The sequence below is a fragment of the Sorex araneus genome, chromosome 1 (genome assembly GCF_027595985.1).
Source record: "Sorex araneus isolate mSorAra2 chromosome 1, mSorAra2.pri, whole genome shotgun sequence".
In the NCBI taxonomy this organism is placed as follows: domain Eukaryota; kingdom Metazoa; phylum Chordata; class Mammalia; order Eulipotyphla; family Soricidae; genus Sorex; species Sorex araneus.
In genome coordinates this window covers 333,452,399-333,571,705 of record NC_073302.1, presented here as the reverse complement: position 1 = coordinate 333,571,705, position 119,307 = coordinate 333,452,399, and the positions used below count along the sequence as shown (strand labels likewise).

Sequence of the window (119,307 nt, the reverse complement as noted above, 5' to 3'; positions counted from 1 at the left end):
GATTGGTTGAATTTTATTGACCAGTAATTGATATTGAATGCTTATTTTGGGTCACACCTGGCGATGCACAGGGGTTACTTCTGGCTCATGCACTCAGGAATTACTCCTGGCAGTGCTCGGGGACCATATGGGATGCTGGGAATCGAACCTGCGTTGGCCTCGTGTAAGGCAAACACCCTACCCACTGTGCTATCGCTCCAACCCCTAATTGATAATGAATCCTTCCAGAAACCTCCTTCCTTTATTGCTACATATATAGCACATTCTGGGTCTGGTACACTCAGTCATCACTGGGCAAAACCAGCATTTTTACTTTGAATGTCAGCAGACTCAGGAGCGAAGTTCCATCCCAAGGTCTAATTCAGAACAGCTGCTAAAATCCCAGACCTGCATTTACCCTTGGTCCCCAGGTGATGCTGGTGCTGGTCTAGGCACCACATTTTGAGATCCACTGCCCCTACCTCTCAGTGGAGCACCATAGGCTGCAGAATACAGCAGTATATTGTCAGGAATATTGTTCCTTATCCCACTGCTTGGGGATAATTGATCCTATGATTAGAAAAAAAAGTGTCCATAGTATTCTAAAGGCCAATCTGTCCCATTTTTATTGAGGAATGGTGATTTACAATACTTGTGAGTTTACAAATAAATTAATGGTGGGTGGGTGCTGAAACTGCTGCGTTTAGTGCTGCTTCAGGTGGCCCAGAGCTGCCTCCCCTCCTTCCCAGGCCTCCCAGCAGTGAGACAGAGCGATGGGGGGAGGGGGGAGGACCACAGCCAGATGATGAAAATGGCCCATTCAGTTTAATGCAGAGCTGTTAGCGTAGAACATCTGAGGGGTCTTGAGGTTAGAACATACGTGTGATTAATCATTTACATAGATAAAACATCTGGAAATTTTTATAGATCATTTATATAGATAAAACAGGAACTTCTTTTGGGGAGATTAACACAAGGAGACACTGTCTCCCTGGGACATCTACATTGCTTTTATCTTTACTTGTATATGTTATCAGACTTGCAGTTGTTTGGATAAACACAATAAGAGACAAAGATACCAACACTTAAGTTCTCTGGAATCTGTACTGTACTGTACTGTACTGTAAATCCCAGACTAAGTCTCCTCAGACCAGTTCAGCTTGTCCTTCCCCATGGGGTGGAGGTCCTGTCTTTTTATTTTTTTGGTTTTTTTGGGTTACAGCCTGCGATGCACAGTGGTTACTCCTGGCGGTGCTCAGGGGACCATATGGGATGCTGGGAATCAAACCCGGGTCGGCCACATACCACATACAAGGCAAACGCCCTATCTGCTGTGCTATCAATTTGGGGGGGGGGGGGGCGGGCATGGGTCTTGTCTCTTAAGTCATTACAGTTTGCATCATTTATGCTTTTTTTTTAAAATAGTTTATTTTTTTAATTGAGTCACTGTGAGAACAGTCACAGGGCTTTTAGGATCCAGTCTCAGTTGTACTATGATCAAACACCCACCAGTGCAAATGTTCCACCACCAAGAACCCCTGCATCCCCCCAAACCCCCTGCCTGTGTGGCAGATGATTTTTCACTTTACTCTCTCCTTAGTTTGATTACATTTAATTTTTGACAGAAAACTCACTGTCATTATTTGGAGTTTTTCCCCCAACAGTCAGACCTGTCAGAATGGCATTATTAGATCGTATGTTTTCTATTGTCGATAACAAAGCGCATATGATGTTGCACGGTCATGAAAGCGGCCGCCTAGTTTTGGGATTCTGGTATTAAGTTCAGAGGTATTTCTGCCAGCAGCCGCTGCATTCCGAGATTGGTTTGTGTGCCTCTGGGATCATGGGTGTTCAGGAGCAGAGGAGCTGTTCGTGGGCGGCCGCTCAGGGTTTCATTTGGGCAGGAGGCAGGGCCGGTTCTGCCCCCCCTTATCACGAGATTCCCCATGCAACCCATCACTGCAAGCTCCCACCTCTCTGTCCAATTGGTTTTGAACAGTGGCAGTCGCCATGCTGCCGCAAAGGGGAAAAGGCCGAGGGACAGAAACCCTTCCCCTCCCAGGACCTCATGGGGCCATAGCTTAGTTCACAGTCCAGGAGTATATCTGCCAGCAGCTGCTGCGTTCCGAGATTGGTTTCTGTGCCTCTGGATAATGGGCACTCAGGGGTGGCAGAGCCATTCCTTAGTGTATTTTTGTATATCAGGAAAGGTCACACTCGGCCGTGTGGTTTGGGGAGATATCCCAGTCCCACATACCGGAGCCATGTTGGTAGAAGCTCAGTGTTGCCAGCACTCCATCTGGAGTAGGCGGGGACTCTGCACGTTCTCCCTCTGGCACCCCGGTGTTGTGGGCTTGGTCTGGGGTCCAGAACATTCTCCGGCTTGTGGTACCTGCAGGCCTGAATTCTTCACTAATGGCTGCTGTAGCAAGATGGCACTGAGGGCGGGTTGAGGGCTTGACTTCTGGCAGCAGGGGCATGTTGGAAGCTGGGCTGGCGCCGCCCCGTTCCAGCGCATCCCCTGAAGTTTGGACATTTATGCTTTCTAGACTGTCTCCTTTTGATACTGGGTAGCTTTGCGACTCGCCAGTGTCCATCCCAGTCCCATGGTGGGAACTCCCTTTTGGGGTGTTAGGAACTACAGCAACTGAAGCCTGAGTCAAGTAATTATGACTGACGCCCAAGACTAGATATATTTATTTCAGAGTCAGTCAACTCCCAAATATTAGGAGCATAGCATTAACTGTCTTTCTGTGTTTAACCAAAGAACAGTGCTCTATAATTAAATATAAAAAGGCTATTGGGGGGGGGGGCTGGAGTGATAGCAAAGCAGATAGGGCGTTTGTCTTGCACGCGGCCAATCTGGGTTCGATTCCCAGCATCTTATATGGTCCCCCAAGCACCGCCAGGAGTAATTCCTGAGTGCATGAGCCGGGAGTAACTCCTGAGCATCACCGGGTGTGACCCAAAAAGCAAAAAACAAAACAAAACAAAAAGGCTATAAGGGAAATAGAAAAGCAGGTATAAATACACAACACTTCAAATACAAAGCACTACAAATACAAAGTTCAGAAATACCAGAAAGTTTTGGCTTATAGTATTCAAGACTGACTTGGGGAACTGTAACAATGAGAGGTAAAATACAAAGGAAAAATTTTAACTAAACTAGGGATGCTAATTTGCACTGGAGCAATAGCACAGCGGGTAGAGCCTTGCACATGGTGGACTTGGGTTTGATTCCCCCATCCCTCTTGGAGAGCCTGGCAAGCTACCCGCGGCGTATTCGATATGCCAGAAACAGTAACATTATGGGACTGGAGCAATAGCACAGCAGGTAGGGCGTTTGCCTTGCAGGTGGCTGACCCAGGTTTGATTCCCAGTATCCCATATGGTCCCCTGAGCACCGCCAGGGGTGATTCCTGAGTGCAGAGCCAGGAGTAACCCCTATGCATCGCCGGGTGAGACCCAAAAAGCAAAAAAAGAAAAGTAACAACAAGTCTCACAATGGAGACATTACTGGTGCCCACTTGAGCAAATCGATGAACAGTGGAACGACAGTGCTACAGTGCTAAATTAGGGATCCTAGCAAGAGCACAATAAGAATCTCTGGGGAGAGGAAAAGGGGCAATTCACTGATGAAGCCTAAAACACTTTGGGTTAATATCCAACAATACTGAAAATGGTAGCTCCTTGTGAACATTGTTCCAGCACTGTATCCATCCCCAGAGGACCCATTTCCTCTATCAGTGTCCTAGAGAGCCCTCCTAGCCACTCCCTCCCCTGCAAAGTAAGCCCAGTTCTATGAAACCTCTACTTCTGTTTCCTTTGGCATTTGTTGTTCTCTTAATATATTTCTTTATTTCCCACATGTGAGGGAGATTATTCTGTATCTTTTCTTCTCATTCTGACTATAATCAGCATGATACCCTTGAGTTTCATACACATGGTAACAATTTGCACAATTTTATCTTTTCTTATAGCCAACAAGTATTCCATTGTGTATACATACCACAAAATCTTCATCCAGTCATCTGTTCTTGGGCAGTTGAGTTGTGATCAGATTTTGCTATTGTGAATAGTGCTGCAATAAAACTTAGGGGTACATATATGTCTTTTTGAAACAGTATTTGAGGGCCCTTGGGGCAAATACTGAGAAGTGAAATTGCTGGGTCATACAAAAGCTCAGTTTTTGAGTTTTTGAATTGAGAAATGTCCATGTTTGTGTAATTACAAAATAAATAAATGATCAGCAGAGATGCATTCAGTGGCCATGAACCTCCCCCCCCACCTGCAGCCACCACCAATGGACACATGAAGAAGCAAACAAGGCTGCCAGGCTGGTTGGTAAGCAGTTGTGTTAGAGTGTGGAATCGCTGCCCCTCAAGGACAGAAAACAGAACTGATAATGCAAATCACATAGCGAGGTTTATTGTTCCAGCCTGGGTCCAAGTGACCGCCTGACGCAGCGGGCTTCAACAAGGACCTCGAGCACGAGGTTCAGTAAGTTCTTATACTTTCATTTTGCCAAGTAAGCATTACTCAGCAATCTCTATTACCTACAGAGTGCACACCTATTTTGTTGTTGTTTTGGCCTGCAACATCCAGCCTACCTCCCTGACAGTTACATTCTGGAGATCTAATCTTATTCCAGGGATGTAATCTTTGATAAAAGCATCTGTTTTTTCTGCTTTTTTGTTCTTGAAAGAGGCCTACGTCACTCAGAGCCTGTCATGGCAGTTTTCTGGCTAAGTGGGTCCTAACAGTTGCTGTTTATTCCAGTCTCCCCACGTGCCTGTTCCAGTCTCACTAAGAACTCCATTCCAGTCTCATCCTGTCCTCCATGCTAGTCTCTCTGCATTCTGTCTCTCAGCCTTGGTCTCACGCCCAACTGACTTCTAAGCATTGCAAGTAGCCACCACACCAGGGCCCAGCAGCACAATCAACATATGAAAGCTCTTCCTTCTGAAGCTCTTCTATGATAAGACAAAGGTCTCCTGCAACCAGGAGATCTGCTCAAGGGTGAAATACCAACTAGGGGTGTGTTTCTCCTTTCCTTAGTCCCACAATCATTTCAACATTTATCTTAATTCTACTTCTTATTTTGTTATTTTATTTTTTATATTATTTTGCATGGATACAGTAAGAGATACATTAGGCTTGTAGAATGGCTCTTCTGGGAACATCTTGCTATAGATCCCAGACTACAGTGCTCAGCCCAGATTAGTCTTTCCTAACCCTAGCAGGGTCCTAATCCAGTTGTTACTCTTTGAACCATGACAATTTGTCTATGACCATGCTCTTAACTTATAGTTACGTATTATGGCTCTTTGGCTTGGCCCATTTCGATGCCAGGTTAGCTCAGAGCTTGCCCTGGGTCCATCCAGTTCCTCATTGGGACCCTGCTTTTGGGGTGCCAGGAACTAAGGGCAACCTAGGCTTAAGTCGAGAAAACAGATGCCCAGGAGTGAATATTATTTGGAGTCAATTAACTCCCAAATTACAAAAGCATAGCATTAGCTGTCTTTCTTTGTCCATACAAAAAGGACATTGCTCTGAATTAACTATGCAAAAGGACATAAGGGAAGGAGAAAAGCAATATTTCACTTACAAATACAAATCCAGAGATTTCTGAGGAATTTAACTTTACAAGTCACAGGTACTGCTTATGGGAAAATAGTGATTAACTGGTTGGCGAAGGGAGCACAGAGAAGAGATTAAAGATAAACAGAAGAATGGGAGTGCCTCGGGAGCACTGTGAATGGGTGCAATCCGACAAACCCAAGCTCTCTGCAGCCACGGAGAAAGGACAAACCAATGTTATACTACACAGATTATTTTCCAAAGAGGTCGAACCAACTGACATTTCTACCAGCAATCAATGAGGTATTCTTTCTTCCCACATTTATGCCAGCATTGGATTTTGTTGTTGTTCTTTTTTTTTTAATATGTGTCAATCTGACTGATATGAGGTGATAACTCCTTGTTGTTTTGATTTTCATCACAGCTAAAGTGCGCACTCAGCAATCATATGTAAGCACAACTAATGGAGTGCAGTACTTGGTGGGCACCACACTGAAAACTGTATTTTGAGAAACAGTATTCTCAATGTGATGGGATGGGGGTTGGGGGGACAAAAAGAATAAATTGGAAAAACAATTTTGGGAGCAGAGAGATGGTCTATCAGGTAAAAACCCTTGCCTGGTTTCGACCCCCAGACCTGCATGTGGTTCCACAGAGCACTGCCAGAAGTCATCTCTGCTCACAGAACTAGGAGTGAGCCCTGTGCACCGACATATACGGATCCCAAACCAAAGTAAATAAATGAATAAAATTGGGTCAGAAGGATGGTACTAGTCAACCCAGGTTCAGTCCCTGGCAGCACATATGGTCCCCCAAGCACCACCAGTAGTGATCCCTGAGGACAGAACCAGGAGTAAACCCTGAGCACAGCCAGTGTAGCGCGCGCGCGCACACACACACAAACACACACACAATTTTTTTGGCAAGGATGTGGAGAATTATATTTCTCCTAAATTGCTGGAATGAATGTAGGTTGGTGCAGCTGCTTTGGAAAATAATCTTGCAATTCCTCAAAAAGTTAAAAAGAGGGGCTGGAGAAATAGCACAGCGGGTAGGGTGTTTGACGGACGCAGCTGACCCAGGTTCGATTCCCAGCATCCCATATGGTCCCCTGAGCACTGCCAGGGGGTAATTCCTGAGTGCAGAGCCAGGAGTAACCCCTGTGCATCACCGGGTGTGACCCAAAGAGCAAAAAAAAAAAAAATTAAAAAGAGATATCATTGTAAAAAACTAAAGCACGCCGAGGGGCGTGTGCACTCTTGGGCTCTCCGGGTGGCTCTGTCTCACCACCGAGTTCGGTGCTCTGGAACCGCTGTGTATAGGCTGGATCGGGAGGGCCGTTGGCCAAGGACAGGGGAAGGAAGAATGAGGACCAAGCTGGTTGCTGATTAGTTACCGTTTATTCAATCTTCTGTCTTTCTCATCTCCCGCACTCCCAGCTCCGGCCTCTCTCTGGATCAACTGGGGCCCCTCTCCATCTCTCTCCTCCCTTTTTCCTCTCTCGCCCTTGCCCCTAGGTTACACACAGCCAGGTAGCAAAATCAACATAATAAAGCCCTTTCTGAGGGCTGTCAGGTTTAAAGGGAACACAACCTAGGGGTGTTCCAAAGCCCTTCCTGACTGCCAGTAGGTAAAATACCTCTTAAGGGTTTTTTCTCCTCTCCCCATTCCAAACACTCATTAACATCTTAATACTAGTTATTTTTGCATGGACATGGCAAGAGATACATTGAGGTTTGCAAGGCAGCTCTCCTGACAGCATCTTGTCACAGGCTCAGACCACAGCACTCAGGCCAGATTAATCACTCCTAACCCTAGCAGGGTCTAAATCTAGTTATCACAGTTTGGATCATGACAACATTTGTCCATGATCAAGCTCTTATCTTATAGTTAAGCATTAGGCACTTTGGCCAGGCCCATCTAGATGCCAGGGTAGCACACAACTCACCTCTTGCCCTGGGTCCGTCTTGTCCCTCGTTGGGACCCTGCTTTTGGGGGTGCTAGGAAGTAAGGGCAGCTGAGGCTTAGGTCGAGAGAACAGATGCCCAGGAGGAAAATATCTAGAGTTAAATGACTCCCAGGTTACAAAAGCATAACATTTGCTAAGTCTTCCTGTGCCCATACAAAAAGGACATTGCTCTGAATAAACTATGCAAAGGACTCAAGGAGAAGAGAAAAACATTATTTACAAGTCAACAGAATACTAAGAAAGAAGCTACAAATAAACAAAGAGAAATAGGAACACTGTAACGGGAGTAACCCAATAAACCTAAACTACCTGAGGCTATGTTATCCTACATATCATGACCAAGAAATTCCACTTGCAAATCTATGCCCAAGAAAAATGAAAACAGCCACACAGAAGCTTGAACATGAATGCATAGCATCTTATTCCTAGCAGACAAAGAAACTCCCTGCCAGCTGGTGATGGATAAGGAGAATGTATGTCCAAAGAGATCCTACTATTCAGCCATACAGAGAGGTGAATCTCCAACACCCACTGCAACATAACATGGACAGGCCTTGGAAACACGCTTAGGAAAAGAAACCTGTCATAAAAGGAAGGCCTTGATTATATGAAATGTCCTGAACAGGCAATTTCATACAAATGCAAAGTAGATGTGTTCAGGGACTGGCAGTGGATTGGGGTGATTCAGCGTTGATGACCATGTTTGACATTATATAGTGGTAATACACATTGCAGTAAAAAGTGAAAGTTTTATGGTATTTGAATCATATCTAGATAAAGCTGAGCTCCCTCACCCCCATCCAATTGATGTCTCTTTGCTCTTTCCATTCCTACAGGCACTTCCTGCATGATACTGCTGTAATTCTTGTATTATTATTTTTTTTCTTCTCTGGCTCTTGATATTGACGCAAACTATTGGTCTCAAACAAGGGTGTTATAAATAGAGTTAAAATAAGCAACCTGAAGTAGAGGAAAGAACACTATATTAATGTCAGAAGACTTGAGTCATAATCCCAGCTCTACGTCAGACCCATTGTGTGGCTTAAGAGAGTGCCTCTCTGAAATGACAGCAGTCACAGAATGTTCTCTGTCATTTGTGGGATACAAAGAAACAGGAATAAATAGAAACTGGGCACTGGTCCTCAGTAGGGGGCTCAGCGGGTGGGGGGGGGGCTGGGGGCTGGGGGAGTGGGCTGTGGAGGGGCACTAGGACCTGGAGGCCAGACACTAGCACAGCGGGAGAGGGGTGGTGCTGGAATGATTTATGCAGAAAATCAATAGTATCCCAAACCATAGTTCTATGTTTTTAATTTAAAAATAAGTAATCCCTGTGCATCGCCGGGTGTGACCCAAAAAGCAAAAAAATTTTAATAAATAAAAATAAGTAAAATGACAGCATTGGGAGAATCCTTTGCAACTTAAGTTTTGTGGCTCCTTTCTCCAGGATGCTTCCTATTTCCAGGCCTTAGACCTATTAGGGTTCAGACACAGTATACACCTGGCATTCTATTCAGTGAAATCCTAGGAAAAGCCACAGTCTAGCTAAATTCTCCAAACTCATGGGAGAATTCCCTGCCCTGTAGCTTGCCTCACCCTCAGCTGGTCCTTCCAAAAGAGGTGCATGAGGAAGCCATCTCACAGAGACCTGAGATCTAGAAACCTTACTCGCTTTGGTCCAAACGTTTTGTTTTTCATTTGAATTGTCCCCATCCCTTTGTTGTCCTGCTGACCCAGGTTGGAGTGCTCCTGCAGGACAGCCCTGGTTGTGCTGTTAGCTAGGGGATGCTGGAGGGGCGTGGTGAGCTGACCTTGGCAGGGGGGGAGTGCAGGGGAAGTAACCAGGGCAACAGCGAGCTCTCCGAGCTCTCCGTGGGCGCCAGACCAAGTGCGTCATGAAATTGTCACCCTTTTCTTGTCCATAATGCACTTTTTCACTGCCTCATGCTGCAGACCCTTCTCTGCTGTGTTCCCCCTTGTATTTTAAAAATCAACATTGTGCCTTTCAGTAGGACTTTGAATTGCTTAAGGGCCATTTTAAATGTGAAATCTTGCTTTTCTATTCTTTTGTTCTGTGTTGTGAGAGCAAGTAAAATAATAAATTCTTTAGAAATCTGCAGATAGGTTGGAATTTAAACTCTGGTATAGAGACCAGTAACAGGATTGTACCCAGGCCTCCTTTGATTTATATCCAGGCACTGTTCAGACGAGAGAGTGGCTAATCAGGACGAAAGGATCAGAGGCCGAAGGTAGCTTTGTCTTAGTGACGAACAGTGCTACTGTATGTACATGTTGATTTTCAATGAAAAACAACTTACATAAGGTTAGTGTAATGTTATTTCAATAAAAAAATTTAAATAGAAGACCTTAACTTTGTCATATTTATCTGATTAAACATGGAACCTGCACATTTATCTCTGCTCCCTTCTAAAACCAAAGGAAAGTGGTTTTAGAAAAACGGTATAAATCATAAGGCCAAAAAAAAAAGGCAAGAGACCATTTTTTCCCTTTTTTAAAAAGGAGCATTAAAAGAACTCCTTTAGGAAGTCAAGAATTTTGTAGTTAAGTGGATGGGCATGAAAAGTTTCATGCTGAGTGAAATGAGTCAGAAAGAGAGAGACAGACATAGAAAGACTGCACTCATCTATGGTATATAGAATATCAGAGTGGGAGACTAATACCCAAGAACTGTAGAAATAAGTACCAGGAGGTTGACCCCATGGCTCCGAGGCTGGCCTCACGTTCCGGGGAAAGGTCAACTCAGAGAAGCGATCACCAACTACATTGTAGTCGAAGGCCATGTGGGGGAAGGGAGTTGCGGGCTGAATGAGGGCTAGAGACTGAGCACAGCGGCCACTCAACACCTTTATTGCAAACCACAACAGCTAATTAGAGAGAGAGAACAGAAGGGAATGCCCTGCCACAGTGGCAGGGTGGGTTGGGGGGGAGATGGGATTGGGGAGGGTGGGAGGGACGCTGGGTTTACGGGTGGTGGAGAATGGGCACTGGTGAAGGAATGGGTTCCCGAACTTTGTATGAGGGAAGTATAAGCACAAAAGTGTATAAATCTGTAACTGTACCCTCACGGTGATTCTCTAATTAAAAATAAATAATAAATAAATAAATTATTAAAAAAAAAAAAAAGAACTCCTTTAAAGGACAGAAGAAACTTCCCATCATATGGCATTGAATATGGTACTTACTAATGGTGCATATGGCTATCTCCTACTAGATTAAGGAAGGTTAAAAACATACAGCAATTAATGATCACAAATGGACATTTATTGATTTATTTTCTGATAATTCTATATGCTGTTCTTTTAAGTTGTTTTGACTCATAAATGTATAATTTGTCATATGCTTGCCAAGGGGGCAAAAACAAAAATAAAGCTTGATGTTTGACAGGGAAGATAAGATTACCACAAAAAGATCGAAATACACTGTAAAATTTAATGCAATATATTTTAGTTGCCAGAGCTGTAAACTTAGTTACATAAATGAGAATAGGCAGTATACTTTATTGTGTTAAATGATTTGAATTTTTATTTACATAGGTTAGAATAATAAAGCAATCACTACAAATTGATTTTGTTGATTTATTTTCTCTTAATTCCATTTGCCACTTCTTTAAGTTTTGTTTGAGCAAGTAATATGAAAAAATTTTGTTATATGCCTGCCAAGGGGGCAGAGAAAGGGATGACAGGAAAGCTGGGGACACTGGTGTGGGGAAGGGGACATTGATGATGGGTGTTGAAACATTATCTGCCTGAAACAACTCTATTATGAACAACTTTGTAAATCAAAATATCTTAATAAAAAAAATAAATAGAATATAAGTATGTAAGTACAGAAATAAAAGAAGGTCATTTGTGCCTCAGAACTCTCGAAAGGCCTTAAAAAATAGACCTTGGAAGGTAGGAAGGAAAAAAAAGGGTGGCTGGAGCAATAGCAAGTGGATAGGGCATTTGCCTTGCATGGGGCCCACCGGGTTCAATTCCCAGCATCCCATATCGTCCCCTGAGCACTGCCAGGAGTAATTCCTGAGTGCAGAGCCAGGAGTAACCCCTGTACATCGCCGGGTGTGACCCAAAAAGCAAAAAAAAAAAAAATCCCGTCAGGAAGGTAGCCCCCACCCCCGCCCCTGCCATACACATATTCCATTTCCTTTCATTTTCTTATTCATGCTTGCTGTTTGGTAGCATATTGTAAATAAATCCCATGAACTTAAATATGTAACTTCTATAATGATTATGTTGACATTAGGCATATGCATCTTAAGAATTATCATAAAAACTGGGGACATTGATGGTGGGAAATGTACAATGGGGAAGAAGATAGGTTTTAACAAAACACTGTATGACTAAAACTCAGTCATGAACAACTTTGTAAAAAATTTTTAAAAAGAGACTGGAATGATAGTAGGGTAAGGTGTTTTCCTTGCATGTGGTCGACCCCGGGTTCAATCTAGCATTTCATATGGCTCCTGAGTGCAGAACCTTCTAAGCACCACAGGGTGTGGCCCAACCCCCCACCCCCACCAAAAAGAAATCTACCATGTCCTTTAAAAAAATTATTTTTTGAGGGGCTGAATGATAGCACAGTGGGTAGGGCATTTGCCTTGCACACGGCCCACCCAGGTTTTATTCCCAGCATCCCATATGGTACCCTGAGCGCCACCACGGGTAATTCCTGAGTGCAGAGCCAGGAGTGACCTCTGTGCATTACCAGGTGTGACCCAAAAAGCAAAAAAAAAAAAAAAATTTTTTTTAATTTAAAAGAGAACCATGAACTATGAATTATGGTTCAAAAAATATATAGAATACAAAAGAAACTGGATGAAATAATATAATTATTAAAATATCACTCATAGTTTTTGATTGTTCATTCACATAGTTTGCCTATCTTCTGTAGATTTAAAAAAATTTCCCAATTAGGATATTACAGTGGTTTTTTTGGTTTGCTTTTTCTTAGTTTTGCTTTACACTCTGGGCTCAGTGCTTGAGGGTTACTCCTGATTGTGCTCTGGGGACCATGCAGTGATGGGGTGAGTGATAGGGTAAGTGGGCCTCCTGCAGGTTAAGCATGCACTCAGCTCATTGCACTAACTTTCTGACTTTCTAACTTTCTAACTTTCACTGATTCTTTAATAAAACCATTGAAGTGTAAACTGCAAATTCACAGGCATATGGTCTACATAAAAATCTTACACTGTCGATTAAATATGTCTTTAACACATCTGTAGAGTTTTGATAATGTTCTGAATTTGCTGCACTGATTTATGCTGAGTATAGCCAGAAACAATTCCTAAGCATTGAGCTGGAAGTACCTCCCAGCACCCCACATATGACTTGAAAACAACCCAAAAAAAAATCTCCCACAAAACAAATAAGAACCACTGTTGGGCTTTTAATAGATACTGCACTGAGTTTGTAAATTATTTCGGGTAATAGTGATATTTTAACAATATTAAATTTGAGTGGGTGTGGTGCCTCCCACAGGTCAACCTGAACCTGCGGGGTGGGTGCATCAGTAGCCTGATGGTAACTTCAGGCTTCCTGATACCCTCAAATTGCTGCTGAATCTTTGGCTGGACCCCAACAACTCAGGACCAAGTTTACTGAGAAATTAATGGTTAGGGGCTGGAGCAATAGCACAGCGGGTAGGGCATTTGCCTTGCACGCGGCCGACCCGGGTTCTAATCCCAGGATCCCATATGGTCCCCTGAGCACCACCAGGGGTAATTCCTGAGTGAAGAGCCAGGAGTGACCCCTGTGCAATGCCAGGTGTGACCCCAAAACAAAAAAACAAACAAAAAAAACACTAGAAATTAAATGGCTAAAAGTTAGGTATGTGGGAGCCATGCCTACAAATCTCAAAAGAGATCAAAAGCTGCAGTTAATTTTTTAAAATTAATTAATTTTTTTAATTAGTGAGTTACCGTGAAGGTACAGTTACAAATTTACCCATCTTCATGCTTGTGTTTCCTTCATACAATGTTCGAGAACCCTCCCTCCACCAGTGTCCATTCTCCACCACTAATGAACCCAGTATTCCTCCCACCCTCCAATCCCGTCCCCCCTCCCCCCCGCCTCTGAGGCAGGGTATTCCATTTTGTTCTCTCTCTCCTTTTGGGTGTTTTGGTTCGTGATAGGGGTATTGAGTGGCCATCGTGATGAGTCTCTAGTCTACTTTCAGCACGCATCTCCTTTCCCACACGGGATCTCCAACCACATTTTACTAGGTATCCCCTTCTCTATCCAGGCTGCCTTTCCCCCAGCATGTGAGGCCAGCTTCCAAACCATGGAGCCAACTTCCTTGTATTATATACTACTATTCTTGGGTGTTAGTCTTCCTACTCTGTTATTTAATATTCCACAGATGAGTGCAATCTTTCTATGTCTGTCCCTCTCTTTCTGACTCATTTCACTTAGCATGATACTTTCTATTTTGATCCGCTTGTATGCAAAGTTCATGACTTCATCTTTTCTAACAGCTGCATAGTATTCCATTGTATAGATGTACCAAAGTTTCTTTTTTTTTTTTTAGCTTTTTCAGGTTTTTTTTTATAATTTATTGATTTTTTAATTAGTGAGTCACAGTGAAGGTACAGTTACAGATTCACACATTTTCGTGCTTGTTTTACCCTCATGCAATGTTCGAGAGCCCATCCCTCCACCAGTGTCCATTCTCCACCACTTATGAACCCAGTATCCCTCCCATCCCCCTATCGCATCCCCCCCCACCCCACTCCACCTCTGTGGCAGAGCATTTATTTATTTATTTATTCTCTCTCTCTCCTTTTGGGTGTCATGGTTTGCAATAGGGGTATTGAGTGGCCATCATGTACAGTCTCTAGTCTACTTTCAGCGTGCATCTCCCTCCCCACTCGGGATTTCCAATCACATTTTACTTGGTGTTCCCTTCTCTATCTGGGGTGACTTTCCCCCAGCATGTGAGGCTAGCTTCCAAGCCATGGAGACAACCTCCTGGTATTATAAACTACTATTCTTGAATATTAGTCTCCTACTCTGCCATTTTATATTCCACAGATAAGTGCAATCTTTCTATGTCTGTCCCTCTCTTTCTGGCTCATTTCACTTAGCATGATACTTTCCATGTTGATCCACTTATATGCAAAGTTCATGACTTCATTTTTTCTAACAGCTGCATAGTATTCCATTGTATAGATTGTACCAAAGTTTCTTTAACCAATCATCTGTTCTCGGGCACTCGGGTTTTTTCCAGATTCTGGCTATTGAAATAAACAGTGCCGAGATGAACATATAAGTGCAGATGTCATTTCGACTATACGTTTTTTGTTTCTCCGGGATATATTCCCAGAAGTGGTATTGCTGGATCAAATGGAAAGCTGCAGTTAATTTTAGACCCATGCAAGGCTGAGCAGACCAGGGTAAATGGGCGGGGGGGGGGACAGCCTGGTGCCCACCCAAGCAGAGCCCCAGATAGCCACTTGCTTCTACAATCCAAAATCACCACAATGCTCCCATCCATACTCCAACATCTTGGGAAGGACCTCACCTAGATATAATCTGCTGAAAATTCGAATATGCGAGTCTTGTGACTGAATTCTCCAGGCTGCTTGGGGGTCAGGATGGGCTGCCTCCCACTATCTCCCTATAACTTGCAGAAGTCTCGACAGTCATGTCCACACCCCAAACCTGCCACCCAATTATAAAGCTACCTGAGCCTTTCCTTCCTGATAAAAATACTGAATGCCCTGAACAAATACGATGACCTCTTAGGTGGGGGTTTGGAGGTTGGTAGGAGAGAAACGGGGGACATTGATGGTGGGAAATATACTGGTGCAGGGATGTGTGTTGGAACTTTGTATGACTGAAACCCGATCATGAACAGCTTTGTAGTGGTCTATCTCACAAATATTCAATAAAAAATTTAAAACCCAATATTATATTTTAATGTGTGTCATACTGCATCTTTGAGCTGCATTTTTCTTATATATAAAGCATCTTCTCGTGTGTTTACTATATGCATCTTTTTTATTTTATTTTTTTAATTTTCCCCTTACATTCATCTGGTGGGCTAGAGCAATAACACAGTGGGTAGGGCATTTGCCTTGCATGCAGCCGACCCAGGTTCGATTCCTCTGTCCCTCTCAGAGAGCCTGGCAAGCTACTGAGAGTATCGCGCCCACACGGCAGAGCCTGACAAGCTACCCGTGGCGTATTCTATATGCCAAAAGCAGTAACAACAAGTCTCACAATGGAGAAATTACTGGTGCCCGCTCGAGCAAATCAGTGAGCAACTGGATGATAGTGGCAGTGACATTGACAGTGACAGTGACATTCATCTGAGCACTGTGGTCTACAATGTATATCTTTTTTAAATGTCTTTTTAGAGTCCTTTCCTAATATTTTTCTTTGTCGATTTTAAAATTAGGTTTTCTAATTCTGAACTGCAATCTTTATATATTCTGTATACAAATCTTTTTTAGATAGGTGATTCAGATACATTTTTTCTTATTTTTTAGGTTTTCTTTTTCTTCCTTGAGAGTATTTTTGAAATAAAGTTTAAATATTCATCAATAGTTTATCAATATAGATCATGATTCAATTTATATTTTTCTTTGTTGCTTGCGCTTTTGCTGACTGAAGAGTCAATTGTCAAGTTCAAGTCTTTAAAGATTTATGCCTGTTTTTTCCTAAGTGCTTTATAGGCTTATTTGTGTGTATGTAGCTGGGGCGAGGGCTAGGGCACCCTGGTGACTTATTCCTGTCTCTTTGTTGAGGAATCCTTCCTGGCAGTGCTCTGGGAACCATGTGTAGTGCCTGGGATCAAACCCAGGGTAAATCAAATGTGAATAACATGTAATTCAAGTGTAATACACACTGAACTCTTTGATCTCTTTAAAGATCTTTTTTACATGTGGATTTTAGCCCATTTTAATTTCATTCCTGTAGGTGGTACTTAATTTTATTTTTTGAGCTTGTCTGTCTAATTGTTCTAGCACCATTGGTTGAAACATCAGTACTTTTTATTATTCCTTTGAATTTTTCACCCCCTGACTTTGCCCTGGCTAACTACCTACTTGAAACTTAATTGAGTGCATAATTTCTAACCCCTTTCTTCTTAAATTATCCTCTGACTTCTGTAATATCATAATTTAATTTTTAGATTTTCTGTTTCTGACCATCCCAAGTGCTTCTGAAGGTTCTGTTATTAGCCCTTCACACATTACCTGGGTAATCTTATTTTTTTGTGACATTTCTACTGATTTCTCTCAAATACCATTTTTTATGACTTTTTTCTTTTTCTTTTTGCTTTTTGGGTCACACCTGGCAATGCACAGTGATTACTCCTGGCTTTGCACTCAGGAATTACTCCTGGAGGTGCTCAAGGGACCATATGGGATGCTGGGAATGGAACCTGGGTCGGCAATGTGCAAGGCAAATGCCCTACCTGCTGTGCTATCGCTCCAGCCCCTCTTTTTTTTTTTAATTGAATCACCATGAAATACAAAGTTACAAAAATATTTGATTGAGTTTCAGATGCCAATTGGAACAATTAATATTGTTCGGGTACCAATCCCTTTACTAGTGCCTACTCAGCCAGTATCTCCAGTTTCCCTCCCACCCCCACCTGCCTCTGTGGCAGGCACTTTCTTCTCCCCAATATCTGTGTTCCCTTCCCTAACTTAACCCCTCTTACTTCCCTAAGTATACCCGGGTCCCAGTTCCAAGCTTCCTACAGAAGACCATTCTCCTGCGCTTCATTTTTATTGCCATTGGGCATTTGAGATTCCCAAACCAGGTCTTTTATATCCCACCTATGAGAGATATCATTCTGAGTCTGTTCCTCTCCCTCTGGCTGATTTAACTCAACATGATACTCTCCAGATCCATCCATATTGCAGCAAATTGCACGACTCTTTCTTTCTTTCTTTCTTTCTTTCTTTCTTTCTTTCTTTCTTTCTTTCTTTCTTTCTTTCTTTCTTTCTTTCTTTCTTTCTTTCTTTCTTTCTTTCTTTCTTTCTTTCTTTCTTTCTTTCTTTCTTTCTTTCTTTCCCTTCCTTCCTTCCTTCCTTCCTTCCTTCCTTCCTTCCTTCCTTCCTTCCTTCCTTCCTTCCTTCCTTCCTTCCTTCCTTCCTTCCTTCCTTTCTTCCTTCCTTTCTTTCTTTTGGTTTTTTTTTTTTTGGGTTACACCCGGTGATGCACACGGTTACTCCTGGCTCATGCACTCGGGAATTACTCCTGACGGTGCTGGAGGTGGTGGTGGGGGAGTATGAGATGCTGGGAAACTAACCCGGGTCAGCTGTGTTCAAGGCAAATGCCCTACCCACTGTGCTATCACTCCAGCCCCACAACTTTATCTTTCATAAGGCTTAAGAAACAGCAGAAACTGTGATCTACTTCTCCAGAGTGAGGGGACTCTGAAGTTTTTGCTTTGGAATGAGATTCTGGAGTCCAGAAGACATTTCAGTCTGGCATAGTTCAATGCACAATATTTATTTTTTAATCTTTTTCATTGAAGTACCATGGTTGACAGTAGTTAGTGGTAGTTTCATGGACAAATCATTACAGCACACCCCTTCCCCCCACTATCCTGTCCCCACTGCCTGTGGCTTTTTGCTGTTATCTTTATATCCTACATGAGAGAGACCCTTCTCCATCGTTCCTTTCCTTTTCTATACTCAGTTTTATACCTCTTGTTCTACCCATATGCATGAATGTATCTTTTCTTATAACAGAGATGTGTATATACATAATTTCTTTGTCCACTTATCTGTTCTGGAAGCCTTGTGTTCTTTTCAGATTTTGGCTTTTGTGAATAATGCTCCAGTCCAATTGTGAATGCAATAAACATAGGAATACAAATTTCTTTCAAAACATTTTTAAGAACCTCAGAATAGTTTGGAGACCCTTGTGGTCTACCAAGAAATAGAATTGCTGGTCTCATTTTTATTTTTTTAACTGATATCATTGTTTTACATTATTATGGAATTTAGGGGGTTGGCATCATAGCTCTATATGGAATAAGCCCTGAACCACCAGAAAACAAGAACCAAAATCATTGTCATTGTCACTGTCATCCCATTGCTCATCGATTTGCTCAAGTGGGCACCAGTAACATCTCCATTGTGAAACTTGTTACTGTTTTTTGGCATATTGGATATGCCATGGGTAGCTTGCCATGCTCTGCCCTGTGGATGAGATACTCTTGGTAGCTTGCTGGTCTCTCCAAGGGGGACAGAGGAATCGAACCTGGGTCGGCCGTGTGCAAGGCAAACGCCCTATTGCTCCAGCCCCAATATAGATATTCTTATGGGCATGAGATGATCTATCATTGTGGTTTTTATCTGCATTTCCTTAACATTAAATTATAGTGAGGGCATGGGGGCTGGAGTGATAGCACAGCGGGTAGGGCGTTTGCCTTGCAAGCGGCCGACCCAGGTTCGATTCCCAGCATCCCATATGGTCCCCTGAGCACTGTCAGGGGTAATTCCTGAGTGTAGAGCCAGGAGTAACCCCTGTGCATCGCCAGGTGCGACCCAAAAAGAAAAAAAAAATTATAGTGAGGGCCTTTTCTTTTTAATGTCTTTTACCCATTTAAAAAAATTGGGTTGCTTTTTATTGTTGTTATGGAATTCTCCTGTTTTTTGGAATAGTAATCCCTTGGCAGACGTATGACATGCAGATTATTTCTTCCCAACTAGGCTGTCCTTTTGTTTCTGTGGTAGTTTCTTTGTGTAAAGATTTAACCCTGAGATCCTCTCTCCCATTTATTCTTCTTATATGTATTTTATTGTTTTGTGTCTGATATCTAAGCTTTTAGTTCATGTTGAACTAATTTTTGTGCATGGTAAAATAGTCATCAAATTTATTTTTTTGTGTGTGTGACTATCCAGTTTTCCCAGCAACATTTGTGGAAGAAGCATCCCTTTTGTGGACTTGACTCTGTCATTATAGATTACATGTTTCTAAATGTGTGCATTTAATTCTGGACTCTTCTATTTATTTTATTTTTGTTTTGGGGCCACACTCAGTGGTGCTCAGGGCTTACTCCTGGCTCCCTGCTCAGGGATCACTTCTGGGTGCCAAGGATTGAATTCAGGACAACTGCATGCAAGGCTAGTACCCTGCTCACTGTCTGTTAGCTCCGGCCTTTCTGTTCTGTATTCTTTGTGTGCCTATTTTTAATCACTTTGCAATATATAGATTGAACTCAGGTAGCCTGATGCTTCCTTTTTGCTTCTTTTCTCTCAGAATTGCTTTGGCTGTTTGGTTTCTTTTGTGGTTCCATACAATTTTTAATGTTTCAATACCAATCCTTGAAACATTTCATTGGTATTTTTACAGGGATGGCATTGAACCTGTTCATATCTAGGAAGGATGCCCCCACTGACACTGTCCTCTCTAGAGGTATGCTATCAGAACTGCCTGTTGACTCAGCCTGCTGATTTTTGTTTCCTTTTTTTTTTTTTTTTTTTTTTGGCTTTTTTGGGTCACACCTGGCAATGCTCAGGGCTTACTTCTGTCTCTGAACTCAGAAATTACTTTTGGTGGTGCTGAGAGGATCACATGGGATGCCCCGGATCAAACTCCAGCTGGTTGCCTGCAAGGCAAATGCCCTCCCCTCAGTACTATCTTCCCACCTCTGCCTGTTGCTTTCCATGTGTGTGTATAGGTGTGTGTGGCAAGGGAGGGCTCTGAACCAGCCAGTTTTTATCAGTTCTTATTTTTCAGAATGTCTGCTTATCTTCCTAAACACGTGCTTGCTTTTGATTGCTAAATCACTCTCTTGCCCCAACCTTTGCCTCAGAGAGATGCTACTTTATTTCTGTTGCTCATGCCTTTTCATCAACCAAGACCATTACGATGTATGCACATAATGACTTTAACTGTCAGAATCATTATAATATTAGTTCTTTCAGCTCTGATTTTCCAAGAGGATAACTGCTTTATGTATAAGAAACTGCAACCATTTAAACATTTTTATGAGTTTTGATACATTTGTATATTCATGTAACCATCTCTACAAATAATGTACAAAATATTTCTATTTCCTGGAAATTTCTATGTACCCCATCTCATTCAGTTCTTCTCCCACTACTGATGTCAGGTAATGACTGCTTGCCTGCTTCCTTTCTACCTTCTCTCCTCCTTCCCTCCCTCCTTCCTTCCTCTCTTTTTTTTGGGGGGTGCACACCTGGCAATGCCGGTTATTCCTGGCCATGCACTCAAAAATCACTCCTGGTGGTGCTCTGCAAACCATATGGGATGCTAGTAATCAAACCTGGGTCGGACACCTTTAAGGCAAGCAGCCTACCAACTGTACTTTCTCTCTGGGCCCAGGTTTCTTTCTCAAAAGATTACAATTTTATCCTAGAGTTCCATGTAAATAAAGCATATGTTATAGTATGCATCATTTTGCATCATTTTGGTATCTCTCTTGCTTTGTATACAAAATATACCATGTGTACAATGTGTACATCCATGCTATTATGAGTAATTTATACATTTTTATTAATGAGAAGCATCCCATTATATTTAAGAACCATAATCTGCTTTTCTATCCAATGTCTGATATGCATTAGGCTATTTTTAGTTTGGCGGTTATAATGAATAAAACTGCTGATAACAGTAAAATTCAACTCCTTTTCGAGACACACTTTTTGTCTTGGCTAATATCTGGGAATTCTATATGACCATATTAAGTATATATCAGTATATTCTTTATTTTGGGGGGTGCAAACTGCCTGTGCTCGGTACTCAGGCTCTGCTGTGCTTCGGGGGTCATATGGGATGAGGGGATTGATTGGGCCTGCTGCTTGCACGGGAGCGCCTCCCCTCTGCATTGCCCCTCGGCCCTAATGTGTGCTCTTTCTGAGGACAGGAGACTTGACTTGACTCCATGACTAAGCGGCAGCGCCAGGTGTGCCACCACGCCTTGGGAAATCTCAGAGGACCAGGCCCAGCAGTGATCTCTACAAATTGTGGCCTGGTGCTTGGTCTGGTCCGTCAGCTCATCTGCTCGTGGCAAGTCCTCAGCTGCAGTGCTGGGGCTCGGCCGTGGCTCTCAGCACATGCTCGTTTTGCAGTTACTGAATGCTGTCAGGCTGCTTTTTTTTTTTTTTTTTTTTTTTACCTAGTCTCAGCATAGCGACTTTGAAACACAAAGGTCTCAGACAGTACAGGCCCCAGTAGATGAGTCCCCAGGCCATGCCCTCGGGAGGAAGCCCACCGAGTCCCTGGGAAATGGGGTTCCGCGGCAGGAAGCCCTGGGAGCGCCTTTCTAGGGCCTCTGCAGAAGCCCTTCCTCCTGATGGGAGCCTTCTGCTCCCTTCTCGGGAAAATGCCAGAGAGTTCTGGAAGCCTTCCCGAACACACCATGCACAGGAGACACTGCCTGATCCCTGTCCGTGTGCCCCCAAGGCTGCACACTCCCTCCAGGGCGGCCCTCTCCGAACTGGCCCTTGCAGTGGGCGCGGCTGCACGCGCTGCCCTTCCCGGCCCTTCCTGTCCAGGGTGTCCAGGAGGGCCCTGCGGCCTGCAGCCGGGGACTCTTCAGGCTCTGGCCCTTCCGGCTAGGCCTGCCGGGGCTGAGGACAGTACCGCTTCGCGGTGCCTGTCCAGGGGCCCGGGCCTGGGTTGGGGGAGCGGGCAGGGCCGCGGGCAGGGCGGCGGCGGTGAGGGCCGGGGAGGGCGGGCAGGGCGGGGGCGGAGCGGGCCGGGGAAGGCGGGGGCGGGGCGGGCCAGCAGGGCGGGCGGGGGCGGGGCGGGCCGGCCGCGGTGACGCAGGCTGACGGCGCTGACGGCGCTGATGGGCGGCGCGGCCGGAGCAGAGCTGCGCGGAGCAGAGCGGCGCTGTCCTCGGCCTTGCTCGGCGCTGTGACCAGCGCGGTCCCCGGCGCGGCCCCCGGCGGCGGCGGGCATGGGCGGCGTGTGGGCCCCGGGCCGGCCGCTGGCCGCGCTGCTGCTGTCGCTGTCCGTGCTCAGCGCCTCGCTGCTGACCCCGGGCGCGCCCCCGGAGCCCGACGCCGACGCCGCGCAGCCCCGAGGTGAGTCCGGCGGTGCCCGCAGCCCGAGGGCCTCCTGCCCGGGGGCCGGGGGGCCGCGCCGGGGCCTGGACCCAGCGGCGGGGCGGGCTCGGCGCGCCACCCGGGAGGAGCCTTGCGAGGACGGGGTTGCCTGTGGTCCCGGGAGGGTCGCTGGGGCCCTCCGCCGCCCAGGGCTGCGGGGGGGGGGTAACGGGGGTCCCCGTAGGGCCTCTTCGAGGCTCCTCACTGGGATTGCGGTCGGGGGGGGGGGAGCGTCGGAGGGTTTCGGTGGGAGGTCTCGGGTGTCTGGGGTGGTGTCAGGGAGTCTCCGGAGGTCCCGTGTGTGTGGGGTGGGGTGTCGGAAGGTCTCGAGGGGTGTCGGAGGGACTCGGGGGGTGTCGGGGGCTGTCGGAGGATGTCGGAGAGTCTCCGGGGGCTTCCGGGGATCTCGGGGTCCCGGAGGCTCTCAGGGGCCTGGAGGGTCTTAGGGATCCTGGAGGGTCGCGGCACCGGGAGGGTCCGGGGGTCGTTCCCGGGAGATGTCCACGAGAAGCTTCTGCATCTCCTAGCGGAGAGGCCTTGGGGACAGTGGCCCCGGACAGATGCTGCCTTAGGGGAGGGGGCAGCCCGGGGCCTCCATAGGTCCTCCTAGAACCTTCGGGAAGCTGTGCCCGGCCCCAGCGCGGCTTGACCCGGCCCCCTTGCTTCTGCCCACCCTCTGTGATGGAGGCCTCAGGCTTCCTTCACAGGAGAAAAGTCCAGGAATACAAAAGAATTAGGGATGTGTCGTTAGAATCTTCTCGGCAGAGATGCCCAGTGGAGCAGCTGAAATGTTGGACCTCGAGGGGCGCCTGTCACGGATCCTGGTGGGGCTTTGCCTCCCTGCCCCCAGGACAGGGCTGGAGCGGGAGGATGGCACCTCCTCTGGTGTCAGACTGAGCACAGGCAGCTCTGTTGAAACAACGCTGGGTTCAATTTAGGCATTTTGGATGCTCAGGAATTTTATTGTTTGCATGTGAATTTAAAAAAATCGTTATGTTGGAATGATTCGGTGAAGCCTAAAGGCGTGAATTCCTCAGGCTCCCGCTCATTGCCCTCTGCGCTGTCTTCAGGGATGGCAGCGCAGTGACTCAGTTTGCAGGTTTTGATGTTTTTGGAGGAAATATGAAAATTATGCTGGTGGGACATAGACCCAGCTTAACTGATGTTGTGGGGTCTGGGCATTGGTAGGTTTTTTTTTTTTTTTTTTAAGCTTCCAGGTAATTCTGTTTAGCCAGGCTTGATATGACCTGTCCATATACCTTGTATAAAATAATTAGTAATATTGACAATTAGGGACTTTCAAAATCTAAAATTCCAGTGGAAAATGTCAGTATAAAAGAATTTCACATTTAAGTTATGATAATTACCCAAATACCCCTTGATAAATGACTAAAGGAGATATGGAATGTGGATACACAGTGAAATACTGCTCAGCCAGTAGGGAATGTGAAGTCTTGCTTAAGTTTATTAAAAACATGAGTGGAGTTTGATGGTGTTTTGCTCAGCAAACAGTCAGAAAGAGAATGACAACTGGAAGGTCTCATTCATGTAAGATGTAAAACACAAAGCATGACCAAACCAGTCAAACTACGCTTAAATCCCTGATTTAAACGCTGTATTGCAGGGGGTCAGATAGGAGATTATAGTGAGTGTGATATGACAGCTTTTTCTTGGAGAGGTATGAAAAGGCACGATCAAAGTCTTCAGTGCTATACGTATACGTCCGTGTCCTCAATAAAGAAAATGCGTCAGGGATGTAGTCCAGTTGTAGAATACTTGTTTTGCCTGTAGGAGTTCTCTCCTGACACCACCACACACACACACACACACACACACACACACACACACACACGTGCGCGCATGCGTGCAAATGAATGAAAAAGCTCACTTCATCCATACTGAAGACTTAGAAATTGGGGGTTAGAGGGATTGGAGCTTATGCTTTGCATATGGGAGATTGGGTTTGATCCCTGGTCCCCAGAGCAGTACCAACCTTACCAACTTAAGGTGTGTCCCTCAGAAGAGATCTTGAAATATGAATATTAAAAATAGTTATTGTAACTACGAGGATAAGTAAATAGCACAATCACAAAGAAATGGTCAATGCATGGGCTGTAAATTTGAAAAACTGTTAACACGCAATAAGAATATGAAAAACATCTAACAAGGACAAAAAATTTAATGAATGAATGATTTTGGGGGGTCCATATCCAGCAGCGCTGAGATATTCTGTCTCTGTACTCACAATCCTTTCTGGCAGGGTTTGGGGGGGCCACTTGGGGTGCCAGGAATTGAACCCGGGCCTGCGGCCTTTAAGGCAAAGACCTGACCCACTACTAGCTCTCCAGCCCCCAGGACAAAGAATTTAATAGCCGTGCTGTGTAAAGAAAATGCACAGGGAGAGAGGGAGAGATCTCAGCACTGATGCACATGCTTTGCATGCGAGAGAATGCGCACTGGCAACACATGACGCACGTCTTTTGATTCAGTCCCCAACACAAAGGGTCTCCTGAGCACCATTGGAAATGACCCTGGACACAGCCAGAAGTAATTCCTGAGTGATGAGTAATCCCACCGGTGTGCCCCTGTCTTACCTCCCTTCCACCAAAAACAGGGGGAAAAAATTGCATAAATACCTAAGAACGCTGACACCTTCCTTGGGTTAACGTCTCGGTAATTATTATGAAAGGAAATACTAATGCTAAATAATTTGGAAAACATGCACGCTTGCTAATTCTTAATTAAAAATTAAAATAAGAAGGACAGGTATTTTTGATGCATTCCTTGGTTGATAAAGTAAATTAAGAGTAATTTCTGACTGCCAGCAAGGGCCAGAAAGGGCCACAGAATCTTTCTCCTGGAGCTGGCGAGCAGAGCTGTCATCAGGAGGCTGGCCCGTGACCTTTCTGACCTTGGGCACAGAGCTGCAGCTTCCCCGGCCGCAGAAGAAGGCAGCCACCCACAGCTGGAGCACAGGCCTCTGAGCTGGCTCCTGGGAGCCGGGAATTGCCCCAGTGGGCATTGTAAATCAGCACACCGAAATCCCCAGCAGGTTGGCACTAAGTGTAAGAAGCTATTTAAAAATCTATTTTTGGTGAGAAGGTTCACTCTTGAAAATCTATACTAAAGGAACTATATCAAAGAACAGATAGATATGTTTTCAGATGCACAGGGCATTTTCTTTATTTTTATGGTAGGCAGAAATAAGCAACATGGAAGTTGGAAATAAGGTTAAATGAGAGAGGCTTGGAAGTTCTGGGTGCTGCCCTTGTCTCCAGCCGCCAGGGCAGTCATCTAGTCTTTGGGAATGTTCATTTCTTTATGTGGGAAAGGAAGAAAATAACCAGCTCAGGAGACTCACCTCAGCACAGATACTTGTCGGCCTCGGGAGGCCTCCCATGGCCTTTAGGCAATGAAGATGAGAAGGTATTTGGGCACAGGTGCCTGCACATGAGAGAGTGTATGAGAGAGAGAGAGAGAGAGAGAGAGAAAGAGAGAGAGAGAGAGAGAGAGAGAGAGAGAGAGAGAGAGAGAGAGAGAGAGTGTGTGTGTGTGTGTGTGTGTGTGTGTGTGATCATGCACGTTTGGGTGCACCCTTGTGCGCAGGTGGTGAAGCGTGTCTGGAGACACTTGTGCCCCTATCTCGGTCACATCCGACAGATATGTTGCTTTTTCGCTTGGCCCTTTTTGAAAAAAAGACTTAATCTAATTCTCATTTAGATGTAGACAAAAAAAGTCATGTGGAGCTGAAGATGGACCAGGCTTTACTGCTCATCCAGAATGAACTTCCCAAGACCAATCTGACCGTCTACTGGACCTCGGAGCGCTGTCACCGCGTACGTCCCAGTTCTGTTTGCTCTAGGACTGGTGCGAGGTGTTCTTTAATGTTCTCGGCTCTTATGCCCTGCACGTGGGAACTTCTGTTTCTAGGTGGGGGAGAAAATGGACAAATGAAAAACAATAAAATAATAAAAACAAATTAGTGAATTAATTTTAAAAAGATGTGTCCAGAGTTGGGAGTCTGCAGTCTGGAGGCTGTATGAGGTCCTCTCCGTGTCCTCTGACAGCCAGCAGATTCTGCGGCCCCCTGACCCTGTGTTGGGGCTTGTGTTTTCCAGTGCTTGCCTCAGGTTCTGGCCAGTGTCTACCGGAGTGGGAAGCCTGGGAAGCTGAGCACCGCAGCCGTGGCCGTGAGCACTCAGCACAAATCCTTCCTGCAGCTTAATGACACTCTGGGACGGAAAGAGCTTTGCAGGTTTGTAGCTGGTCAGATGTTGACTTTCCTCTCTAATTTTTTTTCCTATGTGCATTTTAGCTTTAAAATGTTAAAATGTTTAAAGGTATTTAAATATTTTTCTCTGTGTCATTTTCTGTTTGAAGAATGCAGATCACTGTGCCTTGGTGACATGACTAAAATCTAACTCCTCACTTAATTCCTTTTTTCTTTCGTTGTTTTGTTGGGGGCCATCCCCTGCTGTGTTCAGGGCTTATTCCTGGGTCTACGCAGGTTTTGCCGGAGTTCTGGGGGCAAGTGGAGGGTCAGCACCTGCCCCCGTCTGAAACTGCCCCGCGGAAACTGCCTATTGCAGCATCCAGGGCCATCTCTGCCGCAAGTTGCTCGGGTTTGAGGTTCATTTTTGTGTCTCCTAACCCTTTTTCTTAACTTCACATAATCTTTGTAGGTTGGAATACAAATTCGGAGAATTTGGAAATTATTCTCTCTTGGTCACACATGACCATAATGATGCCAGCGAAATTGTGTGTGATCTTCTGGTCAATAAGAATCCAATTGACAGTGATCTTCGTACGTATGTTTTTTGTTTCATTTTTCAAAAGCTTGAGTACTATTTGCAGCATTATCTTAATTTAAAAACTGGGTTATAATTTAGCTATCTGTTATGTTATATTTTAAATGCATTTATTACATATTTGCTATATTCCATGAAAATTACATAATGTTTCTATTTTTCTCATAATTGTTATTGAGTATAATTAAATGAAGCATAAATGTGCCAAAAAAGTTCAGTGGAGAGAAATTAGAAATAGGGCAAATGAGTGTCAAATATCTTTCCTTATTTTAGAATTTCCAGTATAGCGTTTGCTGTATGTCTTACACTGAGAGACCAGAGGCTCCCTTAGTTAAGAATGGCCTATTCATTCCTTAATAGCTCTGTTAAGAAAGTATGTTATCCCAAGCCTAAATTTGGTAATACAAAAATCCCTGGGAAATTTGAAAGTACTGTTCGTTTAACCCCTAAAAATTCATTTGGTCAAAAAGAAAAGGCTGAAACCATGATATGAAAGAAGACCTTCCTAGGGGAGGGCCACGCCTTCCCGTGAAGCATGCACACGGACACCAGCCTGCTGCAGAGATGTTTTTGATATGGCACAGTGGGGAGGACACAGCTATACCTAAGGAACTTTCTTTAGGAGAAGGTGGAACTTTTTTAAGTTCAGCCTTTACTGATTTCCCATTTAAAGGTAAGTGGAGCAAGTACACTGACATCACGAGGAAGCAAACGTTCATGTGTAGAATGGGAGACACTGTAATAGAGAGTGCTGACCAGGTGTTTTAAACAAGCCAGTGACCAAAACAAGTGGAAACAAAGATAAACAAACAGACCACATTCAATTAAGAAGCTTCTGCACCTAAAAGGAAATAAAGACTAGAATACAGAGACAGATGGGGGAGAAATTATTTGCTCACCAATTATCCAACGAAGGGTTAATATCCAAGCTATATAGAGCACTGGCAGAACTCTACAAAAAAAAAGGAAATCCAACCCCATCCAAAAATGGGGATGAACAGAAATTTCCCCAGAGAAGAAATGCAGATGGCCAAAACACATATGAAAAAATACTCTGTACCACTAATCATCAGGGAAATGCAAATCAAACTAACAGTGAAATAGCACTTTGTACCAAAGAGATTGTCACTTACCACAGAGATGACAGCCAGTGTTGGTATAGAGTAGGGAGTGACAGGCAGGAGTTGAGGAAGGAACCCTGGTGGGAATGTGGACTGACCCAATCTTTTCGGAAAACAATATCAACATATCTCAGAAAACTAGAAATTGAGGGACCGGAGCAATAGCACAGCGGGTAGGGCATTTGCCTTGCACGTGGCTGACCCGAATTCAATCCTGGGCATTCCATATGCTCCCCCAGGCACCACCAGCAGTAATTTCTGAGTGCAGAGCCAGGAGTAACCCCTGAGCATTGCTGGTGTGACCTCCCCTGCCGCCAAAAATAAAAACACACAGACTAGGACTTGAGCTTCCATACAACTCAGCTATTCCATTCCTGGGAATATAACCCCTAAGGTCCCAAAACATAATGCAGGAAATACAGATACACTCCTACGTGCATTGTAGTACTAGTCACAGTGCCAAAATCCAGAACCAACCCAAGTGCCCAACCAAGAACAGATGAGTAGGTGGCGAAGCTATAATACATCTACACAATGGCGTATCTGTATATCTAAGCGTAGCATTTAGAAGAGATGAAGTCATGACATTTGCAAGTACATGGATGGATCAGGAGAGTATCTTGCTGAGTGAAATGAGAGGGGAAGGGATGGATAGGGAGTGATTGCACTCATTTATGGGATATAAAGAGACAAGGTAGGGAAATAATGCCCAGAGACGATAAAACTGAAGGCCAGGAGAACTGGCCCTTAGCAGTCAGCTTGCCACAGTGAGGGGATAGAGTAGGACAGGGAAGGGATCATGGTGACAGTGGTAGGGGGAAGAAGTCACTCTGGACAGGAAATGAGCACCAAAAGGAGGTAAAGTGATGTGCATGATATAGTGGCTGAGAGGAAAAAAGAGTGTTTGCCCTAGAGCAGGAGGATCTGGAGCATTGGTGGGCAGTGGCATTGGTGAGGGGAACGGGTGCTCAGATACTCTACGGCTGAAACTCAGTCATGGATAACAGTAACTGTGTATTTCATGGTGATCCAGTACAGTGAAAAAAATAAAAATCAGTGGCTACTTATGACTAAATGAGATTGACGAACCATTCCAGGTAAATGTAAGATGCAAATCTTTGTCGACTCAGTGTTAACTGGAGAATTATTGTTCATTCCATATGACATTGTAGTGATGTAACCAGAGGTCTATTTTTAATAACTTAAAATTTTGCAATAGTAAAAAATTTTTTTGCAATATTTTAATAGAAACTTGCAAAATAGTTACTATGTACCCCTCAGCCTGTTTCCTCTATACCTTTAAACTGCACATCATGATGGACTCTTACATCAAGCTACTAAAACCCGTAGCTTCGTATTCATACAATAATCTCATCTGAAGATTTTCAGATTTCTCTAGTTGTCCTAATGTTCCTTTTCTGGATCAGAATCCAATTAGAAACCCACTCGGCATTTAGTTGCCATGTTGTTAGTTTCTAGGGTCATGTCAGCCTTTGTCTCTCCTGACGTTGAGTATTTCTGAGAGGACTAGCCAGACGTTGAGTCTGGGTTTTGTGTTCTTGTGACCAGGGAGAGGGTCACAATAAGTTTTTGGCTGCAGTACCCTTTCTGAGTGATCATGTCAGGAGCTGATGATTTGGCTTTAGAGGCATGCTGCAGGGGCAGGGGTGGAAGGACATGAAGGCTGGGATTTGCTTTAAAATGCTGTAGGTGAAAAAAACGGAATCCTGAGGCACTGCTGCATGCCTAATGGTTTCTGGCATTCCAGGGCCTGAGCAGCAACACATCTTAGGTCCTTGCTTGAGACTCTGGGCCTGCTTGGCAGCATGTCACCTGGCTCAGGACCCCAAGCACTGCTTGGCAGGCCCACCCAGGTCTCCAGGCAAAAACAAACTCCAAAGAGGAGTGACAATATTCTGATTGTAGAATCCATGTGATGGGCATATATGAATTTACGTTACAGTTCTTTGTACTGTTGTTTAAAATTAATTTTTTTTCCTGAAACATAACTTCCCACTTGAAGCATTTTCAGTTGTTTACAGGAATTTAGGGTAAGAGTATGGCATCATTGTTCCTATTTCCAGTGCTTTTATTTGCAGAGAGATGTCATGATGTGCAGCTTTGACTGCTCACATTCACGTGTTTGATAATATTGTGCTTTTTTTATTTTACAGCTGTGAGTATTGCCTTTCTTATAGGCCTAATGGTCATCATTGTGATATGCTTAATAAAGTTCTTACTCAGGTAAGCAGATAGTTGGGGAAAGTACCTTGGAAGAAAGTAAAATTTAGAAATAATTTATTCTTAAAAAGTTGTTTTGACCTTTCAAAGAAATGAATGTATTTGTGTCTACATTGCCCAGTTCAGTCTTGAACATTGGGAACTCAATGTAGAATAAGAGATGTTTCCTAATTTCAGGGAAATGATGGCCTAAATTGAATGTATCCAGCTTCCTTTCTCCCAATATTTGAAAATTAGAAGAAAATGCTGCTGGGCCAAAGAGATAGCTTAATGGGTAGAGCCAGAAATAGTCCCTGAGCACTGCTGGGTGTGGCTCCTGCCTCCCCCCAAAAAAATGAAGGTGGAGGAGGAGGAGGAAGAAGAGGAAGAGGAAGGAGAATGAGGAAAAGACACTTGAGTGCTTATTAATTACTAAGAGAATCCCATTCTGCTCTGTAGCAAGTGCCACAGGAGGCTCTTCCCACTAGGTCCCCCCCTCCTTACTCCTTACCCTGCCCTGGGCATCTCCACCCCTGCTTTCAGTTTCGATGCTCTACTGGGGAACTGAGGAAGTGGAGGATGGGGACTGTGACCTCAGGCTTCAGTGTATGCATCCTTTCTCTTGGATGGTTAGCCGGAGTGGTAAGGGATTCCTTCTCTATGTGGTACACAACAATTGTTGTGAGATTATACTAATATAATAGACCGGAAAAAAAGTTAAAAAGTAAAATAACAGGGCTGGAGTGATAGCACAGTGGGTAGGGTGTTTGCCTTGCATGCGGCCGACCCATGTTTGAATCCCAGCATCCCAGATGGTCCCCTGAGCACCACCAGGGGTGATTCCTGAGTGCAGAGTCAGGAGTAACCCCTGTGCATTGCCAGGTGTGACCCAAAAAGCAGAAAAAAAAAAAAGTAAAATAGTCTGGTAAATTACCCTCTTTTTTTTTTTTTTTTTGCTTCTGTGTCATACTGTGATGCTCAGGGGTTACTCCTGACTTTGCACTCAGGAATTACTTATGGAGGTCCTCAGGGACCATATGAAATCTGGGATCCTGGGGATCGAACCAGGGTCGGTTGCATGCAAAGCAAATGCCCTACCTGCTGTACTATTGCTCTGGCCTCGGTAAATTAGCTTTTAAAGGAAAATTTCTTTATTATATTTTTCTTTATTATTTTTTATTGAATCGCCATGTGAAAAGTTACAAAGCTTTCAGACTTAAGTCTCAGTCATACTATGGTCAAACATCAGTGCACATGTTTCACCACCAAGAACCTCAGTATGCCTCCCATCCCTCCCCACCTATGTGGCTGATGATTTTCACTTTACTTTCTCTTTACTTTGATTACATTCAGTATTTCAACAGAAAACTCACTATTACTATTTGGAATTTTCTCCCAACACACCTGCCGAAAAGGCATCATTTGAAACTTGTTTTCCATTGCTGAGAATGAAGAGCATATGAGGTCGGTTTTGGATTTCTGGTATTTTAGTAATTAAGTCCAGAGAAATCATTGCAAGCTTATACTTCTACTTAGTGGGCCTTATAAGATGGCGGTCGCCACACCACCAGGGAAAGGAAAGGCCGAGAGAGAAAAACCTTTCCCCTCCCGAGGTGGCCTGGGGCCATAGCTTAGTGAACAGTCTAGAGGCATTTCTGCCTGAAGCCGCTGGGTGCTGAAAGTAGTTAGTTGGCCTCTGGGATCATGGGCATACAGCAACAGAGGAGCCATTTGTGTGCATGCCTCCTCATTTTTTAAAAGGAAAAAAATCACTCACTGGATTTTTACATGGCCAGTCTTTCAGGATCTCAGGAGAAACCACAGGACTTCATTGGTGGGTGAGCTGGGAAAGCTGGCCTTTCCCCAGGTACACAGCTTAGGGAAATCTTTTGGGAGTTTACTCCATAGTGCATCTCAGGAAGAGTTAATTCCATGGAGAAGAAACCTGTGTTTGTCCAATAAAAGAACAGTTTACTGCTTAGAAGCAACTGTTGACTCTGACTCATTAAAAAAATAAAACAAAGCACCACATTGATTCTTTCATCATTAAGTACAATATTAGCTTCTTGGGGGTTTTATAGATCCTGTTTATCAAATGTAATTTTTTCTCTCATTTCCTAACTTCTTGAAAGTTTTTTGTTTTTTTGCATTTTGGGTCACATACAGCGATTACTACTGGCTCTGCATCACCATCCTTTTGGCAGTGCTCAGGGACCATATGGGATGCTGGGAATTGAACCCGGGTTGGCCTGGTACAAGGCAAATGCCCTACCTGCACTTGCTATTGCTCCAGCCCCAGTTCTTGAAAGTTTTATCTTGAATCAGCATTGGGATCCACAAAGTGCTTTTTTTTTTACATCAAACTGATACCAGATTTTTCTCCTGCAGCTTGCTGACATACTGTATTATATTGATTGAAATTTTCTTAAATTAAAAAAAAATATTGACACCGTTATTTCCATAGTCACTCATAGTTGACTTTCAGGAGTTCAGTGTTTCAACATTGGTCGCCACCAGTGTTGACGTCCCTCCACTAACGTCTGCAGCACCCCTCTCCCTGTCCTGCCCCCCTGATAGGAACATTTTTTTTTTGGGTCACACCCAGCGATGATCAGGGGTTACTCCTGGGTTTGCACTCAGGAATTACTCCTGGCAGTGCTTGGGGGACCATATGGGATGCTGGGGATCAAACCCGGGTCGGCCGCGTTCAAGGCAAACACCCTACCTGCTGTGCTATCGCTCCGGCCCCTACGACAGGTACATTTTTGAATCTGATTGTTGTAGTTTGGATCTCATGCTTCCAGTATTTTTAACATTGTAGTTTAGATCTATAGTTATACCAAACCTGCTTGAGATTTTTTTGGGGGAGGGGAAGCTACACCTCGCCATGTTCAGGAGTGATTTTTAGTGGTACTTGGGAGGGTAAAGAACCGTGTGGTGACAGGGATTCAAACCATCATGGAAGGCAGCATCTTAACTTGTATTCTATTGTTTCAATTCCCTAACCGATCATTAGGGCCAAAGTATGAACCACAATAAGAGTTTCCTTATTATTTTTTTTTTGAAGTAAACAGATTTTATTTAGAGGCTTTTTGAGGCGAGGAGGAAGGGATGAGAGAGAGAAAAGTAAGAGAGAGAACGCGGACTTCTCCAAGGGTGGAGAGAGCTCTACACACATCCTAGCTCTAGACACGAAACCATGAAAGTACACATCTCAAGAGGGGAGATGCAGGCGACACATGTGCTCGGGCACGTGGGTGCAAGCAGCACATGGGCTCCGGCAGCATATGCACCAAGAGTTTCCTTATTAAGTTGTTTTGTGTTTCAGCAAATGCCTTTCCCGCTTACTAGGGTGTTTCCAAGACACCCTATAGAATGGGTCTATTGCATCAGGTTCTAAAATAATTGATAGGAGATATCGAAACAAAAAGAAGCAATCCCACTCTAATTGTGGAGCCAAAACTCCTCTGGCACATGTGTCTGCTTTTGTGACCTTAGGGCACGGTTGGGTCCCTCCCCCTTCCAGCAAGCCAGCAAAGTTCAGGGATGTTCTGCTCTGTTCTGACTATTTTTACATTTTTTTTTTGTGTGTGTAATGATGATGATATTCAGTGCGGAAAAAACTAGAAATTTTAATTGAGTTGTAGAAGGAAAACATTGAAGAAACTAAGAATACAGGTATTGGGGGCCTGAGATATAGTACAATGGGTATGATGCTTGCCTTGAATATGGCCAGCCTGGGTTTAATCCCCAACACCATGTATGTCCCCTTAGTCTTCTCTGAAGTTATCCCTGAGAGCAGAGTTAGGAGTGTGTGTGTGTGTGTGTGTGTGTGTGTGTGTGTGTGTGTGTGTATATACACATACATTACAGTATTATTAGGATAAAGCAGTTTTATACTTTTATAGCATGATTCATATTTTTATATTATATTTTTCTTAATTCTTGCTAAATTTTACATTTGTTATTTTTCTATTTCATATAAATTTTAAGGGAAGGGGACCTGGAGGAGGACGTGGTGCCAGAACAGTAACAGTATTATAAATCTTGGTGCCTGAAATAAAAATTTTTAGAAAGTACTAGCACAGAATTATTTACAATACTATTTTTTTTTTTTTTTTTGCTTTTTGGGTCACACCTGGCAATGCACAGGGGTTACTCCTGACTCTGCACTCAGGAATCACCCCTGGTGGTGCTCAGGGGACCATCTGGGATGCTGGGAATTGAACCTGGGTTGGCCACGTGCAAGGCAAACTCCCTACCTGCTGTGCTATCGCTCCAGCCCCCTACAATACTATTTTTTAAGACCCATATACTGGTAAAAAGAAATATACAGTTAAAAAATTTAATCTGCCCCTGGCACTGTGTAATCCCATCAGTGGCCACCTTCCAGAGACTATAAAACCAAGTACTCAGAAGAACTAGGATATACATCTTATAGCCTGGCAAGCTCCCCGTGATGTATTCATATGCCAAATAAGGTAACGATGGGTCTCATTCTCCTGACCTTGAAAGAGCCTCTAATTCAGCACCTTTGGGAAGGACAAGTAAAGAGAGGCTGCTAAAATCTCAGGGCTAGGATGAATGGAGACGTTACTGGGCCTGTTTGACCAAATTGACGATCAATGGGATGATAAGTGATATAGGTATTTTATATACTACATAGTATATACAAATTATAATGGGATACTTATTTAAACTTTAAAAGAAGCACAAGATAAGGAAAGTATTTTATGTTGTTAAGGAGTTGGTAATATATTTTAAGTGTGTATAGTATTCGATATACCAAAAACAGTAACAAGTCTCACGATGGAGACTGTACTGGTGCCCACTTGAACAAATCGATGAGCAACGGGATGACAGTGACAGTGACTCACAAATAGTATTATAATTATGTTTAAAAATAAAGAATCCTTATCTTAAGTCAGTACACAATGAAACACTTGGATAAAAGATATTAGATGTCTTTTATCCTAAAAGGATATGTCTTTTTTTTTTCTTTATTTTTTGTTTGATTTTGTTTTGTTTGGGGGCCACACCTGGCTGAGCTCAGGACTTCCTCCTGGCTCTGCTCAGAGATCCCCTCTGGTGGACTCGGGAATACCCACTGTACTGTCACTTCCATTTCGGTTTTCTCCAAAATAATCAACCAGGGCAGGGATAAAGTGCAAATGGACTGACCATATGCAAGAAAAAGAAAACAGGAAAGAGAAGTTAGGGTGGGAGCGACTGTACACAGGTAGGTTGTCTGCCTGGCATCCGGCCAACCTGGCTTCTCTTCTCAGTGTCCCATATTGTTCCCCTTAAGTGCAAAACCAGTAGTGACCCCTGAGCACAGCCAGCTCTGACCCCCAAATGAAACAAAACAGGAAGGAAAAATGACACTCTGGGTAATTTGGACAGGCAGTCTGTACAGAATATATGCATATGCTTTTTTTTTTTTTTTTTTTTGGCCAGGTTAAGATATACTTGTTGAGATTTTTTTTTCAGATAGAATTTTTTTTTTCCCAAATAGAAAATTTTATTTTAAAGAAAAACAGGCTAAATTATTTAGGGTTTTTGTTTGTTTCAGTTTTTTGGGCCATACCCACCAGTGCTAAGAGCTGGGTCATGGCTCTGCACTCAGGGATCACTCCTGGGGGTGGGGGATGGGACCCAAGTCAGCCCCCTTCAAGCCACAGTGCCCTGTCGCTGTGCTGTCACTCTGGCACTTTGTCTTTGAATTTCCTCTTTTGGTTTGGTTTTTGGATTATGCCATCACTGGTCAGGGTTTGCTCCTGGTGGTGCTTTAGGTTGTCCATGTTTTGAACCTGGACCTTCTGTCCTGCAAAGTCCTTTGAACCACCTCCCTGGCACTATATTTATATTTTTGTTATTGTGAAAATCAACATCAATTTATATCATCCAGGTTGGTTTTGTTTTTTCGGTTTGGGGCACACCTGGAAGTATCCCTGGTTCTAAGCCTAGGTATTACTCTGAGCAGGGCTGGGGGACCACTTGGTATGCCGGGGAGTGAATCTGTGTGGCTGTGTGCCAGGCAAGTGCCTTTATATACTATATTCTCTGGCCCTGAATATTATTTTGAACTAAAGCAGCTATCTACAAAAAAGAGCTTTCAACTATCTGAAATACTCTAGAAGCACTTTAATACTTTCTCACTATATACACATGTATTTTTATTTCATTGTAACAAAGCCCGGGTATTTGGTATATGTGCTGCTGAAGCGAGCACAAGCCCTGGTATTTGGAATTTCGCTTTTTGTAGTTATTCATATGAATAAAGACATTCTTGTTAGTAGCTATCATCGTAGATAGATCACATGGTTCTTATGTGCATATGCAAGGAGAAATTTCAGTGTTATAGTGAGAAAATGTGGAATTATTTTTGTTTACTTCTGCATTGAGTGAATTTGGTTGTTGGTGTTTTTTTTTTTGTTGTTGTTGTCAATCCCATTTCAGTAGTGTTATTAAAGAGAATTTGCAGGGCTAGAGCAATAGCACAGTGGGTAGGGCATTTGCCTTGCACGCAGCCAGCGTGGGTTTGATCCCCAGCATTTCATATGGTCCCCCAAGCACTGCCAGGAGTAATACTGAGTGCACAGCCAGTCCTGTGCATCACCAGGTATGACCCAAAAGCCAAAAAAAAAAAAAAAGGATTTCTGCCACAAGAAATAATGATAATTCTCATAATAATTTTTTTTTCTTTTTGGGTCATACCTGGCAATGCTCAGGGGTTACTCCTGGCTTTGCACTCAGGAATCACTCCTGGTGTTGCTCAGGGGACCATATGGGATGCTGGGAATCAAACCCGGGTCAGCCACGTGCAGGGCAAACTCCCTACCCGCTGTGCTATTGCTCCAGCCCCTCTCATGTTAATTCTTCTTTTTTTTTTTTTCTTTTTGGGTCACACCTGGCAATGCACAGGGGTTACTCCTGGCTCATGCACTCAGGAATCACTCCTGGCGGTGCTCAGGGGACCATATGGGATGCTGGGAACCGAACCCGGGCCGACCGCATGCAAGGCAAACAAACGCCCTACCCTCTGTACTATTGCTCCAGCCCCTCTCATGATAATTCTTAATGAAGTCTCTGTTGTGTTCATTTCCTGTTGTATGTGAGTGAGGAAACTGCTTGCTGTCTCGGTCAAATATTTATAAGCACCGTTGCTAAACGTTCACACTTTTTTTTTATATTAAACTAAAAAATTATTTGACTTAAAGAGAGTATATCCAATTTTTAGTATGCAGGTCAATTATTTTGAAAATTTTACCAAGGAGAATAATACAGTGGAAACTCTTCTTTATTTCCAGCTTGGATGACTTTAATAACTGGATTTCTAAAGCAATGCATTCTCGGGAAACTGATCGGCTCATCAATTCTGTGAGTTATTCACTGTGTTGTGTGGTCTGGGTGGGTTTCTAGATTTAGCATGCAGCTTTTGTTCCGTACTCCATGGCAGCGCCTCGCAGATGCCCTGCACACGGACAAGAGCAGCTTTCTCCCCGCCCTCCCTCTCGGTAGCTTGGGCTTCTACTGCACTGTTAGGCACAGTGTGGACATATTTTTCTTTCTTTTTTTTTTTTCATTTTTTTTTAATTGAATCACCGTGAGATACAGTTACAAAGCTTTCCTATTTGAGTTTCAGTCATACAATGATCGAACACCCATCCCTTCAGTGCACATTCTCCACCACCAATTTCCCCAGTATCCCCCCATTCCTACCCTCCTGCTGCCTCCATGGCAGACATCTCCCCCATACTTTCTTTTGTATTGCTTGTTATGAATAGCATAAGATATGCTCTTGCTGCCGCACACTCCTGGAATTCTAAAATTTTAGATAATTTTAGATAATTAGGGTTTGAGACACCCTGGTGAAGTCGCCTGGCTTAAAGTCCAGCGGTCGTGCGACCTTTTCCTGATATGAAAAGTGAACAATGAAAAATAAATGATCTAAAATATGTCCCTGGAAGGCAGGCTTGAACGGTGGTGGGAATATCCGAGCAAAATGCAATGCCCAAAACTAGAGAGAGAGTATCTGGGCAATTGTCTGCCGTAGAGGCAGGGTAAGGACTGGGATGGAAGTGGAGGGGAGGGGGTAATGGGGATATTGGTGGTGGAAAGTTTGCACTGGTGTAGGGATGGGTGATTGATCATTGTATAGCTGAATATCATACATGAACTTTTAACTTTGTAACTGTATCTTATGATGGCTCAATAAAAATTAAAAAAAAAAAAAAACCTCTGGAGGCATCTCTGCAGCAAGCTGCTTGGTTTGGAGATTCTTTTGTGTTTCTGGATCATGGCCCTTAAGGAGCTTAACTAGAAGCCAGAGGCAGTTCGTAGGCGTGACCTCAGGGTCCCATGGGGAGGGGTGGGGGAATGAGAGTGGACATACTTTTCTTGCTCTGTTGATTTAATTAGTTAAGTCTAGAGGGTCAAGATAAAAACAAAAGAGTAACATTAATATTAAATTTTCAAAAGCAGAGATTTATCGTCACTATTTGTTTTAATAGAGTGCAGGACAGTTGGATGCTTTATTACAAGCACTGCTCTGGGTCCAGGGCTGGACTGAAAGCTTAGTTACAACTGAGACTGTATTGTGATTTGGAATTGTTCCTCTATTTCAAATTTTGTGTTTTTGTAAAAAGAAAAGGGGGAGATGTAGGATAGGTTTGTCCTTTCTACCTTGCTGCAGGGAGCTTAGGTTTATTGGGTTACTCCCATCACAGTGCTCCCATTCCTCTGTGTTTATTTGTAACTTATTTGTTCTCTGTTAACTTGTAAGTATTGTTTTTCTCTTCTCCGTAAGTCCTTTGCATAGTTAATTGAGAGCAATGTCCTTTTTTTTTTTTTTTTTTTTTTTTTTTGCTTTTTGGGTCACACCTGGCGATGCACAGGGTTTACTCCTGGCTATGCACTCAGGAATCACCCCTGGCCATGCTCAGGGGACCATATGGGATGCTGGGATTTGAACCCGGGTCGGCCGCGTGCAAGGCAAACGCCCTACCCGCTGTGCTATCTCTCCAGCCCCGAGCAATGTCCTTTTTGTGTGGACACAAGAAGACAGTTAATGCTATCCTTTTATAACTTAAGAGTTAATCAGCTCTCAGTGATATTTACCTCCTGGGCATCTGTTCTCTCAACTTAAGCCTCAATTGCCCTAACTTCCTAGCACCCCCAAAAGCAGGGTCCCGATGAGGGACTGGATGGACCCAGAGCAAGCGGTGAGCTATGTGCTAGCTACCCTGGCATTGAGATGGGCCTTGCCAAAGTGCCATACTGCCTGACTATAAGTTGAGAGCTTGGTCATGGACAAATGCTGTAATGATTCAAAAAATAATAACTGGATTTGGACCCTGCTAGGGTTAAGAAAGGTTAATCTGGCCTGAGCACTGTAATCTGAATCTGTGGTAAGATGTTCCCAGGAGAGCTGCCCTACAAGCCTCAATGTATCTCTTACTGTGTCCGTACAAAAATAACTAATATTAAGATGTTAATTAAGATGTTAACTTATTGGACTGAGGAGAAGAGGAATATCCCTAGGTGGCGTATCAGCCCTTGAGCCTGATGGGCAATCAGAAAGGGCTTTCTTATGCTAATTTTGCTACCTGATTGGGTGTAGCATCTGCCCTGAGTGCTGGGAGTTGGAGAGAGAGGAGAGAGTTGGAGAGATGGGAGAGAGACTAGGGCAGCAAGATGGACGTGGAGAGACTAGCAAGGGGGACAGAGGGAGAAGACTGAGCAGGCACATGGAGAGAGAGAGCGCAGGTGCGAGATGGAGCACAGAGAGATGAGTGGGAGAGACGGGAGGAGACGGGAATGAGGGGCAGTGTGAGCTTAGAATGGGAGGCTCAGAGAGATTGGAACAGGCGCTGATCAATCACCAGGCTTGGCCCTCGTTTCCTCCTCCGTCTGCCCCGTGGCCTGGGCCGCCCTGGATGGGTGAGTGGCTTGAGACCACTCCAACCCGGGCAGCGAGGTGGAGAGCCGCCGGGGCTTTTCTAGCTGCCTCTGAGATTATACAATCAAGAAGTACTGTAGACATCTTTTTGCTCAGCACTTACACCCAGTGAATTTATGGGTCAGTTCTTTGTGGTCCTTTGCCAGTGTGGCCACTGCAAGCTCAGCAGAAGGTGCGAGAGCCAAATAAAGGGGCAAACCAAATCATGAGATTGTAGATTCACAACAGCAAATTATTCAGGATAAATTCTTCCCAGCTTTCGGCTCAGTTTATTTTTTTTTTCTAATATTAGGAAGATATTTAGTTCAGGCAGTGGGAACTATCATGTGTCTTTCCCTTTTCCTGAAGGACCTGGGAGCTCCGAGCAGGGCAGGCCCCCTCAGTGGCCCCGACACTCAGCCTGAAACAGCATCTCCGTCTGCAGTCCCGCGCTACCGCTGTGTGGACACGTTTAGGGGGTAAGTGTGCACGAAGGCACAGGTGCTCTTTGGCTGTGTAAATAAAACATAAACACACGTTTTATTTATGTAGGTGGCAATTCCAGTATGTTTGTTTGGATTTGGGTCACAGCTGACTGTTTTCAGGGTTTTCTCCTCATTTGTGCTTAGGGATCACTCCTGGTGGGCTCAGGGGACCACTTGTGGTGCCGGTGGTCAAACCTGGGTTGGTCTCATGCAAGGCAAACACCATATCTGCTGAACTGTCTCTCTGGTCCAACAGCTTAACTGTTGTGTTATAACACCATATAAGATTCAGGTGTGTGTCATTGTAATCTACATCTGATACCACATTAATTCATAGTTAAAAGTCCAAATCTTAATCCCTTAATCACATACAGTGACCCATTATTACCTATCTTAGATAATCGTGCTTTTTAACTTAAAGCGTTTTTGTATAGTTTTTACTGTTTAGGCTAAAAGTAATTTTTTTTGAAGGGGTGAATCATTCCTAGAACTTCTTGGAAGCCACTCCTGGGTGCTGGTGGGACCGTGGAGTGGTGGGGCGTTGGGCTCCTGCATGCAGAAGCCCTTTCAACTGTCTCTACAGCCCCTTGAAAAATTCTTTAACTCAGCAGCCTCTCCTCACTTGAAGACTGCTGCAGTTGTTATGTAGTATGTTGCTAGAAAGCTATGTCCACATGGCCAGGCCAACTTCCAATGTGCTGAGTCTAGGTCTTTAGTATTTAGTTATAAGGCTATGCTTGGAGTCATAGTCTGCACCCTCATGTCGGGACAGTAGCTTGACAAATAAAACTCCAGCCTAGGAGGGAAACACTAGTAGATGCAAGTTTTCATCCTTCAGCTCTACTTGCAAAACAGTGTGAATATTTGGTAGCAAAACCACAGATCCTGAGGTACGTTGTGGTTTCTGTCTTTACTGTGATTGAAGAATAAAGGTCAGGACCAGACTCGAGAAATAATGAAACTATGTGGCTGAAAATCAGTATATAGGTCTTTCATTTCTATCAAAAAGACTTTTAAGAAATTATCATTACTATTTCTTATATATTTCTTTAATTGAATCACCGTGAGAAGCAGTTACAGAGCTGTTCATGATTGGCTTTCAGTCATACAGTGTTCCAACACCCATCCTTTCACCAGTGTACATTTCCCACCACCAATGTCCCCAGTTTCTCTCCAACCCTCCTCCAGCCTCCCTCTAGGCAGATTCCTCTGTCTCTATCACACTCTCTCTCCTGCCCTACTGAAAGGTTATCATGCATATCACTCTGCCTTTTTTCAGCACTCAGTTCTTGTCCAGAGTACTCATTTCCAATTATCATTGTCATAGAGGGAAATAAATAATATATATAGCCTGACTGGGAACACCCATGTAAAGGTGATTAGAGGCCTCCCCAAAAGCCTCCATCCTTCTCAGAGCCTAGCAAGCTACCAAGAATATCCCGCCCACACGGCAGAGCCTGGCAAGTTACCCGTGGCATACTCAAGATGCCAAAAACAGTAACAGTGACGGTCCTCATTCCCCTGACCCTGAAAGAGCCCCCAATACACCATAGGGCTACACTAGCACATAATAGGGACTAATGGTGCCTGCTTGAGCAAATCGATGAGCAATGGGATAACAGTGACAGTGATACAGTGATTGTCATAGTGGTCCCTCTGTCCTAACTGTCCTCTCTCCACCACTTGTGACAAGTTCCTACCATGAACCAGCCCTCTGCTCCTCATTTTTAATGTTTTTGGGCATTTTTCTCAAACTTATTTTTTCTTTATATCCTGCAAATGAGTGCAATCATTCTGTCCCTCACTCAGCATGATTCTCTCCATATCCTTCCATATAAAAGCAAATTCCATGACTTCATCTTTACTAACAGCTGCATAGTGTTCCATTGTGTAGATATTCATAGTTTCTTTATCCAGTCATCTGTTCTCGGGCACTTGGGCTGTTCCAACTTCTGTCTATTGTGAACAGTGCTGCAGTGACCAGGGGAATGCAGATGGGGTTTCTGTGTTGTGTTCTTTGAGCCCAGAATGTTTTCCCAAGAGTGGTACTGCAGGGTCATAGGAAGCACAATTTCTAGTTATTTGAGGAATGTCCAAAAGACCTTCAAGAAATTATTGTATTGTAGCTACACTCCCTGGGGCCTCTTTCAGTGGTGCTTTTGGCAGCTTAGACTCACACCTCACACAAGCTGTGTAAGTCCACTACCCTAGCCTAGCCGAGGCCTTTCGAACTCTAATGATAAACATTACCTGGGGTATATAGTGAAGGCTGGCAATGATAAGGATCATAGTAACAATAGCCAATAACTTCTGAGTTCTTATTATGTTGCCAGATGCTGCTCTAACTTAATTCCTTTATTTATTTATTTTTTTTACTGAGGTAACATTGATAAGCTAATTATGTTTGTTTTTTTTTTTTTTTTTTAAAAAAGATTGAATTTCTTATGCCAGAGAGGTAACACAGTGGGTAGTATTACTTGCCTTGCCATAGCCAAACTGGTCCAATTCCTGGCACCCCAGTCCCCACTAGGAGTCATCCCTAAGCCCCAAGTGGGGCTGGAGCAATAGCAGATCGAGAGGACATTTGCCTTGCATGTGGCCAACCCAGGTTTGATCTCCGGCATCCCATATGCCCCTCCCCTCCCCAAGCACCACCAGGAGTAATTCCTGAGTGCAGAGCCAGGAGTAAACCCTGAGCATTGCTGGGTGTGAGTCAAAAAACCAAAAAGGTAAAAAACAAAAACAAAAACAAAAAACCCAAAAACTAAGCCCTGAGCACAGTCAGCTTTGGTGCCAACCCTCCACTCCCCAGAAAGTAGATTTTTGATTTATTGAGATTACTCACCTGGTCACACACATGAATGGCATTGTGAGAGCCTGAGCTTTCTCCCAACACTGCACAGCTGGGTGTGTTCAGAGCACTCCTGACCAAGCACTGGTCTGAACTCTGGCTCTGACACTTCCACACTCCGGCATGTGTTAGGGAATTAGCAGCCAGTTTGCTTTTTGTTGGAAATGGAAAATTTTGGCAAGTGTTTTGTTTTGTTTTCAAGTTGTTTAGTGTCAATATAGATTTTTCTTTTTTGGGGGGTGGGAGGTGGGGGATGGGGGGGCGGGGAATGGGTAATGGGATTGGGCTGCACCTGGCCATGATCAGGAGTGACCCCTCTGGAGGTCATCAGAGTAACCCTCTGCAGTGCCAGGGATTTGAAGCAGGTTGTGTGCCTGCTGTAGCTTCATGCAAGGCACCTTACCTCCTGTACCATTCCTCCAGTCCTAGATTTTTCTTAAGAGATGAAATTTTTGGACATGTAGGCAGCAGAAATACTTGAGTGTAAGGTTCTAAATGATGTGACTAGAAAGACTAGAAATGTAGTTCCTTGCTCTCCAAGGTGCACTGCATTGTGATGTGTGAGCTTGTGTGTTGGGAGTGCTCTCATTGCGACTGTGTGAGCTTGTGTATCGGGAGCACTCATTGTGATTGTGATCTTGTGTGTTAGGAGCGCTTTTGCGACTGTGTGAACTTGTGTGACAGGAGCGCTCTCACTTTAACTGTGTGACCTTGTGTGTCAGGAGTGCTCTCATTGCAACTGTGTGACCTTGTGTGTCGAGTGTTCTCATTTTGACTGTGTGACTTTGTGTATTGGGAGCACTCTCACTGTAACCTTGTAACCTTGTGTGTTGGGAGCGCTCTCATTGCCAGTCACTTGTGTAGTCCTGAGTGTGTGTTCTTTGTTGCTTTCTAGGATAGCTCTTGTCCTCATGATCTTTGTTAATTATGGAGGAGGAAAATACTGGTATTTCAAGCATTCGAGCTGGAACGGTAAGCCTTACCCAGAACCCCACAGAGCAAGGAGAAGCAGCAGGTAGCTGTGTAGCTGACAGCCCTACTGGCACCGAGCCATGGTGGCCTGGGTGTCGGGGAGTTTCCTCTCAGCCCCTTGTTTTGTGCTTCCTTTCCTGGGTTGTGGCTCTATAATACTTGGCTCTAACAGCAGGTAAGCTCCAGTGTACTCTGCTGAGAGTGTATAGCTACAAGTTGATTTCTAAGTCCCCCTTGTCATATTGTAGCTGTGCCTTTTGTAACAGTCCCTGGGAAGTTCTGCTTCTGGGACTGGTCAGTGTCCTTGGGGTGTAATTACATTGTTCTGAGTGCTGTTGAGCAGTGACCGAATATGGGTGCTTTGTTTTGTTTTTTGGGTGATACCTGGCCCTGCTCAGGGGTTACTCCTAGCTCTCCACTTAGGAATTTCTCCTGATGGGGCTGGGGGACCATATGGGATGCTGTGTATTGAACCGGGTTGGCCTCATGTGTGGCAAACGCCCCACCCAGTGTAGTATCTCTGGCCTCTGGCTCTGATTTTGATGGAATTTGAAGAAAGTCACTTAGAGCTGGCAAGTGTGTCCACCTGCCTTCATGTGGTTTTTCCTGGGCAAAGCTCTAGTGTGTAGTGTTTCCCAGAGTGTGAGAATGAGTTGGGGGGTGGAATGGGTACGACTGGGGAGCACTTTCTGTTAAGTTAAAGAAGGGAGATTTTCAGGTGGTGCTGAGCCAGTGTTTTTTTCCTGAAGAGTGGGCGGTGGACCTAATAATTGGGAACCTCTCCCTGAGTGGTCACACCTCCACGGGGTAGGGTGGAGGTCTCCCAGGGCTTATCTGTGTTTTCTTCAGATCAACCTAACTTTCCAGGCCTGTGTCTGTCACAGAGCCTTTCATCCTGGTTTTTCTCACTGTTGATACTCATGGTTGTTTTTCAGGACTGACTGTGGCTGACCTTGTGTTTCCTTGGTAAGTTGGCAGCTACCCCCAATCTTTTGTAAGTAGAACCTCTTCAGTTTGTTTTTTTCAGCTGATGCTATGAGACCAGCATTGAGTTCTAGACTTGAGGCCTTTATCACTCACAGACCTGCCACTGAGATTCTTTTGGAAATTGTATTAGTTGGCCTAGTGCGTAACTAAGACATGGCCTTATAAATGATGAGTGGGGCAGCTGGACAGGGTACAGCAGGTAGGCTTGCACACAGCCAACTGGAATTCCATCTGCTCCCACTTGGGGATCCCTGAGCTTGCCAGGAGTCAGCCCTGAGCACAGCCAGGTGTGGCTCAAAAAAATGAGCATTTTGTAGGAAACTTTTTATTAGTGTAAAAATGACCTACAAGATCCTGGAATCATGTAAGAAATCGTAAATTTGAGCATGTAGTTAAATTCTACTAATCCTGAAAATAAGTGTGGAAGACATATTTTCTAAAGACATGCAGAATATTGGCATCATATATTTTTTTTAATTTTTTATTGAGTCACCATGTGGAAAGTTACAAAGTTTTCAGGTTTAAATCTCAGTTATACAATGCTCGAATACCCATCCCTTCACCAGTGCTCATATTCCACCACCAAGAATCCCAGTATAGCTCCACCCCGACCCCCACACCCCTAACCCCCCACACCCCTAGCCCCCCACCCTTAGCCCCCCCCCCCCCGCCTGTGTAACTAATAAATTTCACTTTACTTTCACTTTGATTGCATACAGTATTTCAACAAAACTCACTATTATTGTTTGGAGATTCTCTCCCCTAAAGTCAGACCTGCTGAAAAGGAAGCATTAGATAATTTGTTTTCCATTGCTGAGGATGAAGAGATATGAGGTCGAGTGACCACACTTAGCGGCCTCTCAGTTTTGGGTTTCTATAATTTAGTATTTTAGTAACTAAGTCCAGAGAGATATCTGCCAGAAGTTGCATCGTTGCCAACTTGTACTTCTCAGTTACATTATATTCCACATATGAGTGCAATCTTTCTATGTCTGTCTCTTTCTTTCTGACTCATTTCACTCAACATGATACTTTCCATGTTGATCCATTTATATGCAAATTTCATGACTTCATGTTTTCTGACAGCTACATAGTATTCCATTGTGTAGATGTACCAGAGTTTCTTTAACCAGTCATCTGTTTTGGGGCACTCTGGTTTTTTCCAGATTCTGGCTATTGTAAACAGTGCTGCAATGAACATAGAAATACATATGCCATCTCTACTATACCATTTTGCCTCTCCGGGATATATTCCCAGGAGTGGTATTGCTGGGTCAAATGGAAGCTCAATTTCTAATTTTTTGAGAATCGTCCATATTGTTTTCCAAAAGGGCTGAACCAGTCGGCATTCCCACCAGCAGTGAAGAAGAGTCCCTTTCTCCCTGCATCCACGCCAACACCGGTTGCTTTTGTTTTTTGGGATGTGGGCCAGTCTCTGTGGTGTGAGATGATATCTCATGGTTGTTTTGATCTGCATTTCCCTGATGATTAGTGATGTGGAACATTTTCTCATGTGCCTCTGAGCCATTTGGCATCATATTATGATTATGTGACAGGGAGTGTTATGAGTACGTGACAGGGCAGTGTTAATGACAAAGTTTTAAAATAATAATTGAGTAGCTGAGCATGTTATTATCTCTGAAGCATGATGTTTAAGGGATGCCTGCTTCCAGCAGGAAAATGTTGTAATCCTCACCAAATATTTATTTTGTTTCTTAAATTTTATTTTATTTTTATAAAGTTGTTCATACTAATTCATTACATTTAATATTCAGACACGAATTTCACCACTATTGCACCTTCCCACCACCATATTCTGAATGTTTCCACCCCAAATCCCAAATTGTGCCCCCTAAAGCTTGGTACATCAGTGGTGTAGAGCTTGAGAGGTTGTGCAGCCCCAAATGCGGCCATAAAATTTAGAATATGATTACAGGGCAGATTCACTCAGAGTTGAGGTCTATGTCGCTCTCTTCCAGGAGCTTTATTTCAGAGTCTCTGGATCTTGGACGTTCATGAGATTATATGGTGCCAGGGGCGGTTTGTGGTGTGACCACCATGCTACTGGTAAACTAGGGAGCTGGGGGAGGAGGCCCAGTCTCATTCAGAGAGAGCTTGGAGATCTCAGTCACAGGTCCCGCATACCTGAGTTCTCTGCAGATTCACCTGTGGGTGAAACTTGTCTGAGCCTGGGGGAGAGCAGCTTCTGAGTATGGTGGTGGCTGGGCTCTGGAGGTTTTTCAGCTGCCAGGGCTCTGTTGGGGTGGGGAGGGAAACTCACTCTCACCCCCTCTGAGTCGCTCTGGTTTTCACCAAATGTTTAGATAAATGTCACTCCAGCTTTTTTTTTTAAACTTAAAAAAAAATTTTGGGTCACACCTGGCGATGCACAGGGGTTACTCCTGGTCTGCACTCAGGAATTACTCTTGGTGGTGCTCAGGGGACCATATGGGATGCTGGGGACCGAACCCAGGTCGGCTGCATGCAAGGCAAACTCCCTACTTGCTGTGCTATCACTCCAGCCCTTTACTTTTTTTTTTTTTTTTTTTTACCATATCCAGTGATGCTGCACCGGGGTTACTCCTGGCTCTGAAAGCTGAAATTACACCTGGTGGTGTTTGGGGGGGCCATAAGGGATGCCAGGGATCAAACCTGGGCTGACCACATGCAAGACAAGCACTTTACCTGCTGTATTATCTCACTGTCCCTCTCCTCTCCTCTCTTCTCTTCTCTTCTCCTCTCTTCTCTTCTCTTCTCTTCTCTTCTCTTCTCTTCTCTTCTCTTCTCTTCTCTTCTCTTCTCTTCTCTTCTCTTCTCTTCTCTTCTCTTCTCTTCTCTTCTCTTCTCTTCTCTTCTCTTCTCTTCTCTCCTTTTTTTTTTCATTAACGAGTTACCATGAGGGTGAGGTTATAGAGTTTCATGCCTGTGTTACAGTTATACAATACTCGAGTACCCATCCCTCCACCAGTGCTTATTCTCCTCCATCAATGGCCTCAGGGCCCTCCCTGCCCCCCCCTCCGTGCTGTCTCCACCCCCTCCGCCACCCCCCAGAAGTGGTATTGCTGGGTCAAATGGGAGCTCAATTTTTAATTTTTTGAGAGGTGACCATATTGTTTTTCAAAAGGGCTGAACCAGTCGGCATTCCCACCAGCAGTGTAGGAGGGTTCCTTTCTCCCCACATCCACATCAACAGCGGTTGCTTTTGTTCTTTTGGATGTGAGACAGTCTCTGTGGTGTGAGGTGGTATCTCATAGTTGTTTTGTTCTGCATCTCCCTGATGATGAAGAGCATTTTTTCATGTGCCTTTTAACCATTCATATTTCTTCCTTGAGAAAGTTTCTGTTCATTTTTTAGCCCCATTTTTGATGGGGTTGAATGTTTTCTTCTTGTAGAGGTCAACCAGTGCCTTGTATACCCTTGATATCAACCCCTTATCAGATGGGTATTGCGTGAATATCCTTTCCCATTCTGTAGATTGCCTTTGTATTCTGGTCACTGTATCTTTTGTGGTGCAGAAGCTTCTTAGTTTAATAGCCCCTCACCTTTTTCAAAGAGGTAATTTACTATTGTGAAAGAAAAAAAAATGGAAGCAATCGTGGCTTAGACAAAAAATACGAAGAAAAATTAAAGCTTTTTTTTTTTTTAATTTCAGGAGCAAGAGTGAATTTATCAGTGCAAAGTGGTTCCTTTTGGGAATTGGGGTCCCCAGCACCATTCCTTGCCTAAGTGAGAGTGACAGTTAGTTCTGAAGAGTTTCTTCCCTCAGGGAAGTCTGGAGGAACACGGCTTCAAGAGTTCACTGCTTGGCAGTTAGCCCTTCTGAGTCTCCCTCCCTCTTACACTGAGTTTCTTTGAAGCACTGGCTCCTGGAAACATACATGTTGCTTCTCTTATACAGTAAATTATAAAATACTAATCTTCCAGAGACCCAAACACAGATAAACGTAGAACCAAACAGTAGCTTTTTTTTTTTTAATTTCAGGTTTGTCTTTATTATGGGAACTTCGATTTTTCTGTCCATGAATTCTGTACTGCGGCGGGGATATTCAAAACTCAAACTGTTTGGGAAAATTGTGTGGAGGAGTTTCCTGTTAATCTATATAGGAATTGTCATCGTGAACCCTAATTACTGCCTTGGTCCATGTAAGTCCTTTTTTTGCGTCTGTTAGAATATATCTAGGTTGAAATATGGAAACTGTTCTGCTTTGAGAGAAATATAATTCCATCCTATCTCAGGTACTTGGCTAAAAAAATAGAAAAAAAGCAATCCAAAACAACCCAACCAGCTGTTAGGAAAGTATAAATAATGCCTGTGTAACAGGGCATTGTTTTATTACTTTGGGGTTTTAGATCCAGGAGGAGCCTCTGAGGTGAGGCAGCCCTTCCGTTGCGCTGGGAAGATGGCAGTGCTTTGGGCTTGTCTGTGTTGTGGTATGTGTGTGGGGTGGTAGGGGGGGTGGGGAGGGGTTTGGGGGCAGACCACATCGCCTGATCTCAGATGCTACCACTTTGCTGCTTTGGTGCCATCAGCTTCCATGATAACACCAGGAATCCACTTTTGTAATTTCCTGGGTGACTTTGTTTCAGGGTGTGAGGGAGCAAAGCTGAGGGACAGAGGTAAGTCTAGTACTTAGTACCAGCATTCAGTGGGGAAGGTGTAGCCGCTGGATCAGAAACTTCATTACAAACCAGGGCATAGCTACTAGACAGTAGCCAGATGGGCATCGTACGCCAGAACCACGAACTTCAGGTCCAAAGAGGAGTTGGGAGCATAGGGAAAGGACCACGTAAAGCAGACTCGCTGGAGTCCACAGCGGGCCCTTCTCCCAGGACATGGCACTCCTCCAGCAGGCCGCGTACACTCTACATGGCTCATGGGGCTGAGTCTGGCAGTGGCCGTGCTGGGTCTGCAAGTTCCTGGGCGCTGTGAGAGGTGGATTGTTGTTCCTGCTGGGAAAAAGGGTAGGAGGTGAACCTGAGGGCCTGGGCTGGTCCTAACTTATTTCCACACTCAAGGAAGACATTGTGTTACTCTCAGTCTTCCTGTGGGCCGGCTTCCTGCTGTGATTCTAAGCCATGGTCTGGCCATCCTCCTGCGTGACATTGGCCTGTACCTGAACTCAGTTTGTCCATCTCAGAAGCAGAAACAGACCTGCTTATGTGTCACAGGAGGAATCTTCACCATCAGGAGAAAATAGTGTTGCCTTGGGGGAAGTGAGAATGCTGGCTAATCCTTTGCCTGCTTTGTCCCTTCTGCAGTGTCCTGGGAGAAGATCCGAATCCCCGGTGTGCTTCAGCGGCTGGGGGTGACCTACTTTGTGGTCTCTGTGCTGGAGCTCATCTTTGCCAGGCCTGCGCCTGACAGTAACTGTGATTTGGTGAGAAGGCCTGTTTTTAAGAGGAGAGGGGGAAAATCACTTCAATCAAGTTAAAATTGAATTGTTTGCAAGGCAGATACTCTACCTGCTATATTGTCAGGCTTGTTTTTCAGTTTTCTTATGGCGCAGAATATATAGAAATGCACATAACATTTCATTATCCATACAAACTCAGTAAAGTTTCAACTTTTGAAGGGACTAGAGAGATAGCTCAGTGGGCTGACCGCATGCTTCATATGCAAGAAGCCCTGGTTTGATCCCTGGCACCGTATGGTCCTCTGAAAACCACCAGGAGCTACCCTGTGTATATATTCACACACGCATGCACGAGTGCACATTTATTTTGGGCCCACCCCCAGCATTGTTCAGGGCTTCCTCCTGACTTTGCTCAGGGATCAGTTGCACAGGGTTCACTCTCGAAGGCTCAGGGATGCCACAGCCCAAACTTAGGTCAGTGGATGCTAGGTAAGCACTTCACCTGCGGTACTGTCTCTCTGGCCCATGACAGTTTTCTTTTTCTCGGTAGAAGTAAAAATGTGACTGAAACTAATTAAATTGTTTCATTAGACTCCTACTTAGCTATATAAATTAATAAAGTTGGATTTGTTTTCTGTTTTTTTCCCCTCTGTACAACTAGCAAATTCAGCATTGAATCCCCAATTCTCTTGGCTCTTCTTGTAATTGTTGTTTGGTTTCATGTTCCTTGGAGTACATTTAATTATTACTCTGCCATCTCTACTCTCCCTGAGCATGTAGCTGTGCTCTGCCGTAGATTTCTTTAAGGGAAATCCTAAGGGAAGTGAAACTAGTGATGCACCAGGGAGCACGTGCACAGCCAACTGCATGTGACTAAGGGGAATGGAGAGGAGGCTTGAGGGACCCAGGACAGAGCAAGGGGGTGGGCGGCACTCCAGGAAAGGCTGTATCCCTTTCTTGTTCTATTAGAATAGCTGCCCAGCTTTAAGTGTTGGTTTTATGACTCATACCCTAAAACTCCACCTTTGGAGTTCAGGGCTTTAGTTTGTTCAGAGTGTAGACAACCCCACTCTCCGATTCTAGAACATTTTAGTTTCTCCAGAAAGAAACCTAGTACTCATTACCAGCTACTTTTCAGGCCAGCCCTTATCTGTTTTAAACATTTCATATAAATGGGATCATCTAGCAAGTGATTTTTAAAATATGACTTCTTTCACTTAGTTTTCAGACTTTATTTGTGTCACCCCATGGATCAGTACTTGATCCCCCTGCCCCATCCCATGGGGCTCCCAGGGTGGATGGTTCAATGACTCAGTGCTGCCTGGGCCCTGGTGTGTGTTCTGTGGGTGCTCAGGACTTCCAGGCTATCCCTGGTGGTGCTTGGGGCCACATGTGCCCAGGATTGAACTAGGGTCCTATGAATGCAAAACATGTGCCCGTCCCCTTCAATTCCTTTTTGATGCTGGAGAATCTGTTTCATGAATGCAATGCCTTTTAGTTGAGTGGGTCCTTTTGAACATAGTGAATAATGATTCTAAACATTTGTATGCTGTTTTTTTATGTGAACTTTGTAGGTATAGGAGTAGAATTGTCTGCTGATCTCCCAAACATTTTACAGTGGAATGACAGCATGCAGACCACCTCATACATAAGAAATCAGTAAAAGAAAGAAACATGCACATAATTTGATATGGCTGCCAAGAGAAGACTGTTGGGAATTGTGACCAGCCCATTCACATCTCTTTAGCTCACGGGTTATTTTGTGCTTCCTCTGCAGGACGAGAGAACCATAATGGCTCGATACTTCATGTCAGACTGGCCCCAGTGGATGATTGTCCTGATGCTGGAAAACATGTGGCTGGGTGTGACCTTACTGCTCCCAGTTCCTGGATGCCCCGCGTAAGCTGGCTCCCCCATCAGAGCAGGGTTGGTCCTGTGTGTACCCCTGAGCTGTGGGGGAGCAACGTGCACTTCTCCCCTGCAGGGCTCTTGTCTCTAAGTCATGCCTTTCTTTTCCCAGTGGTTATCTTGGCCCAGGGGGCATCGGCGACTGGGGTAAGTACCCCAACTGCACTGGAGGAGCTGCCGGCTACATTGACCGCCTGGTCCTGGGCGATGACCACCTCTACCAGCACCCTTCTCCGGCTGTGAGTGTCGGTTAGGGAACAAGGCTGACCTCTGTCTTTGATTGGAAAAGTCGTCCAGCTGCAGTGACTTCACAGCTTTGTAGGGGGCAGTGTTTTATTTCCTTTTTATTTAAAAAATTTGAGGGGGGTCACACACGATGCTCAGTATTTGCTCCTGGCTGTACTTAGGAATCACTCTGGGGACCATATGGGATGCCGGGATCGAATCTGGGTTGGCCCGTGCAAGGCAAACACCCTCCCTGTTGTGCTATCGTTCCAGCCCCAGGGACAGGGTTTTAGAGGGAGGTGCTCTGTGTCACCTGGATGGCACAGAGGACTTCTGGTGGCTTGTTGGAGGTCTCACAGGATTCCCTTGCAGTTCACTCTGATAACGTCTTGTGCTGGCAGCTGACAGGCGTCCTGGGGCAGCAGCTGTGGGCAGAGGGTCAGCTGATAACACGGTGGTGACACAGACCTCCCTGACCTTACGTTGGCCAGTCTGCCTTGCAGAGGTGTTCTGAACTGGGGTGTTGGAGCAGATCTTTCATGTTCTGCTTAGCTGTGGCTTTGTCCCAGCAAGAGGGTAGGGAGAAGCGGCCCTCACCAGTCCAGGGCCAGCCTCGAAGATGGCCTGAGGAGTGTTTGGCCATGAGAACCCCCCCCCCCCCCCCCCGTGGCAGGGAGGACATGGAAGCCTTTGTTTAGCAGTGTGTGGGATGGGAGGCTTGGGCACAAGGTGGCTACTACCACCTCGTAGATCTCCAAAGGCTACGGTGTCTGCATGAGGTTTGCTCTGCACTAACAGAACACAGGTATATTTTCCTTGGCACTTGCATAAGGAAGGTGGGAAGCTCTTGATCTTATAATTGGTTTGAGTCAGAAGGCATCAGGGCATTTACAGGGCCACCCAGAGGGCTGGGGAGTGACAGGGGTGTATCACATTGCCAGCCACATGTGTCCAGGACTGACAGACTTAGGCAGAATCATCCTAACACCCAGTGACTTTCTGCAGCCACCCCTGGAGCACTGAGTGTTGTATGTTCTCCAGTTGGCATTTAGTTTGAGATATTTTGTGCTTGTGCCAATGAGTGGATGACCTGGTTCTGTTTTGTCCAGGCGCTTTATCACACTGAGGTGCCCTATGACCCAGAAGGAATACTTGGGACCGTCAACTCAATTATGATGGCATATTTGGGAGTTCAGGTATTTTGTTTAATGTAATTTTAATTTAATTAGGGTATAGTGTGCAATTGAATTCTCCCAATTAAAAACAACTATTTCCTTAAAGCAATTCTGTCTTATGTGTATTACAGGACTGATAGAATAAAATCTGTCTACTTTTTAAAAATTAATTAATTTATTTTTTTGCTTTTTGAGTCACACCCAGCAATGCACAGGGGTCACTCCTGGCTCATGCACTCAGGAATCACCCCTGGCTGTGCTCAGGGGACCATATGGGATGCTGGGATTTGAACCCGGGTTGGCCGCGTGCAAGGCAAACGCCCTACCTGCTGTGCTATCACTCCAGCCCCAAAATCAGTCTTTATTTTTAAAAATTTTTTCAATTTTATTTTCATAAACTTTCTCAGTAGCACCATCTTCAGGATGTTCATAGAAATAAGTTGAGTCAAAGGAAGCGCTGTGTGCCAGCACAGAGAGGCCCTGTGTAGAGTTATGTATTATTACAAATTATTATGAGCACTTCGCCTCTACTGTTTTTTTTTTCTTTTTGTACTTGTTTAAGATGTTCCTCATTCAAGGAATTTTTATGCAAAGTTTAGATTTTGCTGTTTTTCAAATGTTTTTTCCTGTTTCCTTCCTCTCCTTCTCCTCCTCCCTCCTTCATCCTTCCTCTTCCTCCTCTTCCTCCCTCTCCTCCCCATCCCACCCTCCCTTTACAGTGGGGGATGGGTCACACACGGTGGTTCTTGGGGTTTACTCCTGGCTCTGTGCTTAGGGGTGCTGGGGATTGAGTCCGGGTTCGCCACTTGTGAGGCAAGCCCCTGTCTGCAAGACTCCTGTCCACTTTACTCTCATCTGGCCCTGTCCCTGTTCTGCACAAGTGCCAGCCGGCCCATCTTTGACCCTGCTAAGATGGTTCTGGGTTACTTTGGGGGTGGAACTGTGACTTTCCGTGGCTCTCATGCCCTGTGGTAGAAAGACTGAGCCCAGCAGCCCCCCACCCCATGCCGTGTCCCCTATCTCTAGTGTTTTGAATCCCTGTAGCACTTTGGGACGTTGCTTTGCCTCTGACTTAGGCCTGCCTTGGGCCATTTTCTTGCTCTGCCTGCTTTGTGTTTGGAGCCTCAGCCTGATGGTTCTCAGCATCCCTTCCCCTTGCTCTGGGGTCCCCTGTGCCCCGTCTCCACCAGTCAAGGGCTGGGCTGCGTCCTGTTCCTTCTGTTCAAAGAGTGGATGAACATGAAATGAGAGTCGTTACGTGAGTCTTGGGTTCATACCGCATTTTCTTCTCCAGGCAGGAAAAATACTCCTGTATTTCAAGGATAAGACCCAAGAAATCCTCACCAGATTCAGTGCCTGGTGGTTTGCTCTAGTAAGTAGCAGACATTCCTCACCCAGCTGTTCTCTTGTATAGTGAAAAGAAAAATATCTAGTAGCACTGGAATGACATTGTGGCCATGTAGCTGCAGGAAGCATTTTTGCTTGACTAAGTGCAAAAACAGATCTAAATTCCCAGGTTCCTTTTCTTGGGAAGATGTCTTATAATTAAGCTGTTTTAGCCATGCAGCTGACAGCTGACAGTGGCAGGGAGGGGATGGATGCCTGGGAGCTCCAGAAGGGGCTGTGCTAGAAAGATGGGGTGCACCATGCCAGCCCCCATTGCACAGCTGACTGTTAGCATTTCACTCACCTGGCATCTGTTTCCTCAGGAATCATCAGGACGGCCTTCAGAATTAGTTCGTGTTCAGTTCAGAGGCATGTGGGAAAGGATTATATATCTAAAATATATGACTTTCATATAAGAAGAATAAGATGGCAAAATTTTCAGTCTTCCCGAAGGAAAAATAATTCTATATATTGTAGGGAAAAAAATTCTATAATTTTCTTTTGGTCTTAAAACTGAATTTTTTGAAATAATATAAGAAAAGTAAATATCCTTTTTCCTCTCCTCCCACTATAGGGGCTTATTTCTGCTATTTTGACAAAATTTTCTGAAAATGATGGATTTATGCCAATTAACAAAAATCTCTGGTAAGTAGAAAACTGTTATTTGGTGCTGTTGGTCGGTGGAGGCTGCTGATATCAGATGTCCCTGGGACCTGAAATACCTCCTTCCACTTCCCCAGGTCCATTTCCTACGTGACCACCCTGAGCACATTTGCCTTCTTCATCATGTTCATCCTGTACCCCATTGTGGACGTGAAGGGACTGTGGACCGGAGCCCCGTTCGTTTACCCAGGCAAGTGCAGATGATGACGGTGACCGAGGTGAGCCCACGCTGATGCAGGGCCGGGGGCCAGCCCTGGTTGCCTGATTCTGAAACAGGCAGAGAGAAAGCCCTGTCTAGTAAGCTGGGGTGTTACCAACCTGGTTCTGAAGTCCCCATCTAAAGGGATGGGTTTCATACATCCTCTCCCCAACAGGCAGTAGCCAGCTGGGGAGAATCAGAACCTCAGCACGTGCCGTCCAGTTCCTAAGCCTCAGAAGGAGGGATGGAGCTTCTAATGCCAGTGCTTGACCAAACGCATGTATTAGAAACACCAAGACATAAATGGAATGGGTGGCCGGCAGCCCTGCCTAAAGAGTGGGCGCTAGACCATTCAGAGATTCCTTTCAGCCCATTCCAGTAATGTTACAGTCTTTGGACCTCAGGTGTTTTGTCTAGAAAATAGAAGTTAATCAATTAGGATTACCTCTTGGATTAGTTTAAATAAGTTATGCTATAAAATACATAGTCTAATTATTTCTAAAATCTAAGCACTACTTTATTTTTGCAATAGCCAATAATATTGTAAGCAGCTGTAAGTAATAATATTGTAAGCATTGTTGTGGAATTTCTGTTGTTTTCTCTGAGCTGAGTCAAATTTCAGGAATTGAGTAGCTGACTGAATGTGGCTCTGAAAGCTGATTTCTGGTTTCTCCACAGGAATGAATTCTATTCTGGTGTATGTTGGCCATGAGGTGTTTGCAAACTACTTTCCCTTCCAGTGGAAGCTGGAGGACAGCCAGTCGCACAGGGAGCACCTGACCCAGAACATCGTGGCCACCGCGGTCTGGGTGCTCATTGCCTACGCCCTGTACAAGAAGAAGATCTTCCTGAAGATCTGAGGCAGCTGCTGGGAGCGCTGCTGGGAGATTGTGGTCTGGGGGAGCTGAGCAGCCTCCACGAGCCTTTCTGTGACCTTGACAGGATGTGCGTTGCCACGTGATTGGGAGGATCCATGGTGACGTGGTTCTCAGACTCTGCCTGTGTACCTGGGACCGATGTATTTGGGCAGTAATTGTCTTTTTATTCCATCTCTTGTGTAAATGGAATCATTGGAATTTTATTCCATTAACTTTTCTAAAGGGAATATCTGATGGATAAAACTAAGATCTAATTCCTTTTGATCTTATTTTCCTGCACACTGCTTTTCTACGTGTTTACATGCCCAGCAAGAAAACCATTTTCATGGTAACTGACTATAAAGATTATTGAATGTAGTAATATGTTATTATATTTTTGGTTACTTGCAGCTGTTTCAAGAACATTTGAGCAGATCTGGAAAGCATTGATGGGGCCAAAAAAATGCCTTTATAACAGAAGTCATTTTCTCCTTTTTATCACTTGTGAAAAAAGTTTACGATACTGTGTTTTTGTACCACTCTTACTTTAGTTATCTACTACTGTTATTACACTACAGCAGCTGTTACTTTGTCATTTGTCTGTTCCCCATCAGTCTTGTCTTTCTCTGTGTTGAGTTGGAGCAGAGGAAGCCCACTGGAGGGCTGCTGGCTCCTGCCACATCAGATGCTTGGCAAGCCTGGACCTTTCTGGGAAACGAGGGCCACAGGGGTCTGTGCCAGCTTGTAGATGCAGCGAGGTGGGGTACATCAATGGCTTTTCTGAAACCACGAGAAAACTCACTGTACTAAACTCTTTCAAAAGAAATGATAATGGAAAGTTGGAAAACTTCTTGGAGTAAGTCTGTTTAAAAAAGACCTTCCCCGTGGAGGCACCTGCTCATGTCTCAGAACTGAAAGAGGTTTCTTGGAAGGAAGATAGAAGGCAGAAAGAGCAGCAGCACTTTTCACGTGCTGCATCTGTAAATTTCCTGTGAGAATCCCCCGTTTTAGGAAACCCTGACACTCCCACCCTCGCCTGAGTGACTCCCTGGCTTCAGCTGCCGATACTGCATGGCTGCCCTTCCGGTCTCTCGGCCCTGGCCCCGTGTGTGCAGCCTCCAGCTCCCCTCTCCTGTCCACTTCCCGTCGTCCTCAGGCCTTCCTGGCCCTTGGAGAGGACCATTCTGTTGTAGGCGTGGAACCATCGTGTCTTCACTCTTCTTACCTCCCCTAAGTGCCACTGTGAGTCACTGCCACATCAAAATCCTGTTCCCTTCTCCCCGGTACTTCTGCAATCTCTGTCACCACCTGCTAGTCTAGTTCAGCTTCTCTTCCTTCTAAATTGGTCTCCTTTCCCTTAATCTCTTCTTGTGGAAAGTCACCATTTCCACCAGGCTAAACTGTATAAAGTAGAACTTGGATCAGATCACCTTTCAAAACAACAACCCCCCTGAAGTTAGCTGACATAAGCGCCCCACTGAGCCCTGCCTGCCTCTGGCTCCCGCCACCCCCACCCCACTGCTTAGTTCCGCAGTTTACCAGATTCCAGCAAGGCTTACACTGCCCAGTTCACTACCAGCAGGTGACCAGTGGGCTTCCTGGGTTACTTCAATATTCTCCTACGTTGACCTGTCATTGTCAACCCTCCATTTCCAAGGGACCTTTTTGAATCTCTTATGCACACCCTAGAATGCAATTTCTTCCTCTGGGTTTTACAGTTGTACCAACCCTGTGGCATTGCTCACTCTCTCTGCCTTGTACGATAGTCACTGTGTACGTGCCTAGATTTCCACACTAGACTGTGAACTATGCCTTGTTTATATGCATATTCTTTCTGGCGTGAACATCGTGCCTCCTACATAGGCACTAAATAAAGAATAAAGCAAAAAGATGATGGTGGTTTTGGTTTGTTTGGGGGCCATACCCAGTGGTGCTCTGGAATCACTCCTGGCAGGCCCGAGGGACCATGTGGAGTGCCGAGGACTGAGCCCGGCTAGCTATGTGAAGGTAAGTGCGCTTCCAGCTGAACTTCCCTCTGGCCCCCAGTGCTGGTAGTTTTGTTAGTACTGAGGTGCTGTTAGATTTCCCATGGCAGGCACATCTAAATACTCGTGGAAGCAGCTGCGCAAGGGTGGAAACTAAGGAGACTGGTGCTTTCTCTCTGTGCTCAGTATTCTGGTTGTACTGAGCTCTCCCAGCCCTCAGCAGCAAAGCCGCAGAGCAGAACATTGGGGTACAGAGCCCCTCGTTCAGGTCAATTCAGCAAATGGGCCTCTTGTGTGTGTCAGCCAGAGCCGCCTTTTCATGCCTCCCAGGCTCCAGGGGCCTCTAATCTGGGCCCATCAGGCCGGGGCTATGCTGACTAGGAAGGTCTCTGCAGGGGCTCGACTGAGTGTCAGGCCAGGGGCCCAGTTCGAAATGGCCCTGGGGAGGTCAGCCAACAGGACCATGGCAAGTTGAGCTTTTTAAAATTTCAAGTTCTAGTTTAGGTCAAATGGCTATGGTAGCTTGAATACTGTCGTGATTCTGATGTATACTCACTGTGTCTCACTGCCAAGAGCCCTCATCCCAACCATTATGAACAATTAGGTGTAACAACTGGATGTACTAATAACAAACTCTGGAGGGATGACACTTGTCCCTGTGTCACCTGATGCCTGCCAGTCCCCTTACCACCTCTCCATAATCTGAGCTTTATTAGCCAAGATTAGTCAATGTTCGATACTATTTGCTTGTTTTGTCTCTATGGGGAGGTTATTGTAAGTAATAAAGCAAAAAGTACTCAGATGTAATTGATTCTTTGGGGTAATGTCTACATAAACCCCATTTACAGTTAAGTAAGACTGCACTCTGCTGCTCTATTCAAGTCGTAACCCAGCTGCCTAGCTGGAGCAATAGCACAGTGGGTAGAGTGTTTGCCTTGCACTCCGCTGACCATGATTCGATTCTTCCACCCCTCTTGGAGAGCCAGGCAAGCTACCGAAAGTATCTCGCCTGCATGGCAGAGCCTGGCAAGCTACCCGTGGCATATTTGATATGCCAAAAACAGTAACAAGTCTCACAATGGAGACATTACTGGTGCCCACTCGAGCAAATCGATGAACAACGGGATGGGATGACAGTGACAGTGACTGTGACCCAGCTGCTAGCAAAGAATTATCAGTTTAAATGAAATTCATCAAACTAGGTGTTTTTTTTTCACTTTTTCTTTATGCTTGTTTGAAGATGACTGATAATGACTAGGTAAGTTAATTGAACACATCAGAAATACCTTTTCCTTTGACATAATAAAAGACAATGAAAAGTGCACTAGTTTTAATTTTTCTTTTAATATAATTGTTTTCCAAATAAACAGGAAGATAAATAGATTTCGAGAAACTTTTGTAACAGCAAATTGAGAGATAGAGAAGCAAAGGCATGCCATGACAGGCTCATAAAGAAGCCTGAAGCTAGGTCTAGGTTTTGGTTCCAGAATTTCTGGAACTGAGTACAGATACCTGGAATTGAATCATGATTTTCTCTAAATGACATAGTCATGGTGAGGTCAACTAAGGGGTACCAATCAGATGCACCCCCTATTATAACCCTTATATAACTCTTATGCAACCCTTATGTAACTCCAACTTACAACCGTCAGCTAAGTACAAGTAGTGGCCTCAGACTGTGGCCAAAAGAGTGGTCCGTGGAAAGTCCTGTTACATAAAGCTATGGTATAAAGCCCCTCACTTTTGAGACTTGGGGCCGCTTGTTCCGAGAAGGCTGCCACGGTGTTGGTGAGCTGGATGAGCTAGCCAATAAAGGCCCTTTGCTTACTGCATCACAACTTGTCTTCGTGTCATTTCTCTGGGGAGATCTTGGTCCAGTTTAACAAAACATTTCAGAAAAGTATCTCTGAAACCATTATGAACAATTAGGAGTAAATCTTTGGATGTACTAATAACGCACTCCGGAGGCCGTGACCCTGTTAACAATGCAGCTTTGAATGTGCATCTAGCTTTGGGGATTTCCAACAGAGCTACCACTACTTGTAGTGGTACTTGTTCAAACTACTTGTTTGAACAAGTAGTTCAAACAAGAGCTTGAACTACTTGTTCAAGCTCTGGAATTAGGTAGTGGTGTTTCTTATTTGTGCATTTGTGTAACATGTTTTCAGCAGCTTACGCAAGTCAACATTTTTCTTTTGGTGAACAGTTGGGTATTAGTTCCAAAACATTGTTTCTCTTCCAGCTGCATGCATTTCCAAATTCCAAGATAACAGAAATGCTAGACGTTTGTGTGATGTCATAAATGTCCCCTGCCTCATAACACTTTTTCTGTGCATGATAACTTCCTGCAATAAACAAAAGACACAATCATCTTGCTGGCTGTTCTTTGTGAAATTGTATCCAAAAATCTCACTGTCTAGACAGCTTGCCTACCCATGTCCAGAAACAAGCATCCTCTGCTGTCCCAAGTGGGGGGCCATCTCTGTAGAAATACATTCTTTTCCTGTTCTCGTATTTTGCTTTTGTATGTAATTACAACCTTCCAATTGGATAGACGAAGATTTTACTTTTGATATTTGATTCCAAAATGTTGGCTTGCAAACTAGCACCCCTATCTACTCAAATTCTGGGCTCCAGAAGTGACTGCTGGGATCAGGCTGAAAATCATCGGTCAGAGATGGAAAAAGACTATGAACTGGTGATGGAGGCTTTGTTCAGGAAGACTATTGCAATGGGCTTAACTGCAGAAGAGGTCACTAGGTGATGGGAATCCTCAAATTGTTGATTTATGGCAGGAGGCACTGGTGTCAACTGAATTGAGACATCCCTGGAGCCAGGCCCCGACCCCTCTGGACGGGTGCATTTTGAAGTGACCTCAGGTCCTCGAGGAAAAGTTTTGGGTGGAAGTTTTCTCTTACAGAGAGGAAGGAGTTCCAGTGAGAACTTCCCAAAGTAGCTGCCCTCAGACTGAGCTCAGGACCTCTTTGGGCTGTTTTTGTGCCACACTGGGCAGTGGTTAGGGTTTCCCCCTGACTCTGCTCAGGGGTCACTGCTAGCACTCTGAGGGACCAAACACTTCACTGCTAGTGCTCTCCCACACCCTCAGGGACCTCTCTGGTCAGTTCTGGCCGCTGCAGTGAGCCCGACTCACCAAAGGGATGAGGGCTGAACTGCCTGCACTGCTGGGGCTGATGAGATTATGATGTCCACAAACCATCTGCATGGTATGACTTCACTACAGTCCTTCACAGGATGGCACCACTGAATCATGAACATGCAAAATACTGGTCTTCTTTACGACTTTTTATGTGAGGCTCCGCCTGACTGCTTGGGGGCCCGTGGCCTCCTACAGGCAAAGCAGGGGCTCCAGCCCACTAAGCACCCTCGGACCCCACAGAATCTTTTATCTTGTACTTATATGCACATTTAGTAGCAAGTTTTGTTTTGATAAGTGCTACTTCTTTAATTTTCTGTGGTGCTGGGGATTGAACTGAAACCTTCCACATGAAAGATATGTACTCGATCACTGAGCTACAGCCCTGGCCCATGTACTAAAAGATCACATATTTCATGATAAAAACATGATGGGGACTGGGGGTTAGTCAATGATAGAGTACCCGCCATGTTTTCTCCCCAGCACCACCCCACACGCTGAGCACTGCCACCTGGGGTTTCTGGAGCCACAACTAAGTGTGGGATGTGCAGCACACCACAACCAAGCATGTGAAGCACAACTTAAGTATGTAACTCCTCGGGAGCACCACAGCGAAGCATGCAAATCCTGTCACTGCCTCCAAAAAGGGGGGGACGACAAAATCCCAAATCGCACAACACAATGTCCTATGTGTAGTAAAATAAAGTCACATTACATTGACAGATGTTTTAAAACACACTAGGTGAAATGTTTTCTGAGGTCAGATATTTATTTCTTAAACCACTTTATAATTTTACTTCAAAAAAAGGTCTTTAGGGGGCTGGTGCTATATAGTACAGCGAGCAGAATGTTTGTCTTGCACACAGCTGGCCCAGGTGCAATCCCAGCATCCCATATGGTCCCCAAGCACCACCAGGAATAATTCCTGAGTGCAGAGCCAGGAATAACCCCTGAGCACCACTGGGTGTAGCCTCCCTCCCCACAAAAAATAAGCAAAAGAAGTCTTTAGAAGGACTTCTAAGACTTTTTGTGCAAGGTAAGTGAACAACTAAAGTCTAAATTTTCAATAGCCCTTAGAAATCTTTGATATTTACCTGATAGATTTCAGAAATAGCAATAAAAATTTCACAAAACCCCTAAGGGTTAAGACAGGTTGGACACGTTGATGGGTGAGGTACTGAGTCTTCTGGAGTCTGCAGCATTGGAGGGAAACGCTCCAATCTTCCCAAAGTGAGCACGAGGCACAGAAAGATGGATGTGCCGGGGAGCCGACAAAGCAGACAGCACAGGCAGCTCACCTGGCGCCCACTGGCCAGTCCCCCACTGCCATCACTCCTGGCTGTTCTGCAGATGTCCACCTGCTGGAAGTTCACTTTGGCGTAACAGTATTTTTGTAGTGAAATTTCTCAAATGAAAAAGTCTAGTCTCATGTTGACATGTGATATTTATCCCAAACTATGGACAATTCTCTATCTCAGGGGGTCTTTCTAAAGGAAGATGTGTCCCTGTTCATTTGTAAGAATTAAAACAAATGTTTCAAATTTCCCAATTTAGGATAATTTTTATTTACAAAATGGGTTATTTTACAAAAATTACAAAAAGAAAAAGACTCTTAAAAATAGAACTGGCTTTTCAGATTCTCGGGAAGCATGTTCACCAGGGCCTGCTGGCGCCGACTCTGACACTGGGTGCTGGGCTGGCGGGAAGCGCTAGGCCAGTGTCTGGAGCAGCAGGATCTTCTCATTGATGCAGAACCTGTGCAGCACCACCATCAGGTTCTCCCCGCAGCGGGACACCTGGCGCTCCATGGCCAGGCGGAAGTCCTCCTTCACGCCCTTGGTGATGCCCCGCGTGACCGTGTGGTGCCTGAGGGTGGGACAGGAGACAGATGACCTGGGTTAGCGCCTGCAGCACCAGCCAGAGCTCTGGGAGAGGAGTGAAGCCTGCCTCAAGCCTAGGTGTGATCGAATAATGAATAAAAGAAAAGCCCCGACAGCCCGTACCCTCTTCAAACCTCATGACTCCTCCTCAGACTTAAAGCGAAGAAGGGACATCTTCCATGCTCAACAACGGGCCGCACACGTCAGTGTCTGGGCCCCTGCAGCCCTGCTCTGAGGGGGCACGGCGCCAGTGCCCGGGTGCTGAGCCCACCTAGACTCCACGGGAGCAGCAGGAGGACTTGGGGGTCCTGATAGTGGCACGGGGTGGGGGGGAAGCGAGGAGCAGGACCACGAAGGCCAGACAGTGGCCGGCGGGTCCCTGTGGGTCTATGGAGGGTTAGGAGCGCTCCAAATCTGTGCTCCAAGGCTGGGAAACATGGGGGGAATCCTGGCCACTTATGGCAGCACACTGAAGAAAGAAAAGAAGTCTTGTGCAGCTCAAGGGTCCCACCAAGAGCTTCAGTAAAGGAGCTGAGTAACCTGGTGGCCCATACCGACGACAGCCTGGACCTCCGCTCCCGGTTGCTGCCAGCACAGGGTCTAAAGCAAGGTGCGTACATGCTGGCCAAAACAATACGTTGGTGAAACTAACTGGTGTGTCTTGGTGTGTTTGTGTTTTTTTTTAACTTGTGTTATCATGGATGATAAAAACAACACAAGTCAGGAAGTGGCAGCGCAAGAGGAAGTCATTAGAACCCAGGCCTGCTAACACTCATGGACTGTGGGGGATCGGTGGCTGTGTTTCCAGTCGAGTCCAACTGTGAACTCGGGAGAGGGCTGCAGGGAGGCTGGGACCAGGGGTCCCACTGGGCAGATGCAGACTGCCCTGGGCTCCTCTGGGTCAGGACTGCAGCCCAAGGACAGCAAGCCCGGGGACCCAACAAACACTACTGGCATTTGCAGACAATTCCCCATTAAGACTAGAAAACAGGAGCAGAACGTAGAACACGGCTCCGGACAGCCTGCACTCGGCGTGCGTGAAAAGACTTGGTTTCCTGGGGGGCTTTTTCTTTTTGTGGAAGAGGGTGAGACCCAGAGCCTCACATATGGGAGGCCTGAGCCCTGTTGCTTCTGAGGTTTCAGAACAGGATAGTCAGCCAGTGACAGTCTGGCCCACCAGCCATCTTCAACTCAGAAGGTCAGGTCAGAGAAAACAGACTTGAGCACAGGAAACTACAGTGCTGACCCTGATTAGGCCACAGCGTCAATACTGACTAGTATTATGGACAGTGAAAACTGAGAGTGAAAACTAACTTAAATGTCAACATCCTGAAGTATGTATGGCAAAATGCCTCTGTTTAATTAAAAGCGAATCCTAGTTTAGTGCCTAATCTAATGTGCACTTAATCTAATACAGTTTTAAATAGCTTTTTTCCAGATCCATAATGATTTTTAAATTGAACACAAAAACACTGGCAACTTATGGAAAAAAAAAAAGAAATGTTATAATATTACAACCAGATGGTTTGCCAAGGAATGTGGAACAAATTAAACAAATAAATAAAGCATGAAAAAGAGCACTGAGGAACAAAGAGCTGAAACCATGGGCGGCAGGACATGTGGACGGACAGCACACTGTGAGCGGGGTTCCCCACTCGGTACCTGTCGGCAGTCTGCATGCTGGGCTGAAGCACAGGTAAGAATTCCTGCCGCAGCAACCCCGTGGGAGGGCTAGAAGGCCTTTAAGAAACAGCAAACAGTGGCATTCAAACACCCACACCGACGCGCCCTGCACTGCAGAACCACACTCCAGAGAGAACGCACAGGACGGAAGCAGAGCGGACAGACGCCTTCGGCTCCCAGGCCCTGGCCAGAGCCTGGTCCTTGGCCTGGGAGAAGCGAGTGGCCCCTTGTGTCCAGAGGCGTCTGGGTCCCCAGCTCATCCCACTGGGAGTCGGTGGGAAAAGCGGACACGGAGGAAGAGGCCGACGGAAGGCGACTGATGGCTGTGGGGGAGGGGCCCCACTCTCCGCTCCTCTCACACCCACACGTCCCCAAAAGAAGCCTCTGGACTTTTGGTGACCGTCTCTGACAGCACTCAAGTCCAAACCCCAGCCTGCAGTGCCTTCCCAGAGCTCTAGAGGGGCTGGAACGTGTCTGACCAAGAAAGGTTGGGAAGAACTGGGGGCGGGGGGTGTGGGAGCCATGGCCTGCAGAACTCTGAAACAACAAAGATTCAGTACATTAGCAGGGTGAGCACTTCACAGAAAGCCATCATACACCCAATCAGGAGCAAGTGCAAGAAAGACAGTGTTTCATCTTAGTCACATCCACTCTGATCACTCTGATCCTGCAAACAGCAGCAGAGAAACAGTTGGCTCTTGAAAATGCACAGGAGGAGAATGTCTGAGAAACACAGGGAGTGTGGCCGGCTCCAGGATGCACAGTGGGGCCACAATTGGAGTCCAGCCAGACCTGAATCACAGAGCTTGGCTATGTGGCTGGTGATTCCTGCTACAGGTCAGGCAGAAGTAATTCAAAAGGCAGGTTCCAAACGACCCTTGAGACACAAAGCGAAGACTGGGAGAATCCCAACAAGGGCACCTCATTTAGTCATTTATTTTTATTCCTGCATCCAAATTAATGAAACAAGCAATCTAAGAGTACAAAAGATCTCTTGGAGGAGTTAGAAGACATACTTTCTTGGCCAAGGAGGGGAGCATGGTATCATCCCCCAGAGCCCAGAAACGCACTCACTGCATTCACTGCATCCCTGCTTCTCTAAGAAGTCCTTTCCTGGGTTTTTGATTGTTGGGCTAGTTGGTTTTGGGGCACACCTGCTGGTGCTCATGGCTTACTCCTGACTCTGCACTCAGGGATCACTCCTGGCAGGGCTTGGGGGAGCATATGGGGTACCAGCTATGGAGCCCGGGTCAGCCCCATGCAAGGTGCTTACCTTACCTGCTAGACTATCTCTCCGGCCCTCCAGTGATATTTTCTGTGTGCCCAATACCCCCTCATTATTCTTGTCCCAGGGCTTGCCTACATAAACTCATTATTATACAGGTCAATCAAAACTGGTTAAAGAGAGAAAGTTCAATATGATAAAGTCTGCAATTCAATTGTTAAAATAATTTAAAAAATATATCCATTGGCTCACACTTTCCCAAGCATCATCTGAACAGCGCAAGAATCATCCAGAGCTGAGGTCTACCTAAGGAGCTCAATTAAGGCTGCTCTGTACTGAGAAACCCTTACCGTGAGGTTAAGGGGAAGTTACTAAAAAGCTTTTAAGGGGGGGCTGGAGTGATAGCATAGCGGGTAGGGCGTTTGCCTTGCACGCGGCCGACCCGGGTTCAAATCCCAGCATCCCATATGGTCCCCTGAACACCGCCAGGAGTAATTCCTGAGTGCAGAGCCAGGAGTAACCCCTGTGCATCGCCAGATGTGACCCAAAAACAAAACAAAACAAAAAAAACATAAAAAGCTTTTAAGGGCAATGTTTGAATATCTAGTCTCAAAACCTAGAAATTTCAACTCAGAAAGGGTTACCAGGTTCCTAAGTCAAAACACAACTTCATTCTCCAATAACAGGGAAGATTTTGCTTTTTTTTTTTTTGGGTCACACCCGGCAATGCACAGGGGTTACTCCTGGCTCTGCACTCAGGAATTACTCCTGGCGGTGTTCAGGGGACCATATGGGATGCTGGGATTTGAACCCGGGTCGGCCTCGTGCAAGGCAAACGCCCTACCCGCTGTGCTATCACTCCAGCCCCTAACAGGGAAGAGTTTGAACCATGTAATTGTTCTCCGACTGTTCCTATACAGTGAATGGAAAGATGAGCACATTCAGTCTCCTGGTGAGCAGTCTGATGTGCCCTCGTGTTTTTAGAAGCAGCATTTGTTGATTTATTCTAGATATTATAAAACTTATAAAATGAAGGCAGAAAAAAAAAATCCAACCTTCCCATTCTGTAAAATGGATCCCACAGCAGCTTCTGTAAAACAGGCTCATCCCAGCCCTGTGCAGGGCTTCGGACTCTCCTGCAGAGTGAGGGTGGGGCGGCCCGTGTTTTGGCCGGTGATGCAGGCCTGAAAGGTCACACCTGGTGTCTGAGAGCAACCCTGGGCTACCCCTGGGGTTACCCCCACCTTTGTCAAGGTCAAACCAGCGAGGGCCTTGTCAGACAAGGCGTGTGCCTAACAGCACCTGGTCTTAAGAAAACATAAGATACTTGTTGCATACTAAATGGCTGAGCTTATGGAAACCCAGAGTAAACATTTCTCACTTTCCTCTTTCAATACTTCTACGGTCCTAAAGAGTCGGATGTGGACTTCTGCTTTCAGCGACCGGAAGCCTGTTTGCCTCCCAGTTCAGGGAGGAAGATGGCTCCAGTCTGAGCAACAGCCTCCTGCAGCGGCTCTAACACTGACTTACAGACAAGCTCAGTAGGCAGGACGCAAAGGAGGAAGTATGGAAATAAAGCTGAGCACTTACAGCACAGAGGGGAGATCCAAACTACGATGAGTGTTAAAGGGGAGAAGCAAGGGTCATGAGCTATTTAAAAATCATAAATGGTCACGAAACTCCATCTAGGTGTGGGAAGGTACACCTGGGTCTGAGCCCCAAGCACGGCCGCCGGGCCTGGGGCAAGCGACACCTGGATGCATTAGAACTGGCGAGTTTTCTTTGTGCTACAGAAGCAATGAGGGTTGCTTAGGAGGCTTTCTTTCACTTCAGTATTGAACTCAAGTTGATGAATAAAATCCATAGCTCTTCCTAATGAATTTTCCAAATCTAGCTGTTCTTAATTAAAGTATACTATCTAATCAGAAATTTATAGAATCAGTCCGCAAATTGTGTAAAGAAAAGTACACCATGAATGTTATGTTTGTATATTGAGAAAGTTTCAAAAACGACAGCAATAACCCCAATTTAGCATAAATATAGTTAAGGAGAAGCCTAGTCTTTTTTTTTTTTGGAAAAGTTCCAGACTTAAATTACTCTCAAAAAATAAAGACTAAGTTTTTCTTCCTCTCTATTAAATCTTTGCAACAAATAGAAATGCATAAACATAAATACACAAAAGCTCAGCAAAAAAATAAGCAGCTTACTTGATGAGCATCCCTTGGTTGGGCAGCAGCTCCAGATGAATCTTTCCACCTTCCTGAGTCCTTAAGTAGGCGAATTCCTCCAGCATGTCAATATCTGCAGGTCACAGTAAGGCTAACCACGAGGGAATTCAGAGCCTATCCTCTGCGCTGAGGGTGAAGCCACCTCTGTCCATTGGCAACTAGTAACTGGCACCAGAACTCAGATCTGTATGATTCCAAATGAATGATCTGGGGCCAGAATGATAGGACAGTGTGGAGGGCATTCTGCCTTGCACATGGCCAACCCGGGTTCGATCCCCAGCATCCATAGGGTCCCCAAGCACAATCAGGAATAAGTCTTGAGAGAAGAGCCCAGAGTAACCCCTGAGCATCGCTGGGTGTGACCCAAAAAGAAAAAACATAAAGATCTGCACACGGCTAAACCATCTCATTAAGACAAACATGTTCACTACATCAATCAAAATCACAGATCTAGAAGCATAATCTTAATTTTCTTAAGGAAACAATGAGTGGTGGTGTTGCATAATGCCCCCAAGGTAAGAAAGCTGTGCTCTAGGCACTAGGGCTGAAAGAGACCAAATGGACACGTACCACTGGCTCTCAGTCTCTCCCGAACAAACGGTACGAAGTACAGACCCCTACTGTTGGGAGAGCTGCAGAGGCAGGCAACACCGCCAAGGGGCGTGGAGAAGAGCGTGAGGCTGTGTCCTGGTGGACCCCCAAAGCCTATCCCAGAAAGGACGGCAGTGAGTGTCTCTACCCTGTGCTGAGGCCAGTCAGCCTGGGCACTTCAGACACACAGGGCTTGGAAGGCCTTTATGGCTCTCACAAGATTAGTTGCCACAGTCTCATTTTTGGTTGTTTTTGGGTCGCACCCAGTGGTGCTCAGCGGTTACTCCTGGCAGTGCTTGGGGTCCATGTGATATGGAGTTGGCCCAAATGCCTATGTACTACACTATCATTCCAGCCCTGACACAGTCTCTCTCTCTCTCTCTCTCTCTCTCTCTCTCTCTCTCTCTCTCTCTTTTTAATGCAAGAGTACTGCCAGTCTCTCTCTTTTTTTTCCTCCTTTTTGGGTCACACCCAGTGATGCTCAGGGGTTACTCCTGGCTCTGCACTCAGGAATTACTCCTGGCAATGCTCAGGGGACCATATGGGATGATGGGGATCAAACCTGGGTCAGCTGTGTGCAAGGCAAACGCCCTACCCACTGTGCTATCACTCCAGCCCCACAGTCTCATTTTTAATCACCTTTCATTCTTTCTCTTTTCTATAAACTTGGAAAACTTATTTCTACCCAGAATGTTTCATGTTTGTATTATGCATTCATTCTGAAAAATCAGAAAGAAAAAGGATACTTGTAACATAGTTGAAAAAGTTTTCATACTGAAAATTTCCTTGTTGGCAAATCTTATTGATGGCTTTCAAGAAGAGATTCTCTCCCCGAGGCCACTCCTGCTGCAGCAGGACGATGACGTGCCCCAGGGCCATGTCGTCCCTGCTGTCCGTGAAGGCTCTGAGCTGCAAGACAGATTCACAGAGGAAGGAAGCGCGCCAGCCACACCAACAGCACCGAGAGATGCGCCAGTGCCGATGTCATAAAGGCCGTAAGGGAGAAGCAAACACAGTTCCTTCCAAACACCCTTGGTGTTTCCTAAGGAGCCTACAGGGTGAGGTGAGAAACTTCTGCTTCCCCTTCACATGCTCCCTGGGAACAGATGGGGTGGGGGTGGGGGGGCCCCCGGCAGGACAAAACTGGAGGAAATCTTGGGGCTTAATACAATAACTGAGTTTACACATCTTAAACAAAGTATCACATAAATGTCTTAATTCAAAATAACTGAATATAGAAAAAACCTACATGAAATAACACATGCCTATGTTCATTCCAGCCATTATTATAATAGTCAACAAATTGCAGTGGGTGTACTAGGCAGTTTTGTATTTGCCATATTGTTAATGTTATTCCTCTTCCCTCAATACAAATATTTATACTCCTATAAACCCATGTTACTTCAAAATTTAAAAAAAACTAGGTATAATCATATTAAAAACCAGAAATTAACTTTTCATAAGATATTATTATAAGACTTAAATTTTCTCACAAATAAAATATAATATAAAAACATTTTTGTAGTATATAAGCATATATACTATATATATATGTATCATATAATACATATATATAGCGCTGGGAACGGGGGGTGGGGCAGGATGAGGCTGGGCCTACCTCCAGGGCCTGCAGCTTTGCACTGGGGAGGGGGAAGAGAAAGTGGAATGGTTCTATGTAAAAGAATACAACTGGGGGATTTCTCCTAAGGAGGAAATCTGCAATGTGGGAGCAGGACCTGAGGAAAGCCTGAAGCTGGGGAGAGACAGGCACGAGGGTTAGCGGAACCTGAGCAGGATCACAGCTGATGGTCATTCCCAGCTGCCCCTGGTGACTTCAGCTGGGGAATCAGTGCCCTACCCAGGATACCCAGCACCACGGCCCCGCTGCACACCGTACTCTGGGAAGCCTCGCGCCTCTCACATCTGAGGTTCTGCTCTGCCCACAGCCAAGAGTCTGTTTTTTTTTTCAGATCCACCCTTTCCCAGCTCAGGCCTAAATGCCGTCACTCTGTGCACTTGTCATCTCTCTACAACCCTAACTGTACTAGTCTTCCCTTCTGTGACAAATAAATCGCCTTGTAAAATAATCAATAACATTTACTGAACACAACATTATTTGCATATTTGCTCATTGTTTGTGTTTTCTTGAGGTCAAGGGTCATTTCCTTCTCCCTTTGCCTAGGGTGGTTGTTATGTAAAAATATTTGTTCTGCTAGTACAGAGGGGAGGGTGGGTAGGGCGACAGTATAGAGGGTATGGCGTTTGCCTTGCACCAGGCTGACCCTGATTGATTCCCAGCATTCCATATGGTCCCCCTAACCACCCCCAGCACCACCAGGAGTAATTCCTGAATACATAAGCCAGGAGTAAACCCCTGTGCATTGCTGGGTATGGCCCAAAAAGAAAAAAAAATTGTTACTTCTTAGCCCCAGTGCTTTTCTTATAAACCAAGTGATTTTGTTAAGGAATAAACTTAACATTTGTTTACAAGGCTCTCAATTTGAGTTATTTCAAACCAGAACACTAAAAATTAAATCCCCTTCAGTTAAACATCTTCATGCTTACCTTAAAACAAGCTAACATTAAATGCAGGCAGTATGGCATGATAGCTTTGCTGGTACAAGGCAGAAGCTTCAGATCTGAACCTAACAATGGTACACAATATACTTGTTATTATCAAGGAAAACAGCCTGGAAAATAAATGCTCTGATGCAAAACAGCTGCGCACCCCCTCCCCCCCAAACACACTAAGATAATTAGACCATGAGTATACTTAGTGATGGTGAAACTGGGTTTTGAGTAGCCTAGACTTCATTTATCAATCTTCTTCCTTAAATTTGCTTCAAATATACATTTCAGCTATGCAGAAAAGTATGTTACACATACTAGTGTGTTCACCACTCAGCTACAAGAAAGTTACTACAGGATTTTAACAAAAATTTTTATTCATAGAAATGTTTTTAGTTTACTGTTTAAGTGTCATGCGTGCCCTGTAAATCACTCCAATACATGAGGTGCTAGCTTAATGATTATAATCATATAGTGGTTTTTTTTTTTTTTGGGTCCACCCAGCGATGCTCAGGGGTTACTCCTGGCTTTGCACTCAGGAATTACTCCTGGCAGTGCTTGGGGGACCATATGGGATGCCGGGGATCGAACCCGGGTCGGCCGAGTGCAAGGCAAACGCCCTACTTGCTGTGCTATTGCTCCAGCCCCTATATAGTGTTTTATTTCTTTCTTTTGGGGGGGGGGCTGGAGTGGGGAGACCATAGCCAGCAGTGCTCAGGACTTACTCCTGGTCTGCACTCAGGGATCACACCTAATGGGGCTCAGAGGAACCTTTCTGGGTACTGGGAATCTAATCCAGGTCTACCACATGCAAGATAAACGCCCTACCCACTGTAGGTATTATTATTCCGGCTCTGACTTAGTCATTCTTTTATGATAGACACTGAAATTTCCATTTTTTTCACTATTATAAAAGTGAAAATGAACACTTTTTTTTAAATGTTGAAATATTTTTCACTTTAAAGTGCAATTCTTACATACATTTTCTTACACATGATGCAAAAAACTTTAAGCAATTGATTTCAAAAGAAACTTTAATGTTTCCTGTTATGGTTATATTTAAAGTTCTTAATGTCACAATAGGGTAAATAATGAGACAAAGTATACCTTTGATATGGGAATTCTATGTTTATATAAACATACAAAATACTAACACAATTATGTATATATTTCATTTAAAACAAACAAACAAAAACAGTTTTGGCTAAAACTCATGACCCTGCAGTTAAGGACCCACAGTTTGAAAATTACTGATCTAGGGCACTGGTTTTCTACTAGTTCAGTGAAAATAGGAATATTTTGTGTAGTACAAGGCAGAAATAAAAATTATGATATACAAGGTATAGCAGTTTTAAATTATAACTCATTAAAAAGTGCAGAAATAAAAACCACTCAATATGCAATAGTTTTAAAATTTGATTATCATTAAGTGAGAAATATAGTTCCATGCACTGTGTGTTGAACAGCAATGACTTTTTGTGGGCCAGTGGGAGGTGTCTGCACACCACCACTGGTTAGCCAGTTGCTGACACTAACCTGGGGTATATAATATGTACCAAGGAAATGAGATGGTCCACTGGGTACCGATAAAACTGGTTACAGAATGACTAAGTATGTATACTTTCCTGATACTTAAGAGCAATGTGTGCCTTCCCATTTGGTTTGTATTACATCTTTTTTTGTTTTTGTGCCACACTGGTGATACTCAGGGCTTACTCCAGGCTCTACACTGGGGAATCAGACCCTGGTTAGCCATGAGCAAGGCAGGTACCCCACTGAGCTGCTACACTATTGCTCTCGCACTGTTATGACTCTTTCATCTCTATATTCTGATATGCGAGAAATGGTAGCTTAAAGTTTTAAGCTGAGAGGCTGGAGCGATAGCACAGTGGGTAGAGCATTTGCCTTGCATGCAGCTGACCCAGGTTCGATTCTCAGCATCACATATGGTCCCCTGAGCACTGCCAAGGGTAATTCCTGAGTGCAGAGCCAGGAGTAACCCCTGAGCATTGCCAGATGTGACCCAAAAAAGAAAAAAAAAAGTTGACAATCTTTGCAAACAGTATTCTGTCATCTGTCTTCTATTTCTATGAACCCAGTTCATATATATGTGTATATATATTTTTCTAAGGGAGAATGGTTGTTTCTTGTCAATTTCAAGGGGCTTTCTCAATTTTGGAAGCTAAGTTTCTGCTGATGATACACTTCCTAGAGAATTTTTCTAAGACTCCTATGATTTTTTTTCATTTGATCATAATCCTTTGATTGCATTTTAATTTTATTGGGAAGGAATTTACTCATCTTCCTTGATGTGCGCTCTTCTAGAATTCTGCTTTTTAATTCGTCTGGTTCTGGGGCCATACCCACTGGGCTCAGCTGTGCACACAGAAACACATCAGCACTTGTTGCCCAGTGTCCCTAGCCAGGCGGCAGGGAGGGCAGCTGACAGTGGCTGACGGTCCCTCCAACTGAAATAAGCATCATTAAGCTTTTTGCTTAGTCTACTTTAAATTGACTAAGCAAAATTTAAATTGACACAGACCAACTTTAATTTACACAGACTGTTAGAAAGGGTTGCGGTACCTTTTATTTATTCCCTTTTTCGATCTTTGGGTCACACCCGGCATTGCTCAGGAATTACTCCTGGCAGTGCTCCGGGGAACATATGGAATGTTGGTGATCAAACTCAGGTCAGCCTTGTGCAAGGCAAATGTCCTCCCAGCTGTACTATCACTCCGGCTCCCATGCTTTTCTTTTAAAATGAAAGTCCATTTTGTCCAGTGCCATTTATTGAAAATGCTCTTTTCTCCATTGAATTACTCTAGCACTTTCACACTAAAAAATTACTTGATTTTGTGTAGGTTTATTTTTGGATTCTCCTTTATTTCTTAACCGAGTACTGTATTACTATACCCTTTATCTGGGTTTTGCTTTCAGGTAAGGTATACACCAATTTTGTTCATCTGTTTTCAAAAATGTTTGTTTTATATTGTCCTTTTAATTTTGGTTTCAGGGTCACACTTGGTGGTGCTCAAGGCTTAGTCCTGGCTATAAGCTCAGTCACTGCTGGAGGGTTTGGGGAACCTTACAGGGACCAGGGACGGTAGCTGGGCTGGCCATGTGCACGGCAAGTGCCCTGACCACTCTATCTCTGTGGCCCCATCTTTCAATTTTAGGATCAGCTGATTAATTTCTATTAAAAAATAAATCTGCCGGATTCTGACTGGGATCACACAGATCCAATAGCCATATTTCGGGGGGGGGGGGGAGAATTGGCACTGAACTATTGTCTCCTGACCGATGCACAGCACCACACGTCTTTTATTGGATTTGTTATTTTGTTTTCTTACTGTTACTAATTCAGGAGATTCCATAGGCTTTTGTATGTATTCAAATATGACAGAATTTTGATTTTTGTTTTGCCTGGCTAAGATCCTGGATGTGCTGTATAGGGGCATGGCATCTAGTATCCCTGCACTGCCTCTGACTTCAGGAGGGAAAGCATTCATCGTCATTAAATATGGTGTTGAGGAAGTTTCCAATACTAATTTGCTAAGATTTGGGGAGGGGGAGGGCTGTTTGGGGCACACTGGATTATGCTTGGGGCTTACTTCTAATGGTGTTCGGGGGACCATATGCAGTGCTAGGATTGAAGGGGGGCTGGCCACATACGAAGCCAAGTGCCTAGCCCCTGTACCATCTCTCGGGCTCCTTGTTAAAAAAAATCATTTAGTAAAAACAGAAGGTATAAATAAAAACAGAATAAAAACAATATTCTTACAGCAAATTAGCTAATATAAATTATAAAGACTGATTTTTCTCATATTAAGTCACCTTTCCTTTCCCAGTGAGAATGGTCAGTATGTTAACCATTCTCTTACAGAGTCTGCTAATTTGGTAGACTCTGGTGTGTATGCACATAATATCGGCCTTTATCATTCAGTCCCTGTAATGCTCATTTGGTTTTTCTATCAGAGGGATGTTGGGCCTTAAAAAGTGAATTGGGAGGGTCAGAGCAACAGGACAGCAGGGGGCTGACCTAGGTTTGGTCTACAGCATTCCATATGGTCCTGGACCCATCAGGGGTAATCCCTGAGCATAGATAAAGAAGTAAGCTTTGAGCACTGCCGGTGTGGACTCCCCTGTCCCATCCTCCAAACAAAACAAAAACACTAAAAACCAAAACCTGAACTGGAAACTATCCCCCTTTTCTGTATTTTCTCAAGTACTGCATTGGTTTTCCCCACCCCCAAAATATTTTATAGAATTCTCCCATCAAGCCATTTGGACCTATAGTTTTCTAGAGGTGCCAAGTTTAATTTCATTGCAACTCTTGTTTCTTTAAAGCTTTAGTTACTGTCAGCTCTCCTTCTCCTGTCTGTTACATCGTGTATGTTAGTGTCTGTGACAGTCGGGATGCCCCTGCTCCGTGAGCTGTGGGCTGGCACTCCTTGTGGAGGTACAGAAGTTAGGGCTGTGGTGCTGGCATGTGCTGCCGGGGCTCCGTTCACAGGCTATGCTGCCTGTACCATGTATCAAGCTGCAGTACCTGCTGCGGGTCACCCAGCCAAACTGCAGCAGGGCTGGGAATCGTGTACAACGGCGAGGACGCAGACAGCACCCGGGACTGCATAACTTGAACACTAGGCTCTAATTCTGGAGCAAAGCTGGCAGGACGCTCCTGAAGCTCCCGTGCTATTCCTTTAAGTCTGGAAGTTTTTATAGGCTGTGATTTCTCTGGCTTGTTTTTGTTTTGGAGTCACACCCAGTGGTGCTCAAGGGTTACTCCTGGCTCTGCACACTCAATAATTACTCCTGGCAGTGCTGGGGGAACCAATATGGGGGCTGGGGGTTGGACCAGGTTCGCTGTGTGCAAGGCAAGTGTCCTACCTTGCTGTACCGTTTCTCCAACCCCCAAGCCGTGATTTAAAAAATTTTTCTCTTTCACCTAAATTATTGAGTTTATGGCCATAAAATTATTCTTAACGTAGACTCTGTGTCCTTTGACGTCAGTAGGATTTATGGTGATGTTACCTTTCATTCCCATTATTGGTAATGTTTATCTTCTTCCTGATTGATCTTATCAGAATTTGACCAACTTTAATACTTTTCCAAAAACAAAACAACTTTTGGCTTTATTAATTTTATTTTGTGTTACATTTCATTTATCCTTGCTCTTATTATTTCCCATCTTCTCCTATCTTTGGCTTCATTTGCTTACTTTTTTCAGACTTTGAGGGTGAAAAGTCATTAGTGAACAACTTCATTTACACAGATTTTCAAGCTATGTGCCAGATGAGGTCAAGCTTAAAATAGACCAAAAGTAATTTGCAGAAGTGAGACCCCAAGTTCAATCTCTGGCACAACATGCCCCTCTGAGCACCACTGGGAGACCCCTCCACCAACCAGCTCAAAGATGGGTATGCCAAGAGATCCTTCAAAATAATACATACTTAACCCAGTTCTCCTAGAAGAAACGAAGGGAGCTTGACGACATATACAGAGCCTCGTAGGAAATCAGAGCCGAGGAAAAGCTTAGTCAAGAAAGTTTTTATACAATTTGCCAAGCCCTGCAAATCATAGGGTATTATCTAATGCAGAACTGTAAAGAATTTCCCAACATTGGCAATTTCCCAATCTAAAGCAATTTCACTTTGAGAGGGGGGCCCCACCAGTGGTGCCCAGGGGGCTTGGGGGCCGTTCTGAGATTTCTGGCCACCCCAGCCTTTTGGTAGAATGCCGGAGCCCAAGGGTGCCATTAGTGAGCTCCAAGACCATTCCAGGGCCACAGCTGGAGATGTGACAGGCCCAGGGCATGCGGGTGAGGGCTGGACAGAAGTCAGCCCATGCAGACTGCAGCCTGACCCTGCACTATCTCCTGGTCTCCTAGAACTATTTTAGAGTAAACATAAACCTTACCACCATACCTTTCCTAAATTTGGGCTTTATTTTTGAAGGTTCTTCCTGAGATTTGCCTCCATCCTGAATTGGGAGTATCATGTAGCACATCAAATCAAGGACTTTTTCACATGTCATCTAAAGAAGAACAAAAGGCACTAACCTCAAGTTTCCTGAAATTAAAACCAAATAAATATGACAAAATATTTACAATCTATGAGTAATATAAGCAAGGAGGCCTACAACTCTGCATAAAAACTCTCTATAGAAATATTCTTTTTGCTCACCAAAGAAGAAAATTTCAGATTGAATCTATTTTAGATTATTGAGGGAATAACTACAAGCACGTGATAGCAAGCAGCAGCCATTCACATTAACGTTCTGGGCTTACAGACTAGAGCCAACTCTTAAGCCACTGAATGGAAAACTTAACCAAACAGGACTGACAGTTAAGGAGTGAACTGTATGATACAGAGGGTATCTGTACACTGGGGATTTTGTGATACACTAGGGCTATTCCTGCTTCTGAGCTCAGCAGTGATCCTGGTGGCACTCAGAGGACCCTCCGTGGTGCAAGGGACTCAGTTTGGATCGACTGCATGCAAGGCAGGCTTACCCCTGTACCCTCCTACCGGCCCTATTTGCTTTCTGGGGCCTCCCAAGCCGTGTGTATTTGTGATTGTCAGTACGGGGGCCTGAGGATACAGTACTGCTCAGTCACTCTGCTGAGATTCAACAGTGCTTAGGGGCCTCTGAACTCAGGAATGCCCAGACACTGTGTGGTGCCAGGTATTAAATCCAGGTCACCGTGCACTCACCCTAATCCCCATATTATCCCTCACCCAAGAGTTTTGTGTTTGTATTTTTTACTACTTTATTATTTTGGCTTTTTGGGATCATACCCAGCAATGCTCAGAGGTTATTCCTGGCTCTGCACTCAGGAATCACTCCTGGTGGTGCTCGGGGGATGCCAGGGATTGAACTCGGATTGATCACATGTAAGGCAAATGCCCTCCACATTGTACTATCACTCTAGCCCTGAGTCTTACGTTTTTAAAAAGCAGAAAATCCCACAGCAATGAGTTTCAGAGAGAAAGGGTATCACAACCAAAGCCTTAAAGGGGAGGGGAAGGGTTTGGAAAACGGACAAGAGAGAGTCTTAGGGGACAAGAGGTGAGGTGAAGGGTTGCAGACAGGCATGGTGATCAACCTGGGGGGAGGGAGAAGCTGTAGGTAAAACTGACAGACGCAGCAGGGTGCAAGGGGAGCACCATCAGATGACACCAATGGAGCACTTTCTGGGCCAGGACGACCCCTGGTCAGCTCCTTGAGGTTTGGGTCACACCCAGGCCCTCAGCAGCTGCTGCATCTGCCCAGAACCTCTCCTGGCAGTATTCAGGGGAACACTCAGGGCTGGATGCATGGCCAATCCGAGCTCTCTGGCTGGGAAGGGAGGCTTAAACCTTTGTTCCCTGACCTTTTTTCCCTCCTGGTCAGCCCTGGCTGCAATGACTCTGGGGCTCTGGCTGTCCCAGACCCCGCGTGGATGGCTCAGGAGCCTGGAGTTAGCGCTGTTCTGGTGAGATGGCTGCGCAGGTTAGAATGACTACAAGGAGGGCAGGACTAGTGGCCAACACCATTCGTCTCTCTGAGCCCGCTTTCCCAGCACACCTCTCTGTTCATGCTGTAGCCCACCACGTCATATTTGATTTTTAACTCTATAAACACTTGTCTCTCCATCTCAGATCAGACCCTGAAGGCAGAAATCCTGGATTTCCTACAGCCTGCTATAATCCCCCCTAGCATCCAGAACTCAACTCCTGGTTCTCTGAGAGTCAATTATATAATTAGGTGAAAGGATGACAGCAACATTTTAGAAAGCAATGACTGTATTTACAGGGTTGAAAGAGAACTGCAGTAAAAATACTCAGATAAAAGCTATGATTGGACCTGAGTGGTAAGAAGAGCTAAGGCACAGGTTTGTATATGGCAATCCCAGTTTTCTCCCTGCAGGGACTGTAGATGGTCCCTTGAGAAGTGCCAGGAGTGACTCCTGAGCAGAGCCAGGAGAAAGCCTGAGCACTGCCGAGTGTGGTCCAACACTGCCCATGCCCCCACAACCATGGGGGGGGTTGGGGGGGTGAGGGTGACAGTGGAAATAAAAAACAAACCACTAAAGATGCAGCACATTGGAAGAATCAAAAAGATTAGCTAGGGTAAGAATCAATTTTGTGTCTAACGCCAGAGAACTACAGCAACTCACACCTGCACACGTGGACAGGCAGCTGGGCCTCTGGGAGAGGCTGAGACAGGGCCTCACAGTGCTCACTGGCGGGGCTGATGTCCCTCCACATGCTTGTTCAGCTCAATTAAAATGACTGGGTCAGTGGGGCTGGAGCAATAGCACAGCGGGTAGGGCGTTTGCCTTGCATGTGGCGGACCCAGGTTCGATTCCCAGCATCCCATATGGTCCCCTGAGCACTGCCAGGGGTAATTCCTGAGTGCAGAGCCAGGAGTGACCCATGAGCATCGCCAGGTGTGACCCAAAAAGCCAAAAAAAAAAAAAAAATGACTGGGTCATTATTTCTTTCCTAGGGTGGTGGGGGCGCTTAAGAGGTGCAGGGTCACTCTGGGCCAGTGGTGGGGTGGCAGTGCCAGGCATGTGCCCAGGGCTGAGCCCTCGGGGCCATCTCCCCAGCTCCTGCCGGTGTACTCATTATGATCTCTAGAATGCCAAAAACAAAACAAAAAACCCCGAAAACAAAACAAACAAAAATCCCAAAAATGCACTGAGGGCTATAAATTACAAAATAATCAACATAACACATGGAGATGAGATGTAATCTATGCTTATAACTTCTGGTCTTGAAAGTAGACATTTCTTGCATCAATCAAGAATTTGTTTATTAATTTTTCTTTTTCTTGGGGGGGGGGGTTCAGTTGGGTGGAGGTACAACCAGCGATGCTCAGGGGTTACTCCTGGCTCTGCACTAAGGAATCACTCATGGTGCTATCAGGGGACCATATGGGGCACCAGGGATTGAACCTGGGTTGGCTGTATGCAAGGCAAATGCCCTACTCACTGTACTACCTCCCTAGTTCTGAATGTGCTCACCATTTTATGTTAAACATTATGAGAGGATAAAAGTTCTGTAAATAACTATGATAGGTGCTAGGTGAGACAGTTGGGAGGGGTTTGGCCAGATCACACAATGCGCGTTACCCCAGGCCAGGAGCACCATCACCAGATCACATACTACATCTTACCCCAGCCAGGAACACCACTGCCAGACTAAAGGAGAGTCCGAGCCCAGCTAAGTGAACATTCAGTGTGTCCATTTCCCACTTAGCAGAGGCCTCCCCTGAACAAGCACAGCAAGACCCCCTCCTCTACTGATTCCCGTAAGAAAGCAAAGAAGAGATGATTATCCTCCAACAAGACACATCAGTGACTAGGAAACTGGAAAAGTCCAGGAGCTGAATTTTAGGGAAGCCACAAGAGAAAGAACTATTAAGGGAAATAAGATAGCAAGCAGACTAGGTGGCAGGATGGATTTTCACAGACATTTGCTCAGTTCAGTACTTACTCGGTACTCCCCAAGGGCGAAGTGGCAGGTGGCCAGCTGGATGAGTGCTCTCTGATGCTCCAAGGTACCCTGCCCTGTCATCTGGGGCTGAGGAAGAGATCCCTGGAGAGCCACTAAGCGATGCAGGCTGGCTACTGCCTTTTTATACTGACCCTTAGAAAGATAACAGCAAGGAGGGAAAAAATACTGCCATTAAAAAAAAAAAAATGAAACAAATGAACATCTTCAGGTTCATTAAGCAACTACAAATAAGGTACTTCTCGTGATTTAATTTCTTACAGCAAGGAGGGTTTCTCCCAGTGGTGCTCAGGGGACCTAGGGTCCCCCTGGGATAGTCCTGGGCTAAGGCCTGATGCTGCTGTGCTGCTGAGGTGCCACAGACCCTCAGGGCCACCCTGGCAATACTGAGGGCACATCACTGCTGCATACTGAGACACTAGTTCCAATTCTCCTTTGGGAAGGACAGAATATACCCACTTCTGGGCTGCACAATGTCCACAGAAGCAGGAGTTGTCTCCAGATAAAACTGTCGATGTCTCTGACTTTGGCCTCTTGATTCGCTCATGAGCAGTAAAGCAAAACTTCACCAGAGTCAAGAGACTCCACAGAGTCGAGCCAACGAAGGAGAAGTGTGCATCTCTTATAAACAAATTAAAGCTTATTTTGCAAAGAAGTGTAACTGGATTTCAAAGCAAAACAAATGATGTGGTCCTGTCACTTTAGAATTATTTCAAGAGAAAAGTGGACTTGAGATCCCTCAGTCATTGCAGCCATGCTCCTTAGAGCATATATCAGCCAGAAAGACACAGCTCTGTACATGTGGGGAAGCTGGGTCACAGTACCCTGGGGCAGAAACAGGAGTGGCCATCCCGATACCTGATAGATGATCATGTCAGTGAGGAAGATTCTCAACCAAAGCCAAGTGTCTGTCTTCCAAGCCAAGCAGATTCTTGTAAATTCTGAGAGAGAACACAAAAGCAATTTACCAATGACATATCACACAGAAGCAGAAAACAAAACCAACAAATCAAGTTAGACAGAACAAGAGTGGTAAATTATAAAAAAAAAGTTAGCAACTTTAGATTTTGGTTTCTATAATGGCCTAGAATTTCAATTAGAAATCAACTTAGCATAGAATATACATCAGATGGGCAATAAGCACAATGAAAAACTCAAAAGGACATCAAGACGACAAAAATCAATGTAATCTTAGAACTGGTCTACAGAACTAAGCTTACATGGCAGTGAGATGGGTTTATGGACACTGCTTGGGGAAAGGGGAGAGAGGGGGACCCCGAATGAGGAGGGAGGGAAACAGACCCTATTTGGGGCTCTGATCCAGGAATACTATACACACACACACACACACACACGTATGTATGTATGTATGTATGTATGTGTATATATATATGTATATATGAGACCTTATCAATAAAATCATGGTGACTAAGATAAAAAATAATAATAATAAAAAAAGAAATCAAAGCAAAGGCTTAGTTGTGTGATACTGGAGAGTATTAGGGAACTTGCTCTGCAAGGGGGTGATCTGGAGGGATCGAGCACAGAGCTATGTGGTTATTTGAACAGTAATGACTGATCAGGTAGCCTACTCAAACAATAATAACTCTTTAAAACATGAGCTACTGTAATCAATTTAATTAACATTAAAACCTGACAATTCAAGTAGAATGCCTTTTTAAGATGAGTTACAATTAAAAACAAAAATGATAGCAATAATAGAATACTCTCACCTTTATCAAGGAATTCTGAGGAATAGAGCAGCTCCCAGCTCTCTCTGGCTAACTTGAGACTTTCTAACACTTCAATAGAGTTCGCCAGCTCTGCCTTATCGACAACAATATGACGGTTCCTTCCTTTGGCTGAACACTCTTCATCATCCGAACTCTGCCTCAGGAATGTGGGGAAGAGTAAAGCAGTAAGTGCAGTGACATTCGGAAACATCCATATTTGTATTGCTCCCACTTACTTTATAACACCATCATGAGTATAATAAACTTAAAAAAAATTAACAATTGGGCTATAAAAATTCAAGGGGTCAGGGGTATAGCCTAGAGATCAGGGCACATGAAGGGCATGGTCCGGGCCCAGCAGCAAGTGCCCCGGAGCACATTGGCGGTGGGTAATGGCACTGGTGGAGGGATAGATGTTGGAACACTGTATGACTGAAACTTGATCAGCAACAGCCTTATAACTGTATGTCTCATGGTGATTCAATAAAAAAAAAAGCTAAAAATTAAACTATCAGATATTAACACAAAAAGCTGTATCTGCCCCAACATTTATTACAGCATTATTTACAACAGCTTAAGTTCCAATTTATTACAGCATTATCTACAAATCTGGAAGCAAAGGAAGTACCTATAGATGAGAAGATAAACAATGTGTGTTACATCCACCCAACAGAATACTATGTAGCTTCATCCCCCCACCCCCAAAAGAATGAGAGAAAAATGTACCATATGCAGCAAAATGGAAGTCTAAGGGGAATTGTGCACAGCAAAATAAGTCAGAAAAATAAAGACAAGAATTGGATGACCTTCACCTATGTATTCAATATAAAGTCATAAAACTGATGAATAAACACAATGAAATGAAACAGTAAACCAGTGAATCTTAACAGGAGAACTGAGCACCTGAGGCAGATGCAGGAGGCTGAAGTGCAGGCATTTCCCTGGTCCAGGAAGGGAACTTCCTGGCCCAAGTGGCAGAGCACATACTTAGTGTGTGAAGGCTGAGTGTATTCCTCAGCCCCACAGAACCCCGAGCACTGAGGGTTCTAGAAAGATCCAGGTTTTGTCAACTTAGCTCCAGAACTGGATTTTATAAAGATACATTTATAGGAAACATAATTGTCACTAAACATACTGAAAAGAATTACCATGGTTTTTTCTCTTCCTTCAGCTAGCTTTCTCTTTTTATGTATATGTTTAGTCCGATCAGTTTCTATGTCACCATACACATTGGATACATCCTCAAGAAGAACCAGTGGAACTTGGCTTGGGGCATTAGGACCTAAGGATAGAAAGAAAACACAAACTTACAGATCCAGTAAGAAAAAGAAAGCTTAGCCTCAGGTCGAAGTTTACACAACTGCCCTAAGAAACTCTCTAGGTCACTGAGCCAAAGCTCGGCAGGATGAGCACTTGCATGATGGAGACCCAGGTTCCATCCCTTGTACCACAGGGACCTCTGAGCTCTGCCGGGAGGGATCCCCATGCACAGAGTACTCACTGAGCTCACCGGGTGCCCCAAAGTAAACAGAAAGAAAATAGAGAACATTGCAAAATATATTCAATGTTATCCCAACTAGGTAAAGAAACAAGCATATACAGATTACAAAAAGAGGACTACAGATTTATTCCAAATAATTAAACCATTTTCTCTCAGTAGGAAGAAAACAAGTGAAAATTTCTTCTCTGTATCCGTTGTAAAACTTTTTAACAATCATAAATTATAAAAAATGAAAGAGGCAATACACAAAAGTAAGTTATTTTTAAATTACCGAAGGCGATTTTGTTTTTTCAAACTTTCTAGAATTTATGTGCTTGAATTTCCTAGAATTTATGTTACTTTAAAAATACTGTCTGCACCCCAGGAGAATAGATACAAGGGCCAGGGGGATTGCCCCACAGTTGGAAGACTGCTTCATGAGCGGAGGGGAGAAGACAGATGGAATAGAGAAGAGATCACTAAGAAAATGATGGCTGGAGGAACCAGTTGGGATGGAAGATGCGTGCCCAAAGTAGATAATGGACCAAACATGATCTGTCAGTGTCTGTGTTGCTGCAAGCCATAATGCCCAAAAGCAGAAAGTATGGGGAATATTGTCTGCCATAGCAGGGGGAGGGTGGGAAAGGGGGGGTATACCCGGGATATTGGTGGTAGGGAATGCACACTGGTGGAGGGATGGGCGTTTGATCATTGTGAGATTGTAACCCAAACATGAAAGCTTGTAACTATCTCATGGTAATTCAATAAAATTAAAAAAAAAAAAAGTCTGCAATGGAGTCTTCCTGCAATTTACTTCAATGATTTTGTGTATCTGTTGACTGTTCAAAATATCAGTATTAGATATCCATATTTGATACAAAAAATTAAATGAAAATGTCCTTATATAAAAAACACCAACAACCAAAACAAAGCATTACAATTAACCTACAAGGATTTAGATATAAAAACAGTATTAAGATAAACATTTACATCTTTTTTTTTTTTTTTTGCTTTTTTGGGGTCACACCAGGCAATGCAGAGGTTACTCCTGGCTCTGCACTCAGGAATCACCCCTGGCGGTGCTCAGGGGACCATATGGGATGATGGGAATCGAACCCGGGTCGGCCGCGTGCAAGGCAAACGCCCTACCCACTGTGCTATTGCTCCAGCCCCAAACATTTACATCTTCTTCAACATCCTACTAAGGACATTATTTTGGAACACTATAACATTTTTTTTAAACTTATTTGCATAGTTAGGACAGTTGAAACACTGAAACTCTTTAACCAACCTTGGAAGAGGGAGGGCTGAATGCTGCTGACATATTGGAATGCATTCTTAAAGAAGACCAACATAGTGGAGTAAACCACTTGGTTTTTATATTTTGCATGAGCTTCATTATCAAAGTTGTTCATGTATCTGCAGAGATCCTTCATTCTATGCAAAATATCACCATAACTTCTGAATGATGAAAATGATAAAGATCATTTGTCAATAAAACGTCTAAATAAAAGCCCCAAGAATCATTACATCTGGCAAATGTAGCTCTAACCATGCAAAATAATTTTTACTATGTATGACCTCTTCTAAATTAGAATATTTCTCTTCTGAATTAGAGTAGATTACAGACCAAGATTCAGCACACAACATGCTAACTGGCCTCTCGTAACTCTGAACATCAAGGAATGTTTCAAACTTACCACCATAAGAGTTCATACTTCAGGGGATGGAGCGATAGTACAATGGAGGGCGTTTGCCTTGCACATGGCCGACAAAGGTTCAATCCCTGGCATCCCATATGGTCCTCTGAGCAACACCAGGAGTAATTCCTGGGTGCAGAGTCAGGAGAAACCCTTGTGCATCCTGGGTGTGGCCCAAAAAGTTAAAAAAAAAAAAGTAAAGGAAAGAGGTCCTATTGCAACTAGTATTTTTTCTGGTTTGGGGGCCACCCCCGGGTAACTCCCTGCTTAGTGCTTCGGGGTTGCTGTTGGTGGTGCTGAGGTGACTGCAATGTAGAGGAATTGATCCTCAGGCTCCATCTCTCTGGCCCCTCAATTAGGAATCTTTATATTTTAAATTGTTATTGCTTTTTTGGGCCACACCCAGTAATGCTCAGTCAGGGGCTACTCCTGGCTATGTTCTCAGGAATTAGTTTTGGTGGTAATCAGGGGACCATCTGGGATGCCAGGGATCGAACCCAGGTTCGCCATGTGCAAGGCAAGTGCCCTACCCACTGTGCTGTTGCCCTGGCCCCTTATTTAGGAATCTTTAAAAACACGAACAACCACCCGGTGGAAGTATTGAGCATTGAAAGAATTTACCCAAAGAAAAGTCATGCTGTGCATTATATGCTTAAAACATGTCCTTCCCTTTCCTTGGCTGCACTCTTTCCCTTCTTCCTTTTTCTTTTACGATCCTGAGAATATACAATATACAATAAACAACCAGTTGCACTTGGCAACTGTAGAAGTGAACAATTGTTTACCGTCTTCCTTTATCCATCTGCCATTCACATCTCATTCCAACGATGTTTAAGATTTTAAACAACTTCTCCCATGGGTCCACAATCTGGGATGATTTTTCTGACAGCCCTTCTATTACATACTTTTGTGAGCTGCGTTTGCTAGGTGACATTAAATCAGATGTTTCTTGGGTACCTGAGAAGAAAAAAAATAGCTGATAGAAAATAGGAAGCACACTGCCATTTGCTTAATATTTATGTGCCCTGGAGGGTGGATGGAGATAGGCCAATTACCCACTCAAAAGGCACAGCATCTCAGCACAGTATTTTGCTTTAAGTATTTTATTCTGTGGCCCAAAACTGGCAATTTGCATAAAAGAGGGAGATACTTTCAAGCTGGAGTATATTATGTGAAAACACAAATGTTCTAGTTCAGCAGGTTAACTACTGGGATCAAAGGGTAAATCGATTACAGAAAAGTCTGTCTTTATTGTATTATTTGCCCCCATCCAGTAACCAACTCTTAGAAACACCATCAAATTGGTATGTATCTGCAGGAGAAAGAAAACAAAATAATGAGGGAGTTTTGAGTTTGCAATTATTTTTTTGATTAAAAATAAATTGGAGGGGGGGTGTGGAGAGAGAGGAAACCTCCCAAGCAGTGCTCAGGTGACTCGGGGCCCTTCCTGTCATGCTTGGGTCCAGTTACATGATCTGGAAGGTTCAATGCTCAGGCCAGAGGCTGCTCTGCTGCTGGGGCCACAAGGGCCTACCCAGTGGAGATTAAGGAGCCTTTTGGGGCCACAGGCATGCAGACATGTGCCCCAGCTCCTGACACTATCTCCATAGCTTTGTGAGTCCACAATTCACAAAATCTGTCTCAGTGAAATTATAGGACATTCCCACATACCTTGATGCTGACTCTCCATCTGAGCAGACCTAGTAACATAATTAATGTAAAATTCAGCTGCCTTGTTTAGGTACTTATATAGTAGATTGGCTGGCAATCGAACATCATGGTTGTTAATTATCAGAGGAAGGACATCACAAACTGTCAGAGAGAAAAATACAAAAACAAAGATGAAGTTGTCTAATCTATAGAGTGCTGATAAAAACAAAATTTATTTCAGAATTCACTTTAATGTACACAAGGAAAAATCCCTTATGCACACCACTGGGTGAAGTCCTCTGTAAGAGTCTAGTTCTTACACATGATATTCTTTGTTGTGATGCTTCATACACATACTCTTTTTTAAGTATCAAATGTCACAGAGTAAAAAATTTAGACGCTATTTAAGATGTGTCTAAAAGACTAAATATATAAATGAGGACTTAAATAGAAACAACAGAATTACACTTTTTCTTACCAAATAATTTTCTAAAGCAATTAACTGGAGACTCTTGTTCTTCAATTGTTTCAGCATCTAACAGTGCCTCCCCAAGGCCAACCTGTCTCAAAATACAATGAAATGCATTAGCTTTCTATATCAGAATGACACGAACAGGGTACTTCTTACTTACTACACACTTTGGAATACAGTCCAGAAGGGTACTCCAAATTCACCTGACTACTTTGTCTGGGTCATTCTCCTCTGAAATAGTACAAGTAGAATGATAACCAGATGTCTACAGAAAACAGTTTTCAATTTTAGAACCATACCCTATAGTGCTGGGTGGCCACTCCTGGCAACGCTGGGGCACCATGCAAGAAATTGAACCAGGATCTCCTGAATGCTTTGTATGTGCTCCACCCACTGAACTCACTCTCTCTCCAGCCCAACAGAAACTTCAATGAAGTAGGAACTAGATTCAGGAAGAATATACAGAGGCAGTAGACAGCTCAGTGGACACCGTGCCTGCCTAGTGAGACACGCGCAGCCTCTGCCCATGGCCCCCAGCACCCACACTTGCAGCCAGGTGTGTCTGAGCACCACGACCAAAGGAACATGAGCCCCAGTAAGCACTGTAAGCAAATATGCAGGCGACTCCTGGTCCCTTCAATGGCAACACCAACAGAGGGAAGGCAAGTGAGAAAATGCCGAGTTTCCTCATCTGTAAGGTGGTGCCATGGCTATCAGTGGCCTGGGGGTTCCAGGAGAAGGCCATCACGAGAAGAGACTCCCTAGTCACTTAAATAAAAGGGAATGATGGAAACTAACAGAAAACAGTGTCCATACAGCAAACACAAATGAAAAATACGTCTTAAGACTATAAATGATAGCTCTTAATTTAAATTCAAACACACTGTTGAACATAATGGAATAAGAGTTTTTTTTTTTTCCCTCTTAACTCTCAGGCTCCACAAATCACAACCAACAGCACTGTCTGAGTCCAGTCTGTTCTCTTATATGCCACACCTTCTCCCAGGAATCCTGTGCTTGCTAATAAGGACACTCTTTTACTTTTACTACGATTCTTTAGGTTCAATCTTATCTAGGAATATACAGAATTTGTGTTTTAGAATAATTAATACATCCTCTAGTCCTTAACCCAAGAAAGGGGTCACTCTTACCCCGTGCTGCACCACTGTCTCGGGGAAGCGCCTCAGCAGAAGCAGCAGCATCTCCGACCGCTCCAGCGTGTTAAAGCACTGTTCCGTGACCTTCAGCAGCATTTCACACTGGACCCGACCAGGAAGAGTCTCAAACAAGCCTGTACATAACACATCACAGTTTTAAAGTTTCTTTATAATGAAAATACTGAAGCAGAAGAAATAAGTCACTTTCATGTAGAGAACAGTATAAACATTAAGATTTAATGCTTATGCTTAGTTCAGCTGAGCACTGTTGAAGTGACTGCCTGATCACTTCAGTTTTTTCTCTGACGACACTGGGCACCAGGTCCTTGCTGAATGATCAGAACATAAGGCATGGAAGCCTTACTGGATTCAGAAAAAAAGAACAATTATGTGCAGGGTTACAACAGGGCTTGCTGCTGGCTGAGATAAAGAGCATGTACTTGTGTGAAATGACCCAGGCCATATCTTCACCAACAACTGGAGGCTAAGAAGATAGGCCAAGTTACTAAAAATTACTTTCTTCTGCTATGGAGATCTGTCTAATACAGGCATCTAATTTTTAGAAAACCTATTTAGAAAACATCCATTCTTTGGGATAAGCCATACATCTTCATCTGTTAAGCAAAAGGCTCCCAACAAACCAATGAGGACCAAGTGACATCATTTGACCAGTTGCCAAGACTAAAACATACATACAAGTACCAATACCACATGTGGGACTTTGTGAAACCACTTTACATAACTTGGTATTTCAGAAAAGCTCATTTATACACTATTAAATTATCACTCTGTTCTCTCTCTTTTTTTTTCTTTTTGGGTCACACTCGGCGATGCACAGGGGTTACTCCTGGCTCTGCACTCAGGAATTACTCCTGGCAGTGCTCAGGGGACCATATGGGATGCTGGGAATCAAATCCGGGTTGGCCGCATGCAAGGCAAATGCCCTACCGGCTGTGCTATCCCTCCAGCCCCTCTCTCTCTCTTTTTAAAGGGAACACATGGAGTTTACTTTGTGTCAAAACAATAATAATTTCCTCCAGATATTGGTAAAAAAAAAAAGAAATAAAAACCATACTTAATGCAATCACTCTGTTCTTACTTCTTAAAAATTGGGTTTGTTTGTCCTGTGAATCATTCCTTAAAGCTGATGTAATAATGCTGATTTCTCTCCACACCACCGGTTGATCTGGGAAATTCACAAACCTACATTTAAAATGAATGTATTAAATTAAAACTTCAGCTTCTATACATTATATAAAAAGAAAGAATGTTAGCAATTTGAGAAAAATACACTTTTTAAATTCCAATTAAATATATATAGATGCATCAAAATAAAGCAAAATAAACACATAAAAGTAAAAACTAGTTTATGAAGACACTTACAAAAACCTTGTGATATTTTCTGTAAGTTAAAAAACAAGCAAAAAAGCAAATAATGTCACTAATTTTTTTACTTACAAGAAAAATGAGCAACTCTTAAATATCAAGATGAAAAAGAAAGCTACCCATAAAACTGGCAAAGGCAAATCACAAAGTACAAAGAGTCAAAGAGAAAATTTGGCAAAAATTTAAAATGGATGGCCTGGGAATCCCAAGGGCTGGAGCACATGCTCTGCAGTGGAAGCCCTGGGTTAGATTCTGGCAAGGCACAATCCCTTGAGCACTGCTCCATGTGCTCCCCAAACAAAACAAAACAAAAACACTCCAAAAAATCCCAGTAGAAGTATACAATGTAGGAAAAATGTAAGCTGGAACTGTATTTATTTGTTTTGAAATTTGGTAGTGCGTTAAAATTTTAAACGTGAGGATCCTTAGATTATAAAACCACATTTAAGAATCTGTTATCCAGGGGCCGGAGCGATAGCACAGCGGGTAGGGCGTTTGCCTTGCACGCGGCCGACCCGGGTTCAATCCCCGGCATCCCATATGGTCCCCCAAGCACCGCCAGGAGTAATTCCTGAGTGCAAAGCCAGGAGTAACCCCTGAGCATCGCTGGGTGTGACCCAAAAAGAAAAAAAAAAAATCTGTTATCCAGAAAAACATCTAGACATGAGTACAAGGTTCTTGTTGCTATTCTGCATATAGTTTCTAATATCTGTATTTAGAAGCCCACTCAGATGATGAAATGCTTTGTAGATGTGAACAAGCAGGAACAAGATTCCAGTTTCCTACTGAAACAGAAAGGAGTTCATTACAGTGGGCAAGGAAACAAGCTGCAGAACTAAGTGATCTTGTTTTATAAGAACTCCCTGCCCATCTCTCTCCGTGTACCAGGTGTAGAAAGACACACACCAACACCAACTCTGAAGGGGTTCGGAGGGCTTCAACTTTCTATCCTCCGAACTTCATACGGTCTGAGCCTGGGCGAGGAATAAAGCCCTGGACAGGTATAAGCTTGGGAGGGGGTGCCGGGAATGCGGTGCTGAACCGTGTCCCCGGGACCCCGGACGGAAAGCTTCCACGGGTGGAGTGCAATGCACAGGGCAGCCGGGAGCCCGTCCAAACGCCCCAAGGCGGGCGGGAGCCCGCCCAAGCGCGGGCCGGCAGCACTCACATGTCGTAGAGCAGCCTCCCCGCGGTGCTGGTCCGCTCGGCGTTGCGCTCGATGGTGTACATCTCATACTGGAACAGAGAGACTGGTCACCGCCCCGCCAAGAGCGGCGCAACCCCACGCCCAACGCAGAGATCCAACCCCCTAAGACCAGAGCAGTGCCCCCCCATGGCCAGTGCAGTGATTCCTCTCATGCCCTGAACTGAGTGATTCCCCCCACGGCCGTGACCCTCATTCCCAGCCCAGAGTGACCCGCACGCCCAGGGCAGTGATCCTCCACGCCCAGTGCAGTGCGACCCCCCCTACACCCAGAGCAGTACACCATGCCCGGTACAGTCACCCCCACGCCCAGAGCCGAGTGACCCCCACAACGGCCTGTGCAGTGACCCCACGGCCAGTGCTGTGACACCCACGGCCAGTGCAGTGACCCCCACGCCCAGAGCAGTGACTCCTCCACACCCACCCACTATTGACACCCCGCCTCTGCAGAGTGACCCCGCACGCCCAGAGCAGGCACCCTCCTCCCACCCGGTGTAGAAGCCCCGAACGGCCTCTGCGGAGTGGACGGGCGGGCTCGGGGCCGGGAGGGACCGGGGCCCCGCGGCCAGTTCCGGCAGCCTCACCTGGATGTTGAAGTCGGCGGGGTAGAGGCTGCGCGCAGTGATGAGCCACGCCTTGGCTGCCCACAGGTCCTGCTGCACCAACTCCCGCGCGCGCTGCACCAGAAACTCGCAGTCTCCCTGTGCGGACATGGTCCGGCGGGTCGCGCTGCGATCCCCGCGACTGCACCCCGGGAGACCGGCCGCCACGGGCCGCCACCGCGCACGCGCGGGACCACGAACGCTGGGCTGCTTCCGGGCCTCCGCCACTGCGCACGCGCGGGGCGACGGACGTGAGGCTGCTTCCGGGCCAGGGTCATTGCACACGCTCGAGCCGACGGAGGCGGGGCTGCTTCCCGGCCTCCAACACTGCGCACGCGCGGGCCGGCGGACGCGGCAGCTGCTTCCGGGCCTCCGTCACTGCGCACGTGCGGACCGGCGGTCGCGGCAGCTGCTTCAGTGCACGTCTGGCCAGGCAGTATACGTGGGACCGCGGCCGTTAGGCAGTCTGGCCCAATGATTTCTACCCGCTTATTCGCCACGTTTCCGGGGGACGCCGCAATGCCAGCCGGCCGGGGCGGGAGTAGGGGGGGGCGTCCCTCGAGGCTGGTATCCGGGCCCCGGAGAGGGCAAGGCGGCGGGAAGAAGTTGGACCTCGCTCACACGCGACCTTGCCCAGAATTTAGTCTGCCTTTCCCTCCCATATACCCCGTGCCCTTTTATTTCCACCTTTATTTACTACTTTCCCCAACATTTAGCGAATTATCTGAGTAATTTCATTAAACAGTGCTGTTCTGCGTGCTGCAGGAACGGGATAATCGCAGCGCGACATTGAACAACGAAAAGCTTGCGAGGAACCGATTGGGGCGCATGCGCAGGAGTCCGCGCTGAGCCGGGTGCGTGCAGGTCACAGTTCTGCGGCGGGGGGCGTGGCCTCCCGCATCGGCTGGAAGCACCAGACCCAGGTCTGGGCCCTGGCATTGCACCTGGCTTTGCACCTTCCGGTGTTCAGACCTGGCAGTAGCCTGAGTCCTGTTGAGCACTGATTGGTGCTCAGATATCTGTCAAAGCAAAGAAGCGAAACAGTGTTATGGATACGTGACTTACGGAAAACAAACCAGTAGGTTTTCATCAAAACTATTTGCTCCCTATTTGAAAAGGAAAAGAAAATCTCCCTCCACTGTTCAAGAGAGACCGCGTTTACGAACAGGAGGGAACAGAATTTATTTCCGCAACATGGAGAATGTAATATGTGAATTCGTTAGAGTGCATGTTCCATATTCAAATATTTGCAAAATGAATTATCACTGGTATTTTTGATTTAGAATCAAGAGATTAAGAATTCACAGCTGATGTGCCTACCTTGTCTGCATTTATTTGTGCGTGCTAATCCTCTGTTACAAATTTTTATACTCTTCAAAAATTCGTAGCTGATTAGAAATTACGTGGAAACAAAAATAATTCAAACGTGGTTAATTATGGTCATGTAAAATGTAGTTACTTAATTTTAATAATTTATGATTATTGATATTTAAATTAGTGTTAAGATGCTGGTTTTAGAGGTAAGCAGCAAAATTGGCAGCTCCAGCACTGAAGCACCATTACTGGCAAGTCCCTGTCTGAGCTCTTACTTGTTATAGTATACTGATTCTAAAATCAATAATTTGGGGGCTGGAACAGCAGGTAAGAAGCTTGCTTTGCACATGACTGACCCATATTGGCTCATTGGCATCCTATATGGTCCTCAGAGCACTGCCAGGAGTAATTCCTGAGTGTAAAGCCAGAAATAACCCCTGAGCATCGCTGTGTGTGGCCCCAATCTCCACTCCCCAATAGTTAATTTGGTTCCCTTTGTCCTCGATGATTACATCAGCTAAAATTCACTTTATTAGCCTCAGTCATTCTCTGATGCGTTCATTTTATACATTTGCATTCCAGAAGTATTCTTATACCCAAAGTGCTGTTTAATGTCCTGGTTATGTATAGGAATAATGTAGTGTTTGATCACATTACAGGCCAGGGTTGCTCAATGCTGGTATTCAGAAGAATTTGAAGCCTTTATAGGAAACAAGAAGATAGGAACTTTAGTTTGAATAGTCAACTGTAGCACTGTATTCCCGTTGTTCATCGATTTGCTTGAGCGGGCACCAGTAACGTCTCCATTGTGAGACTTGTTACTGTTTTTGGCATATTGAATATGCCATGGGTAGTTTGCCAGGCTTTGCTGTGCGGGCAGGATACTCTTAGTAGCTTGCCAGGCTCTCCGAGGGGCACGGAGGAATCGGACCTGGGTCGGCCACATTCAAGGAAAACGCCCTACCTGCTGTGCTCCAGTCCATATAATATATATATATATATATATATATATATATATATATATATATCACTGTATCACTGTCATCCCGTTCTCATCGATTTGCTCGAGTGGGCACCAGTAACATCTTCATTGTGAGACTTGTTGTTACTGTTTTTGGCATATTGAGTATGTCACAGGTAGCTTGCCAGGCTCTCCCATGCGGGTGAGATACTCTCGGTACCTTGCCGGGCTCTCCAAGAGGGATGCAGGAACCCCTGGTTCGGCCGTGTGCAAGGCAAATGCCCTACTCGCTGTGCTATCGCTCCAGCCTATATATATATATATATATATATATATATATATATATATATATATATATATATATATGTTAAAATTCCATTTGAAAACTACATAACTAAAGAGAAACAAGTTAGAAAGATTCAGATGAAGGTATTTTTCCTTACTGGAGTATTTTTGTATTCACAAAGACAGAAAAAATTTGTTCTGCTCAAAAACTGAACAAAAGATCAGAGAGAACCTGGAGCGATAGCACATAAGGGAGGGCATTTGCCTTGTACACAGCAAAAAAAGCAAGATAATCTGGTGATGGTTGTATATGGCACTCCTCTGTAAAGCAGTGTCCAGATATCCGCTATTCCTCCTACCTTCTTTTCACATTTTCAGAATTCTCAGAATTATTTCCACCATTATACTCAGTCATTTTCAGATTGTATCTGTTTAAGTAACACCCAAAGCGCCTTAGTTTATTTGTGTATTTTGTTTTGGGGGTACATCCTTCAGTGCTTAGGGCTTAATCATGACTCTGAGCTCAGGAATCACTCCTGGCAGCGCTCAGGGAACCCTATGGGGTGTTGGGGGATCAAACAGTCATCAGGTAATTGTTTATTTTATTTTTATTTATTTTTTTGCTTTTTGGGTCACACCTGGTGATACACAGGGCTTACTCCTGGCTGTGCACTCAGGAATTACTCCTGGCGTTGCTCGGGAGACCATATGGGATGCTGGGAATCAAAACCGGTTCGGCCCCGTGCAAGACAAATGCCCTATCCGCTGTACTATCAATCCAGCCCCGATAATGATTGTTTTAAAAAGTGTAGGTGATACCCAAGAATAGTAGAATTAAGTAACAAATTTGCTCCATGGCTTGGAAACCAGCCTTACATGCTGGGGAAAAGGCAGTTCAGATAGAGAAGGGAACACCAAGTAAAGTGTGGTTGGAGGACCCTCTCGGGATGGGAGAGGCATGCTGAAAGCAGACTATAGATTAAACACGATGGCCACCCAATATCTCCTTTGCAAACCACAACACCCAAAAGGAGAGAGAGAACAAAGGGAATGCCCTGCCACAGAGGCGGGATGGGGTGAGGGGATGGGATGGGGGTGGGTGGGAGTGATGCTGGGGTCATCAGTGAAACCCCCGGGTTAGCCACGTGCAAGGCAAACGCCCTACTTTCTGTGCTATCACTCCAGCCCATGTCTTCATTTATTAAGAATATTTTCACTCAGTACTGAATTTGATTAGGTTGGTAGTTGACAGTTATTTGTTTTGGGGTTTTATTATTTGGGATGAGGTAGAGTTCTCTCCAGTGTCGCTCGGGGCTGGGGAGTCCCTTCTGCCAACACTCACCAGCTCTGGGGGCCTGTTGGGGTGCCAAGGATCAAAGTGGGGGCCCGTTTACATGTACTCCTTCCCTTTGAGTTCTTTCCCCAGTCCCTGTTTTGATACCTTAAAATATTCTTGTCTTCTGGTCTCCATTATTATTAGATGCATACAATGTATTATTTCTCTTTTTTCTTTTTTTTTTAATCTGGCTTTGGGGTCATACTCAGCGATGCTCAGTGATAATTACTGGCTCTGCACTCAGAAATCACTCATGGGATTCCTGGGAGATGGTCAAAGATGCCTGGGATGAAACCCGGGTTATGAGTGCCCTAAAATAGATGACTGGTTAAAGAAAATTTGGTACATCTACACAATGGAATACTATGCAGCTGTTAGGAGATATGGAGTCATGAAATTTGCTTATAAATGAATAAACATGGAGAATATCATGCTAAGTGAAATGAGTCAGAAAGAGAGGGACAGACATAGAGGGACTGCACTCATTTGTGGAGTGTAGGGTATTATCACATGAGGCTGATACCCAAGGACGGTAGATACAAGGGCCAGGGGGATTGCCCCATAGCTGGAAGACTGCTTCATGAGCGGAGGGGAGAAGGCAGATGGAATAGAGAAGAGATGACTAAGAAAATGATGGCTGGAGTAACCAGTCGGGATGGAAGATGCATGCCGAAAGTAGATAATGGACCAAACATGATGATCTCTCAGTGTCTGTGTTGCAAGTTATAATGCCAAAAAGTAGAGAGAGAGTATGGGGAATATTGTCTGCTTTAGAGGCAGGGGGAGGGTGGGAAAGTAGGGGTATAACCGGGATATTGGTGGTGGGGAATGTGCACTGGTGGAGGGATGGGTGTTTGATCATTGTGAGATTGTAACCCAATCATGAAAGCTTGTAACTATCTCACAGTGATTCAATAAAATTTAAAAAATTTTAAAAAAAGAAACCCAGGTTAGTCACATGTGTGCAAAGCAAGCACCCTACCCGCTGTGCTATCTCTCTAGCTTCCGTCTGAGATGGACACATGTCAGTTCTGGCGCTTGTTGGGCATTCCTCTTCATTAGTTCCTGTGCTCCCACACGTTCTGCTTGTGCCCATCTGGCTGACTTCTGGTGCCAGACAGTTGAATTGTCAGACACATGCTGTAGAGATATTGGGACTACCTCAACCCTTGGGAACTGCTGGGGACTGAAACTAACCCGGGAACTGCACCTCGGGCCTGACACTTGTAAGAGAAGTCCCCTGAGTCACTGAGTCCTCATGCATGGCTCCTTCCTGGTCACTTAACATACTAATTTTTTAAATAGTGGAGCTGAGGAACCCTAATGCAAATTTAGGAATTTTTAGTAAAATGGTTTCTAACTTTCAGCAGCTGAGTTCTAAATTTCTTTCTTGCCATGGCCTGCGCGGCCAGCTTGAACCTTGGCCGGAGAGAGGGAATGAGAGTTGAGTCGGCTAAGGAGGACTTCATGCAATAAATGGCATACAGCAAGTTTATTGAAATCCAAGCGGGTTTATATAGTCTTATTTTAGCAATGATCAGCAGGTTATATAAGTGGCATAAACATTATTAATCAAGCGGAGCAAGCAACTTTATTTTTGCCAATATTACTTGTTTTTCGGTTCCTTCGCTCAGCCTTGAGAAACATGGGAAAGCAGATGTGGCCTTGAGCATGGCCAAGGCAGACTCGAGTCAACCCTCCCTTCAGCCTCCTCTCGAGTCCAGCTGCCAGAGCATGGTGGCCCTTTGACCCCCTTTCCAGACTGGCCGCCAGAGCATGGTGGCCCTTCAGCCGCCTGTCAAGGTCGGCTGTCAGGGATGACTTGCCCTCACACCAAGTTTCTCCATACTCGTTCCTGTTTATAGGAACTAAGGTAGGGAGTGCCTAGGCCCCCTCCTCACCCAGTTCCTGTTTATAGGGACAGAGACAGGGGATGCCTAGGTCTGTCCCCAACACTTTCTTTTCTTTTTAAAATTGAATCACCATGGGATACAGTTACAAAGCTTTCATGATTGAGTTTCAGTCTTACAATGATCAAACATTCATCCCTCGAACAGTGCACATTTCCCACCATCAATGTCCCCAGTATCCCTCCCACCATCCCCGCCCCGCCCCCCCCCGCCTCTGTCACTGTCACTGTCATCCAGTTGCTAATCAATTTTCTCCAGCGGACACCAGTAACCTCTCCATTGTGAGACTTATTACTGTTTTTGGCATATCGAATACACCATGGGTAGCTTGTGAGGCTCTGCCGTGCAGGCAAGATACTCTTGGTAGCTTGCTGGGCTCTCCAAGAGGGGCGGAGGAATTGAACCTGGCTCAGCTGCGTGCAAGGAAAATGCCCTACCCACTGTGCTATCGCTCCAGCCTTGCCTCTATGACAGATATTTTCCTTCTTACACTCTCTTGACTTTTGGGCATTATGATTTGCAACACAGATACTGAGAGGCCATCATGTTCAGAGCTCTAAATTTTAATACCAGTTTTTATGACTCAGTGAAAGAGTTCTCTGCTCAGCCTCCATTTCCCCAGACTGTTTTTGAAAAAATCCCTTCCGAGAGCAAGCCTGGTGATTTGATTTGAAGTACATCTGCAGTACTGCTTGTCTTCCAGGCGCACAATCCTGTGCTGACACCGACTGTAAAGTACTTGAACACAATTGCTTGATGCAATTTCTAGTGGTTCAGTTATTTATAGTGGAAACATGAGTGCAATCTGAACCAAACCATCGAGATCAAAACCAGAAAAAACACTGGAAAAATATCATAATAGTTGGAAAGATCAACTTATGCAGGTTTTTATCAGGATAACATCCTCTCCTCCTTTAATTATGCCATAATTTCTTGTTCATACACACATATATGCATATATATCCCTTATGATGCTTTGTTGAAAACTGAACAATTGAGTTCTAATTATGTAACACTCTGGAAATCAATTATCAATTTCCCACTTCCCTTAGATTTATTGACTCTCTTAAGAAACTGTGATATTATTAACATGGCATTATATAAGTTTTGAGTATGCTGCATTAAATAATTTCACCTTTGTGCACATGTGAAATTATTAACACAATGCCTCTATCTAGGAGGCTGGAGTACTCAGGTTTAAGCCCTTGTTTTCCATCAGCTGGCTCTGGCTTGAGATCCCAGCATTGCACATGGTTTCCAAGCTCCACGAGAAGTGATCCTGAGCGCAGATCCAGGAGTAAGCCCTGAGTACCACCGTTGTTACCCCAACCCCTTCTGCCCCCCAAATATTAATGTCTGTCATTGAACACATTGACATATTTTTTTTGATGAGTACTTGTCAGATTACTCCCTAAACAACTTTAAAATATGAAGCAAAGTTGTTTTGGTTTTTAGCTTGGTTGTGGGACACACCCAGTGACACTCAGGGTTTACTCCTGGCTCTGTGTGACCCCTTCCAGCAGGCTTGAGGGGCCATATGGGGTGCTGGAGATCAAAAGCAGGCCCAATAGGTACTATTGCCTCACCCTTCCCTTTTACATATTTTTACTGATTGGCTTATCCAATGACTGTCCAATTAAAAGCTATCTGATACTATGGCTTTATAGTATAGATTCAAGTTAGCTGGTGAGATGCCTCCTTGTTTTTTATTTTTCAGTGTGATTTTGACTATGTGGGGATCTTTTGTGGTTCCACACAAACTTTATAATTGACAGTTGTAATTCTTTGAAGAATGAATTTGGATAGGGATTGCATTGAATCTATATAGTAGCTTAGGTAAGATGGTCATTTTAACAATGTTGATCTTTCCAATTCATGACTATGGAATATGTTTCATTTTCTACCATCTTTTAAATTTTTTCTCAATTATTTTAAAGTTTTTATTCTATAGATCTTTCACCTCTTTGTTAAGTTGATTTCTAGGTATTTGATATTTTTGGACACTCTTTTAAATAGTGTCTTTGGTATCTTTCTCCTCTTATTCACTGTTTTGTATATAAGAATTCAACTTAATTTTGAAGCAGGCCACTTTGCTGTTCTGGTTTATTGTTTCTAGGAGCTTTTTTTGTAGACTCTTTAGGGTCTTCAATGTATATCATCATGTCATCTGCTTCCTCAAGTTAGTAACTATCTATTAAAAGGCTAAAGTCAGGGTTGGAGCGATAGTACAGTGGGGAGGGCGTTTGCCTTGCATGCAGCCGACCTGGGTTCGGTCCTCGGCATCCCATATGGTCCCCCAAGCACCTCTAGGAGAGATTCCTGAGTGCAAAGCCAGGAATAACTCCTGAGCATCACTGGGTATGACCCCAAAAGCAAAAAAAATTAAATAAATGAAAGGCCAGAGTCAATATTCTTTTCTTGTGGGGGGGCACACTTTTAAAAAATTTTATTTTACATTTTTAAAAAATTGGATCACCATGAGATCAGTTACAAACTTTGATGATTACATTTCAGTCATACAATGATTGGGCACCCATCCCTCCACCAGTGCACATTTTCCACCACCATTGTTCTTAGTGTACCTCCCACGGACCCCACCCCATCCCACCCCCTGTCTCCATGGCAGTTACATTCCTTCTTACTCTCTGTAATTTTGGGTGTTATGATTTGGAGTCTCTTGTCTTATGCCTGGCTGTCTTCACTGCGGCCCCTCAGAGGGAGTGGGTTGAGTTTCTCTCCCCACCCTGAACAGAGCCTCGGCAGCCGAAGACCTCCGGAACCCAGCCACAGCCATGCTCAAGGCCCCTCTCCTCATGAGCCTCACGCATGAAGGAACCGGCAGAGGAACCCAGGTGTGCGGGACCTGGGGCTGAGATCTCCAAGCCTGCTTGGATCGGGACAGGGCCTCTTCTGCCCAGATCCCCCATTTTCCAGTAGCTAGGTGGTCACACTAGAAACTGCCTCCGGCGCCGTGTAATTCCATCAATGGCCAACATCCAGAGATTATAAAACCAAGCTCCAGGAAGCGCTCAGCCACAAAGCAGCCAGGCGACATCTTATAGCCTAGTTCTCCCTCTCAGAGAACCTGGCAAGCTACCGAGAGTTTTCCTGCCTGCTTGGGAGAGCCTGGCAAGCTCCCCATGGTGTATTCATAAGCCAAATACAGTAATAATGATGGGTCTCGTTTGCCTTACCCTGAAAGAATCTCCAATACGGCACTGTTGGGAAGAATGAGTAAAGAGAGACTGCTCAAATCTCAGGGCTAGCACGAATGGGGACGTTACTGGGCCTGCTTGAGCAAATTGGGGATCAATGGGATGATAGTGATAGTGATAGTGATAGTGATAATGATGATTTGGAATACAGATACTAGAAGGCCATCATATTTGGTCCTTAGTCTATTTTCAGCATGCGTCTTCCATTCCGAGTGATACCTCCAAGCATCATTTACTTGGTGATCCCTTCTCCATCCCGACTGTCTTTTCCCCCAGCACTTGAGGCCGGCTTCCAAATCATGGAATCCTGGCCCTTATTCTACGTCTGTCCCTCTCTTTTGACTAATTTCACTTAGCATGATACTCTCAATGTCCATGTCGAGGGTACACTTGACGATGCTCAGGGTATTCTCCTGGCTTCACACTCAGAAATCACTCCTGGTGGTGCTCAAGGGACCAAATGGGATGCCAAGGATAAAACTCGGGTCAGCCACATGCAAGGCAAGTATCCTACCCACTGTGCTATTGTATCAACCCCCATATTACTCTCAATGCTGAACTACTGGAAAGCATTGCTGCTAAGGTCAGGCACAAGACAAGGCGTCCACTGTCTCCACTCTTATTCAACACTACTAGAAGTCTTGGCAACAGAAGTAAGGCAAGAAAAGGAAATCAAAGGGGTGAAAATTGTGAAAGAGGAAGCTAAATAATTTGTTAATATTGCTTGTTACAACCAAATGGCTAAAGGAATTATCAAAAAATTTGAGTAACAGAAAATTGTGAAAATTATTATATCTCACCATGGGCTTATTAAGTCCTTGTCTGAGAGTTTATTTAACTGTTCATCACCAGTTGAGCCTTCTCTTTGCTGAGTTTAGTTGACTTCTATGTTATTTTCCCATCTAATTTGGTGTACTCCCACTGGAATTTCAGTACTGTGGAATTTGGAGGTGTTGCACAGTGATCCAGAAACTTCAGGATCTGTAGAACTGGGATGAGTCTTCAGAGAGTCTCATTGAAGTCATGGGGTTGGGCTGTTGTTGTGGAGACTGTTGTGGTTGTGGTTGCCAGAGCTTCAGCAGGGCAGAGACTTGGCCTGCCCCCCTCATAAGTGCACCCCAGAGTTTTCAGCTGGGACACCGTGTGTGCAAGAATTTCATCTGCTTGGCTTGCATCTCCTTGGATATTTATTTTGAGTCTGAAGAGCAGGACTGGTAGGTGAGTTGACATGGCAGTGACCGTGGGAGGTGGTCCCATTCTTTACCTTCTCTTTTCTTTTGCCACTTATCAATTCTAGCTTGTAGTTAGTCTTCAAGTTCATCTATATGTTCCCTACCTGTGCAATTCTGTATATGGCTTGCTATTATGTTCTTTAGTTCTGTCAAATAATTTTGTATGGAATCTGTTTTCCTCTGAATCAGTGTTTTTTGTTAGTTGACTTTGTCATCGAGTGATTACTCACTGGCCAGTGCTTGCTTAGTTTCTATTGCCAATGTAGTGACTGTTGACTTCAGGCTCATTGACATGGCTAGAGTTTTACTGGGCTTGCAGATTTGCCTGGTTTTTTATCCCTGTATGACATAGCAGTTGGGTTCCTTAGTTTCTCTATTGTTCTTTGAGTTTTATGTGGGTTAATGGTGGAGGTTTAGATTTCCAGTTACTTAAGAACTGATCTGTTCAATTCTTTACACTGGATAACACTTTGTTGTTCAGATTATTTCTTTTATCATATAATGCTGTTTGAGTATGACAAGGGGATTCTTGACTAGTCAGTCTATTTAGCTAACTGACATTTATGACTATATAAAGTCATGGAAGTATGATTGGTGCATTCCATCTACTTCAATATAATGAGTGTATTGAGTTATAATTGAGTGTATTGAATATAAATGAGTGTACTGAGTAATGCTCAGAAGCACACACCTGGTTTTGGAGAATTAAAGCTGATGTCAAACAGTGTGGTTCCCTGACATAGGAGCTGGAATCTTTGAGGAGAAGGTTTTCAGGGCCCTGGGCACAGGCTTTCTGTCTGAGCCTGGCTGTGGTTGGGCAGTGTCTCTCAAACTACATTCTGTTTTTTATTTTTTTTTTTAATTTGGGCCTTTGTGTGTGTGTGTGTGTGTGTGTGTGTGTGTGTGTGTGTTGTGTATGTGTGTATGACCAACAAGGTTCAAGACTTGCTCCTGGCTCTGCCTCAGGAATTACTCCTGGAGGTTCTTAGGGGACCATATGGGATGCCGGGTTGTGAAGCCGGGTTGGCCACGTGCAAGGCAAGCATCTTACCCGCTGTGCTATTGCCCCAGCCCCCCCCCTTTGTTTTACGATTTTTATACATTTCATTTTCATAAAGTAGTTCACAATAGTTCATTACAAATAGTATTCAAACACCCACCCAACCAGTGAGCATCTTCCACCACAATAAGATGGAAGTGTGTGAAGGCTGTTGATTTCATTCTGGGGCCATTTAAGCCTGTATAAGAGAATACAAGCAAGTATGTTAAAACCAAACACATGTGTGCTGCTTTAGGTACATCAGTGTGCTAGGGTACAAGAGGTCATGAGGCAAGGAATGCACTCCAGCCCCTTGAAAAATTTTTATTTTTAAAAAAACTTTTTTATTGAATCACTGTGAGATATACCCTTACAAAGCTGTTCATGTACAGCATTCATACAGTATTCTAACACCCATCCTCCACTAATGTACATTTCTCAACACCAGTGTCCCCAGCTTCCCTCCCATAACCCCCCACCCTCTGTGACAGGTGCTTCTCTCTCCCCCCCCCTTTTGGACATTGTGATTGGCAATATTGATACTGAAAGGTTATCAAGAATATCCCTTTACCTATTTTATCCCTCAGATCTTGTCCAGTGTGATCATTCCAAGCAATTATTGTCATACTTTTCTCTTTTTCTAACTAAACTACCCTCAGCCCCACACACACTTGTGGTTAGTTACAACCATTGACTAGTCCTCCTAACCCCAGTTTCCCTGGCCATGGATATTAGTCTCCCACCATATATTTTTTTATGTCCCATAAATGAATGTATTAATTCTGTATCTGTCCCCTCTCCTTCTAACTCATTTCACTCAGCATGATACTCTCCATGTCCATCCATTTACAGGCAAATTTCATGACCTCATTTTTCCTAACAGCTGCATAGTATTCCATCAGGTAGATGTTCCATAGTTTCTCTATCCATTTGTTTGTTCTTGGGCACTCAGGTTGTTTCCAGATTCTGGCTATGGTGAGTAGTGCTGCAATGAACATAGGAGTGCAGATGATGTCAAACTACATTCTTGTTGCGCTAAAATGTGACAGAATTTGTCACCTCCAGATTATTGTATCAGCTATAATGCTAGAACAAACAGACTAGCACTGAAGCCTTGAGTTTGAAGTCACCAGTGATTGTGACTGTGGTATTTCACAAGTTTGGGCAGCAAATGGGGACTCAGGATCGGTCCCCTGAAAATACCTCTAACTCCAAGCAGACCCATTAGCTACAAGGGTATTTGTGCTGACTACAGCAGGGATAAAAGAGGGATTTTTTTTCTGACTTAACTTTTGTCTCCAGACCAATTTTGTGACATTGGCTTTTAACTTGCCTCTTACCTATCCCCAGGCAAAGCTCCTCTCCTTCCCTGGAAATACAATCCTTCACTGTGAATGTGGGGGCTGCAACTTTGTCCCAGAGTGGAGAATCAGCTAGAGATGCTGCGTGTTTCTCCAGCCCCTTCTCAGTGTGGCCCCACACAAAGTTCTGTGTTTGCTTCCCTGAAGCCTTACTGAGGGAACTGGGGCGTGCTTTTAAGTTTCTTCTTTGTCTGCCATCTCAACATAAAATATACTAACTTAATATATTTTAATAGTGACCACTTATCAGTCAAGGAATTTGCAAATATTTCCTCATTTTTCTTAGAGAAATAAGAGACATTTATCTTTATTTTTGTTGATGATTTCCTTTATGGTGCAGGAACTTTGATTTTTTTAAATCCTTTTTGGTGAAAAATATTGAAAACTCCCACTGAGATATTTGATGGAATCCTGCTTGTTTATTCTAGTATTTTTTTTGCTTTTTTTTTTTTTTTTTTTGCTTTTTGGGTCACACCTGGCAATGCACAGGGGTTACTCCTGGCTTTGCACTCAGGAATTACCCCTGGTCATGCTCAGGGGACCATATGGGACGCTGGGATTTGAACCCGGGTCGGCCGCGTGCAAGGCAAACACCCTACCCGCTGTGCTATCTCTCCAGCCCCTTTTTTTTGCTTTTTATTTCAAACACAAAAAAATTATTTCCAGACTGATGCGAGTTTATTGCAAATGTTTTCTTCTAAGAGAAAAATAATCCTTTAAAATTTTGCATTCAAATCTTCAAACCATTTGGAGTTGATTTTTGTGTATAATGTAAAACAGTGTAAACACATGTAAAATAGTGGCCTAGTTTCATTCTTTTGCATGTTGCTGTCCTTTTTTCTCAATACCATGTGTTGAATTAATACCACATTGAGTATTAGTGACTCTTTTGCCATAAATATATTTACTATATACACATGGCTTTATTTATTGCTTTCCTAGTATATTCTATTGGTCTAGTGTCCATTTTTCTGACAGTACAATGCTGTTTTGATCACTACAGTTTTTTTTAATATAATTTAATATTGGGAAGCATGATGCCTCAACTTTATCCTTTCTTTTTCTCTCACTCTCTGTTCCTTTGTGTGTGTGTGTGTGTGTGTGTGTGTTCCTGTGTGTGTTTGTGTGTGTGTGTGTGGTGTAGATATTGAGCCTGAAAATCCTACATATATTTGTGGTATTTTGTGGTTCCAAACAAATTTTTGAATTCTTAGTACTTTGATTTTTTTTAATTTAAAAATCTTGTTCACTTTCTCTGGATCAGGGATCTTCCTAAAATATAAATGCAAGATATTTTCAGGTCTTTCTGAATATGCAATTTGAGCATGTGTGGTAATTTTCGAACATTCTCTGTATTTGCACTTAATTCTTATATGTCTGGCTCCTAGAAAATGGCAAAGGGAGACGTGAGCAAATAAAATAGCCACCATTCTTTAAAATCTCTGGAAGCTGTTTAGCAGGAGGAGTGCCAATGACTGCCTGCCTCTGTGTCTGAGACTCCGTGGTCAGAAGCAGCAAGCAGAGATCAGAACACAGAACCCTGGATCAGGAGAGCTAAGTCTTCAGTGTAGGCTGGTCTCCCCGCCGTCCTGGGAATACTATACAGCTGCCTGCCAGGGGTCCAGAGAGAACGTGTGACCACCAATTGTACTTGGCTAAAATTGATCAAAACTAACTGTAATTTACTAGGTATGTATTCCTCCTGGAAGTTGCAAGCCTTGAAATAGACTATAGATTTCCAAAATAATTACAAGAGACATTTTTCCCAGTATAATGTTTTGAGGTGGGGAGACAAATTTCTGGCATTTTCTGCATTGCCTTCTTTCCTGGCATATCAGGTTTATTTTATTTTATTTTTATTTATTTTTTTGTTTTTTGGGTCACACCTGGCAATGTACAGGGGTTACTCCTGGCTCATGCACTCAGGAATTACTCCTGATGATGCTCGGGGGACCATATGGGAAGCTGGGAATCGAACCCAGGTTGGCCGTGTGCAAGGTAAACGCCCTACCCACTGTGCTATCACTCCAGCCCCCAGGCTTATTTTATTATATTTTAAAATTTATTTTTATTTTTTTTTTACTCAATCACTGTGAGAATAGTTACAAAGCTTTCCAGTCTAAGTTTCAGTCATACAATGATCAAACACCCATCCTCTCACCAGTGCACACCCACCACCACCAAGAACCCCAGTATATGTCCCATCTCACCCCTTTCCCCACCTATGTGGCAGATGATTTCCACCTTATCCTCTCTATGCTTTGATCACATTCAGTATTTCATCCAAATTTTGTGTTTCTCTTATATTAAGTGTTCTTGGAAGGCTATATCTTTTGTATATTTATTTATTTATTTTTTTGTTATTTAGACCAACCCCAGCAGTGCTCGGGTTTGCTCTTTAGCCCTATGCTCAGGGATCAAACCTGAGTTGGACATGTGTAAGGTAAGACCTGACCTGCTCTACTATTTCTTTGACTCCTTCATCCTATTTTTAAGTCTGTTTATTCCTATACACATATACCCTATTCGTTATATTTTTAGTTTCATAAGGGCTTATCTATTTGCATTAACCTATTTGGGGTCAAGAATCATGTTTTTTAAATTGAATCACTGTGAATTACAGAGTTGTACAGTTGTTGATGATTTAGTTTCAGGTGTACAATATTCCAACACGGGTTTCTTCACCAGTGTCCACCCCCTTTCACTAATGTCCCAGGTTTCTCTCCTGCCACCTAGCCTGCCTCTATTACAGGGGCTTTCTCTCTTTTTTCCCTTTATTCAATTTTTTTACGCACTGTGGTTTACAATATTGTTACTGATGGGTATCATGCATGTCACTTTACCTCCTTTTAGCACCTTGTCCTGGTCCACAGTGACCACTTCCCTTTATCGTTCTTGTAGAGATCCATTGTCTGAACTACTCCCAGACCCCCCCCCCCCCCCGCCGCCCTGTCCTCTCCCACCTCCCCGTCAAGTTTCCTTCTCAGGGCCAGTTTTCTTCTCTTTGTTTCTGTTTCTACTGATTTTGAGCATTAGTGATTCCCCTGCTGTTTCTTTACATCCCGAGTATGAGTGAGATCCTTCTGTGCCTGTCCCTTTCCCTCTGACTCATTTCACTCAGTATGATATGCTTTAGGTCTATGTATCAGCAAATTGCATGACTTCATCTTTTCTTACAGCAAGTACTAACAATCATGTTTTAATATTTTTTAAAATGCCACAGTATTTGGAATTGAATTAGTTTTTGATAATTTTCAGAATATGAGAAATCTAACCTTTTAATTTGTGATTTGTCACTGTGCAACTATTTTTATTTTAGAAGGGACTGCATTAATAGAAATTTTTATGGAAATAGAATAATAAATTTTTCTTGATATAGTATGCTTGTCTTAATTATGCTTCAAACATCTCCTATAGTTTTTTTTCTGTGGAATCCTATATGGCATATGAATAATTCATTGATGTGCATATGGATTCATAACTTGATGAATTAAATTTGGTTCTAAAGCATTAAACAAAATAAATGAAACCCTTGCAAATTGGAAACGGGTGCTATTATTCAATTTTAGCCATAGAATACCTTAGAATGCAACCATAAATCATCCAAGTGTCTCATACATTTAACAGTTCTGCACTCAAACTTTATTCCCTAGGTAGTATCTTTTGCAAAACTACATTGTTTTTGTAGGGCTGCTGAGCTGGGTTTGATATACAGCAGCCCAACTGGTTCCTGTACCCTGGTTTCTGCAGTTCGCCAGGAGAGATCTATAAGTGCAGAGACAGGAGTAGGCCCTGAGTTCTGTCAGGTGTGTCCCCCAAGTTAAAATATGATGTTTTTATTTATTAGATTTGTGAATTAAAAGTTTTTGAAAATAATGTATTTTTTTTTTGCTTCTGGGTCACACCTGGCAATGCTCAGGGGTTACTCCTGGCTTTGCACTCAGGAATTACTCTTGGTGGGGCTGAGGGGACCAAATGGGATGCTGGGAATTGAACCTGGGTCAACCGAGTGCAAGGCAAATGTCTTACCCGCTGTGCTATATTGCTCCAGCCCCTCCTGTATGATCATTTTAAGAAAGAGAAAAGTCTAGAAAAGCAAAACAAATAAAATGTAAATTGCTCACAATTCCATTATTCAAAAATAAATCAAATGGGCCGGAGCGATAGCACAGCGGGTAGGGCGTGCACGCGGCCGACCCAGGTTCGATCCCCGGCATCCCATATGGTCCCCCAAGCACTGCCAGGAGTAATTCCTGAGTGCAGAGCCAGGAGTAATCCCTGAGCATCGCTGGGTGTGACCCAAAAAGCAAAATAAATAAATAAATAAATAAATCATTAGGAAACTCCATACTTGACCCCCTCCATATTTTTTCCTCAGTTATTACCTTCATATCTCCAGAACCTCTACTTGCTCTCCCAAGCCCCAGGTTACTTCCTGGCTGATATCCTGTGCCTTTTCAATTCAGAAATGGATACCCTCACTTCCAGCTAAACCCTAGTAGGTGCATGCTGGACTCCTTCGGCATCTTTTCACTCTCTACATCTTCTGAACAACTGGTGTGTATACATATGTGACCTCACAACAGAAAGGGTGCTAACTGCAGTGATTACATTCATTACAGCAGGACACAGTAAATGCAGTGGGGAAGATGCACAGAACTCCACAAAGTCCAATGGGTGAAAATAGTAGCACAAAAAGTTCTACCAATACCGATCAGTGCCGTGAAGTATTAGAGAGTCTATAGGTGACACCATGTGGAGGATGTTTAAAGAACACAAAGAGATGTTGGCACAGTTAGTAAAGCACAAGAAACTGTGAGGGGGAATGAGAAGACTACATTCAGAAGTAATGGAAGTGAAGAATATGGTTGGTGATATAAAAATGCAATAGAGGATCTGAGAAGCAAACTAAACAGAGGTGAGGAAAAAGATCAAGAAGCTTCAAGATGAGATGCAGGAAATCTCCAGAAAACAACAGAAGATGGAAAAAAGAAGACTGAAAGGAAATGAGCAGGACATCAGAGAACTATGGGATGAAGTCAAGAAGGACAATATAAGAATCATGGTAGTCCCTGAAGAAGAGAAAAGCAAATTTGATGAAGAATCACCAGTTCAAGAAAACATAGCGTAGAATTTCCTGGTATTGAGGAGTGCAGGCATCTAGACCCAAAAGGCCAGGAAAGTGCCAGCAAAAATATGTCCAAATAATAAAACCTCAAGACACACTATCATCAGAACAACAAAATCCAAAGATAGATACAAAATATTGAAAGTAGCAAGATCAAAAAATTAAAAAACAACTTACATTTAAAGGTAATCCCATAAGATTCACATCATATCTATTGAATTAAACTTTATCAGTCAGAAGAGAATAGTGGGAGAAAGAAAAAAGAAAAAAAAATGAGCATATCACCATGAATATTCTATCCAGCCAGATTATCATTCAGATTCGAAGGAACAATACAGAGCTTCAGGGACAGGCAACAGCCCAGGGAATTCATAGCCTTGACATCACTTTGCAAGAAGACCAAAGAGAAAAAAACTCTTTAAAAAGACAAGACAAATTTCTCAGCACTTGCCATTAACTATGGCATTCACTTATACCACTTATAGTTGTTCTCTACAAGATTAAGAAAGGTCTGTTTATTCCTAGCTTCCTAAGGGATTTTATACTTTTTCAATAATAAATTAATATTTAATTCATATTGAGTGTTCTATGCATATTTAAATTATTTTGCATCTATCAAGATTGTTAATATAATATTTAATATATTATATAATATTTTAATTATTAATGTAGATGCTTAAGCATTATTAGTTATGTAATATTTTCCAATATAAAGTCTATATTTCCTTTTTAGTATAAAACACACTTTTATATTTTTATAGCTTTATTTAGATTTTCTCAAAAATTTTTTAATTCTCTTCTCCTTACTCTTACTAAATTTTAAATTTGTAGAATTTATCTATTTCATGCTAATTTTAAAATTCTCTGTGTTAGCAGAGAATTATTCACTGTCACTGTCGATGTCACTGTCATTGTCATCCTGTTGTTCATGGGATTTGCTTGAGCGGGCACCAGTAATGTCTCCATTGTGAGACTTGTTACTGTTTTTGGCATATTGAATGTGCTATGGGTAGCTTGCCAGGCTCTGCCACGTGGGCGGGATACTCTTGGTAGCTTGCCGGGCTCTTCGAGAGGGTCGGAGGAATCGAACCCGGGTTGGCCGTGCGCAAGGAGAACGCCCTTCCTGCTGCACTATGACTATTAATTTTTTAATTTGTATATATAAAAATAGTTTGTGAAAAAAAATTTCCAATCTGTCATTTAGTTATAATTTTGTGGAATTTTAGGAGTTTAGGTTTAATCATCCATATGTGTATAAATGTCACCATCTTCACAGTAAGAAAAAAAAGAATCTCTTATGTGCCCATAAAGAAACATAGTAAGGGGACAACAAATGGTGTCAAAGTAGTCAGAACTAGGTATTTTTGTCTATAGAATTTTAGAGTTTACATGCCTGGGAGGGGAGTTGTGTTGTGTGTTCCAGGGAGGGTCCTGGAACACGGTGGAGGGAAGTGAGCACGCTGGTGAGAGGTGTGGTGCTGTGATGATGTTAGCATGAAAAGTATAATTTACAATATTGTAAATTCCAGCACTCCAATAAAAGGTAAACAAGACAACAAAAATATAACCCCAACCAAAAAAAAGTAACTTGTTGGGAGCCAGACAGAAATTACGGGGGCTAAGACACTGACCTTAACCAACCTCAGCTCAATCTCCAGCACACTCTGGTCCCCTGAGCGCCTCCAGGAGTGACCCTCAGCCCATCAGGATTATCCCTAAGAACTGCCAGGTGTGTCCCAGCTATCCCTGCAAGGGACCCCATACAACTGAATTTTGTTATCATGGTGAAATATTTAAGCAGTCTTTTTTTTTTTTTTTTTTCTTTTTGGGTCACACCAGCCAATGCACAGGGGTTACTCCTGGTTCATGCACTCAGGAATTACTCCTGGTGGTGCTCGGGGGACCATATGGAATGCTGGGAATCGAACCCGGGTGCGCCGCATGCAAGGCAAACGCCCTACCTATTGTGCTATTGCTTCAGCCCCTTAGGCAATCTTATCTAAAAAACTTTTCCTGTATATAGTATGCGTGTTTGTGTGAGTTTGTGTGTGTGTGTGTGTGTGTGTGTGTGTGTGGTCACACCTAATGAGGGCTACCTATGACTGAGTGTTCAGGGGGTGCTCTTAGCAATTTAGGGGTGGCAAGTAGTTTGTGGCATGAAACCGGATGCTCCTGCCTACAAAACATGTGCTCCAATATGCTGAGCCATCTCCTGGCATGATATTCTTGAAACATTTTCTTTTTTTTTTTTTATTGAAATTTTATGATTGGTTTCATATGAGAAACTTCTTTTTTTTTTTCTTTTTGGGTCACACCCAGCGATGCTCAGGGGTTACTCCTGGCTTTGCACTCAGGAATTACTCCTGGCGGTGCTTGGGGGACCATATGGGATGCCGGGGATCGAACCCGGGTCAGCCGCGTGCAAGGCAAACGCCCTACCCGCTGTGCTATCGCTCCGGCCCCTTGAAACATTTTCTTAACTTTTAATTTTTATTTAGGCGCGATGATTTACAAAGCTATTAATAATTGAATTTAAGGCGTACAATTTCCAACTCCAATCCTATTGCCAGTGTCCACACACCTCCACCCATGTCCTGTGTCCCTAGGTTCCCTTCTAGCCCCAGCCCACCTTCGAAATAGACTTATTTTTCAGTCTGATTCCTTGAGTTTCGGTCCCAGCTCACAGGTTGTTGATGCTAGTGGTTTTGTGCACACAGATACCTGGCCTCTACACCACCACATGGACAAAGCCCCTGGCCTCCCCTCTGTTACTGCCATACCATCTCTGCTTCCTGCTCCCATTTATTTTCTTCCCTGGGATTTTCATTGCTGTAATCTAGGACCCTGGAGTGATAGCACAGTGGGTAGGGCTTTTGCCTTGCACGAGGCCGACCTGGGTTCGATTTCTCTGTCCCTCTCGGGGAGCCCGGCAAGCTACCAAGAGTTTCCTGCCTGCAGGGCAGAGCCTGGCAAGCTACCCATGACATATTCTATATGCCAAAAACAGTAACAACAAGTCTCACAATGGAAACGTTACTGGTGCCCGCTTGAGCAAATCTATGAACAACGGGATGACAGTGCTACAGTGCTAATCTAGGGCCAAGGATTTGCCCATCTTTAACAACTTTCATTCCATTGTTTTGTTACTTTGTAAATAATAGATAAGTGAGAACATTTGGTATTTTGTCCTTTTCTTTCTGACTTACTTTGCTTAATATAACTTTTTTTTTTTTTTGCTTTTTGGGTCACACCCAGCGATGCTCATGGGTTACTCCTGGCTCTGCACTCAGGAATTACTCCTGGCGGTGCTTGGGGGACCATATGGGATGCCGGGGATCGAACCTGGGTCGGCCACGTGCAAGGCAAATGCCCTACCCGCTGTGCTATCGCTCCGGCCCCAACATATTTGATAGTTTAATCCAACCTGCAGCTAAATGCATGGTTTCATCATTCCTTGTGATTGGTTAAATATTTCATTGTGTATTTTTTTAAAATGTAGGAGTATTGCTATTTATTCAGCCATTGATTAAGCTGACTGAATTGGGCATGAATTCCACATTACTTTTTTATTCAGAATTTTAATTTAATTTTATTATTTTATTATTATTTATCTTCCTTTCTTATTGATTCAGTGTGAGATACAGTTGCAAAGCTTTCATGTTTGAGCTTCAGTCATACAATCATCAAACAACCACCCTTCACTGGTGCACATTTAATTCTGTGTCGTTCTCTTCTCTTCCGGGAGCTTTAGTTTATAGTCTCTGGGTCTTGGCTGTTGATGAGATTACATGGGGCAGTTTGCCGGTGTGACTGCCATGCTACTGGTAACCTGGGGACCTGCGGGGAGGAGGCCCAGTCCAAATCCAAGCGGGCTTGGAACTTTCAGTCACGGGTTCCCACTTACCTTCTGCTCCACCAACCCTAACTGAGTCTTCTGATCTCTTTCAAGATTTATGTGTCTCTGAAATAAGGCCAATAAATGAGCTTATTATAGCTGAGCCGGAGGTGGTTTGTGGGTGTAGCTCCCACATACCTAACTTTTGGCTGTTTAATTTTTTATTTTTTGGTAAACTTGTTGCCAAAGGCACAGCAGCAATTTTGGGGTATCAGGAAGTCTGAAGGCACCATCAGACTGCTGATGCATTCACCCCACAGGTACAGGTTGACCTGCTGGCAGCACCATACCCCCACCACTGTGTATTTATACATATATGCCCTAGCTTCATTATCCACTCATGTCATTCAGCATTTGGGACATTTCTAAACCCTGGCTATTGTACTAAGTTATGCAATTAATAGAGGTGTGCACATATCTTTTAAATCAAAGTTTTCATGTGTTGGCATGTAGATACCAAGAATTGGAATTGCTGGTTCATATGTTGAGAAAACTCCATAGTGTTTTTCACAGGGGATGAACCATATTACTACTCAGGCCTCTGTGCTGTATTTTTAGAGAAAAGTACTGAAAAAAAGTACTTTTTTAAAAAAATTACTTTTAAAGAAAAGTACTTTTAAAGTGCAAATTAAAATAAAAGATATCACTACAAAACCACACAGCTACTAAAATTAAGAAAGGCTGTGAGTAACTAGTATCATGAAGGATATAGATCAATGGGAACTCTCATACTGCTGATTAGAGTGTCAGTTGACATAGGTAACTTGGAAAACTGACATTATTTACTAAAATTGGAGAGCTCTATGTTATTTTACCTAGACGTTCTAAATGTTTATTCAACAGAATGTGTGTTTTTGCACATCATAAAGAAGACTGTTCTTACTAATATTACTCATAATATCCCCTAATGTTCTTCAAGAGCAGAATGAATATTTATTCAACTAAAGAAAAAGCTTTCTAAAGAAAGGCTTTCACCATTACAATAAACAACAACAAGAACAAAAGAATACATTTTCAACAACAGGGAATGGAAGGGGGGTTATATATCATATAAACTTTACATAAAGTTTGAAAACCAAACAAACTGAATTGCAGCATTTATATGCATTATATATGCAAGTTATATATAAACAATCATTATATATGCAAATTATAAAGCTATAAAGAAATGATACAATTATTTTTTCATGTCATTATTACAATCAGGGCTGGAGCCATAGCACAGCAGTAGGGCGTTTGCCTTTCACGCTGGTGACCCATGTTTGATTCCTCTGCCCCTCTCAGAGACCCCGGCAAGCTACTGAGAGTATCGCGCCCGCATGGCAGAGCCTGGCAAGCTACCTGTGACGTATTGGGTATGCCAAAAACAGTAACAATAAGTCTCACAATGAGAGATGCTACTGGTGCCCGCTCGAGCAAATCGATCAAGTGTGTCTTTTATTTATTTATTTATTTTTAAATTTTTAAATTTATTTTTTTCGAGTGTGTCTTATTTGTGGAGAAAGAGAGGGAAGAAAGGAAGGGAGGTGAAGATAGTGAGAAAAAAATTGTCAATTAGTGTTAAGAGGTAACTTGGTTATAGATTCTCTGCTAAGAATGATGAAGAGTTGACTGATTCTAACTCCTGTTAAAAATCAATAATCATCATCAAAAAAAGTTATTCACTTTTTTTTAAAAAAAACATTGCTTTTGGTCCAGTTGAAGGAGAGGGCTAATACAATTTTCCAGTATTTGCTCCCAAGTCCATTGGCAGGGATGGGGGTGGGTAATCTGGGATTAGACGCAGAATTCCATACATGAGAAGCATGAATTCTGCCTGGTTCTAGCTAGAACCAGGCCCTGAGGCCATTTTAAAATGACTTCATAGTTTTCAGCTTTTGACAGGGCCCTGAAACCAATGTCAGCTGACCAGGAGCCAGAGTCTCTCTCTAGACTTCTGCCTTGCATCCCAGTGAAACTTTGGGATTCATAAGAATTATTATTTTTAAAAGGGGTCTCCCTATTAAATTTTAAAAAATTTATTTATTTTTAATTTGTGAATCACTGTGAGGGTACAGTTACAGATTTATACACTTTTGTGCTCATGCTTCCCTCATACAAAGTTTGGGAACCCATCCCTTCAGCAGTGTCCATTCTCCACCACCAGTAAATCCAGCATCCCTCCCACCCTCCCCAATCCCATCTCCCCCCACCCCACCCTGCCACTGTGGCAGGGCATTCCCTTCTGTTCTCTCTCTCTAATTAGCTGTTGTGGTTTGCAATAAAGGTGTTGAGTGGCCACTGTGCTCAGTCTCTAGCCCTCATTCAGCCCGTAACACTGTTCCCCCACATGGCCTTCGACTACATTATAGTTGGTGATCCTTTCTCTGAGTTGCCCTTTCCCCAGAATGTGAGGCCAGCCTCCAGACCATGGAGTCAACCTCCTGGTACTTATTTCTACAATTCTTGGGTGTTAGTCTCTCCCTATTAAAATTTTGTGCTGAGATCACCCAGCTCATTCTTGGAAATTGTGGATCTGCCTAATTATCTAAAATTTTAGAATTTCAGGAGCGTGCAGCCACTTATGCTATTCATAACAAGCAATACAAAATAAATTATCTAGCATCTGCCTTTTTGGCAGGTTTGAGTGGTGGCAGGAAAATTCAAAATAGTGGTGGTGGGAAGGTGTAATGGTGGTGGGATTGGTGTTGAAATATTGAACGTAATCCATTATTGTGAAAAACTTTATGAAAATAAATTAAAAATATTGTGGGTCTGATGGTTTGCTGCTTGGGTCAGTCAAAGTGCCTGAAACCTGACATGACCACCCCTCAGTGAGTGAGGTCCACAGTGCCAAAAATCTACCTTTGCGTGCTTTCCTACATGAGCCATCATCCAGCCCCCGGTTAACTTTACTTTAGTCACCACCTTCCTCTTTGTCTTTTTTTTTAACCATTAACCCCGAGTTTTCCATTCCTGGGGAACGTTTTAGATTTTATTTACTTTTTATTTGTGTGTGTGTGTGTGTGTGTGTGTGTGTGTACATGTGGTGTGCATGTGTACATACCAAGCTCTAGTATACTTCTCTGGTCATATACTAAGTTTTTTTTAAGTGAACTTTGAATTATAATTCTTTGATCTCAATTTAAGTGTGTTTTGCCTTTTACAAATTGTGTCCTGAAGTTTTAGTTTGACATTACCTTGAAGATTTTGCTATATTTAGACTGTTAGCCTCCATGGACTAAGAGGTTCCCACTCAGCTTTCCCCTTTCTCTGCATTCCTGACAGGTATCCCTGCTTTTCTGACTGTCATTTATTTTCTTGTTCCATTTATTACACAGGTATTTTATTTAATAATCCTTGCATGTTCCATACCATTTTAGAGCCTGCTTCTTAGAGAATCTGGACTAACAAACTGATCTTCAAGACTCCTTATTTAGGTGCCACCCGAGATCGACCCCGGAGGAAACGGAACCACTTTGGACACGAGTGGCGCCCCCAAAATGCCTCCAAACTGTGTGCTCGGAGCTACTGGCCCAGGCGCGGCCAGCGGGGTATGGTCCTTTCTCTCTCAACTCTTTCTTTTTGAATGCAGCGAGGCAACAGCCGGTTTTTAGACTATGCAGGAAGCCCGGGAAAGCCGATGGGGCGGGACTTCTGGATCTGCCCTGGGCCAATGATATTTAAGCACAGAGCCATGTGGGGACGCTCCTTTGT

At 44.2% G+C, this 119,307-nt stretch overlaps 2 protein-coding genes across 5 annotated transcripts; one reads left to right on the top strand and one right to left on the bottom strand.

Moving 5' to 3' along the window:
• Positions 1-22,316: 22,316 nt before the first annotated feature.
• Positions 22,317-59,625, top strand: HGSNAT (heparan-alpha-glucosaminide N-acetyltransferase). The gene is made up of 18 exons (XM_055143737.1): positions 22,317-22,562; positions 26,304-26,419; positions 26,702-26,838; positions 27,266-27,387; positions 30,687-30,756; positions 38,043-38,112; positions 41,042-41,151; positions 44,904-44,980; positions 45,916-45,946; positions 49,950-50,110; positions 51,227-51,345; positions 53,099-53,220; positions 53,342-53,468; positions 54,564-54,650; positions 55,924-56,001; positions 56,590-56,660; positions 56,756-56,868; positions 57,556-59,625. The coding sequence occupies exons 1-18, from the start codon at positions 22,436-22,438 to the stop codon at positions 57,735-57,737; spliced, it is 1,920 nt and encodes a 639-aa protein (XP_054999712.1). The 5' UTR covers positions 22,317-22,435; the 3' UTR covers positions 57,738-59,625.
• INTS10 (integrator complex subunit 10) lies at positions 58,647-94,154 on the bottom strand. 4 transcript variants are annotated; one of them, XM_055143719.1, is made up of 18 exons: positions 93,918-94,154; positions 93,298-93,365; positions 91,843-91,946; positions 90,738-90,877; positions 89,593-89,674; positions 89,136-89,276; positions 88,250-88,421; positions 87,056-87,225; positions 85,433-85,566; positions 84,285-84,438; positions 83,410-83,492; positions 82,534-82,686; positions 78,976-79,084; positions 73,046-73,125; positions 71,227-71,389; positions 69,869-69,962; positions 66,416-66,493; positions 58,647-64,739 (listed from the first exon to the last, which is right to left on the bottom strand). In XM_055143719.1, exons 1-18 carry the CDS (start codon positions 94,044-94,046, stop codon positions 64,583-64,585), a joined length of 2,211 nt encoding a protein of 736 aa, XP_054999694.1. In that variant the 5' UTR covers positions 94,047-94,154; the 3' UTR covers positions 58,647-64,582. The 4 variants fall into 4 exon arrangements, with proteins under 4 accessions (XP_054999694.1, XP_054999704.1, XP_054999700.1 ...); XM_055143729.1 differs by having other exon boundaries at positions 91,843-91,929; positions 93,918-94,050; XM_055143725.1 differs by lacking the exon at positions 66,416-66,493.
• Between the last annotated feature and the right edge of the window lie 25,153 nt (positions 94,155-119,307).

Excerpts from the sequence above, each read along its gene's own strand:
- INTS10 (XM_055143719.1), bottom strand. The coding sequence starts at position 94,046 with ATGTCCGCACAGGGAGACTGCGAGTTTCTGGTGCAGCGCGCGCGGGAG. Across the intron at positions 90,878-91,842 it reads ACAAACCCAATTTTTAAGAA|GCTTGTTTGAGACTCTTCCT; the intron begins GTAAGAACAGAG and ends TGTTATGTACAG. Across the intron at positions 89,277-89,592 it reads TTGCTTTAGAAAATTATTTG|TTTGTGATGTCCTTCCTCTG; the intron begins GTAAGAAAAAGT and ends TCTCTCTGACAG.
- HGSNAT (XM_055143737.1), top strand. The coding sequence starts at position 22,436 with ATGGGCGGCGTGTGGGCCCCGGGCCGGCCGCTGGCCGCGCTGCTGCTG. Across the intron at positions 51,346-53,098 it reads CTGACAGTAACTGTGATTTG|GACGAGAGAACCATAATGGC; the intron begins GTGAGAAGGCCT and ends CTTCCTCTGCAG. Across the intron at positions 53,221-53,341 it reads CCAGTTCCTGGATGCCCCGC|TGGTTATCTTGGCCCAGGGG; the intron begins GTAAGCTGGCTC and ends TTCTTTTCCCAG.